At 39.4% G+C, this 144,179-nt stretch overlaps 1 protein-coding gene across 6 annotated transcripts; it reads left to right on the top strand.

Moving 5' to 3' along the window:
* The first annotated feature begins 81,104 nt into the window (after window positions 1-81,104).
* Window positions 81,105-136,537, top strand: PTBP2 (polypyrimidine tract binding protein 2). 6 transcript variants are annotated; one of them, XM_074152837.1, is made up of 14 exons: window positions 81,105-81,319; window positions 82,912-82,942; window positions 95,515-95,590; window positions 107,874-108,046; window positions 108,481-108,624; window positions 112,269-112,433; window positions 112,510-112,620; window positions 121,648-121,843; window positions 129,991-130,130; window positions 131,616-131,649; window positions 132,092-132,184; window positions 132,564-132,780; window positions 132,883-132,960; window positions 133,109-134,710. In XM_074152837.1, exons 1-14 carry the CDS (start codon window positions 81,105-81,107, stop codon window positions 133,239-133,241), a joined length of 1,806 nt encoding a protein of 601 aa, XP_074008938.1. In that variant the 3' UTR covers window positions 133,242-134,710. The 6 variants fall into 6 exon arrangements, with proteins under 6 accessions (XP_074008938.1, XP_074008939.1, XP_074008943.1 ...); XM_074152838.1 differs by lacking the exons at window positions 81,105-81,319; window positions 82,912-82,942 and having other exon boundaries at window positions 95,521-95,590; window positions 133,112-136,537; XM_074152839.1 differs by lacking the exons at window positions 81,105-81,319; window positions 82,912-82,942; window positions 95,515-95,590 and adding an exon at window positions 109,326-109,328 and having other exon boundaries at window positions 107,876-108,046; window positions 129,976-130,130.
* The last annotated feature ends 7,642 nt before the right edge of the window (window positions 136,538-144,179 follow it).

Raw genomic sequence — 144,179 nt, 5'->3', positions numbered from 1 at the left:
GTAGTTTCCCTGCACAATGTTCTCTCTAGCTACAAGACTTCTTTTTCTTCAGTAAATGTATTACAACCCTTTCAGTCTGTTCTGCTTTACATACTCAACACCGTGAATCTCTAACAAGGTTAGGGGTGAGTAACAATTTAAATCTACTTTCAAATACAGCTGAAAAACCCATTATAGATGCAACCTTGAACTTTAATTGTATAAAGACAGCTATTTTCTTAGCACTCACACAAGCAATGGAGTTTCTTGCTTGTAAGTCTACCTGGACTTTCTGACTGTGTTGGCAACTATTTATTCGGCCTCTAGACTTTGAAAAAAGAAATACATAAATTTACACACCATAACATTACAACATGTATTGAAATTTGTTATGATGAAGGTTGTTAACATATTTGAGTTGGAGAAGTTGATCTGGTTAATTATATTATATTCTTCCTGCTATTTTACTAGGCTACACAAGAGGTTGCTGAAATCCAGCATTTGTTTTCAGATATACATTCATGCTTTTTAAGGAAATGATTGTAAAGAGACAGAGAATATGTTGAAACAATGCTGCTCAAAGATTTTCCAGCATTGGCACAAGCTAAGGAAATACGGAGAAGCTCAAAGGATCCGTGAAAGGTTAAGAAAGGTCTCTCTTGAAAAGTCTCTCTTTAAGGCTGGTTTGTAGTAGGTAATAGAAAAAAATCTGGAAATAGCTTTGTGGTCTCATAGTTTCAAACCTTTCTGGTACTTCAGAAAAGTTCTGGCCATCACCATACACACACACACACACACACACACACACACACACACGCACAAAAGTCATTGTAGCTGGCATGAACACCTATGGTCTGAAAGCTCTCTTCACAGGAATGACACCTCCCCCATGGCCATAGGCATTGTCTTGATGGGAAGGATCAGTTTCAGAGCTGAAAGTTTGTGCTTCACGCCTGAGAAGTGTCCATTAAACTCTTTGATCAGGGTAGCTGCGGCAAAGGTGTTAACATGATTACATAGGTGGAAATGAGGCTGCTGCTAATTCAATGCAAAAGCAGGTTCACCTAGAGCAGTTTGCAGAGAAACTCATCTAGGTGAGTTTTGAATATCTCCAGAGAAGGAGACTCTCTGGGCAGCCTGTTTCACTGCTCAGTCACCCTCAAAGTAAGGAAGTTTTTCCTCATGTTCAGATGGAACGTCCTGTGTTCCAGTTTGTGCCCATTGCCCTTTTTCCTGTTGCTGGGCACCACTGAAAATAGTCTGGCCCCATCCTCTTGACACCCGCCCTTTAGATATTTATAAGTATTGATAAGATTCTCTCTCAGTCTTCTCTTCTCCAGGCTAAACAGACCTGGGTCTCAGCTTTTCCTCATAAAAGAGAAGCTCTTGTCCCCTGATCATCTCTGTAGCCTTCTTCTGGACTCTCTCCAGTAGCTCCTTACCTTTCTTGAACTGGGAAGCCTAGAACTGGACACAGTACTCCAGATGTGGCCTCACCAGGGCAGAGTAGAGGGAGAGGATGACCTCCCTTGACCTGCTGGCGACACTCATTTTAATGCACCCCAGGAGACCATTGGCCATCTTGGCCACAAGGACACATTGCTGGCTCATGGTCAACTTGTTATCCACCAGGACTCCCAGGTCTGTCTCTGCAGAACTGCTTTCCAGCAGATCAACCCCTAACCTGTACCAAAGTATGGGGTTATTCCTCCCCAGGTTCAGGACCCTATACTTGCCCTTGTTGAAGTTCATCAGGTTCCTCACTGCCCAACTCTCTAGCCTTTCCAGGTCTCACTGTATGGCAGCACAGCCTTCTGGTGTGTCAGCCACCCCTCCCAGTTTTGTGTCACCAGCAAACCTACTGAGGGTACACTCTGTCCCCTCACCTGGGTCATTGATGAATATATTGAATAAGACTGGACCCAGTACTGTCCCCTGGGGAACACTGCTAGTTACAGGCCTGTAACTGGACTCTGCGCCACTGATCACAACCCTTTGAGCTCTGTCTTTCAGCCAGTTCTCAATTCACCGTACTGTCCACTCATCTAACCCATACCTCCTAAGCTTACCTGTGAGGATGTTATGGGAGACAGTGTCAAACGCCTTGCTGAAGTCAAGGTAGACAATGTCCACTGCTCTCTCCTCATCTACCCAACCAGTCATGCCATCAAAGAAGGCTACCAGATTGGTCAAGCATGATTTCCCCTTGGTGAATCCATGTTGACCACTCCCAATAACCTTTTCTTCTACATGCTTAGGAGATGATATCTGGAATGATGACTAAGTGAGATTTTCTTTATTGTTTTGTTTTGTTTTTACCAGACCTGAGCCATGTTATCTCAGGCATGTTAACCATAGACATAAAAAACAAAATTGTCTTGAAAATATTTGATCAAATAATTCACCTGTTGTTTAAATAAGATTTATCAAGCTCGTTCATTAAATCGAGGATGATGTTGTATGAGTGGATCTGCCCCTCACTAGTCCTTTGCTCTCAGAGAGCTACAAAATAGAAAGGAGAGCCCCGTAATCCTCCTAGCGCTGCCTGGAATATCACTTGAGCCTCTGAGCCACTGATCCCTGTGTGGGAGCACATTTGCTCTCTGTTAGTTTAAATTTTTAAAGAAATTTGTGGGCTTTACAGTTTGATACTAGCTGTCATTTTTTCCCCAAGATACCCTAATTCAAACTTATTAGAACATATAGAATGTGCCTTGGAAAAAGAAAGTCAGATTCAGGGCTACACTGAAAGTTCATGGTCCCTAAGCAGATTGAGATCTCTGTATTTCCTCTTCATTCAGAAAATGAGACCAAGTTTTAAAAATGAGACACGTTTTGGAAGATTATTATTTAATTTGATAATTCAGCTAATGAAATGCAGCTAAGTGAATATAGCACATGATATTAATTAGCAGTAAGATGTATGTCCTCTTTACGATACTTATCAAGAATATTTGTGAAGAGATGTCAGCAGGAGCACTGTGGTGTTAGCACTGGGAATATTGTGTAATGTTGCATGCACCAATCCTGAATAATATTGACTTATGCTAACTCCTAAATCAGCTCAGCCCCTTCCTCTTACCCAAAGCCTTCCCATCTGGAAAAGAGATTCATTTCTTGGAGGAATGTAATGAGAGTCCTCATGGTATGGGGTTTTGACCGATTAAACAGTCATATGCCAAGTCCCTTTATAGTGCCACAGAAGGAAGAAAAATTAATAATTAAATTACAATTAATATACTACATTGAATAATAAACAGTGTAGCTTTTCAGCTATATTGGAAAGCTGCTAGAAGCTTCTAAAAATGCAAAGAAACATTTTACTTCCTTAAATGTTTTTTTCTTTTGAGCTGTATTGAGCAATTATGCCTCTTCAGAGGTGGTTAATTTTGTGAGCAGAATATTAATAATTTATAAGTGTGTTAAAGGTATTGATCACACAAGGGTAGAAACATTATGCTCGAGTTCCTTCTATAATCCATTAAAAAGGAAGTAAATTGCTTCAGTTTCATATTAAAATATAAGGCTAGCAGACTGTAGTTTAAAACACATGTAAAGTTGTTTTCCTACTTAAACTGCAGTCATCCATCGTTGATCTGGTGGTAACACAGAAAGATTTGCTGGTACTCAGCTGCAGGCTTTTCAAACCAGAGACTTTTCCTTCTTCTCCCAATGTCATCCCCAGTGTTTCCCCTCCTGTCCTGCCTGCCCAGCCAGTCCTCATGCCTCCCCTCTGGGCATGGCTCTGCTGACATCCTCTGGGAACCTTTCAGGGATGAGTTCAGTAGCCATGGCAGTAGGTCTCAATTTCTTCTGTATGTGATCTCATTTCTAGGCTTGGGATGCTACACTTGGGGGGTCAACAAGGTCTGTGTAAATTCTACTGGGGAAGTGGTGAGGTGTCTGCTGGTGAGACTGAAGCTCCAGCTTGTCTCTGTTTTTCTAGCCCTGACCATTTTCTCATGTTTGAGCAGAAAGTCCATACATGTTGTAGTTATGCAAGGTGAATACTTGCAGCAAAGTCAGTAAGGCTTGTATGGGTCCAGGAATCTACCTGCATGTGAGTTTTTGCTGCATCAGAGACTTAGTGTTTTCTTGACTTTGAATTGTTCCCTCATTTTATCATGGTGAAATGAATAAAGCTTTAACGCTCAGGCTCAGGACTGTAGGATGCTTGTGGCAGGAAGGGACATTGGTGTTGAAACCCATCAGTGCAATACTTATCCTTCTATTCCTGTTATAATGCAGAAGGAAGAACGATAGAAACCAGAGGAAATAAATAATTGGTGAATGATTTTATTAATCAGATTCCTTTTCGACCACCAATCTCATTATTTGTTTATCAGCCAGGCTTCCACTAAATCTATTCACAATTAAAAAAAAAATTACCAAGTGAACAGTATTGAACTGATCCTTAATTAGGGCAGCTGAGATGTCTTGTATAATTAACTGGGCTTTGTTCATAATTATTTCCTGATAGCTGGAATTGTTTTCCACAAGTAACGGAGAAATAGCAATGGTAACACTAAGAAATCTTTGATTTTTCAGAGTAAAATAATGGCTAGGATTACTGTGCTTAAGTTGTATAAGACCTATTTGTTCCCACTGACAGCTAAAAGTAATCATGTCAATTTGCCTTGATCACACAGGAAAGTTTCGTGAACTCAGTTAGTGTAGAAATAAGTATGCATCCAAATCTTTGAACTGTGGCTTTTCTAATTTGTGCTTTATGATGGTCAGCCTGAGGTTACTCCTTGGGCAGCCACACATGAGTCCTGGCACACCATTAAGAGTTTCCTTTACCAGAGACCAAGAGCTTAAAGCTAGTGCCCACCCATGGCCACACTGAGTCTTGTTCAGTGAAATAGCTGAAATCAGCTATTGCTGATACAACAGGGTAAAAGAGCTGCAACTTGATAAAGATATTCCCAGACCTCCTAATTGGTGAGGCTTCTGCCACTGTGCTTGCAGAGCTGCAGCCCCATGGCTGAGGTGCCAAGGGATGAGGTTCTCCAGGAGGTGTGCTCCACACCTGTGGTAACGCCATGTGTTGCAGCTACCACCATGCACCCAGCCTCCAGCAGACACAGTGCTCTCCTTAGAGGTACAGTAGCATGTTGGTTGGCAGCTCTAGAAACCTGCCCCATTTTCTTAATTTAGGTAAGACCTCACTGATGCAAGTGATTCTTTGAGAGAAGCTGGGAGAGATGTGGACAGTAATGCTGGAAACAGGGCAAATGGATTTTATTTGCAGGTTTTCACTACTCCCTTCTTCCCCCCTTCTAATGCTGGCTTAGAGCACAGCTTCAGAAAGCTGCAAGACTCCTATATGTGGTTTTTCTTGCTCCAGAGCACACCCAGCCCTTCATGGGGAAGTTGCAGCAGATTCCAATGTATGGGCTCCTTGGAAAGAGGAGTTTGCTAGACCACTGCCTCTGGTTTCAAGAGAACTTGTATCTGCTCTAATCTAGGAAAATAATAGTCATGTTACAACCCGAGGTTGTTTGGGATTCATTATGAAACTGCGTGAAAGAGCATGTAGGTTAAACAGGTTCACTGCTAATTAATACCTTTACTTCTAATGAAGTAGCTCCTTGCTCCTGGGGTTAGGCAGAGTGTGAGAAGAAAAACAAGCAGGGAGCTGTCTGCAGGCTCTTTGAGGACTGAAGCAGCAAGTGAGTATGTGTAAAGTTCAAGGAGCCAAGCACCAGCACCAGGCGTAACTCACAGCCACCCAACCGCCGCTGAGTGCCTAGCTCTCAGCGGCAGCAAGGCAGCAGGGCTGAACTTGCCCAATAAAAAGTGGAGTTTGTTTCTAAAACTCCAAAGTTCAGAAAACCAGCAGGGTTTGGGGTTGGTTTTTTTCTGTATAATTTTCTGTGAGATTTGGTTAATGTGAGTTGTCATCCCCTGAGAGACCTTGGACCACGCTGCATTACATTCGGGCTAGAAAGCGCAGAAAGAAAGTTACGAGAGTTATGCAGTTGCTGCTGCTCTCTGCCTGGAAAAGACCCCTTTAATCTGCTCATTTATAAGGAATATGGTGATTTTGGCTCACTGCTTTCAGATCACCCTGTTGCCAACAGTGAAGCCAAAGTCCGCAAGCAGCAGAAACCTTTCAAAGTGTTGGGAAGATGTGAGCAATGCGACTCCTTACTCCTGGAGAGTAGAAAGCATGGTGTGCTGGGGTGCACCGACAATCATTGCCGTTTCAGTCCTGTTCCTGAATCAACTGACCCATTGCCTAGGCATGTTGTGTTATTAACTAATGTCTAATTATTTTTTTTACCGTTGAATTCCTTGCAGCTCCCTTTAAAGTTTAGTCAGCAAGGAGATTAAAACATAAATGCTATTAAATATGCTTTAAATATCAGACCTATTGAAATATTTCCAGGTTCTGTATCCTCTTATAAAATAATCCCCATTCAAAACAGAGAGGAAATGTCATCTGCATGAGTGTCTTCTGAGTTTAAGATTGGATTATACAGGGAATTATGTAGAGTAGCTTTGGAAATCTGATAATTAAAAAAACTTTAGACTCTTTTATTTATGACATTTTAAACCCCTGTAACATTTGAGGAAGTTTTCGGTGTTGTACATGTGCTATTAACCTCACGTGTAAAATTTTCCTGAGTAACTTCATATGAATTAAAGGTCATAGAGCCTAAATTCAGATTCAGTCATGGTGGATTTGCTGGGATTTGAAGGTGATTCCTGGATCTGCCTGAGGTTAAAGTGGGGGTGCAGGTAGGTCAGGATGTCGCTCTCAGCCACCTCATACGGGATGTTCTCCTGCTCTATAGGGAATTCAGGGAGAGAGTAGCCAGAGATTAATGTTAGCTGTTATGAATGTCCTCCTGTGTCATCCTGTATGGGAATTCAACACCATCCCCAAATAGAAAACCTCAACATTTCAGTGCCCATTTATTAACGAGCACAGTGAATCCTGGAAGTCCCTCTGAAAAGGGCCAAATAAAGCCCCGCTATAGCCGTTCCAGTTTGCACATTTAAGAGTAGTAGAAAAATGCTGGCAGAGGATCAAGACAGGGCTTCTCAGCTGCCCCAAGCCGTGTAGCTCCTGTCCAGCATGGGGTGCCAAAGTAGCCGTAGGATGTCCTGGACAATCCCAAATGCTTTCCCTGCAGGCCTGCCGCCACAGCAGGGAAATGAAGGGGTCCTCACGTCGGTCTGACCTGCCAGGGAACAGGGCTCATTTCCAGGAAAAGCAGAAAGGATTTCTTTCCAAGGTTGATGGATATTCTGCTTTGGGGGGCAAAAAACCCTTCACACCAACTTGGCTTTTTGCACTGATGCATGCACAGCACAGGCTTTGGCAAAATATCATAATGCTGGGAGGAGAAGACTGTGATTGACCCCGGAGTTTGGGTGTAGGCTTGTTATCTAGCTCTTCCCAGCATCTACCAGACCCCAGACCAGAAAAGCCATGGTGTCTCTGCATCTGCGGTCACCTCCACAGCCGGTGTTCGCCGGGGCTGCTGGCATGTGACTCCCCCTGCCTTTCCCCTCGGCAGCAGCTGAACGGGAAGACATGTCCGCTGATGTGGAAGTGCTCCTGATAAATATTGACCAGGGAATTTATCATAAATATGCAATAAATCTATGAGCTAGTGGGAAATGTTAAAGCAAACATGTTTAGGACGGAGGCTTTCAAAACAGGCCAGGAAAATTCTTATTCCAGCAAGAGGTGACATGCGCCTATTCTTTCTTCAGCTGGCTAAGCAACAGCGGGAGTGTTTCCTACTAAACAGCCTCATTAGCATAAGAATAACTACAGGGTAAATTTTCAAGCTCATTCCAAGTGAATTCAAGGGGAGGGGGGAAATATTCTTTTAATATGCGCAACTCATGCAAACAATGATATGAAACTAATTCATTTCATCATATTATCACCATATCATATTAACTTAAAAGAAATAATAATGCAACATGGAAATGTTTGCATATTAGAGAGAACTCTCATTGTACCCTATTAGCACCATATCGTATTAGTATTGCATTAGGCTATTATGCTCCAGTGCTAAAATGATGAAATCCCACTGTGAAAACTGATACTGAATTCTTGTAATGTTTCAGAACCATTTTTAGCACTGCATATAAATAATTCATGGGAGCAGATCTAATGAATTGATGAAAAACCCCCGTCCCTTGACATTGTGAGAGTATTTATGAATGTAAAGTCATGAACGAATTTATTTATTTATTTATTTATTTATTTATTAAATGGAGATGGGCTGGGATTGGAATATCTGGCTTATCACCAGACCCAGCTTGCCCGTGTCGCACAGAGCATCGGGTTGGGTGGCCACATTTCTCTGTTAACATGGCAAAGGCAGTGTCTAATCAGTGGCCTGTCCCAGGGTCAGGGGTGCAGAGATCACCTTTCGAAACATGCTGATTTGGGAGCCCCTCCATTGTGAACAGAGACACCCAAGTGGAGAGACCCAGCCAAGCACAGGGCCACTGCGCTAGTGCCACTCTGGTCCATCTGCATCAGCTGAGTTGTTAAGTTAGTTCTGAGACTAATGGCAAATTGTTAATGAGAAAATATATATCTAACTTGAAGGCTTTTATGGAAATAGACTTTCACTTAGACAGCATTTGAGTACTACGGTGTGATTGTAATGGTAGTTATTTACGTATGCTGTGCTGAACTTTGTTTTATATGGATGTAATACCGGCAAACCATATCCTAGTGACTGTTTAGGAAACCAGTTCTGTAGCAAAGGGCTGTACGATGAACTATGTGAGAAATAACTCAGCCTTTAAAGGCCACAGGAGGAACAGCTGAAGCAGACGACATCTCCCGTCCCTGTGCCTGGGAAAAGAGGGAGCGGCTGTGCTGGCTCATGGAGCAGGTGACCTGCGCACTGCTGGCTGAGTTATAGTCACTGATTTACAGGCTGAGCTACCGTCACCTTGTTCCTCTCTTAGTGCTCTCCAGTATCTCTTGGCTTATGCTTCAGCTCTCTCCTGTCTCTCCTCTGGCAGCCTGCTTTCACATCCGATCCTACGCAGCACTGGGGGCCCTTGATCCAAACCATGCTGCTGCACAAGCTATAGGAGAAACGGTAACACAGGACCCCTTTATAAACCTGTTATCTTCCTTTTCACGGAGCTGTAAATTCAGAGTAGGAGATGCACGGAAAGCAAAGCTGGCTATCTTTGCCTTCCAAAAGGACATGAGGATGCTGGCATGCTGTGCACCCTGCTGCCAGGCTCAGGGAGAGGAGCCCTTTTGAGCCCATGGATGCCATGTCTTGAAAGTTTATTGCTGTCTTCAGGCTTGTCCTTCAGTAGTCTGGGATGCATCTGCTGTGCTTGCAGTGGGAAACATAAATCAGCCGGAGAGAATGACTCTCTATTTTCAGTGCAAGAGGTAGTGATATGGGGGAAGTTTCTCTAAAGGTCAGCAGGAGTCATGCACTTTGAATGCCTTCCCCTAGTCTGGAGATTTTAAGGGAAAAAATTCAACAGCAAGCTACGGGCTGGTTTTGGTTTTGCAGGATACAAGGTCAGTGCATTATGACCTTGTTCTGAGCACAGAAGGAGCTGATGAGGTGTGAGATCCCAGGGACAGCATTATGCAGAGCAAGAGTAGGTGAAGAAATATGAAATGTAGGGTATTTTGTGACTCTTTACAGACATGCCACGTACACAGCTGTTTTCTTTAAGACTGGGTTGAGAAATGGATCCATTCAAGAGAGGTTTGATAGTAGGGTGGCGGGGAAGGGTTTGTTTTCTCTCTGCTCATTTTTTTCTCCCCATGCATAGTTTTCGTTTTCCATCCTTTCCTCCAGAAAATACTGCTGTAACTGCTGCAGAGATGTGGCAAGAGCTCTACTTAGCTCCCACTTTTTTATGTCCAAAACTTGAAAAATTAGAACTGCTTGGAGCTTATCCCAGGTGGTTCAGCTACTTCTCGTTTTCACTGGTGAGATTAAATTACACATATGTCGCTAGTGAAAATAATTTCAGTTCCTTCTATAGTCAGTATATACAGTGTATAAATAACATGTTAGAGAGCTTTTTCTTTTTTTTTTTAGTGGTGTGTTTTTCAGTTAAGTTGAATACTAGACTTCACAGTTATTTGTAATGTCTGTAGAGGAGAGTTTTCCCGTGAGCTGCAGAGTTGCAGAGATGGTTGAGTATTCACCTAATTCATACAAAAAGTAGGTGGTTTTTTTTAATGTAGGCTTATGAACCACAATAGTAGCACATGCCATCTCTGTTCCAGCAAATAAAAACATGTACTTATTTTACCAGAATATTTATATATATGTTGATGGGAGATGGGCCCTAATTTGAGTAATCAGTCAGGAAATTAGTTTTGTGCTGTGCTGCCAAAGTATTATTTTAAACAGATTCCAGCAACTTGTTATGGTTTACTGAATTTGTTTATGTGGGTCAGTATGGCCTAATTTTTCCTGCGGAAGCTCTTCTCCATTATAACCGTGAATCATTTTAGGTGAATGTGACAATTCATGAATTGTTCCATAGCTATAAATATCGAAAATTTATAAAATACACCTTAACCTCCAAACATTTACTGCCACAATTACTACCGAATATTGTGGTAAGTAGGGAACAATTCTTGCTCATGAAGAATGCTGTATTTTATTGCAAAGGTGAGTGAGAACATGGCTGAGATGCTCTCTGTGCCCGGGAAGGACTTTGGCAGAGGTGAGATGAAGAAGTGGAAAGCCGTGCTCATGCACCCACAGGCGTGGGGACGAGGTCATGGTCGGTGCTGGTGGGTCCTGGACTCGTGGCACAAACTGACCCCGGAGGGCACAGCCCTGGGGGTGGCTTGTGGCTGCTGCTGGCTTGCTCTGAGCGCTGCGGGGGGTACATCCCCTGGCCATCCTCCCATCTGTCCTTGCTGGTGGCACCTGCCAGGCTGCAGAGGGGTGAGCTCCCATGCCAGAGACACCATGTCCTCCACCTGTGAGGCAAACTGCCTCCTGTCAGCCGCTTGCCAGTCAACAGGTATGGGTGTATCCTAACTTTAAGAAATGCCTTTTACATTATTAACTAAAAATTACCAAATGTTTCATTAAAATTACGGCCTTTTCAGTGAGGTATCTAATAGGAAGTATTATTGCAGACTGGACTGTTTCAGTGCTGATTTTTGACATTCATGAACAGATCTTCCAACGGCATATTGGATCTCCCACAGAGATCAGTATTCAAACAGCATACTGTTTTCTGGGCACAAATGTTCATGTCGATTTGCCACTCTGAAAACGTACTTTAATCATGAGTTTGGAGCTTAGATTTTGGTTCCGCTCCCTGTGAATGAATACAAGTGGTGCGATTCTGCTTTTGCACTTCCTTGAATTTGGCTGCTGTGGGGATGGGAATGGCTGCAGTGTAAGTTAACAGCTCCAAAATGTGTTTAGTTATTTCAGCATCTCCACAGCTCTATGCTTTCTGTCATCTCTCATAACTGAGGACTGCAGACCTCCTCCCTGCTGCTGCTTGTTTTGGTCCCACTGCAGGTGAGGGATACATGTCTGCATGGCACGTTGCAGTACCAGGAACAACCTTGTGGGCCTGTGAAAGAGCCACCAAGGCTAGATTTCCAGATTTCCAAATTCGATTTGGTTTACCATAGTGAATACAGCAAACTCCTCTTGTTTTCCAGAGCCTCTCTCAAACTCAGCCATGGGGACAGGCCTCAACCTGAGTTGTCAAGCTGGGACAGTGAACTGAGGTCCATGGGAGCCGGAGGAGCCTGGATCCAGTCTGGCATCAGCGCTTCTGTCTGAGGTACAACAGGAGGGAGGTGGTACAGTGATGAGGAGGGGAGTGGACCTCTCTAACCAGAACCCAGCAGGACCACGGCAGTGAGCCCCACCACCATGCATAAACAAATGTAATGTAGTAAAAGTACCACTGCTGTGCTCTGAGGGAAAAAACAACAATAGGGTAAGTCTGCAGGAGTTGCCTTCAGTTTTCAGAAACAAAAACCATGGTTTTTGTTAAGAGTCTCCAGGAATCTGAACAGATCCTCAAAGTATTTGGTTTAGATGACAAGGAGTCATCGGCACCATCTATTTTTTGTGTTGTTACGAGCATTCATCTGATGAAATGCTAAATGAGCTAAGCTGTGCTGCTGCTGGAAAGATTTCATTACATTGACGAGGTGTGGGGTGTTCATTTACCGCACACAGAAATGCAAAATTTGTCAGAGAGTGACTCTCTTCAGAACCTCTAATATTTGAAACTCTAAGATTGGTGCTGTGACAGGGGACAAGCATGAATTTGTGAACTGGTGGTGAATGGAAAGACTACCGTGGAGAAAGGGAAAGAAAAGGGTATGAGAAGATGAAAGAATACACCAAGATGGCAACAAATTGGATAGAAGAGATGTTTTACAAGAAAAGTCATGGAATAGGAAGATAGGAGAGCAGCTTGAGGTCTGCAGGCTGTCTGGGAAATATTCTCTGCAGGGAAGCAGAAATGCCTTGTATACTGTGGCTCCCTGTTCCTTCAGTGGAACAACAGTCATGGATGTGATTGTGAGGGGACAAAATCGTGGATGTGGGGTGGATCATTAGGCAGCTGTTGAGGCAGCACTGAAAACAAAGTCAATGAGCTGCAGGACTGGGCTCCTAAAGGGATGGCAAGATTATGCTGGTGCCCGGTCATAAAGGGATTAAAGCAAGGAAGGAGCTGCATCAAAAATCACTGTGTGTATGGGTGGACTTGGTAATACTGCTGGAGCTACGTTCAGTCATGCCTGGACTGAATTTCCTGTCACAGTGAAAGATGTCTGCTACGTGGAAAGAAAACAATGGTTTGGGAAAGCAGACCACAAATTGTTATTGGCATATAGCCCAAATCATGGCCTGGCCCTGCTTGTGTTGACCTCCCGGGAAGAGCTTATGTTGACTTGGGAGCAGGTTTAGCCCCAGCTCCCGGGACAGGACTCACCTGCCAATGCACAGGGACAGCCCAAGCCATAGCAGGATCCTGGCGAGCAGATGTTCTGCACCTTCTCCAGCACAAGGCTCTGCCAAGTAATACAGCAAAGCCCAACGGTAGCATGCCTATGGATTTCATATGGATTTCATGCAGCTTTAACAGGCTTTTGCACAGAGAAAGCATCCTGCATTTGGCAAGATAATAGCTGAATTCCTCAAAGTCCAATTACAATCAAATCTTGCTAATTTGTGCCCATAACTGGAGATTCAGTGAGAATGACAAAACTTTAGCGAGTTATGGAGTAAGTGGTACACACATTTTAAGAAGTGTGGCTAATGCATTACAGAATTCATTATCACCTTACAAACTTCTTCACACTCTGGAAAAGGATGAATGCTCTTAATTCATTTATTTTGACAAGGTTTGTTTCTTAAACATCTTTTGTTATAGCTGATAAGTTTGTACTGTTAAAAAAAAGTAATGAATTGTAATTAAGGAGACATTATAATAGCCCCTTCTTAGCAAGTCTGTGCCATTTTTTTGGTTACAGACTGTGGCAGGCATGGATAGAAGTGAACATGCAGCCCTTCATTCTGCTCACAAAACCCGCTGACGTAGCCAGTGCCTGGAAAAACCCTTCCTGCCAAACAGCAATACCAATAACTCCGTTTGTCTTCCTATTGAGGAAGTGTTGCTTTTTAAAAAAACAAACAAACAGACAAAACAACCCTCATTTGGCATATCTTTACAAAAAAAAAAAAAAAAAAGAAGTTAAAAAGGAATCTCTTGATCACGAGGAGATACTTCTGGCACTCTGAGAACGTGCCACATGGAAGAAGTTTGACTGGGTTTGTTATTATTCTTAAAATCTTCCTGGTTTATTCACTGCTAACATATTGTATCTCATTGAATAAGAAGTACAGTTTGGAGAAAAAAAGATTTACAGGTCAGAGGCTCTGCGAAAATGGGATTTGAACTTAAGTGCAGCAACCTTGAGGCAAGGCTGCCCTTCCTTGAATGCCAGATGTGCAATGAGGGTAATTACCACCACCCGCACTGGCTCTCTGATTCGGATGGCAAGCGAGGCAAAGGTCAATTCATGGCATGAATCTTCATACTGATACCTGGGCCGCCCCGGGCTGCAGACAGGCGTTATTTCTTTCTTACCAGTAGCGCAGTGGTTGCAGATACCTGTATCTGCCTGTGTACCACTTGTAAATCTATAATTAATTACCATAGGTTAAGCAGAGTGAGGAAATAACTGGAGTCTTTTTGAGGAAATGTAATTGTCAATATAGCAAGACCCCTGAATTATGGATTCAGCAATGATTGCTATTAGAGAGATGGCGTTAGACGAGTATCATTTTGTCAATTAACCTTTTACAATTCATAGTTTATTATAGCCTAGAACAATCCATTTTTAAAGACTTTTTTTTAAAAAACACAACTCTTGCTGCTTTAAACACTTACTACTGCTCTTTAGCCTTTGAACATAGACTATTATACTTGCTTAGCATAATGTATAACCCTAGGTCACAAAGCAAAAGCAAACCCTTTTAATTTATGGAGGATTTAATTTTAGCTGAATATTTTGAAGAGTTTCCTAACTTTCTGATGGCACATCAGGCTGACCAAAGATACAAATGTATCTGTGTTCCTGGGTCCATCCACTTTACCCTCCTATAATTTAAGCTTTAATTTCATAACCTACAGTACCCTGGCTACTTAGCAAAAGAAAAAAGCATTCTTAGTCAAGACTGTGTAATAGAGAATTCTTCTGCTACAGCAGATAAAATGACAATGACAAAGTAATTATCATAAAAATTATTCTTTTCTAAAAATACTTTAAAAAAATCTCTACTGTAGGAGAAGGAAGAGACTAGTTTTGGGTGAAAAACACTTGGAAAAATAGTAACATGGTTTCTTTGCTATACAAATACAATTATTTTTCAGCTAGAAAATAGTGTTGCTCTAGCTGCGATGGTAGAAGGGTAGGAGAGAGGCAAGGTTTGCAGGGAGAGGTAATATTTTTTATTAGAACAATTGATATAGTCGAAAAAAACTAGAAACACTTTGAGGGAGCTTGTGTGTCTGAAAGCTTTTCCTTTTGTTTTTTGGGGGTTTTTTTTTGTTTGTTTGGTTTGGTTTTTTTCCTGACTATATCAGCTGGTCTAATAAAAGATATTTTCTCTGCCTGCAAACCTTGTAGATAGCCATTTCAGCATGTGATATTTGTCCACTAAGAGGACAAAGAATTCAATAATTCTTAAAACTGGTGTAATTTGGTAAAAATTGACTCTGAAATACTAAAATATTTTAAATGCTTTCTTAAAATGCTGAGAACTTGGGATTGGCTTTGTGTTTTAAAGAGAATAATTGCAACTCATGAAGGAACTACACACTTACGATAAAATGTGGTCAACTCTTCCTTTCAGTAGCTTTGAAGCAGCAGCAATCTAACAAAGCACCTTGCTCTTGCTGTGCTGACAATGAGTCCAGTGTACAAAAAAGAAATTAAACAAAAAAAGACATTTTAATTTCAAGGTTCACTGGAAAAAACATGAAAAAAAATCAATGTTTGCCAAAGAGAAAGACAAACTCTGAAGGGAAATGAAAAAAACGTCTTCACAAGATTCAAAGAGAACTTTATAAATAATGGGGCAATAAAAAAGGAAATAAAATAGTTGTCCCTCTTAACTCTAAATTTACAGGTAATATTCCTAATAAATCTACCACATGAAATGACCTTAAGGAATCATCCAATCATATTGTCATCTAGAAATTATTAGGAAAAACAAAAAAAGCCTTGAATAAAAAAACACAGCCATGACAGTATTAATGACAGAGGCTGGATCCGGTATTGCCCTTCACCTTGTGTCTCCCATTACTTCCTGCTCCCAGTGGCTCCGAGGCTGTGGCCTCTCCTGCTCTCTCCCCTACAAACACTCTGCCTGCTCCTCCATCGCTGGTGTGCCAGGAGATCGTGGAGGAGTGTTTGGAGCAGTTACCTCTCCATCGCATGGCTGCATCATACCAGAGCTTGGAGGAGGCTATAAAACCTCCCTGGGTTGCCTGTGGGACATGCAGAGCTCCTCCACAGCTCCGTGCTTGAGGTGGTGGCCCTGGACCCATGGAGCGTGTCTGCCCATGTATGTGCTCATGACTTTGGGATATGCTGGAGCCCCTCAGCTTGGAGCTCCCTGGTGCTCATGGTGTGCCACTGGGCACCTCTGAGCTCAACAGTGCCTGGAGCACAGCTGCGTGGCCTCAGCCATCCCCCACTGCAGCAAGGACGAGGTCCCCTGCAGCAGGCAGCCCCAGCCCTGCTCACCCACCTTCCCCCCAGGATGGCCGTGTCCTCCGGAGGCCCACTGTGGTGCTTATGCACACCGAGCCACAGCAGAGAGTTGGGCTGGCCGACGGGTGACCGTCCAGGGCAGGCTTCGCTGGTCTGGCTGTGACTGCGCAGCTACTGTACGTGAAGCCTGTAGAGAGAGCTACAGCTTCAGCTATGCGTCAGGCACAGCCCGGCTGCCACGCTGCTTCGACCTGACAACAACCAGTAGAACTCAACAGCTTTCAGGTTTCACATTTTATCTAAATTAACACCTTCATTCCTGTCCATGTGTTCCGGGGGCCAGGGTGTGAGCAGTGGGAGGGCTGCGGGAGGTGAAGGTGAGCAGAGGGAGGGCAGCGGCTGTGCACCCCTATCCACGCCGCTGTGGAGAGAGGGGAGCAGGGCTGGCTGCTGAGCATAGCGTCCTCAGTGCCATCCTGCGCCACAACGGAGCCTGCCATCGCAGGCCAGGCCCACACACTAATTAACTGCAAATGGTTTTTAATTAGATTCCCCAGACACATGGTACTCTGGAATGGGTAATGCAGGGATGAGCAAGATCAGCCCGGGGAGTGTGGTGAGGGGCATTTCTGCCTGCACCCACCCCTGCCCCTGCTGCCTGCACCTCCCTTCCGAGGCTGCTCTCCTCTGGGATTAAACTGATTTTCCACAAGCGCTAGCGTTCAGGATCAGACCCGATCTCTCTGCCAGGTCTGTAACGCCTTTCTCCCTATTAGTTTTCTGATATTCTGCTATCACCACTTTCTATAAGGATGTTTAGCTTTTATATATACTTTGTCTGACATCTAAAACACTTTATAAACTTTATCCATTTAATTCTTCTACACTGTGCGGTGTGCTGCAGTAGCATTATCTTCACTTTACGATAAGGAGATTTACATTCACACAAAGCCAGGCTGGAATTGGGGTAAGGACCAGGCTCAGAGCTCCAGATGTGACGATAACAGGCTGCCTGCTTATGGCGGTAGCTTGTATGGCTCTATCTCTCCCCACTGTGACACTGCAGGTCAGGCCACGGATCTCCTTCTTACAGGTGCCTTTTTGTTTCAGATTGGGCTGAACCTCGCTGAATGTGTGGAGTTGTATGGGCTCTAACTAAAGGCTACCTATTGCAGACAGTAGAGCAGGTAAGCTTCTTTAGGAAACAAAAGGAGCTCTAAACTGAAAAGCAGGCATGTATTATCACCACCCGCAACAACTGCACATGTAAAATCATTCAGAAATGTGAACTAGGGGTTCAGTGAGCACAGTGATGTGTTTGTATGTGAGAGAGAGAAAGAGAAAAGGAAGCACAGCAGCTCAGGGAGGGAATGGTGCAAAGTGCTGTCCCACAGTGCTCCTGTGACTATGGCTTGGAGAAAAGTGTCAGGGACAGGAATTTTTGGCTAACTGCTGACATGTGGTAAAGGACTGTAAGAAAGACCCCCATTCTCTGGTATTTAAGAAGGTAGCCAGGAAGGCATCCTGAACCAAAGAACCAAAACACTTCTTCATTTGATCTTCCACACTAAATAAACCCAACTTTTTTGGATTATTTTTTTTTTTTTCTGGCTAATTGCATTTGTCAGAAGGGATCACAGTGTTTAATTTACAGCGATTAAGTTAGACTGTCTGATCAGCATCAAAAACATTTACAAACTGTGGGTTGACCTAAGCACATCAACTATGCTGTGCTAGCCTCAGCCCTCCAGAGCATGCACTGATGCTCTTGGGTTTGGAAATGATGTTGGTGCTGCTTGGCTGGTTTGCATCTTATTCCAAGAGGGTTTTAAAGAACCCAGCTCCTGAGATAGACAGAAATTTAATGATTTAAGTGAAGCAATGTCTTGTCAGCTGTAGAGTTTGTTCAGGGTCTGTAAATCTGATGAAATGCACTGAATATGGTTAAGGCTGGATTCACAACTCTGGGAGGAGAAATCAGCTCTTACTGGACAAGAGGATTTTATACTCAATAATTAGGCCAAATGAAGCTGTTACACAGAATGGTGGCAAAGAGCCACATTTTTCTGGCATGCTATAACATCACATAATACATGAATGTGGTGTATGCAGTAGGTGCTGCTTTCTCCTTCCAAAATTTTTATTACAGCCCTCGCCATGGACACTTCATTCTCTGCCAATTCATCCGCTCCCTTCTCTCGTGCTGGCAAAAATATAGTGGGGCACCTAAAGCTGTATGCCTTGGCGGGATCATGTGAATATGCTGAACACATACATGCTGATTAATTCATTGCCTTAGCAACCAAAAAGTCTCAGATTATTCTCCCTTGTTTATAGGCCCTTTCAGAGATATGTGAGCGGTAAAGATCATCCACAGACAAAATACAGCATCCATTAACTGCTTGCACCTGCAAGGGCCAGAAAACTCCTTTGATCCCAAAAGACTACCTGTTCCACACAAGTCAGATAAGCGTTCTTTGCAACACCAGCCCAACAGCCGCACCTACACATACTGACTACACATGCTACCCAACTAAATTTTCCACAGTGCCACCAGAGGCAATGTACAACAGTTTCCCTTTGCTTTGTGGGCACACAGATGTGCAAGGGAGGAGGGAATCTCGCTTTGGAAAACAGCGTGCAGACAGAGCCCTTGATGGTGCAGTGACACCTTGGTTTCTTCTCAGAAAGCTCATAGATCTGTAGAGAAAAAGATGTCCAGGATGTGACTGTAAGCAGGTCATTTGGGTGCCTATCTGTGTGTATTAAACGTTAACAGCAGCAGATTGAGTATAAATCCCACACCATTTGTAACGTGGCAGTTGCAGCTCAGTCCCTGCAGTCTTGGATGCCAAGAGAAGACAGTGTCGACAGCAACAAGTTTGCGTGAAGTGGCTAATAAGGGAAATACAGATGGGGTCATTGGGTATTGGGCAAACAGTGCAAAAGGAGCTGGCTCATTAGATGGGGATGTGTCAGGTGAAGAGCAAACATTATGTTCATTTTTTTGATTTAGCTTTCAGAGCACTCAGTAAAAAAACCTTGTTTGCTGAATCCTTGCAACCCAATGAGTGTGTCGCTTGATGCAAAGTCCAAGGAAAACAATCTCTCCAGCTCTGCAGTAATGGACCGTGGCAGCTATAGACCACTTTTCATACTCTTTTGGAACTTCTGCCTGGTTTTCATGCTAGAACGACCTACTGTCCCTTGTTCGGGTGGGTTTTGTTACTGAGAGCATCTAAGAGATGCTCTGCCAGACTGCCTGCTTCTCCTGCTGTCCTCCCTGTAGGTCCAAAGCTTGTCACATTTGCATCTCCACATGTGTGAGTCCTAACAAAAGTCCTGACTACTTTTTCTGGAAGACTTTCCAGAAAGTCTCCTTCTCTGTGACAATCCATGGTTGCTGGCTCTTGGTGCAGTTGTCCCCTGTCCCCACACACATTGCATAGTATCTTAAGAACCTGAAAATGTGCAAGAAAAAAAAAGCACTCTCCACTTTTTGACCTGGTGTCTTTTGAAGCCTGCCAGCCCTGTGGCAGGTCCTGCAGCCTTTTTTGGGTGAGCCCACACCAGCAAAGGGTCTCACCTCTCGTGGAAAGGATGGGAAGGTCCCAGTGCTTATGCTGCTTTCTCTACAGGACCTACACCAGTTTCACCACTTCTGAAGCAGATGCCTCTCTATTTTTCTGTTTCTATGCAAACACAAGCTGCCCATTGGTAAACTCTGAGCATAGAAACATCTAAGTGCTGTCAAGAGGAATCTACATTTGCTTCAAGAAAATTAGGTGACTCATCCCTCTGTCCCTTCTACAGCTGCGTGGAGTGAAGTCAAATCCCTCCATGGCTGGGTTGAAGCCAGCTCCTGGCCACCCTTCTATGTATAAGCCCAATACGAATGCCTATAGATGTTTCACAGACTGAACTCAAAAATGTGTTTCTTGACACAGAGCCACCATAATAAAGGTATTGAAGTATAGGTTGTGTAAGCCTGAGGGAATGTACAGAATTAATGAAAGGAATGCTGCATACTCCAGGCTTTGCAGACCACAACATGAAATAATATCTGAATTTCTTCACCCGTATTTTTCACATCTATGAAACCCTTGATTCCATATATCCTAATAAATGGCTAAGTAACAGCCCTCTGACTCTGGAGAAACAATTCCATATAGGATATTTTCTTTAAATTTGCAACTGTGGCTATTAGAAATTATTTAGAGGTATTGGTTTTGAAAGCAGGCATTTTTTTCCTATGTACTGCTTGTACTGCCCTTCTTGAAAGATGTACTGTTTGATGTGAATTTTTTTTTTAAAAAAAAAAGAATATTTGAGTTTTGGGCTATGAAAAATGGCTTTTTATGAAGAGAGTATAATATATACTGAAGCTCAGAGCCCACTGGGGTTATATTAATTGATATCCGGAGATGAGCTAGTCTTCTACCTTAAACCAGTCCTCCTCCTGCAAGAAGCATGGAATACTAAGATGGGCTGTCAGCAGAGTACCAGGTAAATGTTGCCATGGGCCCAAGGACTCTCCCTTTCCCTAGGGCTCTTTTTGGAAACAAGCAAATGACTATCAAATAAAAATATATTTACTTGATGCAAACAGCAGAGAAAAGATAGATGTTTGCAAATGCCTCCTTCTGTTTCCAGGCACAGTACAAACAACAAATTACTGCCTCTGATAGACTGGTTTCCACCAAGTATGTGTTAACCCTTTTTCAATGGTTATCCTAGGGGGGAGGAAAAAAGCCAATGCTTTATAAGCTCTCCTTGGCCAGAAAAAGGTGAAGAGTTAATGCTATTTCAAGTCAATGCTCTTTCAACAGAACTCTGGTAACAGTAGTTAGCTACTCTTTTTGTCTCCATCTGTTGGTGGGAGATGATGTTGGTTTTGTCTTTGACCTGGTTTGTTTGAACAGCACAGAAAACATAGCTCAAATATTTATTTTGGTCAAGCAGCACTTCAGAAAATTACTGACTTTGAAAGCCCTGCCCATTTTACAGAGAGGGGAAATACTTAAAACTCAATGATATGAAACTAACTAGATATATTTGAAATATTGATTACATATATCTTCTGAAATAGGGTAATGGGATATTCCTGGATGCTATGTGCATGTTTATATGTTTCTGAAATGTGTGATTAATGTGCACCTAATCTCTCTTCCTGCTAATAGACCATCATACTTCTTACTAAGAAATGAATTATTCGGCCACTGGTGCAAGTGGCTGAGAGAAGACCATTTATAATGCTGCATCTTCAGCTAGTGTTTCTTCAGTAAGTAATCCTTGACCTGGAAAGCTGTTTCACTGAAAATGACTAATTTTGCCAATTTTATTTTTTTGCTTTGAATATGTTTTTCTGGTGGCAGTCTAATCTATCCTAAAAGACTTATTTTATACTTTGCAATATTAGTAAAACATAAATAGAAAATAGACAAAGGAAGACCTTCATGAAGCAGAACTTCAAATCTATTTGTGGAGATGTTATCCCAGAACTTTGAATCTGACCGTGCAAAATAATGTATTGGGAAGAAGAAAGAAAAAAAAAAAAAACCACCAACCCAGAATTGACTAGCCCATGCTTTTCTTTGTTCATAAAATATATTGTTATTCTACTCTGGTTTTGATTTTGCTTTCCATTTTTCTTTTAAGATTATCTCACATTTGACTATTTTCATCATTTTCTGTATCACTTGTTTTGAGCAACACTACTTTTCATATCTCTCAAAATTGCTTAGTTAAGAGATTCAACAAATCACAGGTAGTAATAACAACAGTTGCTCTCTGCCAGCCTCTCATCTGTATCAGCCCCAATCTTGCCATTTATACACTATAAGCAGCACTTCTCCATGCAATCATTTTCAAAATTACAGTGCTAAACTTTAGGGAACAAGGATATTCACCACATTTGCACACTCGGTCACGAGCTCAGATGAGAACACCGAGTGTTATGCACAGCAAACAAACCATGACAACCTACAGCTGTGAGACTGGGTGAATTTTGCAGAAAAGCTGCTGACGGTTAGTTTGAACCTTGGCAACTCCTATAAGAAAAATTGGAGCATTTACATACGTATTTTCAAGAGCTCAATAAAGTTCAATAGATGATATAACCCTACATCACATATGTAAAGGTCCAAGCACTTTGAGTTTGGGTCGTAGCCCTGAAGACAAGTCTTACTGTCCAACTTCTCCTTCCAACCAACAACTAAAAGGTGGTAGTTTGGAATATCCATACACTTTAATGAATTGCACAGATGTCAGCCTGCCTTACACTTGACATTCAGAGCCCTTTAGAGAGTATCCAGATGTCACTCAAAAGCAGGAGCATTAAAAAAGGTAGGACTTGTTTTCAAAGTAGGAAACACCCACTGAATCCACCTTCAGTAAAATCCAACCTTGCATTTTAACATGATTGCAGCTTTGGTCTGGGGGAGCCTAAGCCTTTTCTGTACTAGATTTTCCTGGGATTGACATTCACAAAAAGTAGCGTAGGTTATGTGGCACCTGTTGGCTTTGACATGGAGTTTTTGATCCATTTTATGGATTAAAGTTCTTCTTATTGTGTCAGCATGAACTTTTGTAAAGCACAGGAGGGGAACTTTAAACGGGGCTCTCCTCCTACCCCTGTCTCCAACTCTCTCCAGACCTTAGACCTCCCAAGGGCTTTTGGGAGAGGGAAGGGAAATAAATTTTACCATGACTGGAGGAGACAATGGGCATGATCAGTCCCTCAATAAGATATGTACTAGAAGACCTGTTACAATGAAAATGGAGGGGGGGTAAGAAAGTTTTCAGAAACCAGCTGTGTAGGAAGAGCAGGGAATTACATAGACCTGGAGCAGCTGAGCAAGTGACCTCCTTCCCTGCCCCGCTCCACCCCACCCTTCCTCTTCTTTGCCTAACTCCCCTGCTATCATCTGTGGAGGTCTTTGGTGATGAAAAAGGTTAAGTAAAGGGGTTACTTTACTTTTTTTTGAAGACACGACTTCATAACATTCAACAAGCTATTTCTGAGGTGAGAGTTGGAAAGGAGTGGCTATACCTGCCTGTGATGTGAGTAAGTACCTGTGTTAGGGGCTAATATTGATGCTTTTTAGCTATGCAAGTACTGTAATAAGCTCTGTGTGTCTATCACACCAAAGGTAAAACAGTCTTCTAACTGGATGAAAAAAACCTTATGGGTATAGTTTGTGGTTTTTTTTTTCTCAACAGCTTTTGTTGAAATAGAAAAATATCTTTTTGATAAGTGAGAAGTGTCCGCTTTCTTTCCCATTAAAAAACATTGCCGTCTAAGCCTGTCCGCGAGCCTGGGGTACATCTGTTATGTATTTTGAGGTATCATGCTCTTGGGAGGAATGTATAAGGAGCTAGAAAAGGTCTTACTAGCTCCAGTGAAGCTGATTCTGTACTGGTAAGCTGTGGTCCTGCTGGTGTTTGCAAAGGAGTGAGAGATAAGCTTTGCTTATGGAGTGTGATATAAGAAATGGTTTCTAGAGATTTCTTGCCTTCTCTGTTTTGAAAGATGACTATAGTCTTTTTACAAAGAAAAAAAAGCAGCTTTCTTTTTATTATTTAAGAGAGATACTTCATAGTGAGCTCCTAAGCATTTTTATCAAGCTCAATGCTAAAAGAAAGGGAAAAGATGCATTGAGCATTGCACCTAAATAGCACAGGAAGCTTTGAAAAAATTTAATATTATGTATTTCACAATAACATTGTGAAACAAAAAACCAAGAAACTCAGAAACAAAACCAAGCAAAATTATTTCTTGTTTTGCTACACTACTGCTAAGGTCTGTTTTCCCTGGGAGAGGCAACTTCTCAGAAGCAGCTCCTGTGCTCAGGGATGATGTTAAAGCCTACTGGCAGTGGGGCTGTGGGATGTTGGACAGGCCCAGGCCACCCAGGGTCCCCCCAGCTTTACACATGCTGAGCCCTCCTTGGCTTCAGCTGGGTACTTAAGTCCTGATGATCAAAAAGAATAAGTGCCACCAAGTGGGAAACCTTGTCCCAAAAGTCCTGGCTCCTCCAGGCTCATCAGATGCTTTTCTCTCCCCGCTGGGCTGGTGCCCGGTCCTGAGTGAGACCCTCCTGCTGTGGCAGTGATTGCCCTCCTCACTGGGATGTGAGGTGGTGTCAGTATATGCTTCAGGGTGGCATGATGACCTGCTAATTAATGGGAGGTGAAGGCAGATGCTGAGGAAGTGCCCGATTACTCCATATCACAGCAAAAGAGGACATATGAAGCCTCTGTACACCAAACACAACTTTAGGAAAGTGAGTCACTCTCTAGGCTTGCTTGTGAGACAACAGCTCTTGATATCCAGCAAAGCTGAAGGAAAACCTGGAAAAACAATGCTAAGTTTTTGAGTTAAGAGTTCAGATGCAAGAGGCAGAGAAGTGTAAATATTTTCAGTTTTCCTCCTTGCTTAATTGTTTGCAATTTTTCTTTTTCCGAGCCATGATTCATATGTTCGTATCCTCTCAAGAGGAGAGAGCCCCGGTACCACAGCTGGGCCTTGGCTCTGGGCAGGAGCAAGCGCTGGTGCAGCTGAGCTGTGCTTGTGAACCCAAGGGCCGGAGGGGACAGTGGTCCCAAATGGCACCCCTGGTCTGTGGAAACGTGATGGCATGGGAGCAGCAGGAAAATCTGCAAGACGGAGCATAACATCTGCCACTAGTGCAGAATAATAGGCACCCTCCCACAGAGGCAAGTTTTATTTCCCTGGAAATAACAGATTGCCACCATTTTTCACTTCTATAGATTCTTTTTCTCTCACGCCCATATTGATCCGTTCCACTTGGTTTGATTTTAGAAATAACTTTCTTATGCATGCAGCTTATCAGCCTCGGGTCCCTGCTTGTCACTCCTCAGCAGCCAAGGAAGTGTGAGCAAGGGCAGCGCCCCGGTGTGTAAGGTAGGCACCGACCCACCTGGTAGTTACACGGGCACGTCTTGGACTGATGCTGTTGTAAATGCTCCACAGAGAGCAAACAAGTAAAGCTTATAAGGGGATAGTTATGCTGAGAATAATGAATATCAGCTATTCCAGAGGGAAAACTTAACTGGGTACTTAGGTGTCTGATAGTTAAATGATGTTATTTTCTTTAATTAACTTCTGATACCTCTCTTTCCTCTCCAGTGTGGCTACTAGCAGAAAGGAGACAGGGGATCTTATAACGTACCCTACAGAAAGCTACCTGTAAGGCCTTCACATATCACAAATCAAGATTTTGTCCCCCCCACTCAGGTAGAAGGTGTTTCAAATGACAGTGAAACATTAGAAATGAGGAAAGATAGGTGGTGGGTTGTTTTTTTTTCCCCTTCCTTACTGGTTTCTGAAAAGCGTGGTTTATAAGCTATCAATCATTTCCAATGATCTCAGTTGGTGTTTATTCAAAAATCACGTTCGGTGTAGCTGGAAGTGTTGTTACTAACTGATGAGCAAGTCTGAATGCTGAGAATGAAAAATGATTGACATTCTTTAAGGTAAAGAGGGAGCCTCTTCATCCAGTAGAAGCTGCTACTGCAACAGATGCTGTTATAGCTTCTGACACTGATCGTGATGAGTGGTGTGTAATGTCAGTAAAAGATGAGAGGCTACAACAACAAAGTGAAAAGGAAGCCTCTGAACATGAATCCCATGGCACCCTGGTGGCAGTTAATAGCCATGACTTTCCTCGCTAGAAATATGACTTAAAAAGGTCAGGCATATATTGGTTAACTTATCACCTATTCAGTAGACAAGCACAAGAGCTTGCTAATTAGTGATCTATTATTATTTGACTCTGGGTTAATTATATTTTTTTTTATTTTTGGTTCCTTTTCCCCATGGCTGCTAGCAAACATGTTGCCTGGTTCCTTTTTCTTATTTCAGGTTTTCCTTTAGGTTAAATATAGTAGATATTTACAGAGAATAATTCATAGCAGACCTACGTATGGTCCTGAATACTACGATGTACTCGGGGGTAATACTGCATTTTGGGCGTCTTGCTAGCAATATCAAACAGCAAGTTTCCGCGTGTGGTTATAAACTTTCTCTCTAAGCAGGAACAGTTTTAAGCTTAATACCCCCTCACACATTTTGCTACAGAAAATCCCTTGCCAGGCACACTGTAGCAGCGTGAGTCTGGTGCGACGTTCCCAGGAGCAGTCTGGGAGCTGTGTGGAGTTGGGCCCTGACTCCCCGCCTCAAGGAAAGCTTCCTTGAGCAAGGGGCACTGAGTTACTATGGACAAAGGTCCTTTTGGGGAGCAGCCTTTCATTGAACCCCAAAACGGTTGCTAGGGTTCATTCAAGACAAAAAAAAAAAAAAAAAGGCCCAAAACCCAAACCAAAAGAATCCCTAAACCCAACAAAAAAAGGATGTGGATTTTTTTTTCTCCCTCTTTCCAGAGGGATGTTCAGCTTTAAGCCATGATCTAACAGCTTTACTCTTGCAAGTGGAATTGAAGACTTTAAATTGTTCTGAAAGTTGTGTAAATATTTACATTGCTACAATGTGTGAACCAGTCTCTTGCATACATTGGTAGTAAAATTTGATCTGGTTATATTCACAAACCCACTTGATGTGTGTGCATGTGATCAGATTCAAGCGGAGTGGAGATCCAGGGCTGAAAAGTGACACCCAGCCCCTTGTCTTGCGCCGCCTTGGCCACGGCAAAGCTCCAGTCGCACATGTATCCACAACATGTGGATGTGGCCCCCGGGGCTGTGTTGCTCCATTTGCTGCCACTGGTGAGCTGGGTACAAAGCCAGGGAATAACCCAGCTGCTACCCCCATGGGTCCCGCCAGTCACTAGTGGGGAACTGGGTGGCACAGCTTCTGAGGCTGCATCCTGCCTGTCTCACTGGGGCTTGACTGGTGGCCAAGCACCGCAAGGTGCTGCTCTGGAAGCTGAATCCAGCATTTACCTCTCCTGATAGAGCAGGGCCACCTTCACTCCTGCCTTTCAATTCTCATCCTCCTCTTTGTGCTTCAACTTCTTTAATTACTAACTTACTGTTGGACTGTGGGGTAGCTATAATTCTGTTTTCTTTAAATGCGAGAACTCTCCATGCTGTCCACTTGGGGATAGTGTGTTCAACAATGCAATATTTCTTCAGAAAAGTGCTTTCTCTCACATGGACAATTCTGCATGTGTTTCTCCAGGAGCTACAGCAAATCTAGTTTGAGGGTACATGTTTTCATACGTTCAGAGTTTTTAAAAAAAAAAAACTACAATCTTCTTCCTTATTTTCCTTTCTCCCTGCTTGGTTTCCTTTGGATCTCTGTGGGATACGTGCCTGTATCTATCCACACCCAGGGCATGCTGGGGATCCAGATATGTTGTGAAGGTCTGGATTACCATTTCACATTCTCTTCTGTTGTTATGTTGCCCCATGAAAACCAACATGGAGCTGGATGCTAGGATCTGGGTGTGTTTTAAATTGTAACTTCTGTATTAGTCATTCATGATATCTGTGATTAACAGCACAGCTTTGTTTTTCTAATGCTGTAGAGGGTTTGTTGCAGGGGGGGATGTTTCTGAGAGGCTGTGTGTAGGATGCCCAAAAGTGACCCAAGCAACAATTTATTTGCTTCCCCCCTGTTTTGGGGCATTACCTTATGAAGTAGGTGAGCTCAGCATTCTGTACCCCAAAGACCGTGCTGTGATTTGTAAAGCATCTTCACCTGGATGGTAGGAATTACTGCACTCAGACTCTCACAAAGTTGCTGGTCTGCTAGCAGATGTGTTGGCCAGCCTCATGTTTTATGTGCCATTAACTCTGAATTTTGAAAGCTACCTGCTGCGCAGTGCCTAGTGGTTATGGTTATTTTAGCCCATAAATTCTAAAGCCCTTCAAGCCTTCTGTGCTGAGACCGATATTGTACCTTCTCCACCGTAGGACTCAGTGCTAGTTAGTATCTTTTTGTTATTTCTTTGTGCCACACAGAAAAATCTAACTTTTTGGAAGGTCTCTTGGAGAAACCCTGGTAAGACATCATTGCTTTCCTGCTATGTGTGACCACCTCCAGGTGCTGTATCTTTCTGGAGTTTCTGTTGCTTTCTGCACACCAAACAAGGCTTCCCTTCTTTCTCCAGCCTTCCCCTTAGGAATTGTTCCTAGTTCAAAGATCTTTCTGTAGGGCCACCGGCCTTCAAAGGAGACCCTTCCTTTGTACAGCGGCTTTGATACAAATGAACCTCAGAGGTTTAACTGCCAGATAAAAGTAGAGTGCATTAACCCCCACAATTGCTCTAATGAAGTCAGGGTGAAGTTGTGAAGTCTGGGTCACAACTAATGGATGAGCCATTAACACCTCTCAGGCATAACAGCACTTAAAAATATCAAACAGAAAATGCATTTAGTGACTTTCAGGTGCAGAACTGGTCATGGTTTTTGAGAGCAAGCAGTCATGAAAAGGTTGCAATTTCACTGCCTCTCCCCTACTTTGCTTCCTGCTTCCACATATTTATGTTTAAGGTCAACTCTACTCGGAAGATTTTGCCATCATGAAGCTGCAAGATCATAGAATGGTTTGGGTTGGAAGGGACCTTTAAGGGTCATCTAGTCCAACCCCCCTGCAATGAGCAGGGACATCTTCAACCAGATCAGCTTGCTCAAAATGCCATCCAACCTGGCCCTGAATGTTTCCAGGGACGTGGCATCTACCACCTCTCTGGGCAACCTGTGCCAGTGCTTCACCATCCTCACTGTAAAATATTTCTTTCTTATATCTAGTCTGAATCTACACCCTTGTCCTTTTTCAACAGGCCCTCCTAAAAAGTCCTTCCTGTAGGCCACCTTCAAATACTGAAAGGCTGCAAAAAGATGCCAGGTAACATTTAGAAGGGCTTAACACTTCAAGAAGCTTTGTTTATCCAGAAACTTTATTTCTACTTTAGCTCTGATCAGCAGTTCTGTACTGCCAGGTATTTTTGTTGGCATATTCACTGAACTTGTATCAGAAGGTTTGAGGTCTTATTATCTGTTAGAAAGGATTTCCTAGTAGGTAAGGTAATTTTTTTCCTCCAACACCAAGGGATTGGATTAAGACCAGTTGCTTTCCACAATGAAGCTGAGCACCATGGGTGGATGGGCAGCGGGAGCTTGTCCCAGCAGAGGGTAAGGTTTGTAGCTGTTCTGCTGCAAAAGTTCTTACTCCTCATCAGTCTACTTGCAGAGATGCAGGAACTTGTTTAAACTGAGATGTCATTGAATGATGGAGGATGCTTCAGAGCATAGCAGGCTCTTACTGGCAGGGATTTGTCTGCTTGGACTGGGATGCAAGCTCCAAACGTGGTTTTATGGAGGGGAAGGCCTGAAAAAAAAAGGCTCTCCAAAGTTTTCTTGAGGCTGCTTCTTCTGGCAGGGATTTGTCTGCTTGGACTGGGATGCAAGCTCCAAACGTGGTTTTATGGAGGGGAAGGCCTGAAAAAAAAAGGCTCTCCAAAGTTTTCTTGAGGCTGCTTCTTCTCACAGGATCTTTTACAGAAGGCCTGGACACGCTCTATGGCTTGTCCTGGACCTTTGGCACTGACTGCAGCCCAGATTATGTTCTCCATAAAACAAAGCTGTTACATGCTTTTTTTTTTTTTGTTTGGCAGAAAGTTGCTTGAGCTGCAGCTAGTCTGTGTGCAAACCCTTCCACAGCTGAACCTCTGCAGTGTTTGCACACCGTGCACATGAGGAGAAGCTTGACTCCACGTGCCTGGGATCTCCTAAGCAGCCCCTGGTCAGGGAGCTTGTGCCACTGCCAGTGCTGCTGAGCTACTCTTCCCTGTTCTTCTGTGCTCAGCCCTCATGGCCGCTGCTCTCTCGCTAGCCTCTGCGATGCTTTTGTCCCAGGCACCCCAGAAAGACATTTTTATTGTGCTTGGAGAACGCTTCCTAGCTGTGTTTGAGCATGCGTGTTGTATCCGTGGCCTTGTTGCAGCTCTGAGTTAATTGTACCTGCTTGGGAGGGGAGGATGTAGTTCATCAGGGAAAGTGGGGGCAAAAAGCTGGGATGGAAGAAGGCTGGGAAACTGCAAGCATCCATGCAGAAGCTTCAGATCCCACCCCAAGAATGTGCACTTGGTTTGGATGATTGTATAAGGCTGTCAATGAGGAATTCCCTTTTAACACATCTGTGCTGTGATAAAACGTGTCACGAGCGTGTTTAAGCTTTTACCCACATGTAAAAACCTCCCTTCTCCAGCTGTGCCCAGTCTGTTGCAGATAGTCTTACGTGAATCCTCTGTGAAACTCAGCTTTGCTGCCCTGGCGACTTCTGGTGCTGCAGATCGAAGACATGTTTGCACAAAATGCTCTCCACTGCTCCTCCAGCGTACTGGAGCATACAAGTGGGATCACAGAGTCGTAGAGGAAAGATGTGTGTTTTAATTTCCTGCCAGTAGTTTGCTAGTCGATAAAACTGAAATACTGAAATGTTATTTAAGCCTTTTTTTTTATCATTGTTTTTATACTGAGCAAACACTGCGTACTAAATTTACAAGGTGGGACAAGAAAAGAGTCACTAGCATTCCTGGTAAACCCCTGCATGGCGAGAAGGTGTATCTTGTGTCTAATTCTCCACTTCTGTGTCAAATTCGTACCACTACCCACATTCAGAAGGAACTGCTGCTGTAAAACTACAAAGCCTTTAGGCTTCCCGATGAATCCTTAGGGTATAATTTAAGGAAACAGGGTCATGTGTTGGACACTGTGTCTTGCACGACGGTGTCATTATCTCTTATGTATTAGCAGGCTACTAATGCTGACATCTAATTAGCACCAAGAAACTGATTAACTCTCAATAGGGTCAAGAGAAAGAAGAAAAATAGATCTCAGGCAAGCAATTAGGTCATTTATTTAATAAATTAAAATACTTGTGATTATAAGCTCACTCTGGCAATTTTTTTTCTGTACTGCACAGCTGATGCCAGAAACAATGATAAAATTCAAATAGTAAATGTAACATCATGTTAACAGCAGCATAATCAAAACAGATAGAATGCAAAAAAAACCCCACTTGAGCTTTCTCTAATGGACAACTTATCATCCAAAACAGATGCATTTATTAGGGGAAAAGTTACATTCAAATACCAGTAAAATAAATGGAGTCTGTTCAGATTTCTTATTCTTGTGATTTGGTTGTTCCACACTATGGAAGCCAAGTACATAAAATATGCTTCAATATACACTTGTTACATGGCAGACATTTATGTTTATTGTGTATCTTTTGCAAACTAACTGAATGCTCAGAAATGGCAAGTCAGATAAATATTGAGCAGGCAGCAGTCACCATCTTCTACGTCACCCTTGCCAATTCATTTCTATTTTTTTAAATAAGGCAAAAGATTTTTTTTTTTTTTCTGTGACAATGAAATGTAAAATGCAGCTACCTGTGTTACTGGGCAGTGCATTTGACCTACAGAACCTGGTGTTTACTGCCCTTGCCCTAGTGCCCTAAAGGCAGTTTGCCTTTTCATGCAGTAGCACTCCAGAGCTTTCCAATAGACAAGTCGCCCATACGCCCTTCTTGCATGCTCAGTTTAAAGCATTTCTTAATTGGGTTCATTTAAATGCTAATTTTATTGAATGCAGACTCCTGTAAATCACTGAGGTGAGTTCTTGCCAGACTCCTTCAGTAATAATAATATTTCAAAAGGTCTGAAGTTTGGATTAGGTTTGGACAAGCACTGGAAGGTGTGTTTGCATGTCCAGCATTGACTGCAAACCATAAGGCTTCTTACATCTTGCTTTCCTCTGGCTTCCTGTGCAAGCCCTGCTCTCTCCTGCTGCAGGTTCAGCTCCTTTGTCTACCTCTTTGAAACCCTCTTGCTGGTATTTAAAGGCCACCTTTTAAAAAAAAAAAAATCACCACCTGATGTATATATACTACAAGGAAACCCCCAAATTCCTGTTAACTGAGAACTATGCAGCCCTTCTCAGCCATTTTTACAGTTTACAAACAAAACTTTTTGGCGTGAGAACTTCATTTTAGTGCCCTGCTGATGGCACTATGTAGTTACACAGCGTACGTCACAAATGCTCCATAGCAGGAGCAAGCAGCATTTCACATGCTTACACAGGTATCTGTGGAGGCTTTAGACTGTGCTGGAGACTTATCAAAGTGTGGTTTTCGGTTCAACTTAGACGGTGAAGCCTGTGATGCCTGCAGTAAGAGGGTCGCCCTGCTGGAGGGAGCAGGTGATGGCACGCTTTCTCCCCTTGCTTTTCCTTCCCGGGCTCTAGCCATGTGAAGTATGGGTTCTGCTCTTGCTCAAAACAAGTGAGCTCCTCCTGCCTTCTTTTTTTTTTTTTCTTTTTTTTTTTCCCCCAAGGATACGTTTAGAAGACAACAAGGATAATCAGACCTTTTCCAAGGCTCAAGATTAGTTTGGAGCTGGCAGTGACAGGCTTGGAGAGAGCTTGCTGCTTCGTCCCAACTTGCTCCAGTTGTGGTGAGGACGGTGACTGGGGAGGGACTGGGTGGGGACCTGCCTCATGCCCTCATGGGCAGCCTCCAGCAAGTGCCCTCTTACTGCTCCTGCCTCTGAAGGTGTTTGCCCCAGCTTCCAGCGTCACCACGGGCACGGGGGAGGTCCTGGCTTTCAGTCAAAGGGTGTCAGAGACAGGGGAAGTGCCTGGGGTGAGTGAGGCTCACTGCTGTGCTCCGGTGGTGCTGGTTGGTCCCTGGAAGCAGCAGCACTCTCGGCTGCCTCCGGCAGGTTCAGAGTTAAATCAGGGCTAACATACCTATCTCTAAATATAACAACCAATGCAACAAAGCTCATTTAAAAGAATGGGAAAATAACATCTCAAAATGTTTTTCTTCGCTTAATATTTTGCTCTTGTTATTATAACAAATCTATTGAGGATGAAGTACAGTATGTAGCATCAAGCAGTGAGAAATTAATCATTGGTACCTAGTCTTAAACAGTTGATTTTTTTTTTTTTTTTGAGAGTGTCTTGAAAAAGTTGTCATAAACACCAACAAATGCAAAGCAGCTTTCAAGATGACTTTTTGTTATAGGCATATTCCTGAACTATTCATCTGTGTTAAATGCATTTTGCCTTGAATCATATGTCATGTTGCCAGGAAAGAGTTGTTTCCATGCCAACTCATTTGCAACATGGGGGAAAAAAATCAAAGCTACTAACATCTGCAAGATGTCAGTACTGATATAAACCACTTGCAATGAAAAACACAGAACTGCAGGAGGGTTTGCCAAATAGGCACTATATATAGGGTAGAATGTCATAAACTGATCGCCGAACAGTGCCTTTCCATTCCTTTTTTGGTTGTATTCTTCATCTGATCTCTTAGCCAGGAAAGGCTTGCAGCAAAAGGAGCATCAGTGTCTTCCACGTGCATTTCTCTTGTAAAGCAAGAATTACTTGGATTTCTTTTTTTTTTGACTCAAGCCTTCACAAAAGCCACTTAATTTAAAACACATAAGAACTTGTACAAGAAACTGCTGCTTCACTTTCCATACTATTTCCTTTCAATTCTCTCAACTGCGGGGTCTCCTTTTATAAAGATCCTATTCATCAGCAAGATTAATGAGACCCGGGGTCTGAAACTGTGGATTCCATTTTACAGCTACTATTTCCTCTGCATTCTTCCCGCCCCTCCCCCTTCTTTATTTTTTTTTGATAAAAGAAGATTGTTCGTTTATGACCTAAGTATTATGAAATGCCAGAGGCTGAGGCTCTGAAGCCCGAGCAGTTCAAATATCAAGGTATATTTAATTTTGAGATGATCCCAGGCATCGCTGTATTGGGTGAGCCATTGGAGGCAGCAGTACCTTTTTTGTTTCTGCTTGGAGGAATCAAAACAGTTCTAACTCTTGAAACTTTTCTTTAATACAATTCACTATTTTATATCTGGGGAGTACAGCGGATGCTGAAGTCACCTGTTGTATGCATTCTACACGCCGGGCATTGTCATCTTACCTCTGATAATACTGTGTCATGGCATTTGCTTGTTGTGACACATGTGATTTGGTTTCCAGGGTGGAGTGTGTCAGGATGGGACTGAGTGCAGCCCGCACCCGTGGATGGTCCTCCACAAGCACGTGCCCCGGGGAACGTGTTGTGTTTGGGTGCCCAATACGTACCTGCAGCGGTCCCGTGCCCACCCTTCTCGCTAGTCTTGACTCTGAGCAAATGAGAAGATGGTCTCCTGACAGGCAGGGCTGCCAGCCAGCATCCTCCACACACGGTGGGGCGGGTTGACAGGCTGGTGTGGGTTGGTGCGTTGCTTCCAAACGGCCGTTTGCAAAGCCCATCCCCGTGGTGTGGCGCTGGTGATGATGCGACGCAAGCCTTCCAGTTATGTATAATTGCTAAATTTCACAAAGGAATATTCATGCTTTCTGAGTATTGCTTACTCCATGAAAGCAATTACTGGAGTTGTCACGGCGGCGTTACGCGGCAGTGAACAGAGAGGAGTTAATTTCATGGGAGTTGTCTTTGCATAAGAGAGATTTGAAATATCAAATTGAAGCATTTATGGCAAAACCTTTTGTAAAGAGAAGTCTTGACTAGATATGCTTGCTGGTAAGGTAGAGGGGTGAGGGAAATAACTAATCTACTATATTTCAGATATTTCCATATTTTCACTTCTACTATTTTTAGAATGATAAAATTCTCATACAGATTGTTTTTATACTTCATAAAGATCTCAATCCAAACTCGTATAACTTCACTTTATTAAAATGCTGAGGCTTTTTAACAGGTAATCATAGGCAAGCAGAATTTAGAGCAAATGTAGGAATTGATTTCTATAGCACACTATTTATTTCACTGAGTTTTGAAAGTTAAACCATCAGTAAGACCACTTAAGGATATGCAAAAATTTTTTTTTAATGACAATGAAATGCCATGAACTTTGTTATTACTGAGCAGAAGTTAATGTTATAGCACCAAGGCCATATAGCAAAACCTCATAATACTGGTTTTCTGTGCAACTTCAGTGTGTTTATTTATTTATCTGTATATATATACACATACATATCTTGCATGTATATTAATATGCATATTAATGTACGTAATAGGTTGGGTAAGCAATGTGAAATTGGCTTTTGTCTGAAATACACTGTAGTTAAATTTTTGAGACAACTGTAATTGAAAGAGATTAGAGGTTATTTACTTTCTGCTGCTTAAAATGTATGTGCTTTTTACAGTGACAATAGCATCCTTATAACTAAGCAGTTTCTTTTTTTTTCCTGTGTGTGTACTACCTCAGCAGAGCAGGGAAACATCTTTAGAAGAGGAAAATATGACTGTAAAATGATTTTTAAGAGTTCATTTGAACTCAGTCAGGCACAACACCTAGAAATGCTTTAAATTGGATTTTTTTTTTTAAATCAGATTTCAGGTTGACAGTGTCCTATACTGTTATGCTTAGAATTATAACCTGGAATTCTGTCGCACTTTGCCTGTTACCGCTCCCAAACAAGTGCTGCATCTCTTTCCCTTCACACAAACATTAATGCAACAAGAGTAGCTCAGTTTGAATACGCTGAGCCTTGAAGAAGATTGAGTATATTTTAAACAGGGTTTCAGCTTCAAGAAATTACACAATGAGATAATCTTTACAAAGAAGGGCTGAACGCAATGTGTTGGTTCAAAGGGAGGACCAGCTCAGCAGGTATGTCGGGGAGAGCCCATGAACCCCCCTGCCTTGCTCATTACTCCCCAGGCGGGAGGAAGCCAGCCCTTCATCTTCTCACCTTTCTGCCCCCACTAACGACGGTGTGGGCGAGGCGAGGTCATGGCACGACAAGAACAACGCTGGCCTTTCTGCGGCGGGGCTCAAAATGCTCCTTGTGGGATAATTGACGCAGTTCTGTAATTACAGATGCTTGGCACGAGGATGGATGTGCTCTTGACCAAAGGGGTTGATTGTGCCATGCTTCTCGATCAAAAAAAATATTCAGTACTGCTTAAGTATACTTCTGAGAGGAAATGGCTGGCTGTAGGAACCTGAAGACACAAGTTTCCGGATTAGCATCCTGTATGGGCTCAAAATGCAGAAATGTGTGCAGGGAAATGCATATTGGCAGAAGTGCATGGTCCTGAGACACCCCAGCCTGTGCTGCAACTTCTGACATGTGCCACTGTACCTGCAGCATCCTCTGTTCTCATTCCGGGTATGGCTATGAATAAGGTTAACCCAAAACATAAAGTTACAGCATTAGGACACAGTAGTGGTAGCTAGGATTTCTTAAAGAGCAACCCTTTCTCTTCTTTATTTTTGAGAGAGATGAATAATAGCAGACAAAGCAATCTGCCCTTGACCGTCTTTAGCCTTTTGTTTCATCTGAACTCTTGTGGCTTCCCCTCTCTGAATGTCAGGCAGTGCTGTTGTCCAGGTCCCACTCTATCACCGGGCTGAGCATTTGCCCTCCATCTGATTCATCATAGTGATTTTTTTTTTTTTTATCTGAATTTGAGATGTGAGCTTCTGGCCTTACTACGGTGTCACGGCCATCATTAATTTGGAATGACATGCATTGTGGTAGGTTATTCAGTCCCTGTTTTTTCCTTTTAAGAGTTTTGAACCTATGTCCATCTGCTAGGTAGGACATTGTCCTCACTTAACAGCAGCATTTACTGATTTTGCTGTGTTATGATCACAGGGTTATTTTTAAAATAACGTTTGTGTCACTACCTGCATTTCCTAAGGCAGTGGTCCCCTGATGAAATCAAGGATTGCTACAATGCTCTTTTACTTGGAAGTACTTTCATTGCTCTTGGCCATAGCAGGGAGAATCTAATGGGCTTTTTTTTACTTTAAAAAAAATAAATCCAAGATAGTTTGATTTTTATCAAGGAATATGTTTTGTTTCTATAAATCAGTTGCTGTTCTAAAGATCTTTGATCCATCAGTATGATATGTTGTTGTGAGTTGGTGATTGTGGTGGTGAATGGAATGAAGTCCAGTTGGCGACCGGTCACGAGTGGTGTCCCACAGGGCTCGGTACTGGGGCCGGTTCTCTTCAACATCTTTATCAATGATCTGGACGAGGGGATCGAGTGCACCCTCAGTAAGTTTGCAGACGACACCAAGTTGGGTGGGAGTGTTGATCTGCTGGAGGGTAGAGAGGCTTTGCAGAGGGACCTAGACAGGCTGGCTGGATGGGCTGAGACCAACGGAATGAGGTTCAATAAGGCCAAGTGCCGGGTCCTGCACTTGGGTCACAACAACCCCAGGCAGCGCTACAGGCTTGGGGAAGAATGGCTGGAGAGCTGCCTGGCAGAAAAGGACCTGGGGGTGTTGGTCGACTGTCGGCTGAACATGAGCCAGCAGTGTGCCCAGGTGGCCAAAAAGGCCAACAGCATCCTGGCCTGTATCAAGAACAGTGTAGTGAGTAGGACCCGAGAGGTGATCGTCCCCCTGTACTCGGCACTGGTGAGACCCCACCTCGAGTACTGCGTCCAGCTTTGGGCCCCCTACCACAGGAAAGACATTGAGGTGCTGGAGCAGGTCCAGAGAAGGGCAACGAAGCTGGTGAGGGGTCTGGAGCACAAGTCTTACGAGGAGAGGCTGAGGGAGCTGGGGTTGTTCAGTCTGGGGAAGAGGAGACTGAGGGGAGACCTTATCGCTCTCTACAAGTACCTGAAAGGAGGCTCTTCTCCCAAGTTACAGATGATAGGACAAGAGGCAATGGCCTCAAGTTACGCCAGGGGAAGTTCAGGTTAGATATTAGGAAATATTTCTTTACTGAAAGGGTTGTCAGGCATTGGAATGGGCTGCCCAGGGAGGTGGTTGAGGCACCATCCCTGGAGGTATTCAAGAGAGGAGTTGACATGGTGCTTGGGAATATGGATTAGTGTTGGGTGGTGTGGTGGTGTGTGTGGTTTGTTTGTGGGTGTTGTGTGTTTTTTGTTTTTTTTGTGGTGGTTTTTTTTTTTTTTTTTTCATCGGTTGGACTAGATGATCTTAAAAGGTCCCTTCCAACCTAGGTGATTCTGTGATTCTGTGATTTTTATGTTTCCTGCGTGGGGAGAGCAGGACAGTAGATGGTGTACGTTGGTGCTCTTTTCTGTGAAGACTATGGGCCTGTGATACTGCTTTGGTTTTGGGGACAAGTCAAACACAGCTATTTGGTCTTGGTCTTTGGTGTAGCCCTTAAGTATTTCTTTTCTTAGCATATTGCCATGGCTAAATTCACGTTGGTTTCTCTGATCTTTCATTCTCGTCTCTATAATAAGAAAGTTTCATTATGTTTTCACCTGGCAATTTAATGTTTTTGATCTATTTTGGAAACCACCTTTGAACTCGGAGCCTTTGAGCATGTTTTTCTGAGTTGGATGAGTTTTCAGTTACAGACTTCAAGAAAATAGTTTTCAGAGGATTTCAAGCCAATCATTCAAATGAGATCTTTTCAAAATTGCTAAATCATCACTTACTTGAAAGCTTGTCTTTTACAACCATTTCAACGTAACTGAGCCCAGGGTGAGAATCTCGTGACTGTCCTGTTTACTTTCCCAGTGGACTGTACACTATAGTCTATGTGAGTTTATATTTCTGTGTATTTTTTTTTTTTCCTATTGCTTTGAGTGAAGGAGTTGCTCCTTTTTATTTAGAAAAAACATGCATGTTCCTCAAGTTTTCATGTTGTGTTTTTTACTCTCTTTGCTAAATATACCGGCTACTACTATAAGTACTGAATCTGAGCTTTTTTACCATTTAAGGGTCCAGGATGTCAGGTAGTATCCCAGGATGTCATTACTTTTATTGCCAGTATTTTTGGCTAGATTATTTTTGGAATAATTTTTTTTTTTTTTTTTTAAAAAGGCATTCCTATCTCCAAGAATGACATTTAAATACTGGCACTTACTTCTTTATTCCTTGTAAATCCTGTTTTTTTAAGTCTTGATTTGATCCTCGTGAGCTTCAGTGGGGGAAGGTTTGTGGTGTAGACTTCAGTGGGTTGCACAGGGCTCTTAAGAAGCCATCAAGATCTCTCTCATTTTTATGTTCTTGTACTGATGCTAGTGATTTAAAAAAAGGCAGTAAATCAGGTTGTCATTAACAATATAATTTTTCAAGGTGACTGCAGTGAGGTTTCTGTAGTTGTAATTTTTCAATTAAACTTTGTTTTAAAAATAAAATGATCAAGGAATGTGTTCCTCTTGCAGTGCTCTCTCACTGTCTTGTTAGTTTTGAAAGAGCTCACCTACTATTTTGTTGTTTTTTTTCATCCTCTTGTGCTATAGGAGCCTTGCACTGATATTTTGGAGCCGCTTTTTTTCAAATGCTCAGCCACATTTAAGCTAGACGAGGTTTGTGAGGAGGTATACTTACATAGTTTCAAAGAGAAAGCAAGCTTTGAAACATTTCTTGTGTATGCCTGAACTGCTTTTCTCCCTACATTCCCATGTCTACTGTAAGATATTACTTCAGCTTACAAAACTTGTTTTGCTTGCATCTTTCGATCATTATGGTGATAATGATTCTCACTGTAACAAATACGTTTAGGCACTTAAAATTTATTTCAGTTCTAGTAGTGTCCACAACGGGTGCTAAGTCTTTCCAAACACTTAAATGCAGTCCTGAGGAGATCATAATCATCTGTTCCCAGGAATCGGCATCTGAAGCTTGTTTAAATGTCCACTGAGGGAAGTATCTGTGTTGGAGAACCATGCAAGCTCTAAGGGTACCTGTGTTCCCTCCATCTCTGGTAGATGAGAAGCATCTCTTGTGTGTCTGCTCAGATGAGTTTGTTTTATAAGAAAAGAGGGTTTGATCACAGTCTGTTTAGGTTGTAGCCAGGTTCAGATACTACCCAGTTAAACCATAAAGTACAACACCTACAGTTCAAACGTTATTTTTTTGCATGGATTGCCCTTCCAAGGTGTTTCTGACACACTAAGCCTCCATGTACTGAGTTGAATGAGTATTTCCATGTGCCTTGGTGAAATCAGGCTCTCCCTACGTGATGGAACTCATCATCACGTCGTAAATAGCACTGCACTGCAGAGATGCTAAGTACGCTAGCTTTGCTTCCCTCGCACAAAGCCAGTGTTGTTCCACCGGGTTACCTACTGCGTGTAGGGGAGCCCCTACAGCAACAATAAATGTCATGCCACTTTCTGCTTGCAAGTAGAAATGTATCTGCTTTGATTTCCCTGTGTAAATGCTTTGTTCTGTATCATTTCAGCACATTTCAACCTTCTTCCTACCAACTTTCTTCCTACCCTGTGTTAGCAGTTCAAATTTTCAGATTGGAGCACAGGTATTATAGAGGAGGGCCAGAATTAATTCTGTGCTAAAAGAGCTGTTCTAAACAGAAATACTGCTGATGTGCTTTCCCTTTTCACCTTACAGAGGGAGATTATATATGCATCACCTTGGTTTTACTGTAGTCTGCGCAAATACCATTCTTGCAATGACTTGAGGCTGTGTATGGCGTATTTTAATACTACAAATATGCAGTTGTTATGAGCATGCTTTACTGATGTGAAATGCTTTGATCAAATGTGTGCTAGATATTGTGACTGAGCAGCACAGGAACACACAAAATGTTGGTTGATACTGCTGGTGAAAAAAAGCTGACAAACAAAGCCAACATTATGTAGTACAGTCTACTCTAGAGATAGCACTCCTATTAAGAGTGTGGCTATTAAGTTTAAAAAGACCAAATGCATATACTTCTTTTTAAAGTTTAATCTTGTGCTTGAGAACCTTATATGAGGCCATTAACACTAAGAAGAAATCTACTGTCAAGAAATTGCAGTAAGGGACTAAATTGAAAGCAGAATGGGAGAGTCTTATTGCTACACTGCACCAATTACATCACCACTTTCGTTTCTTTACTGCAAGACTGATAGGCACCTAAAAATGCTTAGATCCCAAGGGATTTAAGCATGTCTGGTGAAAATTGGAAATCAATAGGAGTCTATGATCACAAGCAAACAGCATAATTTTCATTGGGGTGAATGATTGCAGCCATCCACGGAGATGCCGGGGATGTGGGTCCATCAAATGTATTTGTAGGAGCCTTCTGCTCAACATAAGAAGTACAAGGACTTGGTTTCTTGGCAAATTAAGCATATTACTTGCCTCCTAATCAGCAAGGGAAGAGGGAAATGTTCACTGACCTTTCCATTCAGATGGATATTTTGTAGCTTAAGAGGAAAGAGGATTCATCTTCTGAATGTGGATTTTAAATGTATTGGCAGTCCTGCTGAGGAAGCAAACACTGTTTAGTTTCCAGTCCTGTCAGTAGACTGCAAATTCATCTCAGGTCTGGCTTGAAGCAAGCTTCATCTCCAAAGCTGAGAGGCAATTTAGTTTCTAGGGTTATTTTGTCCTGGCTTTTGCTTAAACAAAGGCTACCAGTTCAATGTGACAATGAGAATTACTATCCACTAGGGGCCAAACTATGCCCACCAAATGCTTGATTTCCTTTCTGAAGCACCTTTCTTTCCCCGTAGTTGAAATTGCATGCTTTTTTTTTTTTTTTTTTTTTCGTGGAGCCCATTACTTGATGTATTCAATTCCAGACTGTCCTTGAGCTCTCCAAGTCTCAGGCTGAAGCCACAAGATACACTACAGATTGCTTGTTCTAGAGAAATATGCATCAATTATGAATATTATGACTGTATTTGTCTATAGGGCAGGCAGGCAAGGTATAAAAGTCAGTCTATCGATGACGAACATAAAAGAGATGTCAGTTTTCAGAGATGGGGGAAATTATGTCTATTGAAGGCTCAAAACCAATTTTTTCCATGTATGTAATAGCTGAAATGATCCTGCTCGCTGTGTTGAAGAAGGGATTGTGAAAGGTCTCAACAGGAGATGGCTCAGTAAAGGTCTGATTCAAAGCTCAACGAAAGCCATTGAGCAGCCCTTCAAGCTAGATGTGCTCCTAGACCACGTGCCCCTTGTACATCTCTCTGCTTCCTTTCGTGTTTGAGAAAGTAGTGCTTTTCTCCATTCATCAGCTGAGATGCACCAAAGAATACACCTGTTTAAATCACAGAATCACATGTAGATTTTTTTTATTTTGTGGTCATTGGCAAATAAAATCCAATGCTGCAAGCTTTTAACATGAATTTGGCATAGCCAGCATCCTGTATCTCTCCACAGACTCAAAAACCAAGAATTTTGAGGTTGCTCTTGAGCTATTCTTTCTCCCACAAGGTACTAACAAATGAGCTATTGGATTAGTTACAGCTTTCATTAAAATGTAATTAAAAGATGTCATACTTTTATAGTTGGACTCAGCTGTAGCCAAACATATGGGCATAGTAAAACATTTCACGGAGCTGAAAGATTTCGTGGTCCTGCTGAGAAAATGATAGCCTTACAGCTTCTCGCTTAATTATTCTAAAATTAATAATAACAATTGTTAAAGCTCCCCTCATTCTAACAGAGTAGCTTTTAATATTCCTGGCTGAAATTCTCAGTAGCGAAGGTAGTTACTCTGCTGTGGATACAGAGAGACTCCAGAGCAGATTGGGGTCCTCACTCCTCCTTGGTATTTACGCCTTCCCACTCTGATTACACGCATGAAACGTCACATGCGTTTAGGGGAAGCGACCCGAACCTCTGCCACCTCCAGTCTGGAGAGGACACCCTGGCCACCAGGTCTGTCATGCTTTGTTGCACTCTCCGTTGCTGGAGGCTTGGTGTTGGCAAATTACTCCGGGATGGGGACAGACTGGGATGCTGCATATTTAGTTCACTTCCCTTGAATGGGGAAATAATGTCTGGGACTTTATTCCAGTAATTTGAAGTTAGTTGTACAAAGTCAAGTAGCTGCAAGAGGAGAAAATACTAATAACCCAGTCCCCATGCAGCCAGGGTACAGGATCTGTGGCTCAAGTCATTGCTCAAGAGCAGGGATTTGAGCAGGGGCTCCCTCGTGCCACAGCAGTGCCCATGAGGCCATAGGCTTATACAATTTTCCATGCTGGCTTTGTGCCTTGGCTGTGGATGCATAAATACCAGGGCCTAGGTGGTGAGGAGGATATTTCTGTGTTGGTGAGTCTTGCTCTGGGCTGCTCATCAGCTGCAGCTCTGTGTGGTTGCGTGGTCCAGCCGTACCCGGCAGCAGATGTGCAGGTCCCTGTCGAGGCGGGCAGCAGCTCGGTAACTGTTTTGAGGACATTAGCAAGCCCCAAACAGTGGAGCCCATGCAGGTATAAAGAAGTGGATAAGTGCTGTGGCTCACGCAGGCCACTCCTCTCTGCAGAGCTGGCTTTAGGCATGAAAAAACGGTGGGAAATTGCTAGGGGAAACCAAGTGTTGGTGAGACGTGGGCCTCAGCACTGATTAGAAAGTCGTCTCCTCTCACCTGGGTGGCCAGAGATGGGGAACCAGGCGGCTGCTGCCCTGGGTTGGGGTTGGGGAGGGGCTGATGTTGGCAGAGGCGGGGGTGTGCCCAGCATGGCTTCCCGCAGCACCCCTGCTCTGCCCTCTCCCCTGCACTGCCCTGAATGCCAGCCGGGGAGGGGGACACCTGGGAGGGAGGCCTTGGAGATGCAGGCTTTGTTCCGTTCATTTTCTTGGAAGACAATAATGTTTCAGCTCCTCTGGAGATCTTATCTGTATGCAATGTCCTCTGTACTCTGTCCTGGGATCCAGCTTTGAATTATAAATGAAGAGAGAGTTCATTCTCTGAAAGTAATCGAGGGGGGGATGCTTGTTTATTCTAAAAGCTTCACAAATTTTAACATGGATCCAAAAATTTAATTTAAATATGCATTACTTACTGTTGTTCACTTTTTCCACTTGCTTGTAAAACTTGCTCAGAAATGAGAAATCACAACGTGTACTCGTAGCCGGGGGGGGGGAGATATAATAACTAACCTTACTGCAATCTATTTGCATGGATTACCTGAACATTTATAAGTAACTAATCTGTTCAGAGGAGCCACAATCAGCCTGCATACATGAAAAATGTAGAAGTTGCAAAATATAATTTGAGATGGAATTAATGACTCTTCAGTAGCACCATATATTGCTAGTCCCAGGAAAAAAGACTTTGTCACCTTGTATGTAATACTGGGACATTGAAAGCACTTGCTCAGCGTGCACGCTGCAGCCGCTACGCGTGCAGCACAACAACCCCTACTGTTGTTGGTGTTAATATTAATTAATTGGCATTAATAGCTGGATCACAAAGCAATGGCAGCAAGGTAGAGGGGGCTTCTTGGTGCCAGCAGCTCCAGGACATGTGCACATACCCATCACGCACCCAGGACCTTGCAGTGCCCACACCAAGGTCCCGGGCATCAGGGCCTCAGCTTGGCCAGGAGCGAGCAGCCCAGCTCTCCCTACCTGTGCACAGCTGGATCATGCCAGTGAAACTGTCACTGCTTGGGGCCAAGATAAAGTTTTTGGTGGGAGAGTGAGATCAGTAGCATTGGCAGGACTTGAAACAGTAGGAGAAAGTACATTTCTGCACTCTTGTGACTCGTATATGGAAAATGTTTTCACTTCACAAGAGCTGCTTTCTTGGAGAAAGCTATCAAAGCATTACTTTAAACAAACTGTCTTATTCAAAGGACTGTACCAAATCTATTTCATCGTGTGTGTAGTTTCTAAAGGGCCAGCCATCAGCCTGAGCCCTCCAAACGCTGTGAATCAGGGAAGGCTAGAACTTTAAAATGGCTAAAATATGCAGAAGTTAGAAATTAAACAAGTTATCGTAAAGTCAGTTTTATTTGGGGTATGAATTCCAAATAAATGATACAGAGTGGGGCTGACTGTTCAGATATCATGGACATCTGTCTGGAGATTATTCCCTAACAAAAGAGTCTTAGAAATCATTCATATAGTTTGTATTCATGTCAGGTTTTGGTCACAGACAAATTCACACATTCAGCAATGTAGTTAATCTCCTAGATACCCACCACAGAAGAATAGGGATTAATACATTTATCTTGTAAAACAATGCAGTCCTCCTCTGAATTACAACCAGAAATTAGACTGTAGTTATCAAATATGCTCAGTGAGGTTATGAATCAAGTCACCACATTGTTAAAATTCCCATCTCTTATCGTCTCCCATTTTGAAGGCTGCAGCCTTTGGAGCGCCAGCTGCCAACTGGGTTTGCTGGAGGCAGGGAAGTGCCTCCTGCAGCAGAGAGTTTCTGCGTGAGGGCAGAGAGAGGGCTTTGCCTTGCAAATGTCACCCAGAAGTCCAGAAAAGATATCGGGAGGTGCCCCTGGACTCGGTGATCCATAAAACCTTCATGAAAGTCAATGCCTGTTCCGGCAGGGATTGAAGCTGTCGTTTACATGCCACGCTAACGGTGATAAATCTGTCCCACAGATGCGCGCAGGACTAGTGGGTGTCATGCTGCACGCCTGCTGAAGTCTCTGTTAAGCTCAGAAAAACTTATACTAATCTCAACCTAAAAAAACCCCAAAAAACCAAAACCAACAAACCAACCCAAAATAGAAATCAAAAAAGCCACTGCTAGCTCTAAGGGAAGAAAATCTCCTAGCTCGTAGTTTTGATGAGGGGAGAGAAGAAGAGCTCTTTGATTTCCTATTCCTTCTAAATGTATGTGGCACATACATTTATAGGTCAATGGTACCTTTGAGGAAATACAACTCTTGCAGTGATTAACAGAATATTTATTTTCTACAAGCAGTGTTATAAAATCCACATAGTTCCTGCCTCCGAAATGGTAATTAATCTGTTGGTGTGCATTGCCCATCTCAAGACTTCCGCAGTGCAATGCTGGCGTTTCTCATTAAAATGAATCCTAGAGGCACTTTGTTATTGTTTAGACTGTAAAAACCACTGGCATCCTTTTTCCCCCTCTGTATGTTTTGTAAGTGCTAAACGCAGGAGGAATTTAGCACGTTCTTTAACGTACTGCACATTAATAATACATTCTCCACCACAAAAAGAAAGTGAATGGTAGTTGTATAAATCAACAGCATTCAGGAAAAGGCACCCTCCCTTTAATCTTTGCTACAAAGAGATGCCCTCGTAGTCGAAACAGTATCATCTAGAAGTCGACCAATTCTTGCTTTATGCACTGCTCTGTTGTGCCTTTCAACAGTGCTTTAGGGGGTTATTTCAACAGCATTGTAGATGACAAAGCTTGGATTAGTGAAATTTTTCAATTCCATCTTTGTTTTTTAAAAGGCTGCCTGCTGTATGAGAGCACTTGTATGGCCTTTTCATGCATCTCCGTCTCTTGCCATAGGTAATTATTTATTAATGTAAACCCTGCAAGAAAGATTGACTGTGTCAAGAGGAGAGCAAGGAAATAATAATCTAATAAAACTCTATCCTGATGCCCTTGTCTGATCCCAAGATGAGAATCAGTAGTTCTGTTTTTCACCACATTGTATCAGCGAATTCCCAAATTCAAAGGCAGTTTTGTTCAGTAGTGCCAAGACTATACCAAAATATGCCTGCTGTTAGGATCCTCTTCCTGTTAATTGAGCAGAGTTGATAACATTAGCACTGTTCTGCATATAAGCCTGTGGCAATACTGCAGTATTTACACAATAAGGAGGATTAGGGTTAGTGGAGCTGCTGGTAGTTTTCTGAAATCAGCTGTCACATGAATAAATTGAACAGGGGAATACACGCTAGGAAGGTGGGTTTACTTTGGGCTTAGGTTTTGTTTTTACTCCTAACCCCATCAGTGCTGTATGCTTCTTTCACAAGTTCCTTGATTGAAGAGCTATGATCTTCTGTCTAGGCTCTGATATAGCTGTTTACGGACCATGAATTTTTTTTGAATGCTGCTTGTATCCTCTGACATGGCTCTTCTCTAAGCTCCTGTGGCAGCAGCTTCCAGAATTTTGCTGCTTGCCTTGTAAAGAAGTGTTTTCTTCCACCTCTTTTAAACAAATCTTCATGTTCCACCAGGTGCTTCTTCATTCTCACACCGCAGGGATAAATTCTGAATAAAACCAGGATGCTGCTTTGCACTTGTTCCACCCACAAGCAGTTGACAGGCTTTATTAAAAACTAAATTTAAATCTTACAGCTCTGTGGAGAGTGAAGGTACAGCAAGGTTTGCACAGAGTGGTGAAAGACAGGGAGGCTTTGAGCCATTTCAGGGAGTTTTGCAAAAGCTCTTAAATGACAAATTTCCAGTTTCAAGTGACTCTGAACATAGCTTCTTTTGGTCATTTAGGGAGGGTTGCTTGGATCACACAAAGCACCAGCTTCCTAATTTTACTTCATCTTGAAATAACTGGCAACTCCGTTGTCTACTCAGTCATGCTGTAGAGCAGAGGAACAGTGTGATTTCATCAGGTAAAGTTTTCCTTATACACAAAGAAGCTTTGGGATAGATACAAAGGAAAACTTTATGAATTCTTTCTTAGGTTTTGTTGGGGTTTTTTTGTTGGGTTTTTTCCCTCCTAATGGCAAAATGCCCAGTGCAAATAAAATCCTTCAATGCAGTTTCCAAAAAAGAAGAAACTGAAATATTAATTAAAAAGAAGCAAAAAAAGAAATATTTGGACAGATCCCAAACCAGCTACTCAAATATAAATGTCTGCAACTGTCATATGAACTTCTCAGTAAATGAGACTATAATCCTTCCTTCCTAAAGTGGAAATACTACTTGATTAGCCCAATTAAGAGCGGATTTCTGACAGAATATTACTTTAGGGTGTAGTTTCCTAAAGGATGAAAAGGTGCCAATTTAGAAACAACTGTATGTTACTCATGTTATTAAAAAATAGAAACCGGGAACGACATAGTAAATTAACCACTGGAATTACATGCTGGTTTGAGTTTCCTTTCAAAGCAATATTAAAGATGTAGAGCAATTAGGCTATTTTTACACAGAGTGAATTGGTTAATCAATATCTGCCATTAAGCTTTTAATTTGCACAAGTAGACCATGATCACTGATGCTGGATTTTGGGTTGTTTGGTGGTGGGTTGGTTGGTTTGTTCTTTTATCGCTTCATTTTAAGACCTGCTCTTAGCATGTTCTGCTTAGAGAGTGGACGGACAAAGCGGGTGACCCTTTCCACCCAGCACATCCTTCCTCAGCAGGCTCCGGCATTCAGAAACACATTTTCCCTCTTGAGTAGCAGAATATTTCAACATGGTACAGCTTAAAGCTGGAGCCCTTCTCCCATCACAATAAAGAAATATACAATTTTGAATAAAGTGTTATCAGGCTAAGGGGAAATGGTTCACTCTAGCAAAAACCCTCATTTGACTCCTGGTGGCCTCTAGTTCTTACATATAAATTTGGTTTTCCTGCCATAGTGACTGGTGAGAGTTGTTTTAAGGGGTCTGTCTGTGTTCAGTTACGGTGAGCGTTCATGTAAGCATCTCTGAACTGTCCTGCACATGAAAGACTGGGACCATTACTGATCCAAGCTGCCTGTATTTCAGTTTGTTTATTTTAAATACTCTGCTTTGCTCCCCCATTACCAAGCTAGCCTGAGGTCTTCTGGCAAGTACTCTTGAATTCTGTGTACGGCATCGAGAAAAGCTACGGGGGAAAGCTGTGCCTGTTTGAAATGGGATGTACCAGCTCCAGCCAGTGCCGCGGGGCTGCGAGGGCTTGGGCAGCCTTTGGGCTGACACAGGGGGATGTGCCAGCAGCCCGGGGAAGTGCCAGGCAGCCGCAGGGTGAGCCCCGGCGAGAGGCACCCTGCTCATGCCCCAGGCATGGCAAAGCCCTCCTGTTGGTGTCTGCCATGCAGGGAGACGATTTCTAAACCTTTCTTGTTTCGTGCAATATAGTGTAAATATTTTACAGGGTGGCGTAAAGTTCCCTGTGTTTGTTTAACTTCGTTGAGGCAACGAACATTAATTTTCTAGGAAGATTTCTGCTCCACATGATCCACAGAATTTCATATTGAAAGATTGTCTATCCGTGCAGCTACACTTATTTTCCAGTTGCCCAAATTAAGACAATCTATAAAGAAATGTTCATTTATTAGCAACTGGTGTTTGACAGTTTATTTCATGTAAGCCTCCAGCTTTCCTTGGCAAGCTTATTTGCATAATGTGTTATTATGTCTAAATGGAAAACTAAATGCCTCCATGTGGTCTTTAAATGACAAGTGCTTGTCAGCTTCATGCAATATTCAGAAGTAATAGATCCAAATCACAACAGCACTCACTGTGATGTACAAGGAGAAAAAGAAACAAAGCCCAAAAAACTTGTTGCGTATCCTTCCCTGACAAATTTACACTTTGGTACAGAATTGTCAATTAGAGTTTTCATGTGTTAAACAGTTGAGTTCAACTGTGAAGGAATTTACTGTAGCTTTATTCTGCACTGCTTTTGAGTAATTATCATTCACATTGCTTCCCTCCCCCCCTGTCTTTTTTCCCCCCTCTCAAACAATGTAGCTCAGGGAATAATCTTCAGAGGACCTTGGCAAGATATACCCAAGAATTTCTGCCTTAATTACTTCTGAAAACATGAATGATCCCTGACAATGGTTATAATAGCTTTGGAAGATCTGTTATGAAGTTCATGTTTGAAATAGTCCTTGGGTCTGAAATTTGCAGAGTTATGTATTGAATTGATGCTTTCTTAAACTATGTGCCAGTTTTCTATTTGTGTGGTTCCAGGTTACTAGAGGCTTTGGGAATTAAAGGTCTCTGAGTCAATACGCACATAAACATCCTCACAGCCCCCTTCCTCCCTGACCACACCTGAAACGCCAAAGAGGTTTCCACAAAAGAAGAAAAAGTCTGAACTCAACGTTTTACACCAGGGCAGAGTGTGGTGTGCTGGTACAATGAAGGTCTGGGGAAGGGCCCAGGAAAAAACCCTGATAACAATTAACGGTTCAATATGATACAGCTAAAAGCAGTTCTGTGTTTTATCAGTGCCACATCTCCTTTTTGATAAACACCATTATTTTCATCTCTGTTAAAGTTTAGAAAAAGTACAGAGTATTTTACATCTCAGATTAATTTTTACCTTTTTGAATAAATGGGTATCTTGTTTCCTATTCATTGAGCTGCAAAGAATATTTTCAGTTGTTGGTTTTGACATCTGCAAATGCTTTTCAAGACTGCATTAACTGACTTAAATGGTTTGGAGCAGGAGGTTTGGTTGCACAAGTTCCGTGTGTGCTCGGTTGTGGTGTTTTTTTTTCTCTTTATACAACAAAAATCCAGAATTAAGGTAGATAGAGAAAAAGATGAGAAGTAATTTGCTGGGTCTGGGATAAATCTGTTGGGGGAGCGGGGGAGGGGAGGAAAGAAAAAAGGCCAGAAACTGCACACAATTTTAGCACTAGCCTAAGACCTGGCAAAGATCTATTAAAGTTGGACTTGAGTTTGTGGCTTCTGCCTCTCCTTTCTGGTTGCTCAGTGTTGTAGGGCGAGGAGATAAGAGATGGTTAAAGAGGACAGAATGAGAAGTGAGGAGACATAAGATGATAGAAGGAAAACATCACAGGAGCGGCAGGGCAAGGAGCAAGGACTCGTGTCACATGTCTCAGGCTGGCTTTGGAGGCATCCCACTTTAGGGTGCCATCAGTCACCATGATCTGGTCATTTTGCCTCTTAAAAGCCAAATGATGAAGGCTCAAAGAAATGCCTGGTTTTTGCACTTTTTAGGTTTTGAGAAACAATGAGTTGGCAGACAGGCAAGCAAAAACTAGTGCCTGTGCTTTCCATGTGCTATCCCTTCTAGCCATCACTCTATGCACTGCAGCCAAACAAGTTGCCACCAGTCCCACACCATTAGCATCAGCTACTCAAAAGTTTGGGGTTTTTTTGTGCCTCTCCTCTCTGAGCATGCTAGGTTACCCTTGTATGCCACATTCAAGAAAAATGGACCGAGATGTGACATTCTGGGCAAAAGCTGGTTCCAGAAGCCAGGAGAGGCTGCAAACACTCTGGGTTTGTGCCTGGTGTGGGATGCTTGGCAGCAGTGACCTGTGAGGGGCTGGTGGGCAGGCACTGTGCCCATCCCAGGATGGCAAAGGGTGGTGCGGCGAGGGGAGAGTGCTCAGGGCTGTGTGCTGCTGGGGTTGGCAGGGCTCTTTAGCAAGCCTTCATTAGGGGACCAATAGGAGCTGCAGTTAATGAGGAGGTGAGAACTCCCAGCTAGGCAGTGTGCAGGTAATTCCCTTCAGGAGGTCAGGGACAGACATACAGTATGGGAACAGTTCAGCAGTTTTATTAAAAAATGTTTCAGTGCCAGGCCATGGTTCCCCTCGGTAATTTCACCAGCAGCTCTGGTTGATGCAATCAGTGTAATTAAAGTGATCGTATCACTCGTAGCAGGCTTGGTGTCAGCAGGACAAGAGGTGTTTCCGGTGCTGTGACCCATGCCTCGCCGTGCCTTTGACTGCCTGAGCTGAACTAGCAGCCGGCGGAAAGCTGATGTGGCACCTTACGCCAGGTTTCAGTCCTGAAGGCAGTTAAATAGGCAGCATTTTGTGCTCTGGTGACCTGCCTTGGCGAGGACGCTCTGTCGTTTGCTTCTACTCAGGTTAAAACCTTCACTCACCCAGTGAAGGAAAAGCAAAAATGCCAGTCTGAAATAGCCTGGTTAATTGGTTTTGACTCATCCTTCACCCGGCACTCTTGTAAACCCCTGGTGGCACCTCTCCATGGCAGGCCCTGGAGGAGATGGCTCCCAGGAGGGTCTCCCTGGGGGCTGTGATGAAGCAGGGCTCCCCTGCCTGTGGCAGGGCTGGGTAATCCCAAATGTGTCTCATGTCGTGGCCAGGCAAAGCGGGCAGATGATCAGGCACTTTGGCCAATGGAAACCATTGGAGGAATGACCAAATATTCTAAATAGCACTCTTATTAACTAGGAAAATCCAAAGACTGGCTCATAAATAAGTCACAAGCAACCCAAAAGGTATTCATAATGAATAATTGCATTAGCTGGGTGACCATGCAAACACTATTTACTATAAAAATTAGAGGTGGACTGCATGGACTTTGACAGCAGGTGAGTTGCATGCTCCATGTCTGCTTGCTTTTTCAGATCTTTGGCTCAAAATACTGTGCAGCATTATGTTCTTCTGCAGCATATATCCCTGGGTACTTTCAACAGTTGTTTTAAAAAGTAACGTAAGAGTTATCTTCTCATCTCAGTGCGAATGCTGTTTGTAGGTGCATGAAAATGAGGATAAACTGCCTAATGTTAGAAAACAACAAAATACATGGCTTTCTACTGCATCAGTATGTACCTTTTCCATGACAAAAGAATAAGTAGAATTATCTGAAGGAAATGGCAATCACATTGGACGTCAGAGTAAAGTGTCCAACAGGGTGAACTTTTCAAAGCACTACTACTGATTTTACAGCTATTAAAACCCAAGGTATTTCTTAAAAAATCATCACCTTTTTATGGTACCCTTATTTGAGATTAATTATGTATGTAAAATTCTCAATGAAGAATGCGGCATTCAAGGAACTCATGTTGAGTTTCAGTAGTTAGTCCAGCGATATTAAAATGAAACAGGACCAACTTTGTAGGGGGCAATTATAACACATTACGGTGTGAATTGCACACTGTGATTAAACTCATAGGAGGTACTTAGCAGCAGCATTTGCTTTGAAAGGGGCACTGATTACCATTTGTACTATGCATTTTGGTAATCAGAAATCATTATGGAAAATATTACATCAACTAAACAAATACCCCCTTAGCAGCATGAAATATACAGATTATTTTTTTTTAAAGTAGCCTTATGCATGTAAATAAATAATTTCTTTTTGCGTGGGACTAGCACTTGATCAGCACATCAAATCAATACGCTGTCAGGCTACAGCAGGACCATGCGCTGCAGAATTAATAGTTTAAAGTTAAAACACCTCCTGGGGTTGGGTTTGTCTTTCGTGTCCTAACTTCAGACTGGTTGCAATTACATTATAAACCATCATTTACTCGTGATTTATAAAAATAGCCTTGTGAAAGAATTAAACTAGCAAGAGGTGTTAACATTTACTTTGGAAGTCCTGAGTTATTTCTATTAAATGGCTTTCCGTAGGATTTAAGATAGGGGAGTCTTAAGGTTCTTACCGCCTATAAAATACTAATGGGCCTTTGTTGCAAAGGTACTATATTTTTCTGGCATGTTTTGACACCCAGTATTTTAAGGGATTTGGAGAGAGCTCATGTATCACGGCATTAACCAGTTTTATTAAGGCATTTTTGCCACTGATTTCTGGGGGCGTTTCAAACGTGCATGTGCGCACTCAGGAGCAGGTGGCTTTTTCAGCATTGTGTGCCCCTCCTGACCCTGGGCCATGTCTCCCCAAGTGTGGTGGGTTTCTTTGCAAAGCAGCAGAGAAGAGTCAGGCTGACAACAGATCCCACCTGCAATTCCTCAAAGCAGAACTGTGTCGCAAGCTGACAGAAACCAAATAGCTGCTCACTTGGGGAATTTTTTCTTTCTTCTTTTCTCTTTGATAGGATGTAATCTAGAGAAAGTATAATGCTAATCCTATAACATTTCTGGCAGTTGGGGACTGTGTGATTGCTTTAAAGATGCAAACTCATCTTCACTGTATCTTGATCATCTTCCCTCCTTTTCATCCTGCCATACCATTTTGATTGCTTAACATAAGGTCTAATGTCAAGTAATAATAAAGCAATTACAAGAAATACAATTCATTCTAAAGTGCATTAAGCAAGAACTAAATTAAGGCACGTAATTAACAACAACAAAAAAAAAGATATGTTCAGGACAAAATGTTTTAACCCCTATATTTCTTCCAGCATTAGTTACCTTGGCATTAACTCAAAACTCATATGGGAAAAAGTATAGATTATATGCACAGATGCAGTAAGGCTTTTAGTGATTTATGCAGAGAAAATCACAGATCTGTCATGCATGATCCTTTCTATATAGCAATATACTCAATTTAAACTGTCATGCTAATTTTTTTTTCTTGTCCATCTGGTCCAATTATTAGAAAATTGTACTCAAGAAGGCTCCAATAACAAACATGAAACAGCTCAATATTTCAAGTTGCCAGTATTTTTCTCATATTTGTTCTTTTTAATTAGAGAGCATACCAAGTTCCAACTGCAGGACCCAGGCATTTATTAAGTGATAGAGAAGCAGCACTATTTTATTGACTAATTCCCCAGGCTTTTATTATGTTTCCTAGCAAAATGTGATTTATAGGAAAGTTAATAAAGGTATCCTCACCTACTGCACCTGGAGACAGGACATCTACAAGGGGAAGACATTTAGACTAATAAGTGAAATCACAAATCTGGGAGCTGAAATTGGATTTTATTTCTGGGAGTGCAGCAGAGAACTGATGCAGGCTTGGGCATTTAACATCTCCATTCTTAACAGGTTTTGCCTATAAAATGGAAGTAATAGTTTCTCTGGATTTTCAGAAACATTATGCTAACTGATTACAAAGTACTTAAAAAATTGTAAAGTTTTAATCCTGAAAAGCGTCATTAAAGTATTGTTTCCTCTATATCAATTTTCATTTCCTCCCCACAAATGGTTGAGACTTTTTATTTACTTCATTTCTGAAATGAAAGTAACTACTTGAAAACTGTATGCTATTCCCAAATTCTTGTCACATTCTGACTGATTTTTTCCCTTTTTATGGTGCTTCCTTTGTTGTTTGTGTAGGAGCCAAGCACTGTGCATGGGGACATTCTGTGGGCTCTGCTGTAACCTACAGGGTGGCAACAGGACAAAGGCACACTGGGAAGCTGGTCCCCAGTACCTATGTCTGTTCCCACACAGATATAACAAAAGTCATAGTACAACAGAATTGGACAAATGCAATTTAAAATAAATGCATTGATTCTGATTCCTAATAAGGTTAGGCATGCAATTGTGTGATGACTAATTTGTGTGCCTAATTACCATGATTGTATGTGCAAATCAAGTCATTATGGAAGTAAATAACCATAATCAGTTATTTTCATGGGTAATTATTCAATTTTATGCACAATGGCAATAATTGGGTGTGCAAATTAAGCATGCAATTGTGCATGCATATTCAACACACACTTGTGTGTCTAATCTTTTCATAAATCATCCTTTTTTTTCTAAGGATTTTCCTCATTTACTATCCATTACTCTGGTGTAGCGTTACTGGAACGTTATTGCTAGGGGTAAGGATTTGGAAACTCTTCTATTCTGAAACTTCCTGACTTTTTAGTGGTTAATAATTCTCCACTGCAAATGGACTGTTCTCCTGAAAGATGGCTGTTTCATTCTTGTCCTTAGCACAGATGCACTTTTTTCCTAATTGGATGGGGAATTTCTAAAGAGGAGACTGAAACAGATATGTTCCAACTTCTCTTAAAATTTCAAATATCTAATTTGGTAACCTATTAAGAACACTTCAAATGTTGGGGGTTTTTTGCACTTGTATACACAATTAATTTGGGTTTTTAGACATAAAAAATGGCACCTTTGTCATGAAGAGGGACTTCATGCTGCACTGCATCGGAGGAGATGTCCCTTAGCTGTCATTAAAGGCAAGGAACACACTGTACCTGCTTGCTTACCACATAGGTCTGATTTACAAAAGCACTTTGGCACTGACCTAATTCAGTTCCCACTTAAGACATGTAGAAAGAAATCCCATTGACCTCAATACAAGTGAAGTTTATCACTGCTGAGCACTTCTAAAAATGTCACCCCATTTTTCTGTCTTAAGACCTGATTTTGTAAGCATATAATTATCTTTAAGTATATATGCTGAAATTCCTCTAGCTTCAGGAGCCTGAGAGACAGTGTTGACTGTGATACGCTAATTCCCTGACTCCGGGTTGGTTATTTCGGTGTTGCTCCAGTGAAGGTCTGTCCAAAGTGAAGTTGCCAGGAAGTCCCCAAGTCATGCCTGTGGCCAGGACATGGCACTTGCAGCTCAGCCCAGACTGACAGCAGCTATTTAGGGATTTTGTCTGTACAGCACCCAGTGCCCACCAGTGCCAAAGGAGATGTTATTTACCAGTTTTTTTCCTCCCCATCTCCGCCCACGGCAGGGAGGCAGAGGAACCCCCCTGACTTCAGTCTGCCTCAGGAAGAGTGTCTCACTGCTCTATTTAACCAAGGGATTTAATTTCCATTGTTTGTCTTTTGTGTTCCTTTTTGTTCCTTATAGATTTCCCCAGCCTCATTGATGCTAATCTCATTGTCCAGGAATCAGCAAAGGGTAATTAGCTGCTGAAATAATGATCTATCTGTCACAAGATCGCGGCCTTTCAACACACACCACCTCAGATGTTTTCTAACTAAGCGCAGGAATTGCTGTCGAAAAGGAGCACAACCATTTCATGGTGTTCAGTGACAACTGCAGAGGCTCAGCAGGACATGTGGGAGCCATTCCCACCGCTGGTACCAGGAGCACCCACCCAGCACTGCCTCCCAGTCCCAGCCCAACTTATCATCAAACCAGAAAGGATTTCCTCATGGGCAGAACCTGACCTTCTTTGAGGCTAAAGCAGGTGAAAACAACAACCCAAAAGACCCCTCAACCTCTTTTGATATTTCACATAAACAGCTTTTTAATTTTATTTTTTAGCTACGAAGTGAGTTTTCTCAGCATGGTATGGTTTCCTATGGTAAAAGGCTAGGAAGGTCAAGACTAGAAGACATCTTGTTTTCATTGAAATGAAACATCTTGTTCATGTGCAAAGTATTTCTCCCAGATGTTTCATTTCAGAGGGAATTTTTAAATTTTAGGTTTTGAAGCAGTCTGAGAAGAAAAAAAAAGAAAGAGAGAAAAGCAGAACTTTGTATAAAACAAAACTGTTTTTCTGAGTGTTTTCCCAGCAGCAGTGTCACATCAGTGTCATAAATGGGCTTCCCAGCTCGGGATGAAACCTGCTGCCTCATGCAGAGGTGTAGGACGTTGTGCTCCTGTGTCTGAGGCCGAACTGTCCCAAGTGTCACGGTGTCACGCTCTACCATGCCGATTTTTCCGGTCAACCGTGAGTACTTCCTGAGCTCTTTCTTTCTGCAAAAGAGGTATAGAGGCGTCCAGACTTTTCTTGGTGTGTTGTCTTTAATTGCCAGGATAACCTGGCCTCCTATTGATGAGCCCATCAGAAGATTGCCTGCTCAGTTCTGCATTTCACATCATTGAGAAGCTATGTAATCTGTTCTTTAAAAATATAAAGAATGAGAAACTTTCTTCCCATAAAAAATTTAGTTACATCTACAGGGGAGAGCTGTTATTTTTCAATTGTATATGTCCTACCCATAATATTACCACCTTTAAATATACATGTACACATAAAAATAATTTTGAATTATAATCCCTGGGAGAAGATAGTTTTCAAAATATCCATAAATGAGGATAATTGTGCTGGGTTCCTACATAGTAATATGGCCACTGAAGTCGAAGTGGAGAGATAAATCACTAATTATAAACAATAAACACTGGATGTTGTCATTTTACAATTCCGCTGACTTCACAGAGCTGCAGCTGCCTTATGAAAAGTCTTGCTAAATGTTTCTTTGTGTCAGAACAATTCTGCTTATATAGCCTATATTTTCCATATTTCCTTATCCGTATTCTGAGTTACTGGAAGCATTTGCATCAGAAAAGTATCTTTGTTTCTTAAGAGTTCATCTGCCTTGCTGATTATCATGCACATGCCGAGAAAATGAGATCAGCAGCAACAAGAAACGCCTGTTTCCCCAGGTTAAGAAGCCTTCTGTCATAATGAACAGGAGCGACCTGGAGATCATACCTAACCTGGTGCCCTGCCTTCTGCTTTTTCAGACAGATTCAGTCAGAGATATTGCTCCAGCCTGACAATATGTGACCTTGGGGAACTCTGGAGAATTCAGGACAAATTGGAATTCCAAGTAATTTATTTAGAGTTAAAATATTACTCTGGCCATTCATAGAAATCTTCCCTTTGAAGAGGTATCGATCTCCAATAATGGAAGAATAAACAGCGTAACAAGAATCCTAGAAAGCCAGTTTCAAATGTAGTTCTTCCTTAGGAATGGAAAGATATGGTAAGTTTATGATCGTTCAGGAGCCTTTTCTGAATCACCTCTGTGTGGGGAGGCTTGGGCTATGGTTGTCACAGAGCAATTTGGGGGTGCTCCTGGGTATAACTGCACTGCACAAAAATGTGTTACGTTGCTGCTGTTTCTATTGTGAGAACACTCCCAAAGACCGGAGAGAGACAGTTCAACACAGCTCTAGACTAGCAATTCACGCAATTGAAAACAACACTGTAAACAGAGAGTGTTTGGCCTTTTAACTGACACGAGAGTGGCTCTCACAGAAGTCCTGGTAGACCAGAGGGGCCAGCTGGTGGACTGATAGCCCTGGGCAAACCTCTGCCAGCGGTGGTTGTGCAGGAGGCGGCAAGTCCCAGGGCGATGTAACCAGGCCCTGCATCGTTCCATGGGGCAAAAAACACGGGGAGCTGTATCTGTTGGTCTTGGACAAACGTGGTCCAGGGAAGTTACACAGCTGAAGTCAGCTGTAGGGCAAAAGCTGAAACCTCAAGGTAGGCGCTCTTATTTTACATCTTTTCTGTTGAAATTGAGTCTACTCATCCCTGATGCAGCATCTGCAGAGAGCTACATACAGCCGGTACGTGTAGCCCAGACACCCTGTCCTGGTAACAGGTGCTGATGCTGCGGGAAGGCAAGGAGCAGCCTGCAGCGCACTGCCACCACTCTGCCGGCTGGGACCCTGTACCATGGGTGGCTTGGCAGAGTAGGAACAGCGAGGAGCTCGAGGAGCAGCCATCTCTAAGGAAAGGCTCAATATAATGTGGCTGTACCAGCCGTTTCTCTGTTAAGGAACAAATGCCTGAACAGGAGATGATTTTGCTGTGAGCAGAGCAGGAAAGGCAGGGGATTTCTCCTGGTGAGGTTGGGACCTTTTGTTTCTCCATAGCTTAACCAAAAGGAAACAAAAGTACTCGCTGGAGAAGCAAGGATGTTGCCCCACACGTTTGGAAATACAAACCAGAGCATTCACTGAGAAATAAAACCAATGTTAATTTAGTAAAAATGTTTTTTAATGCCTTTCTGTGAGAGGCAGCTAAACTCACTGACAGTCATTTGTCTTGAAAATTACTACTAATCAAGTCATGACCTTTTTTTCTCTAGTAAAATGCTTTGAGTCCTGCTGTTTGTCACACTTGTCTTGTTACTCTTTATTATACCTGTTTGAGACTTATGCTTTGACTTGAATAGAACAAGGCTGTTGTCACAGTGAAGCCGTTACTTGTTCCTTATGGCCACTAAATGCCATCCTGTGGTGCAAGATCATCCTTTTGTTGGTACTTTGCTCAGCTCAGCTTATGTGGTACTGACATTTGAATAATAAATGATGACTCAGGCATCCTGTTTCATATACAGCCTTGTCCTGTCCTCCCAGCAGTGACAGGAGCATTCATGAAGCGGAAGTAGGACTTGGTTGATAACGATGTCTGGGACAGAAGAGAGGAGGGTGACCGCTGAGAGAACCCTGCGAAGACCAGTTGTTAAACTTATCGTGGGTTTCTTCTTCATGTGCATTTGAAAAGTTAGCCTCTGTCAGCAGCTAATTGTGCTACCTACTTCTTTTTTTATGTAAATGACTACTCCATTTGCAGTAGCTGTATTTCATATAAGGAGTCTACTTCACTTTTGCACATGCAGAATGACAGAGGGTTCTAGAAGGAGGGTCTGTAGGTCACCAGTAGGTGCCACAAAGCAGAGCAGTGAGAACAAGTACAACAATAAGGACAATAAGAACAAGGTAAGTAATGAGGTAAGCTAGAAAACTGGAAAACCGTGAGCTTGTCGCTTGCCTGTGTTTATGGTACAGGCTCTGAAACCACTTAAGACGTGAAATGTGAAGCGATGTAAAAGAAAAGCTGTAATCTTTGGCTCACCCCAGAAATCTTAATTTCAAGACAGGGGAATTTGCTTCCATGTATATTCATTATTTCACTTGTGTTGGGGAGAACTTTAAAAATATGGAAATGGGAATTTTTAAGTAATTTAAGACCAGAGGTGCATTTGTAGCCACTAGCATGTTGTCTGCTAATGCACATGGAGAAGTAAGGGAGAAAATCCTAGCCTTCAGACTGCTGAGTTGCTGAGGCAGGTACCACAACTGTGTGGGTGTGCTGCCCACTGGCAGTGCAGGAGAGGATGCAGCTGCAGAACCTCTGCCTCCTGCTTTACCAGGCTCCTGTTTGCATCCCCTGGGTGCCTCAGAGAAGAGCCTGGCTCCTTAGTTAAAAAGCTAAAGCATGTAACATTGAAAGCTAGACCATCTTCTTCTTGTTCCTTACCTATAAAATAAATTCAGAGTACTGCTTGCAGAGTAGCACTGTACTGGTAAGGCAATGGGGAGGCTCTCTGTGACCATTCGCTTGAGGGCAGGATTTGCCTCTCTATTTCTCTTGCTATCATTTAGCTATAAAACACAGGAAGTAATCTTTTCCTGTGTCATAGGGATATAGGCAGCTCAATTAAAGTTTATGAAGCATGATCTGAGATCGTCGGAGCCAGAGTATTATGGATATGCAAAGCAAGACTTTAAGTTATTCATTACTGTTTATGATACTTTGCATCTTATTTTTTCAAGCAGAACAGTACCTTGATCAGGAAATAGGTCTGATTTCATGGGAAGGAACATGATTTTGAGGAGGAGAGAAATGTGGTAATTATTAATTATACATTGTAGCATCCCTAGTGCATCACTTCATCCACATACCTGGAATTACTACATGGCCTGGATGGTAAGATTTTATGCTAGGATTTCCCTGTTTCAAAAAATGTAACGTTCATGTACTCTTGTCTGTTGAAATATGCTTGAAAGTATTTTGTGGTGTAAGATCTAATTTTTCTGTTGACAGTGATCTGCTTGTGGTCACATAAAATACCCCCTAGCTTAGATCTGACAATGAACACTGAGGATTTGTTTATGAATGGTTTAGAAAAGAAGATTTACTTTGCTGTAAGGGCAACTGGGAAGACTCATTTGATTGGATTACAGAAAGTGAGAGCAGTAAATAAAACCTGATCCCCAATATTTAATATATCAGTGTCACGAAAAAAGAAACGATTAACTGTCATGTCAAGATGTGGTGAGTTTACCGGTTGGCTCTGTAACTGGTTGAACTAAAGAAGGAGCAAAGAGAACCCATTTGCCCACCCTTCACTTTTCAGAAAACCCAGAAATGGAAGCTTTGAATTTTGACAGGCAAAATGTTTTCTGATTATTTGCCAGCTCTTTCTCATCTCACTGATTTGAGTGGCCCTGCCAAGTTTCATGAAAACGATATCTTTAAATTGTCTCCAGACACTCTGCTAGATCATTGTAGCTCCATTATTTCAACAGAGCTATGTCATTTTGCATCATCAGAGCACTGGTCCTCTTTATTTATGCTCACCATTAAACCAGGAAATCCTTATCTAACGTATCTGGTTGCTTAGCACTCATGACATTATTAGGAGCAGGTGAAGCATCTCCAGCCTACTCTCATCCCCCAAATTGAATCTGAGTTTTCTGGTTTGTACTTTGTGCAGATTGTAATGTTAATGCTCTTCTCCTAACTTGATTTGAGCCTCTATCACAGCCCTGAATCATTGTGGAGCCCCTGTAGCAATGAATAAGGTAGATTATGTACATGGACTAAAAATAACAGGGTGACACACTATGACCTGTCACAGATTCTTTCTGCATTTACATGAACCCAAAAATGTTAGCAGTGAATAACATCTTGTTATGGAACTCTTAGAAGTGATATAAAACCAGTTTTGTTGGCACGTCACCGTAAGAACTGGGATCACGACAGCCTATTTGATAGCACAGCAGATACGGTGGAAAAGTTCAGCATTCTGCCTCAGAACCTGCTGTCGTCTTCCTGAGATAACCTAACATCTGCGGCTTGAAAAACACCCAACATTTCAATCTGCTTTTGGCTTACACCAGTAAGTCCTGGTAATGAATGAATAGTTGTTATTTTGCTTAAATATCAGGCATTTACAAAATTCTAGGAGCGTGGTCATAATTACATTATTACTACATTTTTCTACCATTTTTTTCTTGGACTCTCTATCAACAGTTTCCATACAAAAGAACTGCTAAAGGCACTTTGGTTGTAGGCTCAGTGCCGTCACTTCAGCTTTCTGGCTTTTGAGCTAAGATTTAATCACAAAGCACCAGTTGAACTTTGTGGATATGTACTTAAAAGATGATCAGGCACCTTTAAATCAGTTCAGCCCGTGGGCCCAGAGGAGAGAAAAGTCAGCTCCGGAGTGCACACAGATGCACTGAAGCTTTTTCATCCACATGTGGGCAAACTTTTATGCTGAAGCTATATTAAATTGCTAAAGGCAAACAAAGCTACTTTGTTAGGTAGTCTTTTAGGTAGTCTTAAAGTTTATTTTTACCTGATGATGACATTTGCATTGGGAGTGAGGTACAGCAGTAGAAAGCCCACAAGGGCAGCATCAATGAAACAGATATTGAAAAGAACAAAAAAAACCCTGTTCTTTTTAAGTCCTCCATACTTGTAAATGTGAGACCTATTGCTGCGATAAATGAAAGGGTCATGAGCAAATGCACTAGAGGATGCTGAAACAGCATAGGTGTATGAAATACAACCCTGATTTCTCAGAGTTTGTTTAAACCAGTGCAGCCTGCCCAGCCTGGTCTGGCTTTGCCCAGACTTTACCTAGGGAAAGGGTGCCTACCACACTACCCTAAGCTGCCTATCACACTAAGGTGGCTCTTGCTGTCTGGTATGGTATTTTCATAATCAACAGTGTGTTAATAACTATATATCTCACTGCCTGCCCTGCCCAGGGGTCTGCAACCCTGGCTCCCCACCCCTTCTCATCCTTTCCCACCTCTACCTTTCCTATGAAGACAAGCTGAGAGAGCTGGGGTTGTTCAGCCTGGAGAAGAGAAGGCTCTGGGGAGACCTTATAGCAGCCTTCCAGTACCTAAAGGGGGCCTACAGGAGAGATGGGGAGGGACTCGTTATCAGGGAGTGGAGCGATAGGACGAGGGGTAACAGTTTTAAACTGAAAGAGGGGAGATTTAGATTAGATACTAGGAAGAAATTCTTTACTGTGAGGGTGGTGAAGCACTGGAACAGGTTGCCCAGAGAAGTTGTGGATGCCCCATCCCTGGAAGTGTTCGAGGCCAGGCTGGATGGGGCTTTGAGCAACCTGGTCTAGTGGGAGGTGTCCCTGCCCATGGCAGGGGGGTTGGAACTAGATGATCTTTAAGGTCCCTTCCAACTTTAACCATTCTATGATTCTATGGTTCCTGCTGCCATGGGAAATGGAGCAGGTTCACATTCCCTCTCTGGCTCTGATGGCCTGTTTACAACCATGTGTAAAGCACCAATGTGGCTCCTGCCGTACGGGGGCTCTCTGTGGGCTACAGGGAGTGTGTGTTGGTTCCACTACACTCACAGGGGCACTTCTGGAGAGAAGTGCAAGAAAAATGAGGGAGCAGCAATGGAGGATCAGCTGCCTCTACAGGGCTGCTGTCAAAGTATCTGAAAAGCTTGTTTAAAAAAAAACAATCTGATTGCATGTAGGAGTAATTTCAGTGGCCTGCACTTCTTAGCTCTTATTTTGTGTATTGCGGTATGTGTCAGTGAGCAGAACTTAATAACACTTCACCCATATGAACCTCGGTGATTGCATGCAGTTTCAGCAGAATAACAAAATTAATTCTCTGATGACTTCACAGTAGTTTTGGGGGATAATAAGATGACCTTTTGCATTTATTTTGTACATAGAAAACACTAATAATTCATTAAGACAGGGATCTGCAGATTAACATTTTAAGTGTTATTGCAAACAACAAATTTTGTTATTTATAAAGATTTAAAATGCTACCTACTTGAACCCATTAGTGCACAAAATTTAAAATATAAGAATAAAAATGTCATATAAGATTCAAATATTATAGGCTTCTAAAATTTACATGCTATGAATAGCAACTACAAATAATGCCAGTGAAGAATACAGATGATGTAAAATGTTATTGTTTTCTATTCTGATGATAAATCATTCATTAATCACTGTTAGTCTTATTGCCTCATTTAAAAATCAGTTACATAGATGAAACATGCTCACTTTTAGGTCATTCTTTTAACGAATAATTTTGCTGGTACATCACCACACAATGTCACAATATGGTAGTCAATTAAAATAATAAAACACTAGCTTATTTAGTAGCTAAATATAACAAATATCATTCCAAGTAGATCAAAACTTAATTTCCACCAGAGCTACAGTAGAGGCTTGTCCTAAGATTCAATATTGTTTCTCATTTTCACTATTAAAGAATTGTTATAGCTTGAGAGAGAAATTTCTAGGGATGTGAGTTACATCACTTGTCATCATCAACTGCACATGCTTGTCATTGCCTGCTCTGGGATATTTTGGTCCTTGGAGGGGGATTATGGCCAATGCTTGTACTATTATCTCAGTTGCTTGAATTCTCTGCTACACTCTTATTATTAGAAAAAGGTCTAAGTACACAAAAACATAGTCCATTTGTAGCTCAGATGAAGAAAGTAGTCGGGATGTTTGCTGACAGCAAATTTCATTTAGCTAGTTTTACTATAAGCAACTTACTCTACATGTGCATTTTGCATTCAAATTGTTCTTTATTAACATCCTTCCCTAATAATATAAAAATGTGTTTATAAAGCCTGTAAGTGGTTTCTATAATAAGATTTTTAATGAGTTGGAATATTAAATTAAGTTTTGTAGAAATGCTTGAGGTGTTGTTATAACTAACTTACAAACTGTACACCATTAACTTTATCATAAAGAGTAATTTTAGCTTCTCTTCATGCAACAATATACAGCTCTGAAGTAGTAACTATCAGCTGCTTTGCACTGCAAATTGTATTTTGTTGACTATTTAGCAGTAATATCTCTGGTTGTGAAATCTGCGCCCTGCTGCAATAGTTATCCAGCTGTTCAGTCAGCCCGGAGTGGTCTTATTCCTGGCTGGTCCTGGACTGCATTTTCAGGCCTCATGCTCTTTGCTGTGCGACACACGTGAGAGCAGCCTAGCGGCACCACAGCCTGGTCTGCTGGAGCCTGGCTGAGACCACTGCGAGCTCTGAGATTCACATTCTCTTTCTTTTGCTTATAGAGGAGATTCCTTAAAAGTAAGAAACTGTGGAAACATCCCCAGATGTTTGCTGTCTGAGTGGCTGGTGCACAGCAGATGAAGCGTGTCTTAACCTTACGCAGCTTACGTGTAAATCAAAATGTTCTATGTGATTTCATAGCAAGCAGCAAGTCAGCGTTCTATAGGAGTATTTTTGCATGCTGTAGTTAAGTGTCTGAAATTAGATTGCACCTTAATTGCCATCTACTAACAGTATAGGAAACTTACGCTCCTAACTTTTACAAAGCAGGGAAAACCCTACCTCAGGGTCTTCCAGAACAACTGTTGTTGCCTATGAATTGCTTCCCTTTGCTCCTGGCAAAAATGCCTTGTGTTGTTGCATGATGGTTGCATGCCTGGTCATGTAACTAGGAATCTGTGCATGTCCTATCATATGACCAAACATGTCTTTCCCATAATGGGGAACATTTTTCATTACCTGGTGGATGAGGGAATGGGGTGTGCTCCACTTTTTGGATAAGTGGCCGACAGTAGATGAGGGGTGAAACAATGTGCATTGCACCTAATTTGGATGCAAGAAGTTGTCTAAAACAGATGACGTGAGTACCTTTCTTAGAGGTCTTCTAATTAATCTGTAAATCTACAGATGCTTGTTGTTTGTTATTCACATTTTGCTTCACTTTATATACTCTTCATTTGCCTTCTCACTTGTTCTTTTTCTGTCTGAAGCAAGGTTTGTCATACCTCAAAGCGCAGGCCACTGAAAATTCTCCCACTGAGTTGGAATAATAACTTAGGTTTTGTCTTGATTTTGATTTTGACTCCAAAAAGCTTCAGATGGCATGAGAAAAGCTCCATTCTTCCAAATCCATGTGCTGTGACGGTGGGCCAGCCACAATAGTCTCAACTCCTTCATCTACCAAGTGATGGTAATGATAGGTACCTCTGTCAAGTGCTAGGAGAAAAGCAGAATTATAAATAAAACCAGAGCATTACAATGATCTATTACATAGATTTATCACCCAGCATTAGTTGAAGTTTCTAACCCTGTGGAAGCAAGGAGCTGTTGGCTGTGCAGCCTTGGAAGCGTAATGCTATGTGTCACTCTGGCAAGATCTACATCCTAACCAGAGAAACCAACAGATAGAAAAGATGCTTCATGCCACAGGAACAGCAATGATGTTCTCATTCCAAACAGAAAAGAAGCATCTTTTTATTTATAACATTTGGTTAAAGTATATTGTTACTACCACTCACTTTAATTAAAAGATATTAAATGCTGCCAGTAAACTGGCAGTGCTGAAGAATACAAAGCTGCTGCTGAATATTCAGCAAGGGTAACTGCAGCTATTGAGGCACCTACCATTGCAGCAAATGGGCTGCAACATCAGATTTTAATATATAGGGGCAATGCTCTTAAAGCGTGGCGCAGCTCAGCTGTACTGCCTCTCTTCATGAGATTGATGGGGATTCTGCTGTGCTTGCCACACTCCAGTGCAGAGCACTGGAGGGCATTCAGCATGTTGAGAAAGGTCAAAACAAGACTACATCAGCTTCTGAACCTAAAAACTCTGAACTCTTTGCTACCTATTAGGACGAACGAAGAAAAGCTGTGTTTTGATGTGTGACATCCCAAAGAATTGCTTGAGGCAGACGAGAAAGCTACTGCTACTTAAAGGAAGGAGCAGTTGTCTCCAAGCTGGATCTCTCAAAGCAAGTACCACAGCACAGCTCGAGCAAGCTGCTGTTTCAAACAAAAACTATGTCCTCAGTGAACTGGCTGGAGGTTCAGTAACAAAGGGCTCATCTCAACAGTCACTAAAATTTTTCCATCATTGAATTTGGTTAAAGGAAAAAACCTTGCTGTTTATTTTCAGGTATTATGGAAGCTGGATTAAACAATTTTTAAAGAAATATACCATGGCCTGGCATATGCTACCAGTAAATCACACTTTCTATATTTTAAAAGCTTGTAATATGCATTGTTCCAGCTTGTTGAGAGATATGAGAATCTCTCTTGGCAGAACATCGAAATAAACTTAAAATAAAGACAGCTTGATATGCAAAACCTCGGCCACAGAGCAGTGGCAGCAGCAGTAGGGAAGGCAGCATCTCCCAGACCTGGCCTGGGTCATGCACCAGCCGCAGGGAGGTTCTCCACTGATTGGGGACCTAATTAAGTAGGTTGTTTACTCCTAGCCAGGGAACCTTTCTTCTCCTCAGAGCTTTGGGCTCAGTGTCACCACAGCTGGGCTCCAGGCTCGCCTGTGTTACCACTTGCTGGATGAGTCACTTCAGCTCTCCAAGCCTGACTGGTCCTTTCCTGTGCCAAGGGCTTTGGAAGGGCCCCTCCTCGGCTCTAAGTCTGGGCTGCACCCAGCACCGCCACTGCAGCTTCAGCTGCTGTCTCTAATTCAATGATGGGTAATACACACTCTTGACCTATGCTTATTTGTAAATATTTTAACTTTTTGCAGGTCACTAACTGCCCTGTTTGACTTGGAAAAAATATTTTTTCTTGCCTGTCTTCCTTTTCTTCCTCACATAAAAATGGTATTCTAGATCCTAGCTTCTAATACCCTGACTATTATGTTATCAGCACTGATGGGTTTAAAAATAAGTAGAAAAAAAGGCAAAATGTTTATCTATTTGCTTATGTCCTCATCTGTGCACGTTCATTCTGACAACTGATACAGTATTTATACAAGTTATTTTCTTCGTTTTATGTCCCATTAAATGAAGGGTGCTCAGAGAAAAAGACAGACCTGTGCTGGTCTGGGAGGAAGGTGGTGCACAACCCAGGGACTGATCCTCCTGATGTCATGCTGCTATTGATGATATGCTGAAGTACTGCTTCTTTCTTTTTAAGGATGTAGACTGGGGCAAGGCAGTAATGTGAAAGACTGCCACAGAGTGTGACTCAGAGGATAAGTATGTAACTAATAGCTTGTTGCATCCCAGCTATGGTCAGCATAACACGCGCCAGGAATTTCTTCTGGCAGCTCTACCAGGTTGTGAAAGCAAAATATTGTGGAAATTTTCCATTCCCCAGCTTTCCCTCTCATCTGACCAGAAATCCCATTGCATAAGTATAACAGGTTCACAGAGGGGTTTCTGCAGTCGCTTTCCTTCTTGATCTTTTCAGGAGTGTCATTTTCTAGTTTTTGTTAAAGTTTTAATGAAGGGCAAATTAATACAGTGTAAAATGTTTTTCAGTTACAAGTCATGTTAGAATTTCTGCTAGTCCATTTAGCTTAAGTAAAAACCTGGACATAAAAGCAGCTCTCCCCGTCTTCAAACTACATTTACTCTCACAACATTTAATAAACGCCCTACATATCCAGAATTAAGAACAACTTCAATTGTGCAGCCAGATCTGTGGAGCTCTACTGGAAATTCCACACCGCTTTCAGCTTAATTAAAATCTGCATGCTTTTATTAATAAACTATGACAATTGTAGGGAATAAACCAGAACATAGTTATTTTCCAGCACTCTTCTCCCTCCTTTCTGCATGTTCTGCTGTCTGCATGGCTCATGCAGGTCATCCAAAGGTGCTCCTTGCATCACCATTGCCTCAACTGTGCAGCTCACCTTTCAATACCCAGGGAAATGGAGAGTGGGCACTGCAAAAGGGGATCATTACAGCTACTGAGATGGAATGGTGTGTTTTAGCCACTGACCTTGAAATTTTACTCTTAACTGAAGACATGCTCAAGTAAAAGTGAAGTATTTCTTTACAAAATCCAAAATAGACCAAGTTACAACGGCAAACACATAAAGAGAAGTACACTTATCTGAAAATCAAATTCAATAGCTTGTCCTTCTTATCCTCTCTTCTCTATATGCAGCTGATAGGCTGTGGGTGGTTAACGAATCCGTGCTGTAAGGAAATGCCCTCCCTCGGTCCCCAGGCTGCAGGACGGCAGAGAGCCACCAGCTGAGACACCTGCCAGCTGGCTTCCTTTTTTTCCTTCTTCCCTGCCTTGTGGATTGCTCAGCGGGCCATTCAAAATCAAATCTCTCCTCTCTGCTTTGCCTTGTGTATTATTGATTCTTAGTTAATTTAGGAGGAAATTTCAAAGTTCTCTTTCTGGATGATTAAGGGCCCCTACTTTTTTGGAGATGCCTATTTCCTTCTGGTAGACTTGGCGCCAAAATTTCCAGTACTTAATGAGACTACTTAAAAATCATTGACCGTTGAGAAGCGATATACTTTCTTGGTAAGACAATGTCCAAATCTGCACTGAATCTATAAATGTGTCATACTTATACAAGCCTGTAACAGAGATTAATGCATTTTATTGGCTTATTATTGGCTCTTGATAGACACTGTGCATGATACTAATCAACTGTTTTAGGATGACAATAGATTGGGGATGTTGGATTTATTGTCCTACCTTTTAGAGATACTCTGATAGTCTCCAAAACAGTTAAAAATCTTGATACTTGTATCGCCGAGCTGATGTTTCAGCTTCAGTTTAGTAAGGCAGCTCACACAAGTCAGCTAATATGTCAGGCTGGCTGTACCTCCAGGAGTGAAATGGTTTAAAAATTATCTTTCTGACCATAACTGTTGGGATCATTATATTTTTCACTGAAAGCTGAGCATATGTTGTGTGATGTTACCTTATGGCTGTAGGAAAGAGTCTGTAGCCGACCAAAATCCAGTAGGCATTCTTGAATACTTGGCAATTCAAAATACATTTTTTGTAAGTCCCATAAAATCTGCATTTTAATTTGTTTCTTTATGGAGTATTTTATTGTTGCAGACATGAAATTCAAAGGTATGACTGTTTTGTTACCAAAGAATCCTGCGGTGAGTGTAACAGTTTTGAAGGTACCATTGCAGTTACAATGAGACTCAGGACTCAATTCTAAACCTCTTTTTCTTCCTCTGCTACCGCGCTGTTGCTCTGTGACTTGAAATGAATCAGTTTGTCCAACAATAAAAACATATAATAGTAATTATTACTATATGTCTTACAGAGGACTTGTGAGAGTTGATTAATACTGGTGCAGCATTTGTGATCTTTGGATGAACGGTGCTTATGACATCTAAGTGCAATGCGTTATTAAATCTTCACATCTTGTTGCAAACCTCTCCAGAACAGAGTGCTGCCGTCAAGCCTTTGCTGTACGTGCCTGAGCACCTTAACTGTAGCTAATACTCAGACTCGTTTGCTTCAAGAAGAATAAGTCCTAACACATGAATGCTATTAACTTGGTAATTCCAGGGAACCCCAGCCTGCTTTGTTTTACTTGTGTCCTTATGAGAAAAATAGAGCAAAACCAACTGAAAGTGAAGAAGGTAGAAGAGTGTAAAAATTAGTCCAGAAGTTGTTTTTTTTCTTTACATTTTTGTTACTCTCAACCTCCACTATTAATGCATTGTCCAGCTCAGTATGGTTTTGACAGGGCACTGCATAGAGTGTCGCATCTAATTCCAAAAGTGACAGCCAAAGGAAGCACATTGCAAGTAAGGAGTAAGCTGTGGAACAGACATACCTTGGATACTATAATGATAGTGTTTTATTCTGTTGTTTCCGGTGATAAAAACATGGTGTCTGCATGAGAATACATTGTATACTAAAACTTTTCCTTTTCAACTGAGCATGTATGCCCGCTGTTTCTCTACCATTAAGAACACGCCTTTAGCACAGTTAGACAATCAAAAGCTAGAGCTTTCAAGGTTTAGGTCTGGTGGTCCCTAAGCTTTAAGTCTGGGATGATCTCAGCAACATTTTGAAATATAAATACAACTAAGAATGAAAATCAGTGCAGGGCAGTTTGTGTCTGAACTGAAATAATAATACAGAGCTGAAAAAGGAGTCTAGAGATATGTAAACAGTCTCTAAGCTTTTAGGACCATGTTTGTGCAGAGCCGTATTTTGTTCAGCAGTGCATGTCTATAATCGGAGGGAGCTGCATTGCCTCAGGTCGGATTGGAGCTGTGAAATATTTTTTGCCTCTGAATACCCCGTTCATCCTGATGAGCACTTGTATGTGTCAGTGGCCTTGATGCCTTCTCGCTCACGCCAGCAAGTTCCCATGCCCTGAGGCCAAGGCTTAACTCTGCCTGCCCTTGTGCAGGAAACAGGAGGGCTATGACTACCCTGACACTCCAACCAATTTGAAAACCTGCACCAGGACCACAGCAATACACTATTTTTATTACTTATCACAAGATGATGACTTCTACTTTATGTGCTCTGTGCCTGTAATGGTTGTAAATGATCAGCTTTTGCCCTTTAAAAATCATATTTTACATCTGCTAAGTCACCACGTTAGATAGCAAGCACAATATTGGACTGCTATCTGAACTAAAAAAAAATAAGTAAAGAACTATAGGCATGTAAATTTGACATAAAGATGATTGCTATGGTCCAAATCTTGAAGAGTCATCGTATCACTGGACTGCATCTCATACTCCTGATGGTATTTGTTAAAAGATGCTGCTGTTCATGAGGGGGTTGAGACAATAGATGCTGTTTATTCTCAAAATGCAGATATCTTTGTTGTATTCAGATATTGCAAAAGGTTAATGAGATATTCTGTCATATGTGGCCAGAAATTCTCTGAAGTTTGCAAGTAGGTGGTTAGTAATGCAGTGTGACAAGCTGCTCTTTTTCTCCAGTTACATCAGCACTCCTAAAGAACAGCAGACTACACAGAAGGTTACTCTCAAAATTATAAAGTACATTAGTTTTGGCCATAGCAAACTAAATTTTTAAAAAAAAAAAAATAATATCCATTCTGTATAATGAATTTAAGAACAGGATTATTTCCGTCTTCCAACTCTAATCTGTTGCTCTTCTATCCGGCACCCATTTTCAGATTTCCAGAGGGAGTTGATGTGCCTTTTACCACATAATGTTTCTGAAACTGTTTATGCTACATAAGAAAGAAAACTGTCTGCTTTGTATGGTTGATAAAGCAAATTACAATTTTCAAATGGAAAATACCATTTATTCTAGAGGGAATATTTGCGACCTCAGAAACATTTGGATTTTTCTATTATTTCCAAATTACAAAGACAAGAGGAGTTAGGTTTGACAAGGAGAATTACTGAGGTGCCCCTGATCTGTTGTTCCTACTTTGCCATAAATGTAGATTTTTGTTTACAGTGGCAGGTCAACTTTAAATTACAACTAACATAGCATGAAATTCCTATGGAGCATGTGGAATAAAAATAAAAAAAACCATCCCAAAACATTAGCCTATGGATTGTTTTCTGGTGGTTTGAGCCTTGTAGCCTGAAGTACAGCAGAAGTCACTAGTTCTACTTGTGACAGTGAAGTCTTCAGATTACTTAGACATTCGTGTCTGTGGTACCACAGCTGCACACTCACCAGACTAGCCGTGCCATACTGCAGTTCAAGGGGGTACCCACCTCTCCAAAAATCTTGTTTGGAGGGTGGGAGTAAATTCACCAGTCTGAGCTTGAGCAGGAGCCTGGGAAAGGGCTTTGGTATTTTCTCATGGATTGATGGAAGGCACTGGGTACAATGCTGGGAGAGTTTTAGATGTAGAAAAAGGGTTTCATGTGCATCTATTCTGAGCAGATTGTCTTCAAATGGTTTCACAAGGTATTTGTAGCTTTTACTGAAATTCTCTAAGGGTTGCCAGCTGCGTTGACTGTATTTATTCAGTGACTGAAAAGACTGTAATAGCAACTGAACACTGTAATTGGTCCTCACAATCTGGATTTCTTTTCTGATATTAGCGAAACTGCTATTCATGTCTACCTCCTTGCATGCCAGCAACTTCACTTTTTCTGGCTGTCTGTTTTTCTAAAACCCAAAACCAGATCCCAGTTATAAGCTATTATTAAAGAACTCTGTCATACAGGGTATGCCATTTGGGTCAAATTTGCCTCCTATGTATATGTATTGAATTTCCCACTACTGCACACTACAGGAATAACAGTCCTGTGAAACTGATATGCTAAAAAGTATTTCAGCTGAGTAGATCTGAAAGAATAATTTTATCTAGACTATTTACTACAGAAAGATGTTTGAGTGATCCCAGTTAAAGTCCTGCTAGAAAAACGGATAAGTGGGTAGAGTGTGTACAGTAAAGCAATTAAATACCAGAATGCCACAATACGTGCTGCATTTTCCTAAGGGTGTTTACGATACCCAAATCCTGAACGAGCAGCGTGTGAGGACAGCATGAGAAGATTACAATGAAGAGTTGGGGAGACACTATGTTGTTTGATATCCACCGTATTTTTGAGCATAGGAACTGTATGAAGGTTGTTGGCGCCATTGTAGTTTCACACAGCCAGGAGCAGAAGCTGACAAAAGCTGCTTCTGTGACCTCTTAGGTAAGACAGAAAGTGGCCAGTGAGGTGGGTGAATATGTATTTTATATTATAATTTCTGAATTTATCAATTCAAAAGAGATTGTGTCTCTCCAGGCTGCTTTAAACTGCAGTGTGTTGCCCCAAAAATCATTTTGGCTTGCCCTTGGCTTTGGGTCAGCCACAGTTCACTCACACTCTGATAGCTGCTCTAGCGCCACGGCAGTCAGCCTCTTGAAATGATAGTATAAATCCATCTCCCTGCATTGCTGAAAGAAAAGCCTCAACAGCAGTCATCTTAAAGGCCATGACGTGTCAGCATGGCACAATAAGCAAATTGTCTTTTCATTGTTTCCTTTCTAACCTATATATATAGGCTATTTACTTTGCTTTGTTGTCATATCCATGCTTCTACATCACCTCCCTGTAAAGCTTTTAACCAGAAATTACTCCATGGACTATGCTAGTTGGAAAAAATACGGAAATAGGTTCCCATCCCAGAAAAATAGTCCAGATTCCAAAAAACATACTATTCTGAACTGGAAAACATATTGCAAAGCTGCTAGTTTTTTGTGAAAAGTCTTACTTTTACAAAAAAGTATTACTCCATGGGAATATAATTCACATAAATTTTTCCAACAAGCTCCACTCCATGGACTTTGTTACTTGTATCTTTAAAAATGAAGAAGCTGTTCTCAAGTCAGCAGTGTGCATGAAACTGCCTGTCCAGTGATGAAAGAATAAACTGCCTCCGATACTTTTTATTGTTAAAAATATTGTAATAATGTAGTTTAATAACTCTGTGATTATGATAGAAGGTTTTAAAAAAAAATTGATTCCTTCTTGTAAGAGAAGTAGGGGTTGATCACCTCTACAGTTAACAATGCTGCAGTCATTTCACCCTTTAAGAACACCCTATACTCTTCCAAGAAAATATTGCCTTCAATGTTAGGAATGGTTTATTGCTTTCAAAGTTTTCATACCAGTTGAGATATTTCATTTTCAAAGATTTTCACTCTGGAGGAATGCCCCTTTGACGATTTCCTCACAGAAAGAGGTGCCTGCTTTGAAGATTTTCATTTTTTAAAAAAAAGTCACAGTTCCGGGGTGTCCTCTTTGAAGACATTTTTCTGTAACACTTAAAAGGTTTCCATTTTGAATATCTTTTGCCACCACAGACAGCATCCATTTGAAAATGTTTTTCCTCTGTGATATTCTTTTTGATAATTTATACAGTCTTGTGGGAGTCCATAAAATAATCCTTATTGAAAAAGCCCAGGAACATAATGCTGTTCCTGCATAAGGTGCAAAAGGATTTGGAAGAACTTCTGTAGGATGGGATGTTATGAGAGCACAGTTTTGGAAAAATGGTACAAAAAATTATTCCATTTTCTAACATCAAAGAGTATAGTGGAAAGGTGAACTCATCTGTCACTTACATGACCTTTTAAAAATTACTGTGAGACAGTTTTTACTCCTTTTAAATTATTTGAGTTCAGAGTTCAAGTTCTGGTATTCCTGAAATCAATAGCAGAAGTCCCATTTCAGTCCAGCTGTGCAAAGAACATTCTTTGAAATTGTTATGTTTTCTTTGTTTGAGAACGTATTGCTTTAATTTACTATGTTATTGGGAATTTGGAGTTTTTTCCTTGCTGGTGTTGAGTTTTTATAAAAATGTATGTTTTCTCCATGTCTTTTTTGTCACCTTTTTAGTAATCGTAATTATCATGTCTGTAAAACTAGACAACCTCAGACCTTTTACAAGACTGGGCTCATTGTGTATGTTACATAGTCTTCTGTCCGATGTTCATCTGTGAGTTAGACAGAGGGTGAGTCAAAATACATATAAGCTGCCCCTTAAGCTTAGATATAAGCCTAGTTTTGGGATATTTACTCAGGCTGTGGCTTAAATCTCTGGCCTGAGCTCACTCTTGTCTGCAGGGCACACAGCAGGAATGGCTCTCAGACTGCAAATGAGCAGTTGGAGGCAGGAGAGTTGGGGTCTTGGGGCTCTCCTCTGGTAACAGTGACTGTGAGTCCATCTAGATTGCTTCAGTGCAAAGTCAAAGCAGATGAGTTTAGATCACCTGCAGCAGTGGATTTGCTTGATTTTGCACTGGAACAGAACAAAAGCACCACCCCCCCAAAAAACCCCACATCAGACAAGGAGGTTAATCTTTGCCACCTCTCAGCTACCAGTCACCACCCACCTGCTGAGACGTTATGCCAGACTGGCCATTAATTTGCACAAAGCAACAGCTTGCCAGGGAGTCACTGAGCTAAATGCTTGAGCTCAGTTAAGTTAGCCATACCTTGATGTAAGGGTACCATTAGCCAAAATTCAGGCATCTTAACTGCAGCTCAAAACTAGAAATCATCCTGAAGTCCCTAAATTTTTCCTTTGTTACCTGCAATACTGATTGGTAAAAGCCGTTGTAAGAGTGAGAGAGTCTCTAAGAATTAAAGCTGGTCTTTTCTGATTGTGGGTCTTTTATGTAACCCACACATAAAAATAAGCATTACGTAATGATTTAAAAAGTATTGTGCGTTGAGATTTTTTTAATGGGTTGCATGACTGTCTGGTAGGTGGGACGGCTATGCTGTCTGCAACATAAAGATTTAGGCTGGTAAAAGCGCACATCATTAAGGGAGCAGTCCTCATCAGCACAGTCAGGTGAAAACTAGGTTCTCACAACCAATTAAATTACTTTACTAAGAGACCTGGAGAGCAATCATAGCTTTAATGTTGAAATATTTCACCTGTGTCTTGTAGAGTGCCTGGACAGAATTTAGACACCTGTTTGTGACAACAGAAGGATCTACACTTTTTTTTAGGTCAAGAAGCAGAGAACTTCCTACCCTTTGTCTTATAATCTCAACAGATATCTTAGCATTCAGGAAAAAAAAAAATATTCATTTCACTTTTTTTCCTTGACAGAATACAGCATTCTCTTCCCAGAGCGGCAGCCCTGGCTATACACGACCCACAACATGATCTTCACTCCACTACCTGAGGCAAAAAACAAGCAAACCCTATAGTATGAAAGATGTATGCAATCACCACTGGCACATAATGTTTGTAATAAAAAGTAAAAACTGATCTCCAGCCCTGAAGAAAGTAAATGTACGTGTATTTAATCACAGTGGTAGAAAAAGGTGAATTTGCTCTGGAAAATAAATTTCCAGGTGTATATAGTGCAGGCAAGAGAGGGAAAGTGAGCTAGCAAATAATGATCTAGTTGTCAACATGTTACATGTTTTGGTGTTTCAGATGGTAGAGAGCGGTAACATTCCCAGCCCACCCAAGATAAGCTGTCTTTCTAGCAAGGATGCTAGGAATAAAATCCTGGAGAGCAGCCTGTGGCATTCAGACCAGCAAGACAAGTTCTGACCTGAACTTGAAAAAGAGACATTTATTTAGGGCGCTGTGCTTTTAAGAGCTACTTGATAGCTTCAAAACTTAGTTCAATAAAACAAAGTAAATCAACACAGGCTGCTGGGAAGAAATGTTGATTAAGGATATTGTTTACAGGAGCACAAAAAGATGAATAGCTACTAATAAACATTGGAACTTTGCTCAAAGGCATCTGGGGAATTTATGAAGTTGATAAGAACTGGCTTAAGATAGAATAATGTGATTTAATATAACAAAGACTGGTAAACTGAATGATCAACCTTTCTCATCTGTTGTACTAAGCAACACCATTCAATGACACTACTGTTAATAATATGAGGAAACTAAAGAGACAGGGCTATTTAGTTTGGTGATAGGGACGAATGAAGAGTTGGTAATGTATAAGTGCACCTAATAGCAAAAAGTATCATATTCTTTGAAGGAGTCACTAGGTTTCCATTTTAGCATAATCTGATTGAAATAACATGATATAATTTAAAAAAAAAAAAAAAGAATTTGTTGAAATTGCCCAAAGATCTTGAGAGAAACAAAGTTGATATGGGATTAACAGGTACATTATTTGATATATTAATAACATATTAATTATAATCTATAAATACTAGATTAATAAAAGATATTAAATGAAGGGCAAGAAAAAATGATCTGTTTTTTACAGTGGAGGGAGGTCACTGGTAGTGCACCACAGGGACCTGCACTGCTCAGCATATTCTTAAATGATCTGGAAAAAAGACTGATTATCCGAGGTGACCAGGTTTGCTGATGATGCTGAATTATTCATGGTAATAAAAACAAAAGCTGACCGTAAAGAATTGTGGAAAGCTCTCATGATACTGTGTGACTGAATGATAAAATGACAAGTTCAATTCCGTGCTGAAAAATGGAAGTAATATGCAAGGGAGAAACCAAGCCAAACTATACATGCAAAATCCTGGAATCTAAATGAATGACTTCCACACAGCAAAGAGTGCTGGAGTTGTGGGGAGTCCTGTGAAAACATCAGCTCATGGCTTAGCAGCATTCAAACATGCAAATGAGATTGATATTAGCAGAAATAAAAGAATATAAACCCAGAAATAAACCAGAAAGCATTTATTATGCACCTATATATAAAGCCATTGGATTTCTAACTGGAGTAATGAGGACCATTATGGTCTTCTAGAACAGGACTAGTAAAGGTGAAGAAAAAGGCATAACAAATTATTGAAAATACCGAATGACTTCTAATAGAGGAAACATTAAATTTACTAGGACTCTTGAAATAAAACTGAAGATGATATGATGAAAGTATATGCATTCGTGAACAACATGGTTAGGTGAACAGGGGAAATCATCCAACTATTTTTTTAACAAAAGAACTGCTGGACATTGAAGGAAATTATCAGGGAGTGGACTTGAAACAAACAAAAAAAATTTTTCACACAATGATTTCTTAAATTGCATAACTTGTTGCCCTAGAATGCTGCTATCAAAAAGTGCTCAAGCAGATTCTTGGACAAGATACTCTCTGAGAGTGTGGATGCTATTTTTTTTCCCCAGCAACTCCAGGGACTCAATTTGGGGCAATGTACTGCAGAAAATATCTTTGTGTGCTTCCTAATTCCCACAATCTTTCACTAAGCATACACCACTAACTACTCATACTGCTGCTGAGCTACACAGACTGTTATTTATTAGCTGTTCTTGAAATAAAAAGGAAACAACTAATGAAAGTGAAACATCTAAATATATCAATGATCAACAGAAATCATTTTGGAAAACAACATATTATTGCAGCAATAAGATTGCAAGGATTTTAAAAGTATGGAACTTTTGTACTGCTAATAATAATATCTACACTTACATTTTGGTTAGAGTAAAACAGATAGAGGATATAAGCCCTCATGTTTCATAGTAAAACCACCTCCAATGTGGAGGGTTTTGCTAGAGGTGTTTTGTTGAATGGTTGCCTGTTACTGGACATTTTTGCTGCCTTCTGATACATCTGATTCAGAACCTCAGCAGGAAGTTGACAGGTCCTAAGGACAAGGGGGTGGTTTTGGCAACAATTTTTTTCTGACCTTCTAAAATATGAGAAATCCAAAGCAAGGACGTACTCTAGCTACAGAGAAAAAGATGACCAAGTCATTGTTTATACTATCACAATGTCCAAAATATGGTAGACATTTTACAAGGCATCCAAAAGCATACTAAAAATAACCAAATAGTAAAAAAAGGCAAAGTTACATGAAGAGGACAGTGGAACACCATGCTGAACAAACAAATGAGCAAGAGGATGCTGTGGCATTTTATTAATAACATGTTGATTGTTGGCATAATTTTTTCCCTTCTAAAATTAAATGCTCTAGGTAAAATCCTGATTGATTAATTATAACTTTTATTGATGATTTCAGGGGGACTATCACATCCATTATTTCACCAAGATTTGCAAATTCGGTTCCAGTGTCTTTTCTGCTATAAACACTCAACACGCACTCCTCAGTCTCCCTTATATGGAAGAGCATCTAACTCAGAGGATAAACTGAGTGAGTATTAGCTCACTTAATCAGATGGATTCTGGTAGGTGTCATGAAAGGAGAGAACAGGAATATTACAAAAGTGATGAGAAACACAGGTTCAAAGACGGCATTACTATAAAGGTAAAGGAGGGAAGCACGACAGGCAGTGAGATCGAGAAGTCAGATGGAAAGACAGATTTTCTACTAATTGCTAAGAAGTAGAAGGATCGGTACTTCTACCAATAGAGAACCGGAGAAGATGTATTTAGGTTTGTAAGAGGGAACCTCCCCCACCCCCCCAAATCCCCAATGCAGTGTGACAATAACTAGGAGTGAAGGCAGTGGCAAATGAGAGAAACCAACTAAACCCACAAACTCCAGTGGTGCAAAGCCTAGTAAACATGCCACAATCTACAGGAATGATATATATATGGAGCAAATATATAAAAATGTAGTGGATCTACAGTGATGGTTATAAGCAGTTCTAAATCTCTGAAGTCCTCAATATTACTTTCAAGCATAGTACTTTGCTAACACATGCAATCAGTAAAGAATGCTACAACTAGCTACTTTTTTTTAAATATTAAGAATATTGAAAGCAAAAAAGTAAATAATAGTATTTGGCATTATGAACTGTATATACCATCTAAGCCAATGAAATGTTTAAGAGGGATTTTATAAGAATGAGAATAATAGTTTCAGTGACAGACTCCCAAGGGACTTAACAACAGATCAAAACACAGAAAATAAAGAAGACGTTTTGAACACTTTTTAATATCCTTCTGGGTTTGGGATCTTTTAGGAACATTTGGATCACATTTGCAAATGTTCCTTCATAGGTATAAGTGTCTCTATATATAGACTTACATATAAAGACTTTTTTGTCTGAATGCCATCTAGGATTGTCCCATGCACAGCTCTTTCTAGACACTCTGTATCAAACATTGTGAGATTTGTGATGAAATATTGGTATCTGGCAAAAAACAAGAGGGGGAGGTGTATTTCCTAATGGCCACATAGAGCAAATTTGTCCCTGATATAGTTTACAGAGAACCATGGCTACACCAATTTCTGTGAAGAAACAGCCTAACTCCCTGCAATAGTTAATTTGTACGTTAATTTAAACTATTTTCTGAAATGTTATTACTGGTCAGCTATAGAATCAACAGGTGGTTTCTTTGTAAGTGACTGTGCAGCTGCGGGTACCCAGGGATGAGGGCCGGGCCCTTTGAGGGGCCGGGGTGCGGAGGGTGCCCGGGCCTGGCGCGGCCCCTCTCAACCTTCTCCATGAGGCGAAGGGCCGGGCTCCCATCGCCGGGAAGCGCTGGAAAGTCTCTCCGCACAACAAGTGCTGTCCGGCGGCCCCGCTACGGCTCCGGGCGGGGCGTCAGAGACCGCCGATGGACGGAGGAGGCCCCGGAGCGGGCCTGCCCCCACCGCCCCCGGAGCGCTCTCTCCGGGCAGGACCGTGAGCCGACCTCTCCGGAGACGACCTCCCTCCCTTGCACATACACGAAGACTCTTGAAGTACGTTGGGACAGGAGAAGCAGGAGCTCTCCCCCTGCATCAGTCGGCGAGTCCCGGGTGGTGTGTGAGGAACTCACTATCGCTCCCCACCGCTCCCCGCTTCCCGCCCCAGGTGGGGGCGGCTCGGTCCGGGCAGCTGATGGCAACAGCTTCACCGGCGCGGAGGGCGCATGCCCCGGCGGCTGGCGCATGCTCTGTGGCGGTCGGGGACGGGGAGCAGAATCGGGCGCTCGGCAACGTTCGGCGGTTTCCGTGCAGGCCCGGCCGCCATTTTCTCACAGCCTCCCCGTACCCGTTGCTCGCGCGGCTGTCTGTCCCGCTTGCCCGCGCTTTGTCCTGCTCGGCGATGGACGGGTGAGTAATGACCGGGGGGGAAGGCACTGCCGCGGTTGTGCCGCCGGTGGGTGGTGGGACCTGTCCCGGTGCCGGGGGCTCGCTCCCCGCCTCGGCAGGCGAGCGTCTCCGGGTCTGTAGGGAGCGGCCGCTGCCCCAGCGGCGGTGCGGACAGGCGGGCTTCCCGCCGCGGGACGGCTGAAGCCCGAGGCCCAGTGCGGAGTGTGGGGAGGGAAGGGGGCTCAGCCTCTCCGTAAGGAGGGCCCCTCGGTAGGGTCTTCGTTCAAATTGCTGAGGGCTTTGGGCCGCCCCATACTTAGTGTAGTGCCCGAGATGCAGGGTCTTGCTGTAAAGAGGGGGCGCGATCTGTCCCCATGTGTCCCTACCAGAGCCTCTGGTCCTTTCCTTTCTCCCCCCCCACCATCGTCCCCCAGCCGTGGGGTGCGGAGGGACGCTCCGTGGGGCTGGGGTTTGTTTTGGAGCTGGCTGGAGGGAGGAGCAATACCAGCAGGAGCCAGATGTCGAGCTCTTTTGTTTTCAGAAACTGCCTCATAAGCCCTCTGGCTTCCCCCCCTCCCCAGGTAGAAAGATGCCTTTGTGTATGCTGGAGAGTGGCTGTAAAAGCCAAAGAAGGGAAGGTTTTGAAGGAGTCCAGCCGTACGGGACAGTGAGGGCCCTGGGTCCTGGTCGGGAGCTGGGGTGGGCAATCACTGCATACAAGGCCTTCTGTCTCTTGGACCTGGAACATGAGGCTGGTGGTTGTAGCCTTCATCATTGTACATACAGCATCTTCCAGCTTTCCTATTAAGTTGTTTACTCAGATTCAAACAGAGAAGCAATCTCTTTGGTACGCTTTAAGCCTATAACCTTTCAACTGTGAGACTTTTAAAGGCTTTTTTATGGTTAGTTGTGATTCTAACGTTGGGAGTTGCCTGAAAAGTCTTGTCATTAATGAGTATTACATTGTGGAATGCTTTCACATATTTATGTTTTGCTTTCATTATTTTTTTTTTTGGTGTGGGATTGTGTTACGCGCTGTGAGCTATGATGTCACAGCCTCTGAGAAAAAGTTGTACTTTGACATACCTGTTGCAGAGTTCCGTATAGGTGTACCTGATCAAATTTCGTATAGGTGTCCCTGAACAATGCATTCTTTTTTTGAAGCTGATTTCAAAAATTGTGTTAATTGCTTTCTTCTGTAAGAACATCTGTAAGATAGGCTATGTTGCTGAGCTACCTGTCTTGTTAATAAAGATGTGCGAGAAAAGCTCTGTACTTATTTCTGAATTATTTTATTTTCACCCTGTGATATCAGGTACTCCAGAAACCTGAGTTTCCTAAATAAACTTCCTGGCAGTGCTACTTTGGAGTAAGGTTTACTTGAAACTTGGGACTTTTTTGGGAGAAGCCTATAAGCTGGGGGAGCTCAGTGGCTTTTGTAGATTTCTTATGTACGTCAGTACCTCAGTCCTGCTGTATTCTTTGAATATATTTTCTTGATTGAGGAACTTAATGGCTATTTTGATTCTTCATTATTTTGGCACTGCAATACATTGAAAAGTTGGTTCTATGAGGATAAATTGTTTGACTTTTTTTTTTTTCTTTTTTTACAGCATTGTCACTGATGTTGCAGTTGGTGTGAAGGTAGGATGTACACTTAGCAAATAAGGGGGCAAATTATTGATATGAGATGAACTACTTTGAGCATCAGTAATTTCAAACTGTAAGATTTTTAACTAGTCATTGTCAGCTGATATTTAGTCAGCAGTATATGCTTTATTAACCAAAAATACCTAGAGGTTAATTCAAGGCTCTACACAAAAGACTTTGCAAGGTACTGAACTGTAAAACAGTGGTTCTAGATTAATGTAGTGGTGTCAGCCTCTTATTTTAAAGCTTAATTTTGCAGATTTTTTTCCAAAACAACACTTTCTTGTAGTTGCATGATGACTGAAAAAGACATGTTTTCTTCTCTCGGCTCTGTCCCCCCCATCCTTTTTTCAAAAGTTACCACTGAAGTTAAAAAAGAAGTGACTGTCTATAATAGGACACTAAAATACGGGCCGTAGAATTTTTTACGTAGACAGAGAGGTGGGCATTTGCTTTGCTGTTTATTTCTCAAGTTCAGTTATGGATTTATCATATTTGTTTTTACAAGGAAAGAGTTTTCAAATGGTTGTTAATTTATTATTTATTTCACTTCTGTGTTCAAATCTGCTGCAGGAATTAGATCAGTACTTCGTAGAAGCAGATTGAGAAATAATGAGAATGCAAAGATATATGGGGCAAGGGAACTTTAGGTTATGTTAACAAATGCATGCAAGAAATTCTGTTTCAGTGGTAGAAATGTAGAACTTTTCTAGTGCATACGGTTAAGTTTCCCCGTTTGTCCAAGGACTTTGTAGCTGTACTACATAACTGCTTTTTCACCTGGAGCTGATCTATGTTAACTGCTTGGTAAGCCAGGTTTTGTCTAGTAAAGCTCTTTGGATGAGATTCAGTATTGGTCCTGCTGGATTTGGACTAGTTTTTACTAGCTAGCCTGTAGAAGCAACAGCTACTCTGTCAGATGTACCTGTATTATGTTTCTGAGCAAGCTTGCTTCTGGGAGGATCTGTAAGAAGTCAGTTGTATAGATTATGGACCCATCTGGCTCCACATGTTCGTGCACTATTGGAAACAAACTTAAAATCACTGTCTGAATCAAGAGGAAAGTGAAGTTATTGAAGTCCTTCTGTGGGAGTTAATCCCAATGTTGTGGTTTGAGAGAGCCCATAACAATCTATTGTCGTTAGACAATTATTCTATCACCCGATGACCCCTCCCCACCCGGAAAAGGGGAATCGGGGAACACAAAGAAACACAAGAGTTGAAGTATAAATAGATTTAATAGACTAAGACTAAATAATTAACAATAATACTAAAGAACCAGTATTAATCCCGATACTGATATAAGATATACAGAAATTATACTCAGCCATCTATATCAGCTGGAAGCTGTGCACTCCCAGCAGTGGATAGCAAGTATCAGACACTGCGAGCGCAATGGCTTCAGGAGGAAGGGAAGGCCTCAGGGCTCCGGCACTGGGGCAAGGAGTTGTCTGGACCGCCGCCATCAGGGAGAGAGCGGGAGAGCCCGCTACGCAGCAAACTTTTCTAATTTATATGGGATGTGACGTTCATGGTATGAAATACTCCTGTTGGCCAGCCTGGGTCAAATGCCCAGGCCTTGCTCCTCCTTGTCCCTGCACCTGGCAAGGCTCGAAAAACACTAACCTTGAATCCCACAGAGCCTGGCTGGCTGTAAAGTAAATATTCTCACAAATTCAGACACTAGAGTCTTCTAAAAGTGTAATTTTCCCCAGCATTAGAAGAAAAGTTAGTCCTGTGTCTCTCAACCCAGGACACCCAATCAGAATTACAAACTGGAAGAATTGTTTCTCTGTTACTTGGGAGGACAGAGTGTTAACTGATTAAAACTTTAGGAATGTATTTGATAGTTTGGAGGAATACCTAAGGAAGTTCAAGTCTTTTGGAAGTAAACTGCCCTACATCAACAGCTTTGGGGCAAAACAATTTCTAAATTGCCCTCAGTTGTGTCTAATGAGGAAGCAGTTTCAGGTAGACGGAAACCTGAACCTTAAATTCTGATGTTCTCACTTCAGGAGAAGTGAATGGATGCAGTATCCCTTTCATTCTTAACTATGAGTGACTTAGAATCTTATGAGAATTTGAGCATTCATTAAATATTTTGTAAGTGTGTAGTGCAATTTTGGAACCATATTTTCAGAAACTAGCCAGACAATGAAATAAAGACACTTGAGATGACATAACTGCTTCTTTCTGTTGATTGTAGAAGTTATATTATGAATCTAATATAAGAAAGAAGGCAAGACAGGTGTATCAGAGTTAGTGATTAAAATAAATACAAGGAAAGGCGCAGAAGTGTCAAAAAGATGTGCTCTTTGCCGTGTAAAAATGGACTTATTCTCTGGATTTTAAAAGGAAACCATTAGTGCACAGAAGTAGTGGGGGTAAATAGAAAAGGTGATGGTTTTCTGAAGAAAGCTGTTAAATATGGGAAAAGTAAACTGCATGCTATTCTGTAATTATCTCAAGTTACTAATAAGAATGGAAAACGGAATTTCTTGCTGACACTTGCAGTTTGGGTAGCAGTCTAATGCTAGCTTCAGTCCTGTTTTGTGGAAGGCCATGTGAAACATCTGTCCTTTACGTTCTCCGGTGACTGTTCATTGCTCCTGATGAACCGATGTATTGAAGTTGAGGAATGCTTTATCTATAGGTGGTATATAAAAACTGGGAACATTGATTTGGCCTTTCCTTGGTTGTTATCTTTTCTTTGGGGTGCTTTGGGAATGTGTAGAGAGCAACTTTTGAGTCCAAGTAGTTGCATCAGCAGTTTTAATGCTCTTTTGATACTGCTTTTATTGTGACTGGATAGCTGTTGGAAGTGGACAGGGATTTACCTGTGTGAAATCAACTTATTTAGGATATTTGACCTGGTGCTTTCTTGAGATTTTGTACCTACTGTATACATGCTGATCAGTTATACAGCATGTTTCTGACACATTCAATTATACTTGGAGAAAGGGATTATGACATAGGACCAGGATTGTGACAAATGGCCCTTCTATTTGGAAAAATTTGCTTTTCATCATCAGTCATGTCAATACAACTTTGAGAATTTTATTAGCTATTGTCTGGCTGGTTTATCTTAAACAGAAAAGTGAACATGTTATATCTTTAAACCCATTTGTAAAAGAGTAATAGTAGAAGTTAACTACTGCAGTCCGGGAATTGTCTTCGAATTAAAAAAAGCTTTGAGCTTTGGGGACTACATGTGGGCAAGGCAAGTATAAAGTAAAAGGAGTACTTGCTTATAACGTTTTATTAACAGTTTTATAGCCTTTAGTTAGTTGCTATTGAAGGTGCTAAATTTGAAGCTATTACCATTTATTTGTGCTCTACGCTTTGATTTGATTTTAAACACTTGTTCATCACTGTCAAATGTTTAATCTTGATTTTATTTATGTGTTGAGTCATCAGAAATTAACAATAAAAGGAAAGGAAAACATAAAAAGGAGGTGGAAAAAATGATAAATACTATTTGAAAACTTGGTTTACATAGAGTAAATGTGGGGACTTATGCAACTCAGAACACGCAATAGGAGCATGCTTCCCAGCTAAAATCTCAGAGGAGAAGTGTGCTTTAACGTCTGAAAGTATTAGAACGTGTCAAAACCCAGTCATCTTTTAAGTACGTAGGAAATAGTTCATATTTGATTTTGTCTGTAATGTCTTGTTTAGCTTAGCTAGAATTCATGGAGACAAGGAAACGTCGCTCTGCACGCATTTCACCCCTTACATTACAATTTACAAAGTAATACAAAAAGAATGAGCTTTAGCTCTGTGTCTGATGTTACTTTGTGAACTCACGTTGTATAGAAGCAGTTTGCATGTTTTTGGATAGAAGAGAGCTAAGGATTCCAGTAATAACAGTATATTACATAGTTCGTTAATTTATTTTTTTAATTTTCAGTTTCTTGAAGAAGAAAGTGTTTAAAGATGTATGAATGGACTTTTCCCCCAAAAGTCGGGGCGTCAGCCTTTGCAGCATGCTTAAGAAGAGACAATTCTTTCTGTGTATTTAGTTGGTGATGTTAGAGTTGTGTAGAAGATGCTAAGAAGCACTGTCCTAGAACTTTCTAATGGCTTTCCAAACAGTAATGTGTCACAAAGTCTCCCTTTTTTCCTGGTTGCTGAAATTTAACAGGGGGAAATATAACAGTAAGGGGGAAGGGCACTAGCTAAAACCAGAAGAGTGGTGAGCTGATTGAGAAAAGGGAGAGAGCACAAACTAGCAGTGTCTGTAAGTACTCTTAAAGCGTTTTCTGCTGTTTTGGTTTTTTTTGAACTCAAGTTCTGGGGGTTAATCTCTTCTCATACAAAATTATAGAACACTGACACTTTTTTGCTACTAATAACTGAGAGTTTCCTTGTGGTGGAAACAAATATTGTGGATATATTGTGACTTTTTATTTGAACTGTACACTGTATAATGAAAATATGTGTAGAAAAAAGTAAGTTAGAAATTCTAGCAAGTTGTCAGAAGATAAGTTTAGAATAAGATTAATGAGAAAATCCACTTAAATAGCTTTTTCCTTTCAGTTTCTTCTTTTTCTGAAATCTATTTTGCCTTCACTGTTGTTAGTCTAGATACTTCAATAAAAGGAAGGGAGTCGTAGGATAAAAAGCTGTTTGACCGATTCATAGAGCCAAATGCGATGTGATGGTCTGTTTTATTGTACAATTTTAGAATGGTAGTTTTGAGCTACCTTGCATGTCTAATATAATTGCTAGTAGGTTGTCAGTAGATTAGACAGTCTTCTAAGGGCAATGATATCGGAAAAGTGGGTTGTTTGTGAATTGGAGGAACTGTTTCTGTTTTAATCTTGTGTTAGCTAGGATGATGGTTTTAATCAACTTTTGTGTTCAATAATACTTAGTCGGAGCAACAGTTGGCAGCAAAAAATGTGCAGAACGTTCTAGCAGTGAAATAAGAATCAAGTGTGACCGTTTTCAAAAGTTTAGAACTGGCATCTGGATTTGTCTTTTCAGCAGTGGTATAGGGAACATGACCTTGGTGACAAAAAATTACTTCTTACAATGGAAGACATCTGCTCTCTTTTTAACAGTAACCTCTGTAAATTGACCCTGTTTGAAATTACTTTCATATTTATTCCCAGAACAGTCTACTCCATTTCTTTTTTTCTTTGTAACTTTGTGGTTTTTTTTCCTTAATGCTCATTCTGCCATTGTGGAAAAATAGGGAGAGCTGAAAATGGAGAGAAAGGAAAAATGTTGAAAATTAGTTTGTGCTCTGTAGCAAGTAGGCATCAGTGTAAGGAAGGTTTAATATACCTATTTGATAAGTTTTGATGTCTGTCACTAATTGGAAATCACCTATTTTTCATTTGTAACAGAACAGCTATATTTGCATTTAATTGAACGCATTGTAGGAAGAGAAGTGTGATCAGCTGTACCATCTGAAAAATAGGAGCCAATACCAGAGTGAGAATACATTTCCCATTTCTCAGAGCTTTGGACCATGTTTTCACAAGCAAAGCAGGCTGCATTCCAGTTTTCTCTGTCACTGTAATACTCGTGCAACAAATGTTTAGGTAGCCACTTCACAAACCTCTCTTCGGAACTTAACCAGAATAAAGCTAAGCTGACAAAACAGTGAGTTACATCTTTTTTAGTAAGATTTGTACCGGAGCCTGTTATTGCATAAATGCTTGTAGCAATATAGAACTGAGGAGGACAGAATAGGAACAAGTTGCTGGGGCCAGGGAGAAGGTAGGACTGTTGCTTTTATATTAGTTGCTTCAAATGAGGTTGTAGTTTCATAAGGTGTTAATGGGACTGTGGTGTTTGATTTAGGCGCTTGGGGTTTTTTATAGCTGCAAGTGCATACAGCCGTTTTTAGCTTTTTATAAAATCATTTTTCTATAAAAGTGTAACGTGAGATCGAGTTATAGACAAAATAGCACTAGCACTTTGAATTCATTGAAGTCATTGCTAAAGAACGCAGAATCAAGTAGAAAATACCTTCCTTGTGGATCTTTTTTTAAGATGTAGAAACTGCTACTGAAGGGCCAAATCTGTACATCTAGGTACCATTATTCTTTAACCAGAAAGCTAAGAACACATCTAGGTGGTAGCTCTAGCAAGTTCTTCTCACATCTTTTAATTTACTACCAGTTATGTACAGCTACTTCAGAGTAACACTTTCCTGGTAAAAGTGGAATAAAAAGTCTGAAATGCTGGAATAAGTCACCTTGTTTGTGTATTTCCTCTTGGATGTTTGATGCATTGACTACAGATGAGACTGGGTGGCATGGTCTAAGGGGAGATTTGGCTCTTGACTCTGTAGCTTTCTGGTTTAATAGTCCATTTTCAGATGCTTTTGAGAAATTTGGCTCTTTTCCACATTGTATTTTGAGAACCTGGAGACTTTTCTGAGGAGTTGATACTTGTCTCCCTTCCGTCTTAAAAGACTCTTCAGATTCCCTTGATTGCTCTCTCTCAATTTCTACGAACTTTGTGTGTTTTCATAAATTAGGTATGTGACATATACCACACATATGGTTGCAAGAAAAAAGAAAAAAAGCTTGATTTTCTCCTAGAGCTTCCTTACTGAAAAAATACAAATGTAAAAATGGTGGTGATGTTAGGATATATAAACAATATATGGTTGGCTGAGGACAGCATGAAAAAAAATTGGAAGTGGGGAAAAAAGAGAATACAGACAGTAAGTATGGAAAGGTGGTCATATTGTATCCAGTTAAGTTCATATTGAATCTGAAAGCAAGTGATATATGAGTTATTAACCAGCCATGGAGTTCATGGCCTTATGTGATAAGATTTCGTCCTAATATAGTTGAGTGGTGTAGTCTTAAAAAAAAAAAAAAAAAACAAAAAACCAAAACACAACAAAACTAAAAAAAAATAACTAAATGTACTCCTTTTATGTAAAGTGCTGATGAAGTGATAACAAGCTTGCAGTTTAAACTGTATGCTTTGTAAAATACTTATGAACCTGTATGGAATTTCTTTTTGGTTGTGTATTTGGACTTGGCTTTTCCTCTCCTGAATGAGCCTTCTGTGATCCTGTACATCTCAGAGGTGTCGCAGTCTATTAATTGGGTAATTTGGATTATATGTTTTGACAGTAGTGCTTATAGTCAGAGCATAAGGCAGGTCAAGTATTTCTTTTTCACTGAAGAGTATGTGAGGGTGTATTTATGCAGTTTCATTAAAAATGTATCTTATTAAAAATGAAGTATTCATGTAAACTGAACAAAGTTTGTAAATGCTGTGTTTGGGGGTTAAAAGTGTGTTGTCCTCTTGTTTCCAACATCCAGTCCCCGAAGCTAATTCAGACTTTGAATGTTGAAGCAGTGTGTTTACAAGCGTGTATCAGTTAGAGGGGAATGTTTACTGTCTGGGTTGGAATTCTCATACGCTTTTATTCTGCTGCCATACTGTCAGGTTTCTGGCTTTTACTTTTAAATTGTTCCCAGATGTTGTTAGAAATGAAGTGTTTTACAATGCTGTTAGATTTCTTTAAATCATGAGATCTGTCTCCTTGCTTGTCATACCCCTTGGGAAAGTCATGCCTGTAGGCTGAGAATGACTATGGTAAATGTGCAGTGCAGCTAAAGTTCTCCTTTTCTCTTTCATCTGGGGGAGGAAGGGGGCGAGAGGGAAGTAGTGGGGGCAAAAGCATCCTATTCTTGAGGGAGGTTTGTAATATCAACAAATTCAAATACCACAAATGAGACTATTTATCAGGAAAATGTATTTTTCAATATCTTTGAGTGTATTCTTTATCTTTTTCTAGTGGGAATTTAAGAAACTATTTTAGATGATGCTGTTGACTTTTTAACAAAGTGCAGTTTTGTCATTTGTTTACTGTTTCTAGTAGCATTGTTTTAGTGTTGTTGTAGTGTTGTAGTGCATCTACACATGCTTCTAATAAGCCTTCTGTTATACACTGAGTTTGTTGTTAGGTTCAGCCATAACTTCAGTTAGAGTCTCTATAGCCCTGAATTACTGGGAAAAGAGCTGATAATGTTTCTTTTTCATTAATAGTTGTCAAAAAGTACTTTGCTTAAAAGACTAAACCTCGGTAACTCTTACTAACTCTTTGGGGGTTTTTTGCCTTGGATGTAGTAAAAACTGGGGAATGTTTGACGTATTTGAAGCCCTATCTGGAATGTGAGAAAAATAGTTGGCAAAGACTTCTAAATAGTATATTTTTTGATTAGCCTGGAAGGATAGTATGACTGTAATGACTTCCTGAAATTACATAGCTACTTAATATAACTGATGATAGCATGAAGCTTTATAGTAGTTATGTGGGGGGGGGGGGGGGCGGGAAATATCTGAAATCCTGCTACATAAATCCAGCTTTTGTAGTGAGGGATTCTGAGTTAACTGTGACTGCTCAAGCAAGGAGCTAGGAGATTTGCTAAGCTGGGGGCTTTGTCTTTCTCTTTGTGTAATTGATTTTGTAAATTGTGGAAGAGACAGTATATACAATAACTATATTAATTTACAGAAATTAACTGAAATGTTGAAATGGTATCTTTAATTTACAATATATAAAATAATTTTTAATTTTATCTGAAGTATGTATTTGAAGTCTGAGTTGGTATATTTTTCATCTTTTTCTGAATATGATCCTACATGTCAGTTTTACATAATCCTATTGGTTGAATAAAGCATACATTAGCATGCTGTTTTCACACCACATGTGGAAATGCTCTCATAGGGGCAAGGGTGTGATAACATGGCGTTCATTAAAAAGACAGTATTGAGCCTGCAACAAATTCAAGGTTCACCCACTGCAATACATTAGTTTGGCAATTCCCTTGTTTATTTTGGCAGATGCTGGTTTCATGAGGAAATATTCTAGATGTCTCTGATCTGAATAGTTAGTGGTTTAGCTTTTATGGAATATTGATATAGATTAATGTTTTTCTTGACGTTGGTAGGAATAGAAATATGGCATTGAAAACTTATGCTGTTGATGACTAGCTGTCAGAAGATGACCTATTAATAGTATAATAGCACTTCTTATTTTGTACTTCTTATTTAGTCCTCTATGATCTCTTTCCCTCATGCTAAAATGGATATTCAGTCTCTACCATGTTGCTATTATAGGAGCTTTGCTTTGCAGTTTGTGGCAGAATAAAATAATTGTGGTGGGGTTTGGGTTTTGTTACTTTAACTTAGATTTGGATATTTCTGTGATCTATGTGATCTTCAGTCTTAATACAGTCTTCAAACTGATTCTTTGGAACACAGCAGTTTGCACAGATGGGGAAAAGAGTTAAGTGAATGTTGCTCTTGGATCTTCTATTCTTTGTTGACTCTGATTTGCTATGTATTTCAAAGATCTGAGTTTAGTTTCTTATCTCTTGAAACGCTCAATAGAGTTTACCTAAATTTGTTTAAAGGTTTCTTTGCTTTGCATGATTTGACTATAAGAACTGGTGTGCTTGAGAATACGACTAGCAAATGTTCAAAATGCTTGGGAAATGGGTTAGAATTCTGAAATTTGTGTGTGAGAGAGTGGAGTGATAAAAGAGCTTTGCTCTTAAAGCAAGGTGCCAGTCCTTTTTGGCCTAACACCCTCTAAAAGAAGGTGCACGTAAAAATGAAGCCAAGCGCTCCAAACCACAAATTGAATAAAGTCTTCTCTCTGCTGAATAAATGTAAGTTAAATAAGTATTTTTGTTTATGCTGGAATTCATGAGGTGCTTGTGTCACATAGTAGTGCCGGTCTATGGAAGAGTATGCATTGGCTTAATTGAAATGCTTATATTAAATTGCTTTACTGGACACCTGTCACCTTAAGGTAATCCTTTTGAAGTAAATGACAATTACCAGGCAGTTACTGATTTTGATTTCATACTTTAGCTGCTCTGTGTCCAAGTACATCATGTGTCTTGCTGCATAGCTGATTTTAAAGTTACATACTAAATGAAATGCAGAGGTGTCTAGGCTGCTTAAGAACGAATAAGGAAAAATAACAATGTGTATCTAATAACGTGATTATTCATATGGTAAGAAATATTTTTGTCTTTTACCAAAAGCATGGCAAGTATGTATGGGAGTGAGTTAGCAGAGATTTGCTGCACATTTGTGATTTCATGGTGAACTAGAAGAACGCTCCACATGTGAATCACTCATGAATGCTGATTTATGAGAATTAAAAAAAGTTATAGAATTTATGATACATACCAATATAAGGAATTCAAATTTTCATGTTCTTCTGAAGCAAAACTGTTAAAACTTTCTCAAGTGTAATGACAAAAATCTTGTGATTGACTCTGAATGTATTCATGAAATGCAAAATGATATGTATCAAAACGAAGAGAAAACTCTCCTGACTTTTCATGAAACACAAACACAGTAACTGAATATCCACTCTGTTGAGTAATCTGTGCTCCATTTGGATTTTTCTGCTGTGGATTAAGAAATTAACAGCTTTTTGAAAGCCTTATTTACTAGGAACCAGAAGTTTATGCAATCATTCTTACTTTCTGCTAGTCAGCAACTGCTGATATAAGTAACTTTTGAAGCTGAAGACTCAAATTTGAGATATTTCTGAATTGTAAAGTTTGTGCATGTTTTGGGAAGCGCTTTCATTTGGTACTAGGGATGCTCCAGCTGTTTACGTAGTAATTGCTGTACCATTGCAAATTAATGCCTGGCATATTAAGAAAAACAAAAATTGCTGCTGAATTATCTTAATATGCCTGACTATGAACTGATTCAGTCTCTACTGCTGCTTCTGCCTATTTGATTGAGCTGTCCAAGCTACAGAAAAGTGCTTCCAAGCAAGGCTAGGTGGATTGCTGCGAGCAGAAATAACTGCAGTTATCACTGAGTGAGCTAATGCTTCTTGTAATCGTGAACTGTGCAGTATTTCACCCATGTAAATATTGTGCTAGAAAAAAAGAACATAAAAAGAATGTTTATATTTCAACTTACACTGAGTTTCTAGGTTAGTGTATTATATTTACAGTAGAAAGCAATGTAGTTTGAATAACAGAGTTTCTATAACTTCTCTGACTTGTTTCTCAGTTCTGCCCAGCTAAATTTTTCATTAGTTATGTATGATTAGAGATCTGTTACTACATTGACAAGGACAAGACACGGTCCTTCTCATGGTCCTACCAGATCTTGATATTAGGCATTACTCAATTTTAAAGGAAATATGTTGTTGATTTGATAGGGACAGCTTTGTTGATTGCTACATACCCTTAACAAACTGTATAAAGGTTCTTCAGAGCTGATGTTGAAAACTAAGTAACTTTAATGGCTCTGTGTATGCATACACATACATACTTTTTTTTAAAGAGCTTTTGGATTTCAGATGTGGATTAAACTTTAACATACTGGTCTTGTGTGTGGATACACATACAGTGCACTGTGATAAAGTGGTAAAGGTTTGATTTCATGCATCTTGCAACTGTGCTGCCTAGAAAGGTGATATCTTCAGGTTAATTTAGTATACAATATTGAGGTGCTCTGTAAAACATATTCAGTAACTGTTCTTGAGATTCTATTGTAGTGTCCACAACAGAATTAAAAACATTTATTTTTGTAAAGATGAGTAGTAACTGTTTTCTTTCCTCGTTTCCATTTTAGCATTGACATGGATTAGTGTTAAGTGTGCAGGGGAAATACTTCTGAAGTGGGGAAAGAACCAATAAGAAATTAAAGATAATCTTCAAAGGATGTGAGGTTTATTCCCTGTTAAAAAATTTTAAATGAAAGATCACCTAAATATTTTGTGGGCTTTTTGAGAGGTGAAGACTTTTGGGGGATGGTGGGGATTGGGTGGTAAAAGAGAAAGGTGTAAAAAGAAGCAGAAACCTCTTCAGCTGGGTCAAATGCCCATCTACAACGTAATTTGAGAGGAAAATATTATCTTGTACATTTTCAGTATAAACTCTCCTGTGATTTTTGCAGCCCAGTTTTGAGTCATTAAAAAAAAAAATTAATATATATTTGTCACGTTTTAAGCATTACACTGAAGGTGTAATTCCCTGCCCTAAATTGTGTTCTGCAGGACAAATGGATGTCCTCCAAATGAAAATTGGTCATTTCCTATGATGACAAGTCTTTTTGTTTAAAATAGGGGTGTTAGAATTGAGCTAAACTTTATATTTCTGTTTGTGTAGATTTCCCTTGTAGTTTCAGCTAGATAGAAGAATTAAATATATATGTATATTAAAATAATAAGTTAATTTAAATGTTATTGAAATAGACTAAATATATTTAATTATAATAACATTTTAATCTGAAATTCTGGACAAAATTTTTGTTCAGCAGTTCTCATTGTGTCTGGAGGTGGCTATGTTTCAGTGGTGGGTGAAACAACTGTGCTTAAGCTGCTCTTGTTTCAAAGATTGCCATGTAAATATACTGCTTTACTTAGATTTCAAGTTGTTGCACTTATCTGAAAAGAGGAAGTCTGCCAAATCTGAATAGGTTTGGTAATGTTTGCTTAAGTTCTTCTAAAGGTTTTCCCTGTCAAACTGACATTTTTAATATCATCTTTAAAAATCACAAAATAGAGGAAAAAAAATCTCTTACTGTCTCTTTCTTTTTAGAGAGGATCTGACGAACTTCTTTCAGGCAGTGTACTCAATAGCCCGAACTCTAACATGAGCAGCATGGTAGTTACTGGTAAGTGATGCCCTTTCAAAGGAGAAATCTATCATTTATATTTGGACTCATTTCCTGTTTTCAATGGGAGAACACTGAAACAAGAATCTGCTGTGCTATAGAGGGATAAACTGTTGGCATGTGTTAGGCTATAGTGACCTTATATACTCGCAGACCTTGGGTATCTGAGAATAATAATCCCATAAAGCAAAAGGCAACTTTCAGATGTCTGTACATTAAGTTGTTGGTGGGTGACGGGATGAAAAATTACACCTGTCTTGTACAGCTGCCTTCAAAGTAAGGAATCACAACTACCAAGCAAAGGTAAACAGTTTAGCAACTTTTATGAGTGACATCGGCTTTTTCCGCACATAGACATCTGTGAATCTGGGCATTACAGAGAAGAACACTGTGCCATTTTCATAATATAGTATGGTTTCAGGAAGACAGAGTTTTGCTCTGTTCTGCTTTAAACTGCTAGAGCAAGAGGCTTCACTTTGCTGTTACAGTCTGAGATTGCAGCGGTAGAATCTCAGAATGTCAGTGCAAGGAAGTGAGTGTGGTTGTTCTTTAGTCAAATTTCTGATGATGCTGCATAGAAAGGCTTTTCATGAATTGGCACATACTAAAATGCCTTCTGTTGCAGTTAGTGCTTCTGTATTTTGAACGTGCATTGAGTTCCTTGGGAGGGCTCACTTCAGAGGTCCTTACTTTTTCTCTTCCCCGCCCTCCTCCCCCCATGAATTTTCTTCTTTTCTCAGAGATGTGGAGGAATTGGTTCATGGCGTCAGAGTGTTGCTGGGCTTTCCAGATAGTTGCCTGGTTCACTGCTTTAATGTGCCTGATCAGTTTTCCCATATTTGTGCTGAGCAGTATAGTCGCGGATACTAGTAGCAGACTCATTTCTTCTAATCTGTTAGTAAAAGATTGGGATTCAGGGTGCAATTTCATGTTAGGATTAGATGCTATGGTGGCAGCTCTTGCCAGAATGGGTAGTTCTGTGCTTTCTCTTCCTCCATCCCTAGCACAAGCAGGAAGAAAACCCCCACTCCACGTGTTTCTCCTCTGCTATGTCAGAGTGATAATCCAGTGTTAAACTGTGCTGCCAAAAAGTGTAGTTTGCTCTTGGAGCAGCTTAGTGATCAGGCTGCAGAATTGCACTTGTGGTGGGGAGTGTTGCAGCAGAAGAGAGAACCACTTCCATTGGCAGTTTTATAACCAACGGTAAGGAGGTGATACTTCTTTGGAAATAATGAAAAACTCCATGTAGCGCATTCATAGCCATTCTAGAACCCCAGAACATTTGTTTATCTTCCGTGCTTTCCTTCTGAATCTGAAAGAGGTCTTCCTTTTTATTTGCTTGATGTCCTCTGCAGTCCTGGATACTAGTGCTTCAGCAGTTTGCTTTAGTTAAATGAGAAACCAGAATGAAAAGGAGTTTGTGTTGTGTGTGTGAGGGTTTGGATTTGGGCGGAGGGAGAGCGCTTTTACCAGGACAAAGTCCTGAATGTTTCCAAATTTTCTGTGTATTTTCAGACAAACTTTTAGTTAAGGAAAACCTAAATGCAAGTTAATTTATCAGAAGGAAAAAAAAAAAAAAGCTAAAGGGAAAAAGAGTGAAATCAGAATTATTATAACTTTGAGTTTTTAGAAGAAAAAATGAAGAATCTTGCCTAAGAAGCCTCAAACTTGAAATAGAAATTCTCTTCTCAAAAAGTTCTTAAAATGAAAGAGTGCTTTGATTCCATTAGGTTTGGGAGTTTGATATATTCTCCTCCCCACGTTGTTTTTGTTTCCCCTCTTTTTTAAGATGATTTAGGGGTTGGGGTTTTTTGTGGTTGGTTTGTGTTTTTTTTTTTCCTCTACCAAAGAACAAGCATTTGTGAGAGAGTTTTCAAATTAATTGATTCTCCACATTTTATACAAGTAAGACCTCTTGATATGTCTCTGGGCATCCAGAACCATACATAACTTTTCAGAAATGGTCTTATTAGCAAACAACAGTGGTCTAAGTAGTGGCCTGGTTCCTGTAGTATCAGTTTCCTGTTGTAAAAGTTTGCATATTAATTGTGTAATGTATACAGGAGGTTGGTGGAAAAATAATCCTAAACAAACAAAAAACTCTAAGCTGAATGCAGTATTGTAATTCAAGTCATTCTTTGTAGAGATCAGTGGAAAGGAAACTAGTTTCGTTTGGGTTTTTCTGTTTGTTTTAAAGCAGTTTCTTGGGATTGTGTTCAATTTCTCTTCTGCCTGCCTGCCTTTGTTAAATAGCATAAAAAAAAAAAACCTGTAGTGTAGGCTAAATCCACAATTCACTGTTATTTCTGAATATATCCTCCCATGGCTCTTTCTTGTGTGCCTGGAAGTACTTTTTCCAGACTTGCACAGTTTACAAGTTCAGATTGTAGATTGAAGAGTAATTAGATCTGAGATGGAAACCCATGTTAATTTTTCTGTACCCCTCTCCTGAAGCCAAATGAGTTCAGATATTCTTTATGTACAAATTAATGTCCTCCTTTTGCTTCAGTTCTGTAGTTACTTTTCTCTTTAGAAGAATTTAAAACTTTTCTGAACAGAGTTTTTTTTGCTGTAGCCAAGGTAGTGATGAATCTTCGGATTTTCTGGGGTGTAAGAGTAAGAGAATCTATAATTATTGATTAAGTTCTTTGTAAAGGAGATACAGAGGAGGCCAACTGCTGCAATGTAACTCCTAAAACTAATACTTGCCTTTTCATTCTTAGAGTTTGGAAGTGTCATGATTTTATGAGATCTGGTCATTGTTTTCTGGAGTACATAGAAACCTATTCTGGTTTTGACCTTGGTATTTCCAACATCTGATCCTATGGTATTTTTCCAAACAGATGCCTAGATGAACAGAAGAAAGAGACAGTTTGTCTTTGTAAGACTCTGAGCCTTATTGGTAAAAGTATACACAATGAAAAAAACAGTTGTCACTAACAGTACCTTAGCAGGCCTAAACTTCGAGCAAAAACTTGTGAATCACAGCCTCATTTCTTCCTAAATCTTTTCTGTAGAAATATAAACCTAAGCCAAATTGCCTAAGTTGACCAAAAAAAAATGACCTTTTCATGGAAATGGGTGGTTTTGGTAGAACTGGGGGCTATATCTTTAGGGGTAAGAGTGAAGATGAGATTTTTTAAAATGTTCATCCTACCCTTTTATCATGGTAACAGTTCCATTGGGGTTTCTTGGTATTCAGCTGCCATTCATTTAGAATGCTTTACTACTTTAATGCTTTTATGAATACTCTTGCTCTAATTCCCTTTCTTAGTCAGAGAAAGGCATGAAAAAATGCATGCTTTGTCTGCTCTACAGGGAGTCTTAGATATGAAACCCTCCCTATCTTTTTGTGAAAGAAACATGCAAAATTGTAGGACAAACATTTGATTTGCATTCCTATTGGTTATTTGAACCATTGGTAATTTGATAAACAATACAGAATTAAGGAAAATGCTAGCACGTTGGACTGTTGTCCAAAGGACATTGCTCAAAATACAAAGCCTGATCTTGAGCATTTTCTAAACATCTTTGTCATCAGTATTCATCTTCAAGACAGTACAGATGAAATTAACAGTATGTTATATTAGCATTTACTAAAGTCAGGTTACTATCTTAAGTACTTTGTCTTTAGTGAAAGAACAGCCTTAAAGGAAAGTTAGACTTGGATAATTGAGGATGACTTTGGTGTGAGTTACTTTGCCGCTTAATTCTTACCCCTTGTATCTCCTGTTTTGGACGTCATTTAGTTACTGTCCTTATTGTTGTGGAATTTTGTTTCATTTAAGCACTTCTATTTAAATGTACAGGGTTGTGTGGTTTTTTTTTTTTTTTCTGAGTTAGTTTATGAGCAGTGTAGGAGAACATGATTCTGTAAGCATTGAGGGAAGAATCCCATCTACTATACTTGATCAGAATTTGTTGCAAGGGAAGATAGCTTGTAAGGTTCCAGGTCAGCAAATATCTAAGGTTTTCTAAGAAGTTCTCTTTTTTGATGTTAGATGTTCCAAGTTTGAGCTTTTTAGTACCAGCTGCCCCTGATAATGAAGTTGTATTGTCAGAACCACAGGACTTGCACTACTGCTTGAACTACTATTAGTGTGGTGTTCAGTTTTTCTGAAAAAGTCCATTATTTTTTATCATAATCTTGCTTTGTTCCAGTTTCTTTGGAGAGTATAACCCTCTCATAAAGAGCTGTGATTTTTTTTTTTTTTTTTTTTTTTTTGTGTTGAAGCACAGCAGACAGTGACTAGAAAGGCAGTTTAGGTAAACCAAAATATGGTTTGGTAACAGGATTCTGGAAAACCAGAGCTGAAGCCAGGATATTTAAAATTTTTTTGGACTCTGAATGTTTTTAAAGACAGTAGTTATGCACATTGTAAATTATTGTATGTAAATAACTTATTTCTGTATGTTCAGTAAATATGCAACTGCAGTTGGTTATTCTGCGGCTTTTAAATCTAAAGGAAAAAACAGTCACTTTAAGAACTAGAAAAGGCATTTCCTCAGTGATGGGTTACTTTTATTCCAGGCTTCTTGTGAGGCTTTTTTCTTTTCAGGTGGAGAACTGCTTAATGGAAGTTTTAAGAACAATTATGTGTATAAAGATGCTCATGCCATGAACTGTATTGCTGAAATCCATGCAAAAAAAAAATTTAAAATGTTTAAAGGCTGTAGATAAAAAGTGAAAGATGTTGGTGAAAGTTTAATGAAAATTGGCTTATCAAAGACAAGGGATTGAAGCAGAAGAATTGGCAGGTTTTTACTGTAGCTGCAAGCAATGTCATTGTTCACGTTTGTGTGTTCAAGTTCAATCAGTAAAAACGTCTCAAAAATCATTTTGCAACTGAGCTCACCAAACTCATGGAGCTTTAAACGAAACTATTAATCTTGATCTTGTTTTTACTTCATTAGCAGGGAACGTTAGCAGCGACTTTGGTAGGTAATTCATTGTATTAACAGAATACTTAGCACTGAGGCATACAAGCTAATAATATTTCAAGTGCTGTGTTTAACTTGGGGAATAAACATAGATGTGCTGGTTTTGATGTCACATTAAGTAAAATTGGTTATTAGTTAACATTAATGATGCCTAAACATAGGTAATTTACTTCTGAAGTTTGCAAATTGATTACAATTAATAGTAATTGGAAAGATTCGAAGTACAGCACATGTGATTGGAAAGTATAATAATTCAATATTAGACTATAATTTACCTTTTTCTACAGATTTACATGGGCATGTGAATGTGGGTTAACTAAATTTTAATGCTCTGAATGCCTGAACAATATATCTTTTTGTAAATTAGGAAACTTAAAAAAACAAACAAACAAACAAAAAAACCCACAAAAACAAACAAACAAAAAAAACCCAAACCAACAAATGCCTCAAAACCCTCAGGATGGGAAAAATAAAATGTGGCCATTATTAACAACTTAGTTATTTTCTGTCTACATCACTGTGCCATGGTAATTCATTTTTGTTCCACTTCAGTTGCATTTAACTCTAGTCTTAGTATTTTTACGTATTTTAAGGGCCAATGTGAGGTACGTTAGTTCTAGACTGTGCAACATTGAACAGACACTATACCATATTGTAAGTTCATTGTAAGTCATAGTTACTCAGAAAACTTACTCAGGCCTCAGTGGGTTTTGAAATAAGGTGTAGCCTATGGGCAGATGTGCCAGTTCGTGTCCTTAGTTAAAAACTGTGTAGTTCACTTTTTAATTGCTTGACCATGTTTACTTGTTTAAGCTCAAATACCTGATAGGCAGTGTTCTTTGTACTGTAAGATAGTTCTATTATTGATTGATCAAGACTTTCCTTTGCACATGACCCATGTCCATGCTAAAAATCCACCTGTTGCTTCTGGTTAATGCTTTAGTTCCAGTGGTAAGACTTCCACAATATAATGGTTGCCTAGCAAGGCAAAGATAATGGGGAATAAAGTACTTCGAAGTACAAAATCTTGCAGAACACACTCCCCCCTCTCTCCAAGACCCAAAACAACAACAAAAAACCCCACCAACCAAACAAGTATAATTAACGCTGAACATGTAAGCATTAATTTTAAGGTTAACAAATGCAGACTTCAGAGAACTTCATGTTCTTCTTCATGTTTTTATCTTATTTTTGGGTGTAGTACCTCCTTTTTTGTTCTTTCTCTTAAACATATAAAATTGCAGATTTTATCTTTAGCTTGAACTTTTAAAGATGTCTGTATTAAAACAAAGGTCTTGTTGTTCTTGTTTTGGGAACATGTTAGCACGTGTGGAAAAGTTTGTTGTTGCATCAGACCAAAGGTCTCCTCTTCCTATATTCTGTCTATATATAGGTATATATATTTAAGGAAAGAACCTCAGAAACTAAACCACAATAGTCTCTGTTTTAACCTCCCAATTTGTGGTTGTCTGCAGTTTCCTTAGCTGGTTGTCTTATGCAGATGATGTGTTCAGTAGCTACTGCAACATTTAATCTTTCTGTCAGGTCATAATCCAGAATTGTAAATTTAGATATCTTCATAATTCCATTGCCTTTCTCTTGGTTAGATATTTCCTTTGTGGATATGTGTCCTATGTTCTACCTGTTGATAACATTAAATTTCATATATTTAGCTAACGTGAAAGAAGAAGTACTTTGTACATGAGCAACCACAACGAATAATGCTGTTAGTAAGCTGCTTGTCTTTAATTTATAAGCTGCTTGTATTGGATGATGAAATAAGTGTTTCAGGAAAGCCTAAGTATGTACATTATTTTTTTTTTAGTTGGTTGTTGGTGTGTACTCACAGTTATGAAACAGAGATTGACTCCTACAGAAAAGATTTATATTTATCGATTATTTTACTACTGCAAATATTATAATCAGCGTCTTGTGATAAATTTTTAGCATTTTTTTTTTCCACATCTTTCCAGGAAATAATACGTGAAAGCAACTTTTTACTGTATGCAGAATCTTTTCCCATAGCCGCATAGTTACATTTCTATATTAGGAGATTGTGTGAATATGAAAGAATGTTATTGTGAAGGGAAATCACACATCTAAAATAAAGGCTTCCTATATTTTCAAGGTAAATTATGTATTTTTGGCCTCAGAACACTTTGGGTGGTATTTATGTATCTCAAAAAAAAAAAAAAGATTGTCTGCAAAGAAGAACTCTCTAGAATGAAATCTGATTAAAATAGTTTTTCAAAAGTAGTTATCAGCAGGAAGTTATTCACTGTTTGCTAGGAGTTATACTGAACTTCAAGATCAGTTTTTCTGCAAAAAGCACTCGGGAGCATTGAATCTTCATAGCTTGAACAACTGAATGCCACAGACTTACAGTATGCCTTGTATACGTTGGTCTTTACTCTGTTGCTCATATGTACAGGTTTCTATTTCTGTATTTATTAAAATAGGAGTTTCTAACTAAAAATGCCAGGGACCCAAGTTGTTTAAATAATGACCATTTATAGGCTTTGTCAACTCTCAAACATTTAATTCCAACAACTTGATTTATGCTAAATTTAAGGAACCTGGAGAAACAGGAATGTGGCTTATGTACCAATTATGTTTAGACTGGAGAATCCTATTTAGATGGGAGAATAGTGCTTTGAATGAGATGAGATTTTGTTTAGAAATAGACAACTGATGTTATATAGAAACTCTTTTTTTTCCTTCTCCTTCATGAAGAGCCAAAGAGGACTTACATCAGTGCAGTAGCTGTTACAGAACAGGACTATTTTTGGTAGTCTGAATTGAAAATAATATTTAGAGTTAGAATTATGTTGTGTGAGGGGGTTTTTTTGTTTGTTTTGGTTTTGTTTTTTTTAAAATTTTTTATTTTTAAACTAGATATTTAAGGCTGTAACTTGATTAGTAAATGAACCAATACTAACGCTGTGTTTTAGTCATGCTTTTCTCACGGTGATTTTTAAATTTTTTTCCCCAGTGTAGATATTGTAGCATTATGCTCTTCAGTGCATCTTTTTATTTGTTAAAGTGTTAGCAGCAAGAGGTTTGAATTGATCATGCTTTTCAAGTTTGGTGAGAGCCAAACTACCTTATGAAATAACTTCTTGCCAATAAGCTTCCAGTTTAATAGCAGTTCCCCAGCAGTAATTATTAGTTGGCTTGTGAGATTTCTCCCTCCAACATCCCTATGCCACCTCCCCGAGTTTTCTGCAATTTTGTCTTTCTCTTAATGCATAGGGAAGGATCTTTCGGGTTGCTTGTTTATCTCCATAGACTCCATTTCTACAGCAAGACAATGTTATTCTTTTAGAACCTTGCTCTTCTTGACTTAGCTTTAACCTTTACAGACACTGATTATGCTGTTAAAAAACGAACTTCATTCTCTAACGAATTTTAACAGAAGCGTTGAATTCACCTTTCAGTGGCTCTGACCAAGTTGTGATCCCATGTTTTGAGCATTGTGGTTATCTCTTCTCAAATGCAGTTTAATGATGTGTCTCCAGCTGAGAAGTACCACTTAAAATGGCAAAAGTTATGGGAAAGGTTTCATACAGTGCCAAAAACTCTTTAATTGTTTTAAAAGCTAAATTTTATTTGTTCCACAAATAATCAATGTTGTGTTAATTTCTTCTGCCTTCATAAAATCCAGTGCTAAATGTTTTGGGGTAAATTTTACTTTAAGAAGGTGGCCTTATGAATGCTACCAGTCAGCTTTCATTGTGCAAGGTATGCTTCTGCCAGTAAGTAAGAAAAGGCTTTGTCAGGGTTACTTGCCCTACTGCTGGAATCTTTGGGCATTTACACACATTGGGAATGTTTGTTTTCAGTCCGCTCATCCTGTGTCCGTCTCGCCTGTCCTTTCATTTTTCTGATTGCCATACTTTCTGTAGTGCATAATTCTGTATCTTTTTCTGTATATTATTTTAATGTATTTATATATCTACTTTTTCACTTAAACTTTTTAGTGCAGGCACTTGTCAATATCGCTCTTTTTTTACAGTAAGTAAAAGTTTAAAGAATAGTTTGGTATATGTTTAGTTTGTTAGCTCAAAAAATAAAATTGTATGAGAGATTTGTATACACAAGTCTAAGCTATTAACTGCACTTCAGGAAAAGATATATATATAGTACAACAAAATATTTCTTTTAAACTTTCTCTTTAAACCCACTGCAGCAAAAGTTGAAAAACTGTGTAAAATGGAAACATTAGAAATGCTAATAGATGGAAAAAACATTTATTCAGGTAATACAAAAATTATTAGAGGACCATTTCTTTGCAAATACATATATGTGAGTGATTATATGCCAGCAATACTTCTACTAGTAACACTGGGATCACCTAATCCAAACACAAGATATAGTTTTAAAAAAACAAAAAAAAAATCTTGGACATTATGCTATGGAAAAGTCAGTATGTCAAAGTTATATGTTGAAAGACGCACAGAAGACAGAACAGCTCTGTAAGTACTGATCTGAGCATTCATGGTATGTACTTTTCTGGTGATGTAAAATAGACAGCGATTTCTTAGCAGTTTCAGAAAATCTTAGTTTAAAAACTTTCTTTTCACTTTCCTATTTATTAATGTTTTATATTTAATTTTTGAAACTTGTAATGAATTAAAATTAGTTAGAAAGCTTAAGTATGAAATGCATTGCAAATCTAGTTTCAGTATTACTGTAATTCTTTTATTCTTTACAAGTTTCTCAGTAATGTGTTGTAATGTGTCTGTCACTACAATGTTTTCTAGGTTTGGTTTTTTTTTTTAGAGATTTAAGTTGAGAAGTAGGGAAGGTTATAATGAGCTTCAGGTGAAAAATAAAAGTACTTTTTTATGAACTTTGTCTGTCTGTCACTTTGAGGATAAAGTGCTATATTATATGATTTTGAACAGGTGAAATTCTAGCTTCCTGGAAGCCCAGTCTCACCAGGTTTTTCAAAATGATATGGGTTGGAGCCTTGTGTAGACTAAGGATGGTCTTCAGATCCTAGTTCAGTGTGTATTATTGAAATTTTACTCTTCTGTGTTTCATCAAAGTTTGTCTTCTGTGCAGCAGACCAAAATAAAATACATACAATTGCATGGATTTGACCCCTTCTAGCATTGTCAGTTAGAGATACTGCTAGCTGAATTTTGATCACTTCCAATGTCTTTCGGTTTTTGTTGTTTTGTTGGAAAAGACTTAGTGTTCTGCAGTGCAAGGTCTTTTTAAAAAGCTCAGTCCTGGAATTTATTTCTTTTTTGTGGGGTGGGAGGGTGGGGATAGTTAAGGGATGACCTGCCTCTAAGGCATACTATTTTTAACTCAGAGAATATCTTGAATTTTAGATTAAGCTAAATCTAAAGATAATAGCTGAATAAAAACACACAAATTCGAATGAAGAGGTTTAGCTGTTAGAAAAAGATATAAGGGAGTAATGGAAACAGTTCCCCATGTATAGATTTATCCTTTTTCCAATAATTCTTGTAATGGAAATATGGAGAGTGACGACCTTCTTGAAAAAGTAAAAGGTATGTTTGTGAGTTTGCTCAGAGGCAAGTTTGCCAATTTTCCTAATAGCATTGAAAAGGTAGTTAAATGTCATACCTGGTTTGGCTTTTCATATCCAGCTCTGCAGCGTGGAAGTTCTTGACTTGTAAAAATAAGAGTCCATTTCATCCTGTTTTTTTAATCTTGAGTAAGTTGGCTTGGTTTAGGCAAACTGAGTTAAGGACTTGACTACGATTTAGGCATACCCTAAGCAAAACTTCCTGTGCTCAAGTTGGTCATAAACAAATGCAATATTTTTATGCAGGGAATCAGGTGTAAATGATTTTCCTGGCACAAATTCAGAATTATATTCTGTAGTTACAGCTGAGTGATAATGGAGAACTTCTTTATTCTCTTCCCTCTGGAAATCGCAGCCATCAACTTTCTTATGAAGAAACAGCTTTTGGAGCATTTAACATACATAAATGCTTCCTGTTGATTTCCCCTTGCTCCTTTCTTCTTTCTACTTTTTTACTGGGTAAATAAAAGTAGTGTTGTTCTTAATTATTTTTTTTTAATCCTTTTTGGTATTAGCCCTCAACCCATGAATTTGAATCCTAATAATTACAAATATTTTTCTACTAGTCAAAATTTGTGTGTTTTTTGGAAATACTAGGTAGCTATTAAACTGCTCTTCTAACGTGAAATCAGAGGCTGAATAGCTCTCAAACTGACTTGCATGTTTTATAGCCAGAAGTAGAAAAAAGTAATTCTGGACACTTGCTATCTAAATGCATTCTGATTTCCAGCATTGATTGTTTTATTAATATGCATAATCTTATGACAGTGTTCTTTAGCTCTTGACTCTTTCTGATGCTTACTCCACTGTAGGCAGTGGTTATATTAACTTTTAACCAAAATTAACTTTTAACCAAACTTACTAATTTTTTTTCTGGCCACCTTTCCAAAGCAAGACTTCTTCCATCCAACTGGCTAGCTCTTTATTGTGTATGTTCAAGAAAAAGGAACTCAAGCTGGAATTTTTCTGGAATTCTGTACAAAAATTCTGGACAATATTCTGAACAGTATCTTTCTGGTGCTTTATGCAGTGATGTTAATGTTTCCCTGCTTCTGCTAGGAAAATCTTGCCTGGTTCTTCTTCCCCACCTCCTGCCCTTGCCCCATGTTGGCTGCATCACGTTTGGTTTTTCCTTTTCTGTGAATGATCCTGTAGTTCATAATGGACATTTTTGTACTTGTTCCTTAAATTCTGAGGTTATGGGTTTCAGTAGACTTTTGTGATGTCAGTCCTCTGGGTCATCGCCTTTCTCCAGTGTGATCCTTCTCAGTATTAGTAATGCTTCCTGTCCTGCTTTGATACTTTTCTACTTTTTGTGCTGGTTCCTTAGTGCAAACAATCCTTAAAACTTCTCTGTAGGAACTCTTCTGTTAACTATTCACCATTTTTCTCCTTTCAAAAAAATTCTGGATAACCTCTAATTGTTTTGGTGGTTTTGTTATGTACCTTAGGGTTCTTACGTGATCTCTCCTGAGTCATAATTAATATTTTTACATGGTATTATGTGAGATACTTCACTGAAAGTGAGATGAAATGGATTTGCTGTGGATTTTGACTTTTTTAGAAAATGAGTTATCACAGAGAGCTATTGAATTAGTCTGGACTGTTCATCCACCTGCCATGAAATTACATAACATTTGTCTCTTCATCAATTTGTTCTGAACCCTTGAATTTTATTTAGATCAGACTTTAAAATTATCTCATAATTAAAAGCATTGTTCAATAAAGCACTAATAATATCAGTAAACTTTTCAAATAGAGTCTGAATATGTCTTTCAGCCAATGGTAATGACAACAAGAAATTCAAAGGTGATGATAAAATGGATGGGGCTCCTTCTCGTGTTCTTCATATCAGGAAATTGCCTGGGGAAGTGACAGAAACAGAAGTTATTGCTTTAGGTTTACCTTTTGGTAAGGTAACCAACATCCTGATGCTGAAAGGGAAAAATCAGGTAATTTTTTGCTTTCCATTTTTTAGTGTGCTTACTGTCTAACTTAAAAATATGCTTATAAAATGCTATTGAAATAACTCATATAACAGTAAGTATTTAAAAAAAAAAAAGCTTTTTGTTCCTTTATTTTTTTTATGAACTTTGAGTAAAAATGTTTTGGGAATGGGGGATGGTTGGCAGCTACATAAAGCAAAAGGTTAACTGTGAGATAAGTGTTTAGTCCTGCAACTTCACAGGTGAATTTTTTGAGATGAAGTAGCTTAGCAAATAAAGTTGGTATGTAGAGAGTGACATCTTCTGAAGACTGATGTTTGTTAAAATGTGTTATCGAACCTTTTAAGTGTTTTTTAAAACCTCTTTAATTGTTTTTTACATGCTGCTAATGTGAAGATTATCTTCTTCATAAATACTGAAAACTAACTGTTTAATTACAGGCGTTTTTGGAACTTGCTACAGAAGAAGCAGCTATAACTATGGTTAATTACTACTCTGCTGTGACACCTCATCTTCGTAACCAACCTATCTATATCCAATATTCCAATCACAAAGAGCTAAAGACTGACAACACACTTAACCAGGTATATTTACTGTTATGTAGTATTACAAATGCAGACAGTAGAAAATGAGGCATGGCATGTATTCTTGGCTCATGTGACATGTTTAAATCATTTGGTTTTGCCCATATTCTAACACTACTGTAGTCTTTCCAATGATCATTCCATTTTGTGACATTGAAGGGGATTTGTTTTCTGTGTGATCTTTCCATTTCAATGAATTTTCTTAATGTTTCCTTAATGTAAAAAGATTCTGAAGTGTCTCCTGACTTCAATTTTTTTGATAAAATAAGTTTTCATCTTAGTTGAGAGACTGGAGGATGAAAAAAATGAACTTTCTAATTCTGGCACCTGTGATTCTAATGTCGATTTGAATTTCCCTAGTGATAATGAATAATGCCAATGCCTACGTTTCAGTGCTTTGAATGATCTCTCTGGTAACACTGGTAACCTAACTTATGTGATCTGCTGTTCCTGGAGAAGAATACCTTCATGATCACAGTGGAGACAAATGTACTTAATAACAAAAAAAATTTGCTTTTGCCTCTGCAGAACCTATTTCACAATAAATATAGATGCATATGTCTGTTCTTAGTAGAACAGGAAAATATGCAAAAGTAACGTGGTGACTATCGTGTATGAATTATAGGGCCGGGGGGAAGAGGCATCAACTCACAAGTCAGATGATTATTTTAAGGTTAATTTCTTACATAATGTTATAAAAGGCAGTGTAAGTACCAAGTTACAGTTTTTGTTATTTGTGTCCCATCTTAGGTAAGTTATGCAAATAGTAAAATTATAGCTGTTACCTTTAAAATGAGTTTAAGGGTAATTTGTTAAAGATGTCTTGGTTCAGATCAAGTACAGTGTTGATTTTTCCTGTTGATCTTTCTAAACATTCTGGTTCCTTAGAATCTTCTGATAGTTTGTCTGCTAAAGGTACTTTTTAAAAATTGAGATTCCTCCTCCCCACCCATCCTCAATGTTGGCGATAACAAAAAATAAATAACTTCATTTACTTTGTAAAAAGAGAATAGACCGTGAATTCTGTCTGCACAAATCATGTATGGACATACTCCTGAAGGAGCTTTCTCTTACGTTGTCCTCTGGCTTCTGTGGATATACTTGTTTCAAACTTCACGTGCCCACCTTTTCAACATACAGGATGTATGGAATTTTCACCAGCTTTTATGCCACCGTATGCATTAGTACCCAATTTTAACATATACCTAGCCTTTCGGGTCTCAGTTTCTTTAATTTAGAATGAAATAATAGCAATTGTTACTTGGCAGTAACTTTTCTGTAACTAGTATCTCATGAGACATTCTATAAAACACAAGAAGGTTGGATATACTTTTTTCTGTAAGGAAGAATAAAGATGGTGCCGTTATTGCTTGTAGTCTGCATTTTTTTTTTTTTTTTTTATACTCCAAAACTTTATTCTGCATTTGAAAGCTTTCTCATCCAGCCAAATTCATTTCGGAATTGTCTTTTTCTGGGTGTTCAAGCAGGAAGATATGAAGAAGTCAAGATGTTAGTACATGCCTAGAGATACCTAGACACCTAGAGATAGGATTAAAAAAAAATGGAGAAAGCTGCAAGTATGTTAGTTATAAAGAAGATAGAAAAAAAAAATTTAACCAAGGAGTACTTTAAGCAGCCAGACCTTTAGAAATAATGGAAGTAGGAGAAGTTCCATTAAGCTATGCTACTCTGAATTTCTCAATAATAGTAGCTTCCAAGATTATTTTTAGTTATGTACTCAGAATGAGTTGGCTCTGAATAAACAGATTCAAAAGGGAACATTTAAGTTTTCTTCTCAGCTTTATAATTCTATGAAAATCCTTTTCCTGTGAGACATCAAAACACTGTGAGAGGAGCATTTAAACTCAGATTTAAAAGAAACATCTCTTACCTTGTTTTGTACAGTATCTAGACTCAGAAGAATTGACAACAGAATGACCTCTGTAATGATAATTCTCTTTAAGCATCAGCCTGTCATAAATGCATGGTTTTAGTCTTTCTGCACAGACACTGCAATATCTAGAAAGAAATAAATGTTACACTTTCTGAATGGTGAAGCTGATATTTTCAAATTAATTCCAATTTTGCAAAAATAAGAAAAAAGCTTTACATACTACTCATGTCTTCAAAAGTGGCTATGTATATATGGATACTAAATGTTTGTTTGACAAAATACTTATAACAATTTTACAGATTTTTATGCCAATGTTAAGACCTGTATTCCTTCATGTATTCATATTAAATTTAGTGGAATGAAATATGATGTATAAGCATAGGTGGATATTGCTAACAAGGGTCACATGTTAAAATTGACTTCACAAGTTTTTATTCTTTGGGTTATACAGTCTAAACTTTTCTAGTCACTTTAAGGAGTGAGTTTTAATTGATATGTGCTTCCTCTCTCCTTACAGAAGGAGTAGGAAGTAATTGTGCAACTCAACCAAATATGTGGGCAGCTTGAAAGTTGTGTATTTCATACATTAGGAAAAAAAAAGAATGTTATGTTATCAAAAGGTGTTTTTACAGTTACAGTAATTAACATTATACATAGAGGTAAATTGTGTTTTCCCAACTAGTGTTCACCAGGTCTTTTTTTTTTTTTCCTCCCCTACTTTCCTTACTCATTGATTCGTTTCAGTATGAGGAGTATCATGTAAGTTGTGAGACATGAAATTTTGTAGTAGTTCTGATACCTTTAAAATATGCAGTATGCGTTAATATGGTGATTATTATTTTTACCTGGCATGCTCACTTGTCTCTGTTTTGTATCATTTTGCTTCATAAGGCTACTGTAATGAAAGTATTAAATGGAAACCCTTTTTTCTGCACTTTTTCTTTCTTGGAAAAAGTCATCTAATCTTTCTGATGCTGTCAGTTTTGGCAGTGGAAGTAGTTACATAGATGTGTGTTCTTGTGATCTCATCATGTGATTACCTTTGAATTTCTAAAACCCTCCTTATGTTTAAAAACCAAAAAATCCCCATACATGGAGAGAATTTTGTTTTTATGAAAGAGGGTGGATAACAGACACCAGTTTTTTACTTCTCTGGATACTACTTTCTGATACTTCTTAGTCTTGTGTATTATTTCATTGTGTCAAAAAGGAGAAGTTTGGAAGTGTTAGTTTAGCATTATTCCTTCCTATCAAGAGCCTTCTACATAACTAAAATGGCAGCAAGATGTTACCTGTAGTACAATCTCTTGAAAAATAGGATAAATACTTCTGGTTTCTGTAGGCTTGGTTTTTTTCTTGGTTGGTTGGAGTGTTGTTGGGTTGTTGGTTGTATTTTTTCTTCTTTAAAGGAGAGGAAAAAGGTCTAAAGAGTCTTGAAACCTACAAAATCTTCACTTTCTTTGTCCTTACTAGTAGAACAATAAGCGTGCTACTAGGAAGATAGATATTGGTGCCATTTGAAGCCCCTCCTTGGCTGTGACATGAGGATTAATTGATGTTTTCATTTTTATTGTCTCTTTTCACGGAGTCAGACTGCATTGCCCTTACATTGTGTTATGTCTGTAGCTCTGAGTTTTAAATAAGTGGACTATTTTATGTTACTGAAGTTAACTATATTAATATTGCTAATTAATTTCTAGCTATCATATTTAAATATTTAAAAATCTGTCCTTTTTTTTTTTTTTTTAAGCGGGCCCAAGCTGTTCTTCAGGCAGTGACGGCGGTGCAGGCAACAAATGCTCCCATTAGCGGGACCACTGTTAGTGAGAGTGCAGTGACTCCAGCTCAGAGTCCAGTACTCAGAATAATTATTGATAATATGTACTATCCAGTAACCCTGGATGTTCTTCATCAGGTAAGCCAAATTTCGTTTTAACTTGAGCTATGATTGGGAGGAACTTGTGTGTAACACTTTATAATGTTTTTGGCAGATATTCTCTAAATTTGGTGCTGTATTGAAGATAATCACATTCACAAAGAATAACCAGTTTCAAGCTTTACTGCAGTATGGCGATCCAGTAAACGCACAGCAAGCGAAACTAGTAAGTATAGTTCTCTTTTAAGGCTGGGGACCTTCCTGTACTCTAAATGTTTGTCAGATGTTACTATAACAAAGTGCTGATCATAATAACATGTCATACTCCTTCACCACTTGTATGAATTTTTTGAGATTAAAAAATAACTGGGAGTTATTATATAATGTTGTTATTGTGTAAAATCAGTGTTTAATACTATGTCTAAAGAATTGTGTACATCTGTAATTATGAACAAATATTTTAATAAGACTGCACAGAGATGAAATAATATGTGAGTCTGCAATAATGAAGATGTCAGCCAGAAGTAAAATGTAGGATGTAATGTTGATGTATAATTAATTCACTGTAAGCAGCAAATTTAGTAAGCCCATTGGTAGATACTTTCTTAGCATGAAAACAAAGATCTGATGTTTGGATTAGATACAGGTTTGTGAAAGTATTTAATTTTAGCATCCTAAAAAAAAAAATCTAGACTTTATTATAACCATAAATGCCCAGAAGAGAGAGTGCAATCTTACTCATGGGACCAGACAATGAAGAACCTTTGTAGCAGTGACAGATGAGAGCTGGATCTTACTTTTGTTTTATAGGAAACTCTCCTATCCTGGGTAGGAGAGGCAAGAACAGGTAACTGGTTTTATTCATTATAGCAGGAGAGCGCCTGTGGATAAATTATGACAAAGATCTACAGCATGTCATCTAGACCAGATGTTTTGAATTAATTTAATGGGATATATTCGCATCTGTGGCAATAGGCAAGTTGAACCAAAGGACAAGGCTAGATTTTTTATTATTATTTTTTCCAAGAGATAAATGGAATGAACTTATATTTTCAAACCTTCACCAGACTGCATGTGTTGTGGAAGGTTGATTAAAATTGATGTGCTGGTTAAGTGTCGCTTGGCAGCATAGAAAGTACATATTGCCCATAGATGACAGAATACTTGAGAACTTCAGGAAAAGTGAAAAGCTCGCACCTCAGACTAAGTTGGCAGTGAATATCTCTTAGTAGAGGAAAGAAAAGAAAAAAAATAAGCTTAGTTTTCCATTGTAAAGAATGATGACTATATTGAAATAAAGACCTTCATTAAATGTCGGAGGATGGTCATTTTTATCCTCATCACCAAATGAAATACTGGGTATTGATTAGAAGAGTGTGAGGTGGTCAAGAAAGGGAATGACAAAAAATAAGAGACATGCTTTCAAAAAGCAGAGTGTAAGTTTTCATGCTATTAAGAAAAATAAAATTAGCCAAAGAGAAGAAGATTTGCAACTTGATTTACAGTAATCTACTTTAAGACAATCTGCTCCTGAAAACAGTATGGAAGCATTTGTAGATTTGGACTACAATTTAAATTACGGATATCCTTTTTGGAGATGAATAATATCAAATATTAGATCATGTCTCAGAGTAGAGGGAGATGCAAATGTGTCACTGTAATATGTAAAAAATTTGCTTAGATGGGATAGACCTTTCAGATTTCAAGTAGTTTTTAAAATAGTAATACAGAAGCTAGATCTTTAACCTACAATTGCTGCAGAAATTGACTGTAGTCGTTTAGATTTGTATTTGAAATCAACATTTGGATGCTAATGTGTTTATTACAGAATGTTATAATTCAGTCTTGATTTTTGTTTGGAAAGTTATTTTTTTAGTAATAGATGTTAATGCTGCTTTAAAAGTGCATTTTTTGAAGCAAAATATGACATCAAGTGATAAATCTTTTGACTTCGTTTTTTGAGTCTTACATATATTATCAGAAGATTTAATGGAAAGATGGCATCTGTGAAACGGACTGTAGTGATTTGAAAATTATCAGTGTAATTCTAGGAATATATTATAAAGACGTGACAAAATAACAAAAGGATGAGGTATGTAAAAATATGAAAGGAACTGAAGAATCTTTTGCTGTTGTTGACTTCTGACAAACTTATACTAGCTCATGGGATACTGTATTGGTCGTAATTTTATTTTTTTTTTTTTAAAAAAAAGCATGTATTTGTTTCTCCAGTTCTGCATGTTTTGATTAGGGTAGCTCCTCACTAGTGGTAGCTCATGTGTGAATGACTAAACTTCATTGAATAACAGTGACTCCTGCATGTACAGTCATTGTCAGAGTGATCTTGCAGCCTATCGTAGTGACAAACTGAAACAGTCATAGGTTTATAGTTTTGTATTTTAACCAATCTATGCATAAATAGGTAAAATGCTAAGAGTAATACCAACTGCAAGTATTGAAGAATGCTAAATTTGAAGGAAGGTTTGATTTCCCCGCTACACTCCCAGGCTATATAGAGGAAAATAAGTACAGTTCTTATGATTGAGCTACTGTGGTAAAACATGAAGTGCCACCAAAACAAAAGGAAAGAAACTAAAGGAAAGAAACAGTCAGGTGATAGGAAAAAAACTTCCAGTTTAAATACATCTGGAAATACAGTAGAAGCAAGAGGATGTGGTGGCTACACTTAAGTTGCATGGAGTTCAAAATTAAAAGCATGGTAAAAGAGTAAAGGAGTTTTCGATTTGTTTTCCATCAGTTGTTACTATAGAAGATAACGGGGAAATTTAATTTTCCGCTGGCACTCTTCACAGGAAATCAGAATGTGGCCTTAATAGAAATTGAAGACTTATTAAGGAAGTTAAAGAGCAATTTGAAAAACTCAAGTGATGTAAGTACCAAGGAGAGATGCTATTCATTTGAAGGTTCTGAGGCAATAGTGACACTGACAAGAATGTACAGTACAAAGCCTCCAGCCCTCTGGGACCACTTTTGCTTTTTGAATGAGCAAGTAGTGAAAAATTGCATTCCTGCTCCACTTGCTTTGTGAGAAACTCTTTTCCTATAAAAGTAGACTATGGCTACACTGAGTCATGTTTCATCACCACCCTCTGATTGGATCATTATAGTTTGTTACACTGACAAGTAAAGGTGAAGACGAGAAACTTCAATTCTGTGCAATGCAACAGTCTAGCCATGGGTTGGAGAAAGTACTGAGAATATGCAACAGTAGACCACATTGAACTACTGTGTTTCTCCTAATGAAACAGAAAGTGATGTCCTGGAGATGTCTGTGTGCATAAGGAGATATTCTAAGCATCAAAAATTGACCATTTTCATAGTAAGTGATCAGTTTCCTCAGCATAAGCAGCAAATTTAAATATCTGAATACCAGTAATCTGATATGCCATAAAAAGATTGAGTGCCAGTGTTTCTATCTGAACAGCTGGCTAATCCAGAGTCTTGTGTAACTGCACAAAAATTATTTTGCCAAATCTTGGATAGTAACAAGAGTTATTAATGCCTTGTCTATGGAGGATTAACTGAGACCCACATGTAGAGCATGGCAGTCATCTTGCCCAACATGGGTTGAAAATATCAGAAGTTTAATTGAGAGGTTCTGTTATAGTAGGCCAGTTGGTCCTTACTTGGCCCATAGGTGGTTCAGAGTATCTCTACAGAGATTCTGTGAGGTTTGACTCTCCACTCAAGATGTCTTCTTTCCAGTTGTTTTGAGTGACAGCTTCAGGGTGGCTCTGCACTGGTAGCAGTCTGCAAAAGATTTCTGCTAGGCTACATTACCCTAAAATCTGTAATAGGAACTTCAGGTAGTCATTGCCGGAATGGAAAGCAAGGATATCTCCAGATAAAATATTTAGCATCAGGGCAATTATCCATGATTATCACATTAGGAATTTTGGGAATCTCAAATGCTAAAGAGCACAATTTGTGGTTGGAAATGATAAGTAGTGTTCAGATAAACAGAAGTGTGTTGGATTGTATCCATTGTATCAGAAAGCCGAGGAGGTGCAGCAACAGTGTTTGTGTCCTGGATTTTCAAATTTTGTAGAAAATAATAAGATATACAATTGGGCCTTCAGTCAAGGAACTGCACGTGGGGGAAAAAAAAAACCCACAACCTTATTTTTGGATAACGGAACGTGTTTTACATACATTTTTTGGCCCCAGAAACTTCTTGTATTCAAGATGCTTGTATCAAAATAAATCAATTTCATTCAGGATGCATTTGGGACACATCTTTCCCAAGAGATATTTACGATATTACTTTAAGGTGTGTATTTGAAGTGGAGTATGTTTTGTAAGGATTACTTTTTTTTAAAGCCTTAAACTATTATGCCCTTCAAAAAAAATCTTATTTCTAGTTTCTTCTGCTTTGTGTGCTTTGGGAAGAGAAAGTGGGGACTAAATTTCTCTTTTTCTTATGAGTTTGTAGAGAAGGCAGTGGTTTGGTTGTGTTGCCCCTCCACTCTTATTTGATTTTTCTTGGTAAATGCTTTCAAACTATTCTCATCCTGTAAGAGATCATCATCTTAGGTGCCTACAGTGCTTGACAAAGAGAGGGCAAAGACAGTTTGTTGTGGCTTGAAGCCATGTGTCTCCAGAGATACCTGCTAGCTAAATCCCTGGGTTTTCTCTCTGAACTGGAAAACGAGAATATCAAAACGTCACATCATTTTCTGTCTGCCAAACTGTGTCTGTCTTCTAGGTACCGTATATGAATTAGCTAAAGAACATTGTAAGTAGCATATCTCGTTCTGATTTTTAGAGGGCTACCTTGACTATCTCCTGTAGGGACATTTCATTCCACAGATTCATGGTCTGTACAGGCCTCAGGAGAAACTCATCAAAGCATAATTCCTATGAATACAGCATTTTTCAAGCGACTCTTCTTTCCCAAGGATTTTCAGGCATTTTGAACCCTGAAAATAAAAAGAAGAGCAGTGAATTCTGTTCATTACATCAGAAATCCCATCATTCAGGTGAGGAAAGCCTGAGAGAAAAAAATGATTCTAGGAATATTCTTCCTCTGCTTCGTAGTCTATCAATAGATCTATGTCTGCATGAAGCTGCATGAGAGAGCTGCATCAGTCATTTAGGATGATAAAACATTTTGTAACTTTGTAGAGTACTTTTGCCATCTGAGATCACCTTTGCTGTTGTCATCGCTTGTCTCAACATTGACAATTGCATTGGGAAATAGGAGATCCTCGTGTCGTGATAGATAGAAATTCTTACTGTTCTTTTGCAGAAGAGCTTGTGTGGCTGATTACATCAGCAGCAGGAGAAAATACTGTTTATTGAACTTTTTTTTTCTTTTTTTTTTTTTTTTTTCATTTCCAATCCCCTTTTCTTACCTCTTAATCTGCAGGATCTTTTCTCAGTCAACAGTTATCATCACTTCATCCTCCTGGTTACTATAAGCAAAAAGATTTTGAAGAAATGGGAGAGTACTGTGTTTTGTGGTGCAGACCTGTATTTTGTTGATGTTCCCTGTATGATCGTTTTTACTGACTGTGACAGACAGTCATAGCTCTCTGTTATGGATCCTTGTGACTTCCCAGGCTATTTCTGCTATTTTCTGTGCTGGGCCTTGCTTGCTTATTCTTGCCTTCAGTGAAAGGTGCAGTGTTGAGGCCTGCACAGATTTTCAATTCTTTGTGAATATAACCCCGGTTGCTAAGACCCTTTAAATATTTTGAATGTTTCTACTGTAATAGCTTTCTAGGAATGCTAGCTTCTTTGTAGCCAACTCCACTATTTTGGAACTTTTGCTAGTACTGGGGATTGTGACTTTTCTGGTCACAATCAGAAGAGTCACATTTCTGGTTTGCTCCCTTTCTTAACTGCCATAGCTGATGTAGAATAATGCAGCATACTTAATTATTAGGAGTCATCTTTTTTTTTTGTTTGGTTGGTGTGGGGTTTTTTGGGTTGGGTTTTTTTGGTAGTGGTGGTTTTTTCCCCTCCCAAAAACAATTTTAATGGCTGTTGAGAAACTTTTATGGATGATAGGGTGTTCGCACTGTGGAGTTAAGGTAATGCACAGGAGTACACTGTTGAGGTCATTGTGTTAGTTCAGGCATGTGCCTCTCTCCTTGGGTTATGTGTCAGTCTAAATTGAGAAAGGAATTTTTGTTTGTTCTTTTACCACTGTTTTCTATGGGTCTTCTTTATGTTCTACTAGCTGTCTTGTTTGTGTGGTCCTAAATACCACGTGTGTTTTCAGGAATCTGTCTCCTGACAAGCTCTTGGCAGGAGGTGAGCCACTCATCAGAATCATTTTCCACATTGGAAAAGTCCCAGAGGAGGGTACTTTCTAGGAACAAGGTGGAGGGAGGGAAGGCAGCAGCCTGGAAACAGTTCAGTATTGTTACACTCTTAGTATGGCATGATGACATAAGTTTTGATGCTTCTATTGTTGAGTCTTAAGTAATGGGTTTGCTGGCACAGGCTAGGTAAGGAATGATACTCACATTTTGTAAAATGGTCCCATGAAACTTATCTCCTTGGTTTGGCATGTGTGTGGTGTGGTACCATGTCACATGTGAATATATGTATAGGTAAACGCTTAAAGAAAGGGAAGATTCTTAGCAGTAACTGAAGTTCTTTAAGGTGGTGCCTGTATGTACGTTCGCTAACAGTATGGTTACTGTCGTCTTATTTTTCTCAGTACGTCTGTTTGAGAGGAACAAGGTTTGAGGGGGTTTTGCACATTCTTTTATTGCCATCTAAGAAGGAGCTCAGGACACGCACATTCCCAGTTGTGACTTTACACGTAAACAGTTAATCTTGAAAAAAACCCTAGTTGCTGTTAATCTTTCTTGCGTTGTTGTTGGAGGTGTATGATGCTGCTGGTAGAGGTGGGTGGGGTAAGGGGTTGGAGTTTTTTTGTTTTGATCTGTTACATGGAGCCTTTCCCAGAGTGTGACTACAGTGCTCATTAAGAGTGCATCTCCTTCCTTTCCAGTTCAGGATGTTCTTTCAGACTGTGTGCGTCCCAACTAGAAGGGGTTTCTCTTGTGGAGTATTCTTTTGTATGTACTTTTGGTCTCTGAATTTGTCAGACAGAGGAGTTTTTGCAGTTTCAGTGTAAGTCTTAGTTACTTATGCAGCTCCCTTTTAACGTTGACTACTCTGGAAACTACAAACACAGCTATATTTTTATCTACTTTTTAGAACTAAAATATTTTCATTAACTTAAGTCTTCTGCCAGCCATAAATCAATTTGTCTGCAGACTCCACACAGGGGTATAATACTGTGTTTTAATGATGTAGAGCTTCGTGTCATGGTCCTGTGATTTGGACAAAGCTAAAGGATACTGTCTTTTGGTGTAATTCATACCCATTCACATAATGAAGAAAACTAGGTATTTCCTTGATAGCAATAGCATTGTCTTTGACAATAAGTAAGCTCTGGCTGCATAAACTGGACCTACCTTTAATCCATATCTTAGTGAATTTTAGAAGGTAAGAAGTCTTCTAAAACTGATGACTGATTCTTAGTGTATACTTTTTTACGTATAAGTGTCCAAGTGAGATTCTTTTCCCAAATGCCAGCATTAGGAGTTTTGGATTCCGCATTACCGCTGTGTATAAAAAAAGCTAGCAAATTCTGTATTCTGCAATGGTGACACCCACCACCACCCCAACAACACAGAATTAATCCTTAGCTTGTATTCTGAGAGTCAGGACAGTAGATTTTTGCTTTGCCGGTATTGTATAAAGCATTGTTTAAGCTGAGTTTCAAGTACAGGAATTTCTCTTTAGTTGCTAAGTCTTCGTTGAGACAATGTCTAGATTGTCAGGTTTCTATACTTTTAAAAAATTATTTTATTTTCCCATTACTTGGAAGTTCTGGTAATACTGACCGACTTGTTCTTGTACATCGACTGCTAATGGCAGTAATTCTTTTAAGTGATTTCATGAGTCCTGGAGATGTCAGCTATGATAATACGTTTGGTGGGAAGGGACAGCCTTGCTGGCCCAGACCTAGCAGGGGAGTGTCTGCAGGGTGTTCTGTTTCCAGATGCATAACCGTATGAAAATAGCTATGTTGCTTCCATGCCCAGCAGGCACACCAGGTTTGTGCAGTGCTTAGCTCAAAGTAATAAATCCTACCAGAAGTTGAATGTGTTGGAAAGTGTTGCAGATGTTAACCAAGCTAGCTGTGCAAGAGCTAGCTCAGGTCTAGAAGTGGTACATTTCAGTTGAGCATAAATCAAGAGAAACAAAAGATCTGATTTTTGTATTTGAAAGTGTGATTTATTTGGTATTTTTTTTAACCACATGGCTATAGTAAGTAGTTTTTTTATTTAACATAATGACTTGATTGAAATGGATTAATTTTTAAGATTAGCTGTGTCTTCACTTCCTAGCATTTCTTAAGAATATAGAACAGCTACAAAAGTTTCCATTTTTTTAATCTCTTACCTTAAGCTCTTAGTACTTCAAGTGAAAGGAAGGTATGCCCAAAATGTAAATGGAATAAAATCCAGATATATCAGTTTGCCTGGTATACAATGAAGAAGGACAAAACATACATAATTAGGCCTTTTAGAGAATGTTTTTGTAGAGTTCTAAGTGATGTCATGTTAAGAGTTCATGTGAATTTTACTGGTAATAGGCATCCTTTCAGAAGTACCAATTAATGGTGAAAACAGCATTTTTTTATTTTTTTTTTTTTTTTAAAAAGTGTTTCTAACATTAGGTTAGCAGATGAAGTTGCTTCTCTTTCAATTTTGGCACTTACTACCTTGAAGGGAGAAGAAAAACATGCAGGAACAATGTAAATATTCTGCTTTAACAGGCAGCTGTCTAACATAGTATTTAAGTCTAGATTTTAACTTTTTTCCTCGGGTCAGCTTTCCGTGTAAAAGAGTACTTGTGTGATTTTTTTGATTATTTATTTTTTTGTTTGACAAATTTATTTGGTATTATGTCTGAATTAAAGCTCTTCAGGTTAACGAACCATGTTCAACAGGCTAATTTTTAAGTTTGACTGGATTAAAATGTCTCTTGCCACATTGGTGCATGAACAGTTTCTAGGTAAGAGAAGTAAACATCAAGCTTCTTGGAATCATGTTAATGCATTTTAATCTTAATTGGTTTTAAGCTAGACAGTAAGGTGGATAGATACCTATATGCTGACCTTGTTTTGAGGGGAAAAAAAAAAAAAGTTGTGCAACCAACCTGTATTGTATATTTTTTAAAATAAATTTATTCCCTTTTCTAGGCCTTAGATGGTCAAAATATTTATAACGCTTGCTGTACCCTACGGATTGATTTTTCCAAATTGGTGAATTTGAATGTCAAGTACAACAACGATAAAAGCAGGGACTACACTCGTCCTGATCTTCCGTCTGGTGATGGACAGCCAGCACTGGACCCAGCCATTGCTGCAGCATTTGCAAAGGAGACCTCTCTTCTAGGTACGATTATGATGTTGTTCTTTTCTGTTGCAAAGTCACTTGATGAAAACTTTTATTAATCCTTCTAACAATTAAACATTATAAATTGCAATAGTGTCCAAAGGTGCATTCGGGGTTCAGTGTATATTGTAATCAAAATATTGTATTCACAAGTGCTGCATAAATGAATGAGATGATGCATGTCAAGATGAGAAATGCACAAAGTATAAGGAAAAGTCAAGCTAGTTCTACTTTCGTTCCCAAATCTGCCCACCCCTCTTTCATATGTTCCTGTCAGCTGCTACTGCCCACCTTCTGACCCAAATTTGTAACAGACTTAACATTTCCATGTGTCACTGATGCTAATACTTATTTGTAGAATCATAGCATTGTTTTGGTTGGGAGAGATCATCCAACCGTTAAGCTAACCAACACTGCCAAGTCCACGACTAAACCACGTCCCTCAGCACTACATCTACATGCCTTTTAAATACCTCCAGGGATGGTGACTCAACCATTTCCATGGGCAGTCTGTTGCAATGCTTGATGACCCTTTCTGTGAAGAAATTTTTCCTAATACCTAATCTAAACCTCCCCTGGTACAAGTTGAGGCTGTTTCCTCTTGTCCTGTTGCCTGGTACTCGGGAGAAGAGACTGACCCCCACCTCTCTACAACCCCCTTTCAGGTAGTTGTAGAGAGCGATAAGGTCTCCCCTCAGCCTCCTTTTTTCCAGGCTGAACAACCTCAGCTCCTCCAGCCACTCCTCACAAGACTTCCTCTCTAGACCCCTCACCAACTTCATTGCTCTTCTTTGGACGTGCTCCAGCACCTCAGTGTCTTTCTTGTAGTGAGGGGCCCAAAACTGAACACAATACTCAAGATGCAGCCTCGCCAGTGCCGAGTACAGAGGTACAATCAGTTCCCTAGTCCTGCTGGCCGTGCTATTTCTAATACAAGCCAGGATGCTATTGGCCTTCTTGGCCATCTGGGCACACTGCTGCCTCATATTCAGCTGGCTGTTGACCAATACCCCAACATATATCAGATATATATAATATCTGTAATATCAGATTATGAAAATAACATTTTGTTGGTTTCCTTGAATGAGGAAAGATTATGTGCTTTGTTTAAAAAAGAAAAAGCGCTAGTCTGTGGTTTCTTTAACGGGAAGAAAAATCTGTAGTTGCATTTCTAGTGCTAGGGTGCGGGAGTTCTAATAGTCTCTCAACTTTCAGGTTCATCAGAAGAAGTTGGTTAAATGCTCTAAGAAAGATAAATCTTCGGGATTGCATGCTTTGGGAGAAATTTGTAATTTGTTTTTTTAATTTATCACAATTCATCGCATAAGTTTCACTCCTACTTCAGTCAAGTGAGAACACCTCTCTTCAAAATTTAGTAGTACTTGGACGTAATCTCATGACTTGTACAAAATCTGATTTATTATGTTGTGATCATTGTTCTTCCCACTTAGTCTTTTTTCTTACTTTTTTCTTTCATTTCCCTTAAGAACTTAAGAGAACTGAAGAACAACATAGATTTCATGCCTTGTTTTTTGCTCATGATGGGCCAACTTGGAGTAAGTCAGAGTTAATGTAGGTGAAGAGGGGCCTATGCTTTCTGTATGTTACAGAAGTTAGAAGGTGCTTAGTGAATTATGTGAGCCCAGGAAAAGAGTGAATATTGTAGTTAAGGCTATTGAATGCTGTGCTATATATGCCCAAAATCAGATTATTTGAAGGATACATTTCATATCTAGTTGTAAATTCCACACATACCCACTTCCCACAAATTTTGGAGTGCTTGGCTTCAGATCCTCCAGTATGAGTTGCAAAATGGTGTATTGCTTGTAGCTGCAGCAGAATTTTCAGAAATTGAAAGACACAAGAAGAATCTAAAGTTAGAACCCATGGCTAAAGTTTATTTCCTTTATTTCTCTTTTAAGTTCCCATCATTTAAAAATTGAAATTGCTGTAATTTCATGGGTTGATAGGGAAGATGGATGGCTTGTAAGGGGTTTGACACCATAGAGATGAGTGCTGTAGAAACACCCTTGAAGCAGTTAGTAATTCTTTTATCAGCACAGTGACTAGAATGTAGACATGGAGCTGCAGGATGAGTAGTTAGGAGACAAAACAAAGTAAAGAAGCTGCTTATTAACATGAGACCCATCATATTAGGTTTTGTAAGGCAGGGCTGTAGGAGAGGAGTTAAAGTGTCATGATTTGTAAAGCAATGCCAAATGCAGCATTACCTATGTAACTAGTTCTGACATTTTCCTGAATCCTGAGAAGTTGAGTTCCAGTCTCAGGCTTACTGACATTTTTCTTTGTATATAATGCTTATAGTATGCATCAAATTATTAGGTTTAATTTGCTTGGCGTAGTGTAATCACACTCTGAGGATGCTTGGATCATTGCATCACTTTGGATAGCTTTAGTAATTGGGATTACTATACTGGTTATAGTTATCCAAGTGACTTTAGTGGACTTTATGTTCTAGTGTTTTAGGCTTGAAAGTAGCTTAGATGTTTTTGTGATTTTTTTTTTTTTTTTTGTCTACAAAACTATGTAAGTTTTCTAACCTTTTGATTTTAATCAGACTCATTTTGTGTATATTAAAGGCATTTGCTAGTAAAATTATGAAGATCACAGTCATAATAGCTAATTAAATATTTTAATTCCCACTCTTTGGATGGAGCTCTTTAAATGTACTGTTTTTCCAAGCAGCAGGAAAATAGAAGGTACACAACATGAGTAGCTTTCATCTCATCTGTGAAACATGTTCAGAGCATCAGTGAAGTCAGTCATGTATACTTTGATGAGTAGAGGAGATCATAGATCATGGTTGGTTTTTTCCTCTGTAAAAGCATTCATTGTACTGGAGCTGGATACATTCTCTGACTCTGCTCATGGCCAGTTGGGTGAGCTTGCTACATTGTAACTCTGCATCATCTGTCAAATGGGAATGATTATACAGTGGTAGCTCCTTTTTGGTTGTTGTTCAGGTTTTGGGTGGTGGTGTCTTGTACGTTTGTTTTTTTTTTTTTCCCTAGTTGCCTTTTTTGTTTGTTTTTACAGAATTCAAGCTCTACAGCTGAAAAACTGTAGCTCCATAGTACTGCTGGTGCAGTAGCCATTGGATAGTTGTCAAAATGGAAACGGTGCTTGTTTGAATATGGAGGAACAAGGTTCTTGTTCTGGGCTGCTTATTATGCAAAACAAAATACATATGACAAAAAAAGAAAGGACAAAGGATAGAAAAAACTCAAAATGCCTAAATGGACGTTGTGCATGCAATTTTTAGCTGCTTTTATACTCAGATACTCAAAAGGAGAAGGGTGAGAACACTTAGAAGTTCAGAGTTATAAGATGGAGGTTGGCAAAATGTGTGTGAAACATGGAAGAGCAATAGCAGCAACCTTCCTCATGCTTCTTTCCTTTAACTTAATTTTTATTTCATTTCATTTGCTTTAGAATTCTTATTTCTGTATTGTCGATAAAGATAACTTCACAGTGTACTCAGTGAGAGTGTCTGCCATGCCCTATTCACAGATGGTTCCCAAAGGGCATGTTTCTCCATGAAAGAGCGGAGCTCCATTTTGAGCTTAATGTAGTGCTCTTTAGGTTCTTTTGCATGCTCAGAAAGAATACGACAAGTTGAACCTGTGGCATTCTTGTTAAAATTCTTGCTGTAGCTGTCCTCTTATCTGTATATAATGAGATCACTAACAGAAAGTGTGGTAAAGACTCAGTTCTGACTTTTGCTTATGTTATGCTATTATATACTGGGTAGGTGTACAACTTGGGTGCCTTTTTATTGTTGTTTTTTTAACAGTATACTGTAATTCATGCCAGAAGTGAGGTTTAACATAATTTTGTGAGTTGAGTTTTAGTGACAAGATGTGAGTCTTGTTTTGGTGTTTAGATCTGCATTAATACTAAACCATTACATATCTCAGTTTCTGGATGGTATTAACCCTCCTCTTCAGTAAATGTAACTTTATGATGTAGTGTGTAGTAACATTTGCAGCTTCATAAGCTGTTATGCAGAGATTTTTTTAAAGGAACCTGCTACCTCCCCAAAACCCATTCAGGCTAAGTATAAGAAGTAGACCAGTAACAAGTACAAAAACGTGGTGGTTACTTGACATAAAGCCACAAAAAAGGTTCAAAACAGGAATAGGAACTAAATCCAGTTCTCAGTCACAACTATGCAAACCTGAATTAAGGTGACTACTTCTACTGCCTATGGTTTTCACACATAAGTTCATCATGCATTTTTAGAGTAGCTTTAATTTGCCCCTTATTAAAACGGCATTATTAATTTGCATTTCAGAAGTCATGCAGAAAGCTACACTGTGGGGGAATAAATAAGGTGATGTGTTATGTCTAAACTTAATGAAGAGAAAGACCTAAAAAGCCTGGGAAAAGAAATATATATTGCTTGTATATTTTCATTAATATCCAGAAAAAGCAAAAACCTGTTATCTGTAATCGTTGGAAGCTAAAATAAAGCTAGTGACAAAGCTTTCTGATACCAGTTGATCATATTGACAAAGTAGCTAACATTTATAAGTAATTTCAGATAAGTCTTCAAATCTTAAACAGTGTGTTGCATGATAACCAGTAATCATAATACAAGTTGTTCTTATTTTTATCTATTAAAAATTTTTGACTTGCTTAAATCAGAATAGTAAATCAGAGTGCAGTGAAGACCTACAAACAAGAATTATGTTTTTTGTGGGTATTTAATTTGTCTGACCTTTCCGAGAAAGGAGGTCTGTGTGTGCTATGTAATTGGTTGGAAACATATCAATCAAGTAGATGATCCTAGCCTGCATGCATCATTACTCATTCATGTACTCTGTCCTCAGCTGTGATGACACTAAGGTGTCAGAAATCTTGGAGACTGTAAATTGGACATCTTTTCAATGAGTCTTGTTACCTTTTGAAAGAAGGAGAAAATCACTAATGGTCAGAATGGGTTGGTTTCAAATGAATTATCAGATGCAGATGGTTGATTCTTTTTTCTTCTGTTTTCTTTTCACCTCATGTATGAAAAGATACACATTCTCCCTCCTTCCTCCCTCTCCCCCCCCAAAAAAAAAATTACAGGAGATCTTACAGAAAAAAACCCTTTCAGTAAGCAGCAACTGTATTATTCTGAACTGCAACAAACAAACGATTTTAAGTAAGAACTACTTGTAATTGCAAATACTAATATGTAATACTTAAACTAATATCTAAACTGGAGTTAAATATTACCGCTGGAGATACGTTGTTGTGGTTAGGGAACCCACAGCTTTCCCTTCCCTTCCATCACTGACTTTATTAGCACTTTCCATTAATGCCCCTTCTTAAGATTCTTGTTAAAATAATCTGTTTCAAAGGATAATAATGAAAATATTTTTGTATGAACGGTGTTGAATTAATCTTTGTTTTTAACTTCTTCAGTGAGACCAAAGAATGTCCTGCAGGGAGTCAGATGCTATGAAGAATTTTGCCTTTTGAAGTATGAATTGCTCGACTGTGCTCTGCCCAGCTGTGGAAAGAGCCATAAAACCTTCACTAGTCATCTTTAGATTCCTTTATTCTTAAAAATGCAGAACTAGCTTAAAGCTTCTAAGGTTAGGGAGACGTGCTTAGACACAATAGAAGATTTGAAATGCTCTAGTATCTCGGTATTTCGTAATACCTAAATGACTGCTATTGACCTGGTATAAAATAAGTTGTTTCCCTTCAGATGGACATCTGCCATACCTTACTGTCATTATGCACATTTCTGTCTATATGACCTCTTCAGTAGCTGAGTGTAAATAAATGTGACATTCAGCATGTGCAATACAAAGCTGTAAGAAGTACATTTCCAAAATTATTTTTTTTCAGAACAGAACTGGGTTTTTTTAAAGTTACTTGAGGAGTTTAATTTGATATTCACAGTTTCCCGTGTATTACAGTCTGATTTTTGGGAATTAACTTCTCTACTTCTTCTGCAGGGGTACTTTGTTTAACTGCATCCTTTATTAATTGTTTATTCTTGAAAGTAAAGCTACACTCTTCAGCTTTAACCCAAGAGCAAAACTTGCGTCATATTTATGTTAGATTTTTGTCTTGCTATTAATATACATGAGGATATAGTATTACACTTCCACACAAAATGGATTTTGAGAAGGAAAATTGCTCTGCTTGGACTAGCAGTGGTCTATCGAATTTCATTTCCTTTCTCTGACAGCTAGTGTTACTTCTGTGTTCTCTGATGGAAGACCTACTGCAGTCCTCATAACGGATGATGATACCGTAGCATACCTGGGGGGGAGTGCTTTCCTAACCCCCAGGGAGCAGTGCTTGGCTTACGTGATCAAGCATATTAAATGTCACTTAATTGCCTATTTAATGTAACTCGCTGTTTTTTCCATAGACCATCTAATACAGTCTCAAATCTACTAGGTGTTTTTGCAGAATGGAAAGGGAGGAAGACAAGATACAGTCTTTCCTTCCTTTTTTTTATTAGTCAGTCCCACAAATGCCACATATAATGCAATAAAAATATCGTATTTGTTGCCTCTTGCTTCAAGTAGATTTTCCCTCATACCATCATGAGAGATGACTAGAATTGTCATTACTTAGAACTTTCTATTCCTCTGGTTGACTCTTGAATACTAACATTTTTAATCTTTTAAACTTTGTCGGAATGCATTCCAAATCTTTATTTGGACACTTTCTAGTTTTTTTTTTTCCTGTGTGTCCTTTGACAAGAAATGACCAGGAAATATTTTTCAGTGCTTGATCAGTAATGCTGTTAAGAACTATGGCAAAGTAGTGATGAATGTCTTGTTCCCTTTGAAGGGTCATTTGTCCAGCACAGCGAAATAGTGCTCTCTTTTTTTTTTTTTTTTTAAATTATTTAGTTTTCACAGAATTGTGTAACAAAACATAGAGTTGGAATGAAGCTATAATTATAACCTTGCTCACCCCCTCCCCTCCCTTCTGTCCCCTTATGTTTCCATTTGATACTAAGTCTGGGATTACTCTTTTTTAAAGTTAATGGTTGAATATACTTACTGTTGTCTGCTTAACATTTGGGCATTGACTGAAACTGAAGAATTTATTTTTCTCTTAAGACTTCCATTAAATACAACAATGTGGGAAGGAAAGTAGTCTTAGGTACATAGCACAAAGGTTATATTTAGACTGTCTACCTGGTATACTAGAAGATTGGTCAAAAGTTGTGTTAGCTTAGAGTGATCATATAAACATCAGAAATTTTGTCAAAGTACTGAAATCTGAGAACCCAATTGCAGTAAAAGAAAATAAAATACTGAAGTTGTATTTCTTTAGTGTTCTTTACACATTTTTCCTATGTCAGTGTCCTTCTGTTGAACTCTGTAAAATGTGCAAATAAAATTTTGTTCAAATATGATAAAGCTCTTGTTTTATAAACAATGTAGAGTGCATACATTTCACAAGAACCTTTCACAGACCTTGGGGGTAGCACGCTCGCCTAGTTCCCCCAGTGACTGAGTTTCCTTGGAAGAAGAAAAATGAAAAGTACAGCTGAAGGTTTATCTAACATGCTTCTTCAGTAAAGTGGATTACAAAAGCCACAGTGCATAATCAGTGGTGCTACCTTGAATCTTGAATTTAGAAGGTTACCTCCTCACCTTGTTTATGCTAAGGCTCTGAGAGATACATAGGCCTTTTCAAATGACCAACTCCAGTGTTGTATATTTAGTCTGAAGCATCAAGTTGAAGTGAGTAATGGCTCTCAAAGGGTGATGGAAAATAAGGATGTAATGATGTAAAGAGCAAAATTAGTATTTCTACTTACTGATTTGATCAACGTTTACTTTAGACCATTTTGATAAGACACTAAGCATTTTTGAGTTCAGTGGAAACAGTTTTGGTGCATAAGAATGTTTATTTGAAAAGTACTTTTTACGCCTCATCACTTCTGTGAAGATGATCTGAATAAAAAAAAATAATTTCACACTTCTCTTCCTTATGTTTATTTAACAACTCATTTTGCAGTCCTTTGGACAACTTTAACAGTGGAATGGTCTGCTTTGTAGAGTGTTGTATGCAACACTTTTACTGATATAGGTACATTTTAACGACTTGTGTGTTTCGTAAAATATGCTTTATTTTAAAATTAGGGCTTCCTGTTGCAGCTGTTCCAGGAGCACTGAGTCCTTTGGCTATTCCAAATGCTGCTGCTGCAGCTGCAGCTGCTGCTGCTGGCCGTGTGGGAATGCCTGGAGTTTCAGCTGGTGGCAATACTGTCCTCCTTGTTAGCAATTTAAATGAAGAGGTCAGTGAAACAACTTTACTACTTCTCTTTTGGTTTTTTTCTCCTCTTTAGTCACACTTCATTTGTCAGTATTTTATAATTTCTTTGCATTTGGCCTCTTACATTTGGATTTTAAGCTCAAAGTATTTTTGCTGTTTTTTTTTTTTTTTTTTTAGTAATCTCCCAAAGTTCATTTAAAAGCTGTTGTAGCCATTATAGTTAAATACTTTTGTTTTCCCAGGTAGCTAACAACTTAATGTCCTTTGATAGTCAGCTACCTATTTTTTCTAAGAAAAATGTAACTACTGCATGTTTGACATTTGAATTGAAAGCTTTATTTTTACAAAATAGCAACTATGCTTTCTTTTGCCATTATAATCACATAAACTAGAATTTCTGTTTTGTTTCTTCTAATTGTTTGCTGTTTCATTTCATGCTTGTATCTCACATTTTAAGGCCTTAATTTATGTGAACTACTCTAACACGTTTTTCTTTGAAGGTTCTCCCAAAGATCTTGACGAGGCACTCTTCCAGTCTCCCTTAGTAATTTTTTTTCTTTGCAGTTACTCATTTGTCTTTAAAAAATAATAATTAAAAAAATGGTGGCAAAGCATTTTCACCGTAACTATCTTTCTTGCTAACTCTGAAATCTGAAGGGGTTTATTTAGTTTTGCATTTTTACTGTCCTGTACATTTATTTTGATGGCTGTGAAAGCTGGTATGAAATGTGGGAAGTTTGTATCAGTCTAGCTGTTCCATTTTTAACTGGCCTCTGTCACTGTAAATCATTAAGCTTTTTTTATCATCTATTACTATTTTGTCATCCAGTCTTGCATGTTAAAATGTTTTAGATCAGAGTGCCATTTTGAAAGATTTTTTTGCCTGCATTTCATAACCAGCCATGCTTACGCAGTTAAAGTTCAAAGTTTAAAATTTCTATTGCATGCTTTTTTTTTTTTAATTTATTTTCATGTTGAGATGAAATGCTGTAGTTTACTCTTGATATGAATGTACTTTACCCATATTTGTCTTGGGTGACTACATTTTACTCAGTTTTTCTTGTACAGTACATAAACCAACCATTTTCTGACCAAATTCCTGCATTTCCTATGTACTGACCTATATTTTATTTTTTTTTGTTCCCCACTTCCTTATTTTTTTTTCTTCTGCATTGCTGTATTCCCTTCCCCATTTCATCCTTTTCCCTTTGTGTTCAACTTCCCTTTCCTTGTCTTTACCCAAATTCCCTTGCCCTTCCCTGTCTTACCCTTCTCCTCGTCTTTGTCTACGTTCCCTGTCTTCATTCCCTATGTTCATGCTTCTGTGCTTGAACAAAATGTTCCTCGGACCAACTTGCCCCAATTAACCGCCTTGAAACCATGATCCATGACCACCTCACCATTCTGCGGGAACCACCCTTCGTTATGGATGATCTGTTCATCTCCGCTCTTCCTCGACTCTTCTCTCTTCTTGTCTTACGCTGCTTGCTCTTCTCTCCTTCTAAAGATGGTTACGCCCCAAAGTCTGTTTACCCTCTTCGGTATGTTATTGTTAGCACTATACTTTTATTATTGATTTGATTTTTGTTTTGTTTCTGTTTTGGTTTTTTTTTTTGTTTCACCTTAATTCTTATTTGTAGCTAGCACTTTGGCTTAAAGTTGAATAGTAAATCTTTTGCTATTTTTCTTTTGCTGTTTAAAACTCTCCATAGACACAATTTTTTCTTTTAATGCATGCTAATATATTTTGCATGGTCTTTAATTTAATATCATTCACATAGCTTTGAGGGTTTATCAGAAATTATTCTTTTCAATATTCACTATTCAAAATCTTTATCTCCTTTATTCATTTGTGAGAGTGTTGATTTTGAGTGAGTGATCTTGTTGCTGTCTGAATGTTCCATTGATATGTCAGAATATATTACTTAGGTGACTGGATTTAAAATGAACTTTTTCTTTTGGGTTACGTTTGACTTTGAAAAGGTGTTTATGGTGATGTGCAGCGTGTGAAGATTTTGTACAATAAGAAAGACAGTGCTCTTATACAGATGGCTGATGGAAACCAGTCGCAACTGGGTAAGATTAGTTTTCTCTTTATATTCCCGTTGGGCTAAGTACTTGAAATTATGCTGTATACAATCAGGTGAATCTAAGCATGTTTACATTTGTCAGTTTGTCTTGTATCCTGGTTACCCACAAGATCCAAAATCTTACTCCATCCACTTGTATTCCAGAAGGTCTGCACAATATCCTAAATTAATTCAGGAGCTGAATCACGTGATGATCTTTAAATACTCTCGTGCAGATTCTGAAGACCTAGTTCTTGATTCCAGTCTTTTAGCATATTGACCCTTTGATTTGCTTGGGTTTTTTTCTTGTTTGCAGGGTTATGTGTGATGTACCGCAAGTTATTGAAAAGTAACAATGAACTGAGTAAACCTCTTATCTTTTTCAGCCATGAGCCATCTTAATGGACAGAAAATGTATGGAAAGATTATTCGGGTTACCCTTTCTAAACACCAGACAGTACAACTACCTCGAGAGGGACTTGATGATCAAGGGCTGACTAAAGATTTTGGTAATTCACCTCTGCATCGCTTCAAGAAGCCTGGTTCAAAAAACTTTCAAAATATATTCCCTCCTTCTGCAACACTTCATCTGTCCAATATTCCGTAAGTGTTGGCAGTCAGTAAGCCAGTAGTATTAGTGGGAATCACAACACACTGAACTGACTAACAATTTCTTGCTTCTGCTTGTTTTCTTTCTGTCTCTAGCCCATCAGTAGCAGAAGAGGATCTACGCACATTGTTTGCTAACACTGGTGGCACCGTGAAAGCATTTAAGTTTTTTCAGTAAGTAATTTTTCTGTACATAGCTTTAGCAAAAGACTGCTTAAGTGCATTTTTGCAGCATGTCTTAAGGAAAAGTGCATAGAGGATAGCAAACGTGAGGAGCAATCCCTGTAGTGTTCGAGTTCCTAATGCCATTATTTTGTTTCAGAAGAGATCACAAGATGGCACTTCTTCAGATGTCAACAGTAGAAGAAGCTATTCAGGCTTTGATTGATCTTCACAATTACAATCTTGGAGAAAATCACCATCTGAGAGTTTCTTTCTCTAAGTCAACTATTTAAAAAGGCAGATTGGAAATGAGGGTATATTGCGTCGTTTGGTGTTGTCACCTATTGACTGTTCAGGAAAGTGGGGACCAGAGTTTGTCTTCTATTGTTTGGGGTTTTTTTATTTTTTTTTTCATGCTGTTATCATTCCTTGGTTGTTTTAAAAAATAAAAAAATAAAAAAAAAAAAATTAAAAGCAGTGATACTAGCTGCTGTTGTTCAACTGTTGTTTGGATAAATCACCATTTTGTTTAAAAGATTTCAAGTTAATACCACAGTTTTTCAACTTAGTTGACGTACGTGCCTTAAAAAGGAAAACTAGTACTGCTGGAATTGCATAACTAGTAAAAAGCAAATTTGGTTGTCTGGGGCACATTGTTACGTGATAATTCAAATATGTTTAGGCAGAGGTGTGTAAAAAGGTTAAGCTTTTGTTTCTCCTGCTTAATAGATTTCTTTATCTGCTGGCTTGTCACTTATTTTTCTTTTCAATTGGATAAGATGCATTACACTGAGAGTAAAATGATGCTGTTTGATTTCTGCTACTTTTTGCTTTGTGCTCTTTTTTTAAAAAGGCCTTTTGTGTTTCATGGTTCTGGTCTAGCTTCAGTTATGAATGTAGGCATTAGTTAAAATTAACGAGGTACAGAATATTAATTTCTTAAAGGACAAAAAGTGACTTCTGTGACTTTGAGCCCTACGTGAAAAGCATTGTGGAATCTTAACCTTTTTGTACACACTCTTGCGGGATGTATCATATAAATGTCAGCACTAAGTAATGTCTTGTTTGTGGCTGAATATTTTTCGTAGATGTTTTTGAAGTTGACATGACTTATGTGCATTTCAATATATATTGCCATCTTTAGTTTGTAATTAAGATATGGAATATGGTTGTGGATTTCTGAGCATGTACAGACTGGTCAAGCTAGTTCCGGAAATGGTGCATGTATTTTTCAATGAGGAAGAAAGTTTGCTGCAAATGCTTGCAGGAAATTTTGTGGCAGTTTTCTAAAACTGACAACCAGGTGGGACCAAAGTTTACGTGCCTTTAGTCTTAATTTACCTTGCATTGTAATATTCAGTTTTAATAAATCTCTTCAAAATATTTTGTATTTAGAAATTGATCTGACTTTACTATAAACATGGCTCAGAATCTACAGATCCAGTTAATTTAAAAGCAGTTCTCTGTCAGTCTGAACTGCTACCTTTATTCTGTTTAAATGACCAATACTTTTTGAAATTGATGTACTTAGTTTCAGGATTCCTAGATTCTGTTATCTATGTAGAAAAAAAATGGTCATGTATATTTTCTATTAGTTGAGTTTTTACATCTTTAGAATTGTAAAATTCAGTATAGTTTGAAAGTGGCACAATTAAAAATTAATTTTCTAACAAAGTTGGGAGGTTTGACGGTTGTTTAATTTCATTTTGTGTGTACTCTGCTTACCTCTGTAGCATGCTCAATAAACACTTCTGTAGCTCTGTATTCACCTTTTCTGTCTTTCTCTGCTGCTTTCTATCTCTCCTCTTCTTTGTTTTTCACTTCTACTGTGCTTCTAAATTCATGTTTATTCTCTGCCAGGGTGGGAAAAGCATAATATTAAAAAATGCAATTTATGGCTTTTTACCATAAATCCGATGCTGTGAAAAATACCGGCTCTTTATTTTCAGAAAGATAGTGACCCCTTTGCAGGCATAAGTGCATATTAAACATTTCCCACCCTGTGAAAACTTACTGCTTTAAAGACATAACTTTTATTGTAGTTCGTTAGCTCTCTCTTTCTATCTTTTTAGTTTTTAAGTAGATTTATGCACTAATAGATCTCTCAGGTTTGCCATGCTCTCTTGCTGCAGTTTCATCTTTCATTTTTTTTGTGTCTGCTAAAGATTTTCTACTAATCATACAGTATACTCATCGGTTAAAGTAACAAATTTTTTAACATTACATTAGTGGACCGTATATATTCCAGACCAGGATTTTTGTCACCTTTTCAGAGACAGGTTCAAATGAATGTAAAAACAGTTTGGGCACTTTAGTAGTGTTTCTTCATATTACTTTGAACTGATTGTTGTGGGCTTTTTTCCCCTCGACCAGAAATGGGATTAAAACTTTTACACAGCCCCCTTTTAAGAGTCACTATAGGGTCCTGAAGCACTACATTGGTAAAAGCTGTCAGTGTTCAATGGGAAGCATTTTTCTGTCACTTCTCCAGTACAACTACTGTAGATTTTATTGATGTCAGATTACGTGGTGACCTGATGTCTGTTCTTTGGGTTGGCTTTCAAATCAATAAATAGCTATCAGCTTTTTAAAGGTGATGGTATAACATAGGGGGCTTGCATTAGTCTTCACTACATTAAATAAAATGCATTAGGTTCTTACCTGTTTTATCAGAAATACGCTTATATGACTTCATTTATACTCCAGATATCACAGTGACACTCAGTGTGAAGTGCTGGTAGAATTGGGTTCATCCATACATGAAACTTGTGAAGCACCATCTTTTTACAACTCAGGCACCCAAACACATTGATATGTCTATCTCCCAATTGACTTGAACAGTAGGTAAGGGTCTGACTGAGCTCATCTTTTACGTTTTTATCTATATAGTATGATGTCCCATATTTTTTAAAAGTAAAAATGCGTCAGATTTCCTTTTGCATATCGGAATGTGCTTGCATGTTTCAAATAGAAATGGGAATTGAAATTTACCATTCCATGGGTTCAGCTTGTGCCAAACTATATCCACTCTAAAACATCGGTATCAGCATACAGTGATTGCCATATGTATAATTTTGAAATAACTTTGAACATTTGTAGTGCTGAGTGTTTACAAATACAGGTTTTTTGTAAAACTGTAGCTTACTCATCTCTTGCCATTTCCTTATAAAGAAGTTTCTACTTTTCTTGTTTCGAGAAGTTCTGTGGCAAAAACCTCAAGGGAAAGAATACATATTGAATTTGATTTGTTATAAATTCAGTGGCTTTTATTATGAGGTTATATTTGTTTCAGCTAATATTAAAAGTAATGATAGTCATAATTGCGATGGAAGGGGTTTTTTATTAACTCAGTGAAGAAAATCACTGTCAGTTATTGATACTTGGTCTTGAAAGTGGTATCTCTTCAGAAAATACAGGTTTAATGTCCTAACTGCTAGAACTTTCAAAAACTTATTTTTCTTGAGATGGTACTGCATTTTGTGTAGTAATTTGTACATTTTTGTTGTTATAAAATGTAAATAAGTTTTTGTTGTATTTTTAGCTCTTCAGAATGTGAAAATGCAAAGCATTGTTTTTATTAAAATTTTACTAAAAATAAGGTTGATTAATAACTACTTATACTCCATGGAATGTGAGTTTTCAGATTACATTGGTAGAACTTCACCATAAGCATTGTGATATTCCAAACTCAGTTTCAGATTTTTAAAATAATTCAAGTATTTTGCCAGAAGGTGATTGCTGATTTTTTTGTTTGTTTGTGAATTGGAAGATTTTTCTCTAATGGAGCAATGAAATTGGTTGGAGAAGTCCAAAAATGATTCTTTGATCAGGTAATGTCCACTGGCAAATAAAATATATAAATGAAGTGAAACAAAATCTGATAGCATTCTGCTTAAAAATTGTGGCAAAACTTCAAAGTTAAGTGAATACGCTTTGAAGTATTTTTGTATATTGTGATTTAACATGTTAAAAGGTACCTTTGCCCTGCAAGAATAACAGCTCATGCAACTATTTGCAGATTGCAGTTTTTCATATTTCACATAATTCTTATTTTTATAAGCTATCCAAAAAAAAAAAAATCCCTTTGATTCATTGTCATTTTCCTTATGTTTGTTATCATATGTTACAGCATGAAAGCACCAATCAGACACCTACCTGCAGTATTTAAGGCACTGCAATTTCATACCGTAGTTTACTCCAGATAATTTGTCTAATTCTATGCTTAAATAATAAGTAGTTCTGTTGAAACACTAGAAAAAAGATATGAATTACATCTTTGTCTGCAAACAGGTATATAAATCCACTAGCCCATCTCAAAAAAAAATGGGTGTCCCCCATATTAAAATGTTGTACAGTGAGCAAGGCTTTTTAAAAAGATTTGATTGTGTTAGGTAGGGATGAGGCCGAGTTCTCTATCTGTTTGGCCTTATTCCATTCCAGAGACTGAAGACAACCTAAAGTTCAGGGTTTTCCTGAGGTTAACAAATTTTCTTTGGCAAAATGTCCCATCTCCTGCAATCCTGGCCTGTGTAGAAAGGGCGATATAAGTTGTGAATGTGGTCAAGGTTGTATTTGAAGATGGGTTTCCCAGGTCTTGGTCATGCAACATCTGCAGTGTTTCTTACCCCCCTGGTCTCTTGGGGAGCAGCTGTAGCCAGTTAGTGCGGGTCTGGTCTACATGGAGCATCAGGAGAGGGGCTTGATTTTTCTGAAACCGTGGGATTTGGCATGCTATTTTCTATTTACAGGGCCTTGGTAATTTTAATAATTTGACTGCAGTAAAACATAGAGAATGATAATCTATTATAAATCATTCTGTTAGTCCACAATTAGCTTGCTGGAACCAGTGACAAGGTTCCTGCCTTGCTGAGGAATTGTGTGCCACAACAATGAAGGTTTAGAGGATTTCTTTAACTTGGTTTTTTCTTTCAACGTAAGAATTTATTTAGAATTGCTTAAGCTGAGTTTCTTGAGTTTTGAAAATCTCTACAGTGCATCTACACACATATGCATGTGTTTGGTCTCTTCAGGATGGTTGATAAAAGGAGATTGGTGAGTTCCTGCTTCACCTTAAAAATGTCATTTTTACTGCATGATATAACTTTGTTGTAATATTCTGAGTTTATTGAACTTTCCTCTGACCAGCAAACCGAATTGGGAAGAGGATTATGTTGCTTTGGTTCCCCTGTTCAAAGTTTTCAGCGTGTAATGTTTAAAATCTATATTTTTTTCTTGATTAGTTGTGCATACAGGCAGCAAAGGAAAAGCAAAGAACTTTTCTTCCTCAGGAAAATGTGAATTAAACGTGGATTGGCTTAAATATCTGAAAAAAAAAAATTAGCTCAAAATAGCACTCCTATTATTGAAAAGTACTGCATGTTTTATGAGTTTTAGCCCAGTTTCGTACAGAAATGAGACTTGCATAATTGCACTGTCTCTGTGTGAATGTCCTGTTCCCGAGATCACCCCATCTCCTCCCTGTCACTCTGGCACCCGCCGGCTGGTTTCCTGGCAGACGGAGGGGATGGAGGTCCTGGGTACAAAGGTGTTGCAGTTTCTGTGCTCACGATTAGTTGGCTTGCTAGATGAAAGTACTTACTTTCAGTAGTGCTACGGGAAAGGGGAAGGAAAAAATCGGCTGCCGTCTGTTTTGCTTTGGCAGGAATTACGGAACAGGCAAGGCACATGGTTCTCTCAGGCCGCAGCTTGTGAGGTAGCCAAGGGGACAGGGCCGGGGGACGCTGGGTGGAATGCACAAGAAATGGGAGAGAAAGGAGCAGTATTGGAACATTGAGAGAGTTTCAGTAGGTTTCTTTAGATTGATTTCATGCATAAATATCTCTTAAAATTGTTGGTAAGGGGAGAGTTACTGTTTGAATTATTTTAGGGGGTCATTTTACAAACCGGTCTGGCCAAAATCAGTACAGCTTGTGAGGTAAATGTGATACATTTTCACTTCCGCTCAACATGTACGGAGGTGTCCAAGCTTAGCAATTGCATGCAGGCTGCTGTGGAAGCTGGTTTTCCCAGGATGAGGGCTGCTCATCCCAGGAAGCCAGCGAGACTGAAAGCCTGAAGCCTCTAGCCCTAGGATAGGCAACGTGTCAGGGTAGTTTAGGATGATTGACACTGATGGCTTGCCAAAGAGCTAGATAAAACGAGCTAGCAGGGTCTAGTAAGAGGTTTGTTAGAGGTCTCGTCAGAAGTGACACGTGTCGGGGAACTGGCATTTTTTGATGGAAAAAATGTCTACTGTAAAACTTCTGACCATCTGTATTTCATGGACCGGTGCTCCAGTATCCTTTGGGCTGACCCCATCCCCTTTAGTTCCTTATGCCCTGGGCTTACCTCTCGCAGCATCAGCATCCTTTGAAGGTATCAGTTGTGTAGCTAAAATTGTGCTGGACTAGTCTGTTCTGAAGCAAGAGAGGTTTCCTGGCTGCTGCACCTTGCAACCACCAGTGATTTACTGCATGGGGTGAGACACCAGCCTTGCTGCTGCTCTAAAGCATTGACAAGCCTCAGCTAGGACATAGCCACAGTGCTGGGCCAACAAAATACTCTTCGGCATGCTGGGCTTTGTTGTCTGAACATACACCTTTAGGTATTGACTTTAAGGTAATTTGCATACATTTTTTGTGAGCAAGAGTTGCGTTTCAAAGTGTGGGGGCTTTTTCTTCTCCGTCTCAGAGTAAGATGTTTTCCTGTTGATGTTTATTGAAAACAGACCAGAGGTTACCTTCATTTCCCAGTTCTCAGCCGAATTCTGGTACACCTTAATGATTTTGGCAGAGGTTTGTGTAAACTGTTCTTTAAACTCTGAAGGCAGAATTCACACAACTTCTAATCAGTCTGCATTCGTGTTTTGCTATGCTTACTGTTAGACCACAGAAAAAAAAATAAAAAATTCTTGACCTAGATCTCTTCCTGCAACTGAAGTCCACCTTGTTTTTTAGGAAGTGATTATTTTCAAATTCCTCTGTTAAGTGTAGCTAAGCCTCATCTTCTCTGGAGTGTAGTTACTTGAGAATATATGGTTAATAGTAGATGACCTTTCTCCTTATAGGTGGCTCTTCACTTGTGGTAGTCCTTAAAAAGGTGCCATCTTGTTACATAGAGGTGGGTGTCCTTTGAATTAATTGCTCTTTTGATTACAAAAGGAGAATGAAAATGGTAACACCAAGTGCTTCTGCACTGCTGTGGATGAACTCCAGGTAGTGTACCTTGTTTGAGTACATCTGCAGCCCATTTTGGTCCACCAAGGAATGAGTTCTCAGCTGTGGCAGTAGGAGAATTAATTACCAGTTCACCACTCGTTATCACTAGCAAGTGACTGGAGTTAGTCACTAAAATTGAAGTCTATAGAATATCAGTATTTTCACTGGCGTGACATACTGACATTTATTTGCATTTTTCTTCTGGATACCTGGAAATGGTTAAAGTGGTTCCCTTTCCAAAGCAAACATGTTAAAGCATTGGCACTTTTTTCACAGGAGTGTAGTCTGTTAGTTTGTGTAGGCTGTGATCTATAAGCTGTACACTGGCCTTCTGAATAGGTTGTCCTAAGGAGAGGGATTCAGCATTTCATTTCTGTTTCCAGCTCTTGCAAGTTTTGAGCCAGTTGAAAATTTGCATTTTTGGTGATCTGAAAGAATACACCCCTTAACATCCTTTTTAAGTCCACAGCAGCTTTCTCACTTTCTAAAGAAGGGAATTCCATAAGTTGTGGCTTTTTTCAAGGTGGTTTGGAACTAACATGTACAACATATTACTTCATAGCTAAAGACAGGTTATAGAGAGTTTCTTCCTACTTTGGGAGTAGCTCTCCTGCTGTCTTACGCGCTTAGAGCTGCTTGGTAAGCTTCCAGACAGATTTACTGGAAGGTAAATAAACTCTGCTGGGTGCACTTGCACAGTATTATAAAGCTTAAACTTTCCTCAGTGAGACATCACACTTGAAGCAAAACCTGATTATCTAGTGCAGCTACTGGGTTTCTAGGGATCGAAGACTTGCAGATTCAGTGGCTTTTAGAACTCTTCTCCAGTGTTTCTGAGATCCTTTCATGGCTGTAGTAAGTTTCATCCACGACTTCATAACTTTTGGGACCATATGCTGTAAAGTGAAATTAGGGCTGCGCACAGTTCAGGCTCTTGGATTGAAATGCTGACTAGCCCTAGAAAAATCTGGGACCCCTTCAGTCTGTTTTGAGATAGTTCCCTCATTGGAAATCCTTGGCTCTTGTTGATCAAATTAATTTCAGCTTCACTTAATATTTAGCAGCTGCTAGGATCCTGGGTCACCAACATCCTTGTTATACTAAGGCAGAAGCTCTTCAGATGTTTCACATTTTTTGAAATGTTTTAGGAACTTAAACAATGTTATGCTCTGAATCATTCTTTTATAATAAAAAAGAAATGTTATACTTGTCAGTCCCCTACTTTGTAATTGTTTTTTTTGGTGACTCTGTCAGTAAATGTTACTTACATTTATGTTAGTAGAACTCAGTCAATGTAGAACTCAATGAACTTGCAGTAGGATTAGCACTTGGAACAATAGACATTAATTTTCTGTGCTGGAAAATCTGAGTCTAGATTTCTGCCGTTTAGGAGGTTGTATCCAGGCAACTGCTACTGAATGCTGAGATTTTTTCTTTTGCAGACATCTGCTCTGCCCTGCCAAAACCATGTTTCTAGGGAGAAGAAAAGGTTCATCCAGAGGTAAGGACTGAGTCTGAAGGGAAAGGAAACTGAGAGAAAATGATGTAAATATTGAATTGTTATACAAGGACTTCAGCTCTCCAGAGATGAGACAGTAGCCAAGAGCTTCCTCTGCGTATATCGGGCAAAATGTGACCACCTGCAGGGCAAGTGGTCTTAGAGCTGTGCACTTTCTCATCCAGTTTCAGCCTATGACCCTGCACCCCTTCTTATAAGAATTCTTTTTCTTGCTTTTTCAGTTTCAAAAATGAATTTGCTTTTTTTTTTTTAATTGCAATGTTTTAAGTTTTTTAAATTTGTCAGCTGTGTATCATTGCGAGGCCGGGTGTGATTCACTTAAAAATGGAAATAATTGAAGACACTGAATTTAGCTGAAACTTTGCAGAGTGTTGATTTTATTAAAATCTCTTACAGATTAATAATTGTCACAAATACAACTGATCTTTGGGCTGCCATGTTCTATACTACAAAATCTGAACATACTTCTGTAAATCTATGGAGTGAGTACTTGCACATCAAGTTGCCTTTCTCTGTCAGGTAACACCATGCCTCTTCACTACTGTTCTACCGTTCAAACACACTGACAACTACTTCTGCTGATAAAGAGCTGATGTTTTAAACTGCTTGATTTATGCGAGTTACCAGATTTGTTACTGACTTCCTTATTCTTCCCCAGTGTTTGGCAGTTTTAGAAGTGTCAAAATGTCTTACACTTGTTAACATTTAACCACCTTCTTTTGCAATCATTTCAAACAGTAAGGAAGATGGAATAGTTACAAGATTTTAATATTTTGGATGTCATCTTTGTGCCAAATTTGATTTTTGCTGACTGCACTTAGAAGATAATCTCTACCACTGCCTCACTGCTGTAATGAATCTTTGTACTGGACCCATATTAATCAAACTTATTTTATCATCACTGGAAGTAAGTTGTTGCTAAAATCTTCAAGAAAAGTGTAACATTCCTAATAACTCCAATACGTAAGTAGTTTAACCTTCGTGAGGAAGACTTCCAGGTTTACATCTACGTTCTGAGTATTTAGAAGCTGGTCTTAGGTTATCAGTAACTGAAATGTTTGTGGCTCCTCCTGCATGTATACAGTATGGTATGCCTGATCTTTAGGAATAATCTGGTGAAGCTGTACTTGTCTTCACCAGTTATCCCCATGAAGGTGACGCAGATCTGAAACTTTTTTTGCGTTATCTTCATAAATGCTGATTCAGTGATGCTGAAAAATGGCCAGTTTGTGCGTCTTGTACTAGTGAAACTGCAGGGATGATAGAAACTGGTAAGTGGAAGGCAGAAGCAATATACTTAATGCTTGTAAAATTGTAACTGGATTTTTGAAGTTTCTAACATCTACAGCTGCCTGATTCCTTGAACAAAATGAGATGCTATATGAAGGATTTAGCTACACATGATAGACATCACTTTGAATATATTGATGCTAACAACATAACCTATTTCTTTCTCCAATCCCTTCGTTAATGTGACTGTCGAGGACAGGAAGGTGTTCCAATGCTCCTCTTGCACTGCAAGAAGTAGCCAGGAATCGTTCAGGAGGTGCTTTCACTTTACAGTTGGGCTGTTCTCATGCCTTGCTGCTGTTGAAAGGATTAGTCAAACTCCTCCCAGTCTTGGCCAAGTGGTCTTCTGCCAGCTGCGATGCCTGTCTTGTGAATGCCATTCACCTGGATGATTCATCTTGCTAAATTGGTAGTCTCCCTACCAAAAAAGTCAAACTTCTCCCTCTCTCCCTTTTGGTGTTAGTTTTTGCCCTTCAGTGGATTGAACCTGATCACTGAATGGTTACAGAAATGCCAAAGTAGATGGAGCATACTTCTGGGAGGAGGGGGAAGACAACACTGCCTACTTCAACAGAAGTTCAGATGTTAGCTAAAATGTGATGAAATCTCAGCTTCAAAACACTTAATGCTTATATAATTGTTCCAGCCCTAAAGGCTGAACTGGTGTGGATTTTAAATATACGTGGAAACACTGAGTAGCTCTAGGATTTAAGCTAATACACACTGTGATGTTCATTGACCTAAGTGCCCCTATGAACCTCTTTAGTTTCTAGACACTAATAATTACTAAAGTGCTGTATATTATACAGAGATATAACATAAATTAACATAATAAATACATCACTTCACAACAGCATCTTATAAAATGTTTTGCCACATGCTGCCAAAATAGTTGATTACATCAGCTTCATGGGCTATGCTGAATGTTTTGCTGAAGTAAAGTTATTTAAATTCTTAATGTGTCTTTTCTTCAATGAGCCAGGAAAAAATACTTGTAATCATGAATTAATGATCATGGTCTCTGGGATGCTGATTATTCTGCATGGATTTTTTGGGCATTTTGTGGTTAAGTTGTTTTGATTATTATTATTTTTTTAATCCCTCACCTTTAGCCTGTCTTGTGACTTTTGTTTCTGCCATTGCTGCTCTAGGTCCAAGCAGGATTCTCCAGCCACAACTTTTTTCAAGTGTCTGGCTGTCGTCTC

The sequence above is a fragment of the Numenius arquata genome, chromosome 8 (assembly GCF_964106895.1).
Source record: "Numenius arquata chromosome 8, bNumArq3.hap1.1, whole genome shotgun sequence".
Classification (NCBI taxonomy): domain Eukaryota; kingdom Metazoa; phylum Chordata; class Aves; order Charadriiformes; family Scolopacidae; genus Numenius; species Numenius arquata.
Note: the sequence above shows the minus strand (reverse complement) of the source record. Positions and strands in the feature narration are given on the sequence as shown.

What these genes read in the sequence shown, in the direction of transcription:
- PTBP2 (XM_074152837.1), top strand. Translation starts at nt 81,105, where the DNA reads ATGGCAACAGCTTCACCGGCGCGGAGGGCGCATGCCCCGGCGGCTGGC. An exon ending in TCCTGCTCGGCGATGGACGG is followed by an intron (nt 81,320 to 82,911) that starts GTGAGTAATGAC and finishes CTTTTTTTACAG; the next exon opens with CATTGTCACTGATGTTGCAG. An exon ending in TTAGCAATTTAAATGAAGAG is followed by an intron (nt 130,131 to 131,615) that starts GTCAGTGAAACA and finishes CTCCTTCTAAAG; the next exon opens with ATGGTTACGCCCCAAAGTCT.